This window comes from Xenopus laevis, chromosome 6S (genome assembly GCF_017654675.1).
Source record: "Xenopus laevis strain J_2021 chromosome 6S, Xenopus_laevis_v10.1, whole genome shotgun sequence".
Taxonomy (NCBI): Eukaryota; Metazoa; Chordata; class Amphibia; order Anura; family Pipidae; genus Xenopus; species Xenopus laevis.
In genome coordinates this window covers 132886108-133030286 of record NC_054382.1, presented here as the reverse complement: position 1 = coordinate 133030286, position 144179 = coordinate 132886108, and the positions used below count along the sequence as shown (strand labels likewise).

The window sequence follows — 144179 nt, the reverse complement described above, 5'->3', positions numbered from 1 at the left end:
TTAGAGGGAGGGAAGAGTTAAATTATGAGGGGAGACTGACAAGGTTGGGGTTGTTTTCTCTGGAAAAAAGGCGCTTGTGAGGGGACATGATTAGACTTTACAAGTACATTAGAGGACATTATAGACAAATAGCAGGGGACCTTTTTACCCATAAAGAGAATCACGTACCAGAGGCCTCCCCTTCAGACTAGAGGAAAAGAAGTTTCATTTAAAGGAACAGAGTAGGGGGTTCATCACAGTGAGGACAGTGAGGTTGGGGAATGCACTGCCGGGTGATGATTCAGTTAATGACTATAAGAGGGACTTGGATGATTTCTTGGACAGACATAATACAAAGGCTATTGTGATACTAAACTCTATAGTTAGTATAGATATGGGTATATATCATTTATGTGACAGTAGGGAGGGGTGTGTGTATGGGGCTGGGTTTTCATTTGGAGGGGTTGGACTTGATGGACTTTGTCTTTTTTCAACCCAATTTAACTATATAACTAACTATGTAACTATGTAACTATGTGACGGGTAAAGGTTTGTGCGTCAGGGCCGCGGTGCTGATACGGACGCGGGGTTCCTGAATACATTAGCCATTCTGCAGGCACTTCAGCCGTTCTCCTCTCAGATGTTGGCACTTTAGTCCTTTCTATGACCCTTGAAGCAACAATATAAAACAGTGAGCGCAGGCAGGGACGGAAATCTCTCGCAGCTGCGTAGGAAGCGCATTGTTATATGGGTATATATCATTTATGTGACAGTAGGGAGGGGTGTGTGTATGGGGCTGGGTTTTCATTTGGAGGGGTTGGACTTGATGGACTTTGTCTTTTTCCAACCCAATTTAACTATGTAACTATATTTAAAAGAAAGTTCTAGGAAGGTTTTTATATATGGTTTTTGATTTAACATTCTGGGAATTCCATTTGAGAATTTAGACTATCTGGTTACTAGAAAACTACTTTCCCTAGCAACCAAGGAGTAGTTTGAATAACAGACAGGGGCATGTATGAGAAAAGGGGGTTAAACCGATAGATAATATTAAATAAGAAAAGTGTATTCTGTGACCATATAAAGACACAAGGCTGCAGGCTGAGTTATACAGGGAACTCTGAGTATCACTCATGTATTATAAGGGATAATGTACCCCCTACTGTAAATGATAAGGATATTAGAAGTCACTGAGGGGTTGTTCTGTGACCATATAAAGACACAAGGCTGCAGGCTGAGTTATACAGGGAACTCTGAGTATCACTCATGTATTATAAGGGATAATGTACCCCCTACTGTAAATGATAAGGATATTAGAAGTCACTGAGGGTTTGTTCTGTGACCATATAAAGGCACAAGGCTGCAGGCTGAGTTATACAGGGAACTCTGAGTATCACTCATGTATTATAAGGGATAATGTACCCCCTACTGTAAATGATAAGGATATTAGAAGTCACTGAGGGGTTGTTCTGTGACCATAGAAAGACACAAGGCTGCAGGCTGAGTTATACAGGGAACTCTGAGTATCACTCATGTATTATAAGGGATAATGTACCCCCTACTGTAAATGATAAGGATATTAGAAGTCACTGAGGGGTTGTTCTGTGACCATATAAAGGCACAAGGCTGCAGGCTGATTTATACAGGGAACTCTGAGTATCACTCATGTATTATAAGGGATAATGTACCCCCTACTGTAAATGATAAGGATATCAGAAGTCACTGAGGGGTTGTTCTGTGACCATATAAAGGCACAAGGCTGCAGGCTGAGTTATACAGGGAACTCTGAGTATCACTCATGTATTATAAGGGATAATGTACCCCCTACTGTAAATGATAAGGATATTAGAAGTCACTGAGGGGTTGTTCTGTGACCATATAAAGGCACAAGGCTGCAGGCTGAGTTATACAGGGAACTCGGAGTATCATTCATGTATTATAAGGGATAATGTACCCCCTACTGTAAATGATAAGGATATAAGAAGTCACTGAGGGGTTGTTCTGTGACCATATAAAGGCACAAGGCTGCAGGCTGAGTTATACAGGGAACTATCACATAAGGGATACTGCAGTCCTATTGGGTACAGTGTGAGGTCTGGCTGTTCTTGTGCAGAATTAGTGCAACATTGGTGCAGACAGAGTAGCCCAGTTGTACTTTGTACATAAGCTGCAATAAATATTTGAAGAATAGATGTATTTCTCGCAGATATCTATGTGTGGCTGCAAATAGACAGTGTTAATATGAGATGTATAATATAAAGTCAATGTGCTGCAGAGCTGATTAGTGACCAGTGGAGACGCAGCAATCCAGGCAATTGGATGTAGTGCTGGTGTGTGAGTGCGTGTGTGTGAGTGAGTGTGAGTGTAAGTGTGAGTGAGTGTGAGTAGCAGGTAGAGATGAGGAATGTGTGTATTACAATGAATGGAAGTGAAAATAAAGAGAAGTCCTACAATGAGCCGCAATTCACAGGAGACGTCCCCTGCAGTCTCTCGCATTATGTTGCAGCCTGACATAAGGATGGAGGATGGCGTTTATACTCCTGGGTTTTCTTATATTATTATCTTCTTCCCACAGCAACACAAATGGATATTTCTAGTCATTTGCTGCCCTCTAGTGGCGCCTGGGAGGTAATTAAATAATACAGGGGCCTTCCATCCCTGTGTGTGTATTAAAGGCCACATACTAACTACACACTGTTACTGCCCTGGCTGGAACGAAAAACAAAAGAACCTCCAACTCTGCAATAGGGAAGGAGGTAAGGAAAGGGCTCCCAGCACCCACAGGCAGTCCCTGAATGATATACAAGTCAGTGGATAGGTGGGTGCCTGGATGACCTTTGTATGACCAAACACCAGCCATGCTGTATTTACAGAGGAGCTTGAGTGTTTGTATTACATTCTGGGGACAGGGTGCAAATATGCAAATAAACACAGCCTGTCATTTGTAAATGACAAAAGTAGCATTTAGGAAGTTGTCAGGAGAAAGAAAGAGGCTGATGTTCTTCTGCTTAGGAATAAAATTAGAAACCTTTCTCACATCTTTCCTAAGCAGAAGAACATCAGCCTCTTTCTTTCTCCTGACAACTTCCTTGACTACTTGCTGGTCAGACTGGTGGGAAACTGACCAGCAGGTGGCGCTGTTGTAACAAAATTCATTCATATTAACAGCACATGTATCCCTTAATATCTTGGAATAAAAACAAAATAAATAATGAATGTACATTGCAAAATTTCATAGACTAACCCCCTCATCGATTTTACATTCACTTCTTTTAAAGGTTTACTTATCCTTTCAGGTTGTCAATCTGTGGAATTGTAGGAGAAAGCTGAAAGAAATCCCAAAGAAAGTAACACTGAGGGGCTGAAGGTCCTACAATGGCCCAATCCCTGGTGCTGAACAACGTCAGGAACCTTTTAATTTTCCTAATCTGTGATTTCTGGGCCTTGAATATTTCTGCACATTCTCCCTTTCCTGTCGGAATCGCCCTCTTTCCATGTCGTTAATCTGTAAATAGAATATTTCATGATTATTTGCTTCATATTTTCAGTCCCCCCAGAAGCAGCTCAAATTCTCTAGAAATTTGGGAGCAACAATGGGCCGGAGAACAGAACCCTCCTCTGATCCTCTGAGTATTTCGTTCCTCTTGTACTTTATGATTCAGCAGATGATTAAACAGTGGGGAGATTCGTTAAACGACTGAATATCCGAACGCTGATTCATTTGTGCTCATTACACAAGGTTTGTTGGGTCTGAGTACTGGGAATCAAGACTTTGTGTCCAGGAGCTGCCACTTCTCCTCCAGCCCATAATGTTATTGAGCTCAGCATTGGCTTTGTGTTTCTTTTAACCCCGTGATCTCCTGCCTCTAATGTTATTTAACAAGATGTTTACTACAGAGGAATCTGCTTGACTACAGAGCAAAATCCATCCCTATGCAATGTATGTACAGGTATGGGATCCGTTATCTGGAAAGCCGTTATCCAGAAAGCTCTGAATTAGGGGAAAGCCGTCTCCCATAGACTTAATTTTATCCAAATAATCCAAATTTGTAAAAATGATTTCCTTTTTCTGTGTAATACCGTATATACTCGAGTATAAGCCGAGTTTTTCAGCCCCCAAAATAGGCTGAAAAACTCTACCTCGGCTTATACTTGGGTCAAGTGCAAAAACGGTCGCCGGCGCCTAAGAATATACACCGGCGCCTTAGAATAGTAGCCGGCACCTAAGAATATTCGCCGGCACCTTAGAATATTCGCCGGCACTTAAAATAGTAGCCGGCGCCTAAGAATAGTCATCCAAAAACGAGATTGAAATTTACCAGAAGCTGCTGCATTTCTCACCCTTGGCTTATACTCGAGTCAATAAGCTTTCCCAGTTTTTGGAGGTAAAATTAGGTACCTCGGCTTATACTCGAGTATATACGGTAATAAAACACTCACTTGTACTTGATCCCAACTAAGATATAATTAATCCTTATTGGAGGCAAAACCAGCCTATTGGGTTTATTTCATGTTTATATGATTTTCTAGTAGACTTAAGGTATAAAGGTGAAAAATTAAACTTTACACTTCAATATTAGAAAAACGGAAAATAGAAAGTAATTCTTCGATTCCCGACATTTTTTTCGTTCAGACGATCGGACAGGTTAGAAGATTTCTGTCGAATAACGAGGAATTGAATATATATGAGAACCAGCAGTAGTGATGGTGGGTGAATACATTTCCGAGTTATGCCGCAAGCATATAAATTCACGAAACTGCGGCGACAATTCTCCGGCAAAAAAAAAACGGTGTCAAAAATATTTTTATTGTTTACAAATTTTAGGGTCAATTCTCGAATATTTTGGTGAAGTGAAATAGTGAAGTAAAAGTGACAATATAGTGACAGAACAAAAGCAAATAATTTATAACCCATTACCCGTTACCCATTTGAACTTCAATTAAAGTATCTGTAATTTAATGACATTGTCCTATTAATGGGCAGTGATTATGTGAGAGTGTGGGAGGAAAGTGACCTCGGCCCCAGAAGCGAAGCTTTTTAAGTCGGAAAAGGTAGAATAAGGTAGAAAGACTTTGTAATGTCAAAGTTGTGAGTCAGTATAATAAGTGAATTCCATTATATGTAGCGAGGCGCAAGGAGAGAGGGAAGGTGACGGCTCATGTTATCGGAGCATCCAGCACATCAGATGGTTCAGTGACAGATAAGAACAGGCTGTACATCATTCCCCGGCATAAATACAAGTAATTATAAAGTATACGGGTGCAACTGAAAGAATCTGACGCCACAATGTTGACAGAGGAGCCGTGATTCGACAAAACTGAGCCAATCACTGTCACCATACACAGTCAAGGGCAACAAGCGCTATCATCTTCTTAATCGTCATCATTTTACCCGACGTTTAACCCCATCATACAGTTACCCAATGGAAAAAAGGCAATAGTTTCTTTAAAGGGATACTGTCATGGGAATCAGTTAATAGAGCTGCTCCAGCAGAATTCTGCACTGAAATCCATTTCTCAAAAGAGCAAACAGATTTTTTCATATTCAATTTTGAAATCTGACATGGGGCTAGACATATTGTCAATTTCCCAGCTGCCCCAAGTCATGTGACTTGTGCTCTGATAAACTTCAATCACTCTTTACTGCTGTACTGCAAGTTGGACTGATATCACCCCCTCCCTTTTCCCCCCCAGCAGCCAAACAAAAGAACAATGGGAAGGTAACGAGATAGCAGCTCCCTAACACAAGATAACAGCTGCCTGGTAGATCTAAGAACAACACTCAATAGTAAAAACCCATGTCCCACTGAGATACATTCAGTTACATTGAGAAGGAAAAACAGCAGCCTGCCAGAAAGCATTTCTCTCCTAAAGTGCAGGCACAAGTCAAATGACTGGGGACAGCTGGGAAACTGACAAAATGTCTAGCCCCATGTCAGATTTCAACATTGAATATAAAAAAATCTGTTTGCTCTTTTGAGAAATGGATTTCAGTGCGGAATTCTGCTGGAGTAGCACTATTAACTGATGTGTTTTGAAAAAAAACCCATGTTTTCCGATGACAGGATCCCTTTAACATTAACACTTTGAATAACTTCAACAACTTACATTTATTATACAAGTGCTGCACATTATATCAATCCTGCTGTGTCACTTTCTGCCTGTTTGTGACATTCCCTGGGGCTTCTCAACAATCCATGAGTGGGAACCTCGTGAATTCATCTCAAACACATTTAGAGAATTTCTTTCTGAAGTCTTCTCCTGCGACTCAATGGGTCACAATGGAGACAAGTATAGGAGTTATTGGATCAGGGAAGTGTGTGAAGCCAGAAGGTCGGAGACAGCAGGAGCCCCAAGGTTGCATAGATCACATTATGATTGTAATGCCGGCACCAGCGCCATGATGAGGCCCAACTGAACGAGAGGCAATTATTCCCAATGTCTTTGTATGAAGCAGAAGCCTGGCACCTTAGCATGGCTCCCAGCGATCACTCGGGGGCACCTTGCAGGCTTCTCTTTGACTACAATCATTTTCTGTCATCTGACGGATAAACGCCGCACTCTGGGCTGGAATATTTAGCCGCCATTAGTCAGGTCATGTCGGGGAAATGCACATTTATTTATTATCACAGAGACTGAAAGCAAGAAACACATAGAAAGGCTGGTGAGAGCTCACGAGGGGCACTGCGGTTGGCACCATAGAGTAAATGCTGGATAAGGAGACTCTGTATGTGCCAACTGGGCTTTATTCATATCCACCAGGCAGGAGACCATAAAACGACACTTGCTACAGGCTTTATTTACTCCTTATTGTAGGCAGGGGCAGGCCAAGGCGATAGGGCACCCTAGGCATCTACTGAGCTCCCCCCGTACACCCAACCACAAACACTCACGCGCAGTGTCGGACTGGGATACCAGGGGCCCACCAGAAAACCTTAGACCATGGGCCCACTTTCCAAACTATTATTCCTCCTCTCCTCACTCAACCTCTTTATTCTCCTGGTCTTTTATATCTACTTACAATATTCTATTCCATTCCATTATTAAAGGGATCCTGTCATTGGAAAACATGTTTTTTTCAAATAGTTAATAGTGCTACTCCAGCAGAATTCTGCACTGAAATCCATTTCTCAAAAGAGCAAACTGATTTTTTTATATTCAATTTTGAAATCTGACATGGGGCTAGACATTTTGTCAATTTCCCAGCTGCCCCTGGTCATGTGACTTGTGCCTGCACTTTAGTAACTGAATGTGTCTCAGTGGGACCTGGATTTTACTATTCAGTGCTGTTCTTAGATCTACCAGGCAGCTGTTATCTTGTGTTAGGGAGCTGTTATCTGGTTACCTTCCCATTGTTCTTTTGTTTGGCTGCTGGGGGGGGAAAAGGGAGGGGGGAGATATCACTTCAACTTGCAGTACAGCATTAAAGAGTGATTGACGTTTATCAGAGTACAAGTCACATGACTTGGGGCAGCTGGGAAATTGACAATATGTCTAGCCCCATGTCAGATTTCAAAATTGAATATAAAAAAATCTGTTTGCTCTTTTGAGAAATGGATTTCAGTGCAGAATTCTGCTGGAGCAGCACTATTAACTGATTCATTTTGGGGGGAAAAAAAATTTCCCATGACAGTATCCCTTTAAGCCTGTTTTTTCCCCATAAAGAAATAGGGAATGACCATGAAATAGGCCAAATGTTAATGTTAGGTTCTTCGGCAGACTTCATGGTGTCCTTACCAGGCTCACTTTAGTCTCATGTCCCCTTGCACCTGTGGATCCAATCCAGAATGGGACTGGAGGGTCTGAGGCTTGTGATACATGGGCCCCAAACCCCTCCTGGCCCCCACCCCAGCCACAACCTCTTGTACAGGCCCCCTGCCCCAGCCACAACCCCCCTGTTCTGTCAATCAGGGCTGGAGAAGGACAGCAGAAGGGTTCAGGTCTGGGTCGGTGGTGGCCCATGACCTTGTGTCCCGGTGGCCCAGTCCAACTGTTCATAGGTCCTGCTCCCCAAACTGTTACACAATTGATGGGTACGGTGCTTTGTTAGGAAAATGCTCCAACAGTTACAGACATTTAGCATTGCCCAGAGGTGAGTAGTAGAGCACTAAGGGATCATGAACTTACCCGTTGTGCCTCGAGCAATTGTTTCTCCACTCAGCACATTTTGGCAGCACAAGTGCAAAGCAACCCTGTACTTAATGCTACAGGCAGGTGGTAATGAATGTAGGATCAAGGTCTTACGCATTTCATGCATAGACACTTTATCAATATATTTTTATTAAGATTTTACATGAAACACAAAATGATAATCAAACAACCAAAAGAAATAATAAGCATTACAGTACATACTATAAAAAAAGAGTAGCACAATGTTTGACAAATAACGCTAAAGTAGAATTACATATGGTACATTTTTATATAACTCTGCTATCAGGACTAGATTATATAGGTACTATGATTTCATGGAACAACTGAGGATATTGTTGATTTTGTCTTTTTCTATAGAGGCGAGGTTTTGCGAGAATAAGCTTGATAAAGGGCTGGTTATGCCCGAAACGTTGCTTCACTTGTTGCACAAATAAATTATATTCTCACTGAACCAGAGTGCTGCTGAAATAGGTTTTGCAAGAAGATCTTCCATTTGGAATTGAAGTTTAGGCAATTATGAGTATTATCGAATCTCTAACCCATAGCCTCGTTGGTGTGAAGGGTTTTTAATTCAAATATCACCTCACTCATGGTGGGTATAGATTTTTCTAACCAATTTTTGAAGATGTTTCTTCGAGCTGACGCTAGAATTAGTTTTATATATTTTGAAATGAGTGATGCATCACAGTCTTAATTCTCTGTGCTATTGATGTTAGTTTTAAAGAGTTGGTCTTCCCTAAGAGGGAAAATTGGGGAGACGGTGACATTTGTGAATGTAAAATAGTCTTTAGATGATTTTCAATATTTTTCCAGAAATTCTGAATTGATGCACATTCCCAAAAGTAGATGAAATGAATTTGGGGCAGGAACTTTGCATTGAGGACATGAGCTAAGATAAACCATGTGCTGTTTCCTTGGCAGCTGAAGTTTGGAGACAGATCTGACAAATTGATGGAGCGACATTTGCTAAATCTCAGTGTGTGACTTGTGGGTGTTGTGAAAAATAAGGAGAAAAAGGGTTTTCTTCTTGTTCAGTGTCAGTTATTTAGTCTTGGACATATAAGGCATCAATATTGGGGCAGATATCGGCGGCTGGTCCAGTCAAGGGTGACCTTGTAATCCACTCAAAAGGGATCCCTTCCCAAATGATATGTGATTGGAACCTGTTCATATATGGATCAGTGTTAGGAGTTTAATATAATAATATAAATGTTTAAAGAAACAATAAGAAGACATAGATACCTGAGAAATTAACAGAGTCTTTGATTTTCAGATATTCATAAAGGAAGATTCCCTATGGATCTTATAGAGGGAGCTTGCGCCTTGGGAGAAGAGTTGTAGGAGCCTCCAGGAAAGTACAGCTGTAGTGGGAAGATAATTCCGATAGGATTAATGGGGTCTTAATGATAACCTCTTTCCACAGGTACTCTGAGAAATGGATCCTTCACAAGGTGAGTCTTCTCAATGTTGAGTAAGAAGCTGGGAATAACCGATCCTTACAAAGATTAGTAACAATGGACCGTTGAAACTCTAATTAGTAGCCAGCCGAGACAGTCAATGGTATATGCCCCACTTAGTCAAGTAACCATATAGACCAGTGATCCCCAACCAGTAGCTCGTGAGCAACATGTTGCTCTCCAACCCCTTGAATGTTGCTCCCAGTGGCCTCAAAGCAGGAGCTTATTTTTGAATTCCAGGCTTGGAGGTAAGTTTTAGTTATATAAAAACAAGGTGTACTGCCAAACAGAATCTCAATGTAGGTTGATAATCTATATAGGGGCTACCAAATGGCCAATCACAGCACTTATGTGGCACCCCAAGAACATTTTTCATGCTAGTGTTGCTCCCCAACTCCTTTAACTTCTTAATGTTGCTCACGGGTTGAAAAGGTTGGGGATCCCTGATATAGACTATACATAATTAATTCAATAGATTAGCCAAGTGAGAGAACACAGGCAAGCAAGGGTTAACAGCAGGAGTCTTTGGCAAGGATTGGTTTTTGTGGAGAGAAATTGTAGCACAGCTGGCAATGGTTAATGGCACAGTCTTCAGTAAAGAATGATTTTCATGGAGGAAAGCTGACACAGTCTTTGCAATGAGGATTTATGACAACACAGTTTGGGCTTGCAAGGGTTAATACACCGTCTTGCAGTGAAAACAACCAGTGCTGGAATCCTTTTAAATAACGTTTTAGTTCAGGCAGAAAAGAAAATACAGATTGGTGCAGCATTTGAGTCACTCACTGGCAGGAAGAAAGAAGGCAGAGCAGTTGCTATGGAGCATCGTCCAAGAAACGGAGCCATTTAGGAGCAAGAGAAGTTGAAATCAAGAACACGCTGGGTCAAGCCTGAAGATCTATCCAGCCGAGCAGAAGTACCAGGGGAGAAGAACTGAAGCCAAATCCAAATGCAGAACGAAGATCAGAACCGAGGAATGAAGATGCCGGAGTTACTGGAAGACGTAAGTATGTGCTGCACTTAAACAGAGCTGCGGAGCCTTACAATCCCTTGTCTAAAGGCACTGGTGGGCACCCAACCTGGGACACTGGCTGGTACACTGGCTGGTACACTGACTGGTACACTGACTGGGACACTGGCTGGTACACTGACTGGTGCACTGACTGGTACACTGACTGGTGCACTGACTGGGACACTGACTGGTACACTGACTGGTACACTGACTGGGACACTGGCTGGTACACTGACTGGTGCACTGACTGGTGCACTGACTGGTACACTGACTGGTGCACTGACTGGGACACTGACTGGTGCACTGACTGGTACACTGACTGGGACACTGGCTGGTACACTGACTGGTACACTGACTGGGACACTGACTGGTACACTGGCTGGTACACTGACTGGTACACTGACTGGGACACTGACTGGTACACTGACTGGTACACTGACTGGTACACTGACTGGTACACTGGCTGGTACACTGACTGGTACACTGACTGGGACACTGACTGGTACACTGGGTACAGCTCTGAGTAGCCGTGTGAAACCTGTGCCCTGGTTGAGGTGTGTTATCATGGGTAGATGACTTGCAACTGTCACATGGCACAAAGCCATCGGAGCTCTTGTTCCTTTAAAGTTGACCCACTCCACCCAAGCTGGCAATTATTTTGTGCAGTCTTTGTTGTGAAGCCCCTCAACTCATTTTAAACCTCAGCTGCCTGTCCTGTCCTACAGACTGTGATTCAGACTTGACCCTTTGCTGTCTACCCTGTCCCATGGCCTGAAAGTTGACTCTCTACTATTTTGTCAGCCTGGATGATCTAAACTAGGGTTTGGACCTCTGCTGGTACCACTTCAGAAATATGTGTATTAATATATTTAGATTGTTGATTGTAAGTCTAGGAGTGCATCTCCCAAGTCAGGTGATTATTATTTTTGTTTTTGTAACAATTCACCCTGGTGGGGGTCGGCGGGGACACCCGCCACGTCCGTCTTCTGTGCCGCAGGCGCCGGTTTCTTATGGTGCACCGCCTTGTAATTTAAAGGCGCAGGTGCGCTGGCGTGATTACGTCAGCGCGCAATGGTGCGAAATTCAAATGGTATTTAAAGGTACACGTTCTTTTACACACTGCCCGTGATAGCATTTGTTCCTGGTCCTTAGTTTTTGCTATTCTGATCCTGAAACCTGTTATTGACCTATTATCTGTTGTGACCCCGCCTGTTCTTGTCGATTCTACTTTCTGTATCCTGACCCCCTGCCTGATATCCAACACCGATTCTGTCTTCTCCAACATTTGTTCTCTGCCTGCCCCGACCCGGCTTGATCTGATTACGATTTTGTCTCACGCCTTGTACTGTGACCTTCAGCCCAAAGACTCTTGCCTTACAGTTGTGCCCCTTTGTTTGTCCAGAACCCCCTCGCCTTGTACCTCTCGTTTTAAGACCTGGCGGGATCTGAGTAGCTGAGGGCTCCTTCCGAAGCCAAAGGCGCTGCTACAGGCAGAAGCACGAGCAGAGACCAGGGTGCTTGGCATCGGTTCTGGGATTAGGGTGCCAACAGGTACATTTTTCTTACCACTACCACTAAAAGGCATCTGTTAAATCCAGTGCCGAGAGAATGTTAAGATGTTGGTTAGAAGAACCTCAAGTTATGGTTCAGAATTTGAGGTTCTGAGAACTGAAGGTAGTCTACAGCTCCTAGTTTAGGGGACATAAAAGAAGAAGCAAACCAGGTCTCTCCACAGTGGGACTATTTTAGGCTTCCAGCTTCCCATTGTCCATCACATGGGTATATATTGAAATTGTTTTATAGAGATTATTGGTACCAACGGGCCCTTGTAATTGTAGCAATTGGATATAGCAAAGGTCCTCTCTACCCTACCCAAAATTAGGCCCATGGTGGAGAAACACAGTGCATATTTGGTGTAGCCCTACCATCCAACCCATGTCAATAATTAGGGATATTCTTTACTACCAACATAAGTGACACCTGGCGTATACAAGTAGGTTAGGTTACCAAATGAACAGATCTTTGCCCAATTAGTCCAGCCATGTTCTGTGCCAAATCAGGCTCATATGATTGTTTGGCCATCAGACTAATGATTGGATCATACTTCTGGCTTATGGCAACTTTTTGGGAGATGTCTGCATTAATGTGCAGAAGCAGGGCTTGAACTAGGGGTATTCTGAAGAGGCACATGCCTAGGGTGCAAAGGTGGTGAGAACTAGTCACATACCTCATCCATCACTTACCTCTAGTCCTGACCTTGTCACCTCACAATCGCTTTCTGCTCTTCCTGTAGCGCAGTCACATTGCAAAGTAGCCGGCCGGGTTGCCTAAGGCGCTCAACTGGCTTAGTCCAGCCCTGTGCAGAAGTCCTTGACTGATGAGATTTTCTAACCCGTCTAATAGAAATCTGGCCAATTTTCAGCAAAAGTCAGAAAGGCCCCAAACAGGAGTCAATCATCTGCCCATTCAGTCTGGAGGGCCCAAGTCAGCAGCTTTCATTGTAGGGCTACCTTTAGTACGACTAAGAAAATTAGGAGAAAAAAAAGGATCTTAGACTCTATAATAATTCTGTGTTCATTTTTCCTCAACCAGGGGGCAGATTTACTAAAGGGCGAAGTTAGTAACACTGGCGATGATTCGGCAGCATTACCGATTTCAGGCACTTTGCCAATTTACTACCAGGCGCAGGCGCAACTTTGCTAGCGAAAGAGACAGACGCTAGTGCTCATTCGGCAGGCGAATTCTCGCTCTGGTGAATGGACGTTTCTCCGCAAATTCACTAAGGGTCTGGCCACACGAGCAGATTCAGGGAGATTAGTCGCCCCAGTGTTTTCCGAAGTCGACCCAAAGTTGCCAATTTCGGGCAACTTTGGAAAACGAAGATGCGGATTTTTACCTCTTTCGCCAGACTTGCCTTTGCGAGCTCAGACCAGGAGAAGTGCATTGGAGTACATTGTTATTCCTTAATCTTCTGTTACTTACATCATATTTTTAGTGGAAAAGGTTTGTAAGTCCCAAAAAATGCTGGCGTCTTTTCCTTTTTTTCAGAGTGAAATTTTTTTTTGGGTAACCGGGTTCCCCCAAACATTTCCTAACATATGGAACATAAACTATACAGTGGGCTCATGTGTAGGACAATATAACAACTCTATTGTCTTTATTAAGGTTCCCTGGACTTGTGTAATGTAATGTATTTGCTGCAACATATACGTCCATTCAATTTTATCATTTCCCGCCGTATGCAAATTAGCCTGAGCGAAGACCTTTAACAAAGTTGCGCTAGGCATAATTGAACGCTAGCACATCATCGCTTTATTGCCGAAGTAACGCTAGCGAAAATTCGTCAGCGTTCTGCAACCTGGACACAACTTCACATTTCAGTAAATTAGCGTTGTCTGAGCGAATTTTCACCTGGCGAAGTGTTGCGATGGCTGCGAAGCTGTCACTGGTGAATTTTCTCTGCTTAGTAAATTTACCCCAAGGTCTCGAGAAAAGAAGAAGTGATGGACAAAGCGGCTATAAATTCTCCGACCCCAGACGTCATTCCCTGTATCCAGTTAAGTGCTGACCATCATGTTTCCCTTATTGCAATCAGCCGCATTCATCAACACTTGAAAATATCCACCGAGGAGAAACGCCGCGCCGCTCTGAACTTCCAAATTACTTTATTGCTCTTATCAAAGTCTTTTCATGCGCAGCCTCCACTTTATTCCTCGCCCTCCCCTTGTGATGGGATCTGGCTCTGACTCCCAATTCTGCCTCTTGATTGTGTTTGTACTGCAGAACTATTTGGGTGCTGTTATTATTATCCTTTATTTATACAGTGCCGACTACTCGGCAGAGCTTTACATGGTTCTATTTGTAAAACATCTGAATTACTGTGAGGAATTATCATGTGGTTTCTAAGTGAACCCAAAGTGACAAATCTGTCCAGTGTTGGACTGGAGGCCACTAACTCCTTTGGGCCACAATCAGTAAGTGGAGGAGGTAGAGGTGCCACAACGGCTGGGGACCACCGGTCTTTTTCCCGGTATCCCACCAGCCCAGTCCGACCCTGATTCAGCCCAGCGTTGGACTGAGGGTATCTAGGCCCCCTGGGGCTGTCACGTCATGGCCCCCTAGGCCCGACACTCCCTCCACCACCAACTTTGTGTTCCACTTTAGAGTAGAGATTGAAAGCAACAGTAACACCAAAAAATTAAAGTGTTTTAACGTAAAACTGGTAAAAATGATCTGGTTTCTTCAGAAACACTACTATAGTTTATATAAACAAGCTGTAGTACTTATCTGTTATCTACTGTGTATCCTGTGCTTGAATGGCTGCCCCCATGGCTACACAGCAGCTTGTTTATATAAACTATAGTAGTACTTATCTGCTATCTACTGTGTATCCTTTGCTTGAATGGCTGCCCCCATAGCTACACAGCAGCTTGTTTATATAAACTATAGTAGTACTTATCTGTTATCTACTGTGTATCCTGTGCTTGAATGGCTGCCCCCATGGCTACACAGCAGCTTGTTTATATAAACTATAGTAGTACTTATCTGTTATCTACTGTGTATCCTGTGCTTGAATGGCTGCCCCCATGGCTACACAGCAGCTTGTTTATATAAACTATAGTTGTACTTATCTGTTATCTACTGTGTATCCTGTGCTTGAATGGCTGTCCCCATGGCTACAAAGCAGCTTGTTTATATAAACTATAGTAGTACTTATCTGTTATCTACTGTGTATCCTGTGCTTGAATGGCTGTCCCCATGGCTACAAAGCAGCTTGTTTATATAAACTATAGTAGTACTTATCTGTTATCTACTGTGTATCCTGTGCTTGAATGGCTGCCCCCATGGCTACACAGCAGCTTGTTTATATAAACTATAGTAGTACTTATCTGTTATCTACTGTGTATCCTGTGCTTGAATGGCTGCCCCCATGGCTACACAGCAGCTTGTTTATATAAACTATAGTAGTACTTATCTGTTATCTACTGTGTATCCTGTGCTTGAATGGCTGCCCCCATGGCTACACAGCAGCTTGTTTATATAAACTATAGTAGTACTTATCTGTTATCTACTGTGTATCCTGTGCTTGAATGGCTGCCCCCATGGCTACACAGCAGCTTGTTTATATAAACTATAGTTGTACTTATCTGTTATCTACTGTGTATCCTGTGCTTGAATGGCTGCCCCCATGGCTACAAAGCAGCTTGTTTATATAAACTATAGTAGTACTTATCTGTTATCTACTGTGTATCCTGTGCTTGAATGGCTGTCCCCATGGCTACAAAGCAGCTTGTTTATATAAACTATAGTAGTACTTATCTGTTATCTACTGTGTATCCTGTGCTTGAATGGCTGCCCCCATGGCTACACAGCAGCTTGTTTATATAAACTATAGTAGTACTTATCTGTTATCTACTGTGTATCCTGTGCTTGAATGGCTGCCCCCATGGCTACACAGCAGTCCATGATCCATTAGTTTCTCCATTTCCTGTGTTTATCCCTGAACAGAATCCCTGAGTTTAATTAAAGGATAAGTAAACCTTTAAAATAAGTGAATGTAAAATTGACGAGGGGATCCATTCTATGAAATTATGCAATATACATTCATTATTTATTTTGTTTTTATTCCAAAATATTAAGGCATACATGTACTGTTCATATGAATGAATTTTGTTACAACAGCGCCATCTGCTGGTCAGCTTTTAGGATACAGAGTAGATAACAGTTAAGTACTACTATAGTTTCTATAAACAAGCTGCTGTGTAGCCATGTGGGCAGTTATTTAAAGGAGAAAGGCCCAGGTTACACAGCAGATAGCAGATAATGTTATCTGTTATCCACTATTTAAACTGTGTCATATAGTCTTTTTTCAATTTCCTGCCATTGCTACACAGCAGCTTGTTTATATAAACTATAGTAGTATGTATATGTCCTCAGTGATTTCTTATATCCTTATCATTTACAGTAGGGGGTACATTATCCCTTATAATACATGAGTGATACTCAGAGTTCCCTGTATAACTCAGCCTGCAGCCTTGTGCCTTTATATGGTCACAGAACAACCCCTCAGTGACTTCTAATATCCTTATCATTTACAGTAGGGGGTACATTATCCCTTATAATACATGAGTGATACTCAGAGTTCCCTGTATAACTCAGCCTGCAGCCTTGTGCCTTTATATGGTCACAGAACAACCCCTCAGTGACTTCTAATATCCTTATCATTTACAGTAGGGGGTACATTATCCCTTATAATACATGTGTGATACTCAGAGTTCCCTGTATAATTAACTGTATTCTAATATCTATCATCAGTTAGGAGAAGGAATGTTCTGGGCACAGAATAAGCTGCAGATTCTTACTGTACTTTCTAAGGGAATCAATATGGCAGCTCCCATCCATATATAGTGGCAGCAGCACACTGGGAAGCGACACTCCCAGTCCTGTTTACTGGAGACAACATTACTGGTTAATAAAGAAGACGTTTTCAGCTGTAACAGGACAGAAGCCTTTCAATGGCAGGTTTCAATGGCAGGTTCCATCCAGTGGTTGATTTTTCATTAGTTCTAATAAATATGGTTGGGCACTGTCTGTTTTAATGGCAAAAGTTGCAGAACAAAAGTTTCCACTTCAAATTCTAGTTGGTAATTCATGCAGATTTAACAGGGAATTAAGTGGAGTTTAAATCCCAGGTAAGATTGGCATGAAGTCCCAGTGCCCCCTAGTGGCCATAGGTTGGTACTGCCAGAGAAACCTTTGGCTGAGGATCATTAAAGTTCAAATTTAGGCAGAGATGTGATTTGTACTGGGGAAAAAGATTTTTTGATATAAAAAGAAAAGAGCACAGAATTGCTCTGCAGGGAAGGGGCTGGTACATGGGGTGACTGGGCAGTGGCACAAAAGACAAATAAGGGAGCAATGGATGTAGTTCAGTCTAAAGACTTATATGAGCCCATGAAACACCAGTTCATATCAAATAAATGACATTGGCGTCTGTAGCAAAAGCCCCACATGATCCCCCTGGGCAGGATTACTGCGTCTCTGCTACTAGACTGGCACACGGGCATCAGAGAACTGGCACTTTATATACAGAGCTGTTCTGCGCAACTGTAACTCACAGTAACTGCTCCAATAACATTATCATATGGACTTTGTGTGTCTCCTGCACATCAGCTTCATGCGCCGATCCTCCCGGGCTCCTCTGTGCTGGGGGGGGGCATTTTAGGGGTGTCATATGTCTTACCACTCCCACTAGGGGGCACAACACGTGTGAGTGAATACACAGGAGCTGTGACATAAAGGCACTTCTATAACAGTGTAACAAACTGTAACTCACAGCACCTTAATACCCCTCTGAATTGTGTCTGTATGTTTCCCTCCCATTTAGATTGTAAGACCTAAGGGGTAGGGTCCTCTAGCCTTTTGTTTCCTTGACACTGAGCACTTAATCTGTATTGTAATTATATTTTATATTTATGTGAATTGTATTCTAATAATGCACTTATTGTTACTTTTTATTCCAATGACCCCTTGTTTGTTACTAATAATTTATTGTTTTGTTGTACAGTGCTTTGCCCTCAAGGAGCGCTATACAAATAAAAATATACATACATTTGTATACATTTATTTATATGCTTATATACACGGCACTGTACAACACAACAATACATACAACAAACAGGGGTCAGTGCAGTCATAAATACAAATAGTTACATTAAAGATTTAGACCTTAGGTTTAAAGAGACAAGTGGCAACAGTTCACTGCCCTGCAGAGCTTGCAATCTATGTGGGTGGGTAACAGAGACAAATATGAGGATATTAGGAGCTGCAGGTAACAATACAAGTTCCAGTATTGGGTCACATGTCAGTTTAGTTCTGAAGAGGCTGAGGGAGGATTCTATTCAGGGGAATTTTGGGATGGTATTGCCAATATAAGGAGCAGCAGGGCAGAAAGGGTTAAGGAGGGAAAAGTAGTGGGGGGGTACGGCCAAGCGCAGGAGACACAGGAGAGTGGGGGTGCAGGGGAATAAAGGGAAGGTTAAATGGGGGAGTTTATAAGATATTTTAGCAGGGGAGTGGCCTGTTCTCTCTTGAATGAGAGGAGGAGGAGTCTTGCCTCAGTAATAATTAAGTTAATACAGAATGTAGTGGGAAGAGATGACAGTTAGGGAGGAGGAAAGAATACAATGTCAGGGACAGGCAGGGGCCAATACACAGAAATACAATCAGTAACCAGACTAGAAGGACCCAGGAACACGGACGGAACCTTTACATCGGGCAATGAAAATTAGTCAAATATTTGAAATTCACGGCACTTCTGGTAAATCCAGGAAACACCCGAGCGTCGCACAACCCGGAAATTCAGCACTCGGCGCTGAAAATTTATTATAATCAGCAACTATTGTATCAAGTCCAACAGCTGAACTCCAGGATTCTGCTCAGCAGGGACAAACACAAGAAATGGATCAACTAAATGTATCAATTTAGATCAGTTACTTCCTATGGCAACAAGTTTGTCCTACATACACACGTCACTGGGTCTTGTCTCATTCATTATAATCTGAACCAGCAGTGTCGGACTGGCCCACCGGGATACCAGGAAAACTCCCGGGGGCCCAAGTGTCAGTCTATTTCATGGTCATTCCCTATTTCTATGAGAACAAAGAGGCTTATTGGATGGAATAATAGATTATAGTATGTAAAGAAAAGAGACTAGGAGAATAGAGGTTGAGTGAGGAGAGGAAGAATAATAGTACTGATAGTGGGCACCTGGTCTAAGGTTTTTGGCTGGGCCCCTGGTCTAAGGTTTTTGGCTGGGCCCCTGGTCTGAGGTTTTTGGCTTGGCCCCTGGTCTAAGGTTTTTGGCTGGGCCCCTGGTCTAAGGTTTTTGGCTGGGCCCCTGGTCTAAGGTTTTTTGCTGGGCCCCTGGTCTAAGGTTTTTGGCTGGGCCCCTGGTCTAAGGTTTTTGGCTGGGCCCCTGGTCTAAGGTTTTTGGCTGGGCCCCTGGTCTAAGGTTTTTGGCTGAGCCCCTGGTCTAAGGTTTTTGGCTGGGCCCCTGGTCTAAGGTTTTTGGCTGAGCTCCTGGTCTAAGGTTTTTGGCTGGGCCCCTGGTCTAAGGTTTTTGGCTGGGCCCTTGATCTAAGATTTTTGGCTGGGCCCCTGGTCTAAGGTTTTTGGCTGGGCCCTTGATGTAAGGTTTTTGGCTGGGCCCCTGGTCTAAGGTTTTTGGCTGGGCCCTTGATCTAAGGTTTTTGGCTGGACCCCTGGTCTAAGGTTTTTGGCTGGGCCCCTGGTCTAAGGTTTTTGGCTGGGCCCCTGGTCTAAGGTTTTTGGCTGGGCCCCTGGTCTAAGGTTTTTGGCTTGGCCCCTGGTCTAAGGTTTTTTGCTGGGCCCCTGGTCTAAGGTTTTTGGCTGAGCCCCTGGTCTAAGGTTTTTGGCTGGGCCCCTGGTCTAAGGTTTTTGGCTGGGCCCTTGATCTAAGGTTTTTGGCTGGGCCCCTGGTCTAAGGTTTTTGGCTGGGCCCCTGGTCTAAGGTTTTTTTGGCTAGGCTCCTGGTTTTTGGCTGGGCCCCTGGTCTAAGTTTTTGGCTGGGCCCCTGGTCTAAGGTTTGTGGCTGGGCCCCTGGTGTCCCATTCTCACACTGTCTATATTCTCTCTCTATTGTGTAAATTGCCATTCTCTGTTTAGAGTTAGTGACTTAAATCCACATCTGCTCCCTGTTATCCTCCTGACCCCACTCCACATTCACTTTCCCTTCTGCTCTCTGCCAATTGCTTCCACATGTGGACCTTGCACTCTGCACTGTGGCTTTATAGGGGAACCACATCTTCTCCTAATGGCTTTCAGCTGGGCCCTTCTGTCCTGAACTCACCCACAAACTCAGGGATTAGCATGGGGGGTATGGCTTGGGGGCATGAAGGCACAATGATGGAATTCCCAGAAAGCTTAGCTGATAACTGACCCAAACTGCTCTTGTTTTATTTCTTCCCCTGGAAATGCCTGTGTCTATTTAAAGTAGAAGTAAACCTTTAAAATAAGTGAATGTAAAATTGATGAGGGGGCTCTTCTGAGATATTTTGCAATGTACATTCATTATTTATTCTTTTTTAATTCTAAGATATTAAGGGATACATGTACTGTTAATATGAATGAATTTTGTTACAACAGCGCCACCTGCTGGTCAGTTTCCCACCAGTCTGACCAGCAAGTAGTCAAGGAAGTTGTCAGGAGAAAGAAAGAGGCTGATGTTCTTCTGCTTAGGAAAGATGTGAGAAAGGTTTCTAATTTTATTCCTAAGCAGAAGAACATCAGAGCAGTCTTAGAATTATTTATTATTATTAACAAGTATTTATTTATTATTATTAACAAGTATTTATAAAGTCTTGGAATCCTGCAATCTACATTATACTACAGTTTATTTCAAGATAGTGTTTTGTCCCTCTATCAGATCAGAGATGCATTCAGGCTTCACCAATCATAAGCTGGTTTCATATGTAACAGAAGAAAGTGGGGTGCCTCTGTGTCACTGCACTATTGGTAACGCAACCCACACCAGTGATCGGGGTACAGTAGGTACTGCATTAAACATATTAGCCATTAGGGGGCAGCACAGCTGCATTTTTCCATTACCAGTTCAAGGCTTCTTTTCTAGATAACAGGGAATTTCATATCAGCCTGGCACATAGCACAGAAGGCATCTCTGGGATCATAATATTGTGAGATAATAAGAGGTGGAAGGTTATGTGGAATAATATAGGGGTGTAGAAAACCCAGTGGAGTTCTGACTGATGTAGAAAGAAGAGTGTGGGGTCCAGAAACTTTGGCTGATAAAATCATATCTGCACTTCTATCTTCAGAGGCAAATATTGGATTTCTGCTATATGGTCATTCCACATGCTTTGCTCTTATACTCTCATTGAACTGCAACTCCCAGTATCCATAAACAGTCAAAGGTTATCCCATGGTGTTGGAAATGTTATCTGACAATAGCAGAAGGCCTGAGAGTTGGACATCTGTTTTCTGTTCCCTTATATGTTGTATTTACCTGCAGTGAGCAAAGAACTGGCTTACTGAGTACAGCTTTGGTGGTTGGAACAATCAATAGATTCCAATAGATTGGAACAATTAATAGATTCCCTCTAGTCCCCCGTTGAGTTCTGTGCAGGCCTGAGCCAGACGTGTAGAATTTACATTGATATAACCCAAAATGAACCATTTAAGAATCCCGCCTTTTACCGCCATCCAAGTTGGGAAGGTCTGAGGCTTTGTCTAATGGAAACGAATGCCGAGGTTTGGATAAAAAAAAGCCGATGCCCCAATCAAAACTCCTATTGTCACTGTCCGACGGCAAAAGAAAGAAAAAACATAATATAATTGGATTACAGCACTGACTGCCCACAGTATAAACATCACAATGGGTTATAGGTGACAGTTGCAAGAAATGGACCACTGGGGTCAACCCCTATTATTTGCATTCCTCTGGTGAAGGGCCCCGTGGATCTGAATACCTTTATCAGATAAAGTAAATATTTTCTCTTTACTTGCCCTTGATAGAAAGGTTCTCTCCCTCAGTGAGGCTTATCTACACTAATAGGTGACGTGAGGTTTTGCAACAACTTCAAGGACCCACATTCTGCACAAAGAGCGACAGTTACGCAACGGCAAGAAAAAGACAAAATGTGCGAAACCTGAGAATAGTTGTTTTTGTGCCTCAGCGGAGGGTCACGGGAAGATAGATTTCACTCGGCCGGCCAAAATCCCAATTTGCATCACCAGACACTGCCTGTACCGGGGCTCACTAATCTTCCATAGACACCCGGACATACTGTGCTCTCATTTACGACATTCTGTGCTCTCGTTTACTGAGCGACATGTGAGAACGACAGCCCTTCCATCAGGGCCAGACTGGCAGTAAAAAGCAGCACTGGCAAAAATATCAAAGCAGCCCACATATAAATGTGCCACATTAGAGGCCAGCCTCCCCCCTCCCCCCAAAAGTTATTAAAAAATTTGGTGGCCAGGGTCCCCCATTAAAGTGGAAAAAAATGGGTGGTCAGGGCTCTTCCCTATAAAAGTTAAAAAAAAGAAAAGAAACACCGTGGCCAGAGATTTATTTATTTATTTTTTTAAAGGGCATTGGTGTTCAGTGGAAACTAACCTTTAAAATTTGGCAGGCGGTTTTGTTCCTCCTAGGCAACAGCAACTTCAGCCCTTTTTGGCAATTTCGGATCCATCTCAGCTTCAGGTCCCATTCGACTTCAGCTCCCATTCATCTTGCAGCTCCCGTTTGGCTTTGGGTCCCATTTGGCTTTGGTTCCCATTTAGGTCCCATTCGGCTTCCGGTTCCATTTGGCTTTGGCATTCAACATTCGGCTTCAGCTCCCATTCGGCTTCCTGTTCCATTTGGCTTCAGGTCCCATTCAGCTTTGGGCCCCATTTGGCTTCCGGTTACACTTGGCTTCGGCTTCCATTCAGCTTCAGGTCCCATTTGGCTTTGTTTCCCACTCAGCTCCACTTCTCCAGTCCATAAATGGAGTTGCCCCACCGGGCATTTGCCCTTACGGCCTGATGGCCAGTCCAGGCCTGCCTTTCATATGCAGTTGAGGCTACATGCTAAATCCTACCTGCAAGAAGTGTGTTTCCCTGGGGTAGAGTTAGTGGGTAGGCTTTCAGTAACACCATTGTATGGAGGCAGTTGGAGTGGTCTCTGTGCAGGAATCAGAAAACCCCTACATTGTATATAGTCAGTAGGAGGCATCAGTGAAGCATGAGGGTTGGGTACCCAGACAGTGTAAGGATAAGTTGTCCTTATGGGGTTCTGACTCGGCAAGGTTGATTTGGAGAAGCGGATTTAGTAACACAGGTGCTAAATTTGCACTTGTAGGTTCCCCAAGCAACCTCCTGCAAGTTGGACTATGTAAGCAGAGATCTGATTGGTAGCACTGCTGCAGAGAGCTGCTTCATGGATCCCACAAGCTGGAATTCTGGGTAGGCTGCACTGAGTGTTCCCTGATACAAGGACCCCTCCACCTGATGAGACTGGGCACCAACTTATTACATTACTACAATGACAATACTAACAGAGCCATCATAGGGCTTAGAAGGCAACATGAGTCAGATGTTCAGTTGTGCCCCCCCCCCCGGCAGCTGTTCAGGTTGTTGTTATTATTATTATTATTATCATCATGCATTTTTAAAGCACCAGCATATTCTGCAGCACTGGTCAATAGTTTATACAATAAACACGCAGAACTACATGCAAATCATCCAATAGCTGATACAAGAGGTGAAGAGGGCCCTGGCCAAGAGAGCTCACAATTTAACAGAATAAGAGGTCAAGGCACAAGATTAATTCCTTTTGTGCCCCACCCTTACACCAGTCATATCAGGGTGCCATTCCATTGGCAGCAAATTTGTCCAAATGGGTCAGTGTTGTGAGAAGTTTTTTGGGCCATTTTTTATTTGTATTCTTATTAAAATAGGGAATAATTTGGTCTTGAAATTAGTTTACCAGTGTTTACCCGATGCACAGACCCAGCAGCGTAACCAGAGCGCTGATATATCTATAGAGTAACATCTTCATGCCGCCTGCAGGACACAAAGTAACAGGGAATGATGGGAAATCTTTTAATATTCCCAAAGGACAAACACAAAAATAAATTAAGTTTTAGTTCTCCATGCACAGCAAGAAGCTTCATGTGACCTTAGATAAAGGTGCGGCCAGTGCTGTTTATTATTGCACTGAAAGTCATGTTGTTTTGCACCCAGAAATATACAGAATGAGGGCAATAGCGAACAGCTGTCAGTGCCCCTTGGGGGGGACTCAACCTTTGGGATCTTTGACAGTTGATCCAAGTTTCATATACAGTAACACTTCATATTCTCACACCCTGATATATAAGCACCTCAAACACAGTGGCAAAACTACTGGGGCAGCTGGGTGTGCAATTGCACCCAGGCCATACCCCAAATCTCCCCCTAACTGACCTTCAGACTGGGCCCCCTTAGCTCATAAAAAGGTTACAGATATATAGAAACATTGGGGTAACAGTCACCCTGCTATAGTTCCAGGGGTACCCAGGGCACAAATAAGCACTCACCCCAAATCTCCTCCTAACTGACCTTCAGACTGGGCCCCCTTAGCTCATAACAAGGTTTCAGATATATAGAAACATTGGGGTGTCACCCTGCTATAGTTCCAGGGGTACCCAGAGTACAAATAATCACTCACCCCAAATCTCCCCCTAACTGACCTTCAGACTGGGCCCCGTTAGCTCATAACAAGGTTACAGATATATAGAAACATTGGGGTGTCACCCTGCTATAGTTCCAGGGGTACCCAGAGTACAAATAATCACTCACCCCAAATCTCCCCCTAACTGACCTTCAGACTGGGCCCCCTTAGCTCATAACAAGGTAACAGGTATATAGAAACATTGGGGTAACAGTCACCCTGCTATAGTTCCAGGGGTACCCAGGGTACAAATAAACACTCCCCCCAAATCTCCCCCTAACTGACCTTCAGACTGGGCCCCATTAGCTCATAACAAGGTTACAGATATATAGAAACATTGGGGTGTCACCCTGCTATAGTTCCAGGGGTACCCAGGGTACAAATAAGCACTCACCCCAAATCTCCCCCTAACTGACCTTCAGACTGGGCCCCATTAGCTCATAACAAGGTTACAGATATATAGAAACATTGGGGTGTCACCCTGCTATACAGTAGTTCCACCAGTGGAAGGGTTAATCTCTATATAGATAAATGGGTGTGTTGGTGCATAAATGTGAGTTCACACTTCAGCTTGTGTTGCATATTTTTTATGAAAATGAGTTGCTGGAAATCCCCTTTAATTTCGGAGCTTAATAAATACCACATCCCCTTTTCTGAAAGCAAAATATAAACACACAGAAAAAGAAATTTGGGGCCGGAGGAAATCTCATGTCGGAAGTTCAGAGCGGGGGAAGCTTTTCCCAGGACTATTAATAGGGAGTATGAGGGAACCTGAAGGGGCACAGATGGGAGTCAGGCAGCCTATGGCCAGGGCTGTACAACAAAATAAAGGGACATTTAACTTCACTGGACAACCAATGATATCACTGCAACACCAGCAATGACTGGGGGTTCACTTCCCCGGTGCACCCCTCAAGCAGCAGGTCTGAGTGTAAATGTTACTTCCATAATCCCCTGTGTGGTCCGGCCTGTTGCAGAATTCAATACAAAACTTTCTTGTTACTTCAGGACAAATAATAACTAGTGGGGGCTCCAGCTGGCGGCTCAGTAGGTGCTGCTCTTATGCAAATATTTCGGGGTAATGCTTGTGAATCCAACCGAACCCAAGGAAGTGACTCTGATCATCACTTCCAATTCTGGCACATTTGCTGATAAATGAGTAACTGGGGGGCACAGTAAAAGAGAATTTAATCAAATGAGCATTAAAATATTATAATTGTGATTTCACAATGTATCTGAGAATTTTTTGTCCCATATCTCTGTCCTAATATATTGGGTACATACAGATAATCTCAGCTGCCATAAAGCAGGACAGGACTGCTGCTTACAATGGGGATCAGATAGGATCTGTGCAGCCACTGGGACAGAATGCTCTGTTATACAGATAGCTAGAATCTCAGCTGCCATAAAGCAGGACAGAACTGCTGCTTACAATGGGGATCAGATAGGATCTGTGCAGCCACTGGGACAGAATGCTCTGTTATACAGATAGCTAGAATCTCAGCTGCCATAAAGCAGGACAGGACTGCTGCTTACAATGGGGATCAGATAGGATCTGTGCAGCCACTGGGACAGAATGATCTGTTATACAGATAGCTAGAATCTCAGCTGCCATAAAGCAGGACAGGACTGCTGCTTACAATGGGGATCAGATAGGATCTGTGCAGCCACTGGGACAGAATGTTCTGTTATACAGATAGCTAGAATCTCAGCTGCCATAAAGCAGGACAGGACTGCTGCTTACAATGGGGATCAGATAGGATCTGTGCAGCCACTGGGACAGAATGCTCTGTTATACAGATAGCTAGAATCTCAGCTGCCATAAAGCAGGACAGGACTGCTGCTTACAATGGGGATCAGATAGGATCTGTGCAGCCACTGGGACAGAATGTTCTGTTATACAGATAGCTAGAATCTCAGCTGCCATAAAGCAGGACAGGACTGCTGCTTACAATGGGGATCAGATAGGATCTGTGCAGCCACTGGGACAGAATGTTCTGTTATACAGATAGCTAGAATCTCAGCCATAAAGCAGGACAGGACTGCTGCTTCCAATGGGGATCAGATAGGATCTGTGCAGCCACTGGGACAGAATGTTCTGTTATACAGATAGCTAGAATCTCAGCTGCCATAAAGCAGGACAGGACTGCTGCTTACAATGGGGATCGGATAGGATCTGTGCAGCCACTGGGACAGAATGTTCTGTTATACAGATAGCTAGAATCTCAGCTGCCATAAAGCAGGACAGGACTGCTGCTTACAATGGGGATCAGATAGGAATTTTTTTATTAGTAAAAACTTAACAAATAATAGAATCTTTCAAATCAAACAAAACAATGCATAGCAATATTCAACACATTAGCGAATATAGGCAGGTTTCTCTTGACAGTACATGGGATAAAGCATTTCCATACATGCTCTTCATTCTCCACACATACCAAATAGCAAAGAAAGGAATTTGCTTGCAGAAATATTGAGGTGCTGGTAGCAATCTACAACATACAAATGTCACTATCGCGATTTCCCCAGTATAGTTGGTACAATATTCCTTAAAGGCAAATACAAGGACAGAGGCATCTAAAGATTTATATTTCTCCATTTTGAGGTATTTGAGGTGCAGTGTTTGATCTCACGCTCCTTCAGGAAACCCAAATCAGACATCACTGACTTTACGATCTGCTCAATAACAATCTCCTCTTGGCCAAAGGATTTCCTACAGCGGCATTGCCACAGATGGTACCTCATCACTGATATTATCAGGTACATCGTTCCTCTGTCAAGTGGGTGCTGTGTAGACAAAATGCCATAGGCCGCGTCAGTATAAGAAAGTTGCCTAATGTGGGGCACCTTCAGAACCTCTGCCAGCTGACAGCGCACAGTTTTTGTTACAGGGCAATCAACTAGAAAATGTTCCAGGGTCTCGTCAGTGGAACAGCCCCACGGGCACTGCCTTTCAGCGATGTTTAAGTAACTCACATTGCCCCGAACAAAAAGCTTTCCCTGAAGAGCCAGCCAGTTAAGATCAAAGTATTTGGGGGGCAGTCTTCTGTCATTGAGCCACTGGAGGCTCTGAGAAAGAATGTTCCCCACACAGTCTCTCAAGGCTAAGGGGACAGTGAAATAGGTTCCCAGGATCCTGCAATAGATCTGCTTTCTCGGGGCAGAACCCAGTTCCCCAATTCCGACATCCCACTTCCTCAAAAGTTTCAGCCCCAATTCAAGATGCTGAGGGAGATGACAACCGCGCACACGGACTTTCTTCACACTACCGCCGAGCAGCCAATCTCCTACCAGAGGCAATACCCAATTCCTGATGCAACTCTCCCACAGGGAATCAGTTCTTTGGCCCAGGATCCCAAAGTTGAACTTCAGGAAAATGGATCCAAAGAAGGCTACTGGACATAACATGCCCAACCCTCCCTCTTTCCTCTGCAGGTAAGTAATGCCCCTTTTTACTGGATTCAGCCTGTTCCCCCAGATTAACTGAAAGAACAGACTTTGGATCCGAGCATAGAGAGCTTCTGGCAGCGGATACACGTAGGAAACAAACAAAAGATAGGGACCAGGTAAGTCTTCACGAGCTTCACCCTTTCTCTGTAGGACAGCTTCCATCCCCTCCATCGCTGTACCTTTGCATTTCCGGCATCCAACTTTTCCTCCCAGTTTTGCCTACCATCATCTCCCTTCCCAAATTTGAACCCTAAGATTCTAATCTGAGTTGGGGCTGTTGTAAATTCCTGGAGCGGAAAGGCCGGCTCCTCATCTAATGACCAAAAAGCTTGAGACTTATCCATGTTGACCAGAGACCCGGAGGCCTCTGAGTAACTTCTGACTGTCTCGGACAACACTCTCGCATCTTCTGGACAAGAGACTGCTACCGTGACGTCATCCGCATAGGCTACCGACCTGAGGGGCTGGCAACGGGGAACAGAGAGACCCTCAATTCCACTCGCCTGCAAACGCCTTAAAAAAGGATCGATCGCAAAAACATACAGCAGAGGGCTTAAGGGACACCGCTGTCTCACCCCTGCCCCGACCTCAAAGTTTTCACCACGCCATCCATTGATAAGTGGAAAGCTTACTGCCCCTTTGTACAAAGCTGAGAGCCAACTAATGAATGTTCCCGGGATGCCATACTTTGTCAAAACGGCCCACAGATACTCATGATCCACTCGATCAAAGGCCTTAGCCTGGTCCAGAGACAGAAGGTAACACCCAGTATTTTGGACTTTGCATAACTCCAAGGCTTCCCTAATAGTAAGGATTGCCCCAAAGATGCTCCGCCCTTTCACCGTGCAGAACTGGACAGGAGATAATAAAGTGCCTGAAAATGAAATCAGTCTTGAAAAAAATATCCGTGCGAGAAGCTTCCTATCAGTGTTGAGAAGGGCAATTGGCCTCCAGTTCTCAACCCGCTTTGGATCCTTACCCTTTGACAGCAAGATCAAAGAGGATTCTCTCATAGAGGGGGGCAAGATACCCCCTTCCAGGCAGTCTCTAAAGACCTCTACAAGAACTGGAGCCAGCTGATCTTTAAATTTCTTATAAAATTCGGCTGTAAGGCCGTCCGGTCCTGGAGCCTTCTTTTTAGCGAGGCAGTCGATGGCAGCTTTGACCTCGTCCTCCGTGATCTCAGCTGTCAAAGGTTTAAAGTCCAAATTTGTTACATCAGGTCCTGGGGTTGCCTCCAGGAAGGATGAAGTCCTCCCCTTATCCAAAGCCTTGACCCGGAACAGAGAACCGTAGAAGTCTTTCACAATCCCAAGGATGCCCTCCCTTGATGTTTGTAACTCACCCTTGGGATCGATCAGACCGGTGATAAGTTTCCGCCCAACATTCTCTTTGCAGTTAAAAAGGGGTCCGGTGAGTGAAAACTCCCATAGTCCCTTTCCTGCACAAGAGATTTGTACCGGCTGATCTGGGCCTTCAGCTGGGCAATTTTTGACCCCTCCACCCCATCCGAAATAGAGGACTCCAACTTCTTTATGAGTCAGGTACTTCTTATACTTATTGCCCTCCCTTCGTACAGATAGATTTCGGAAGAAAGCCCGGAATGAGTGCTTAACACTCTCCCACCACAATGACACAGAGTCATAAAAATCAACTCTCCCAAACTGGTGCTGAAGAAGAGCCTCAAAAGACTGTTGTACTGCCTCACCCTCCAGGGAATCTGTACTGAGCCGCCACAGGCCCCTGCCCTTCTCTGGAGTAGACAAAGTGCCCAATGTAAAGGAAAAGGTCATATGGTCGGAGTACTCAACCCCGATTTCCCTCACATCAGCAAATTCCTCACCCATCTGGACAAAAGCCATATCCAGGCGGCTACTTCTAGCCCCACACCTGTAAGTATGGATCGCTCTCCGGCCTCCCCACGTGGCAACATCAACCATTCTGGCTTGTTGGATAAGTTGTTTAAAGAAAAAGCTTTCTGATCTACCTGATCTTCCTGACCGATCTTCTGGTCTAAGGACTTGGTTGAAATCACCAGCCAGGATGACAGAGAGCGATGTGTGTAAATAGGGTCTGATTTCAGACAGTAAAGCCCTCCTACCTGACATAGACTGCGGCCCATAAACATTTATAAGACGAAAACGTCTGCTATTTATAGTCACGTCCAACATCAAACAGCGCCCCACTTGAATCTCGAGGAGACGATGTACTCTTATATTGAGGCCACCTCTAAATAATATGGCTACACCTCCACATGGCTCCTCCGCTATGGACCAGAATGAAGGCCCATGCCGCCAGTCAGCCTTTGCCTTTCTCAGTTCTGCCTGAGTAGTAAGACGGGTTTCCTGAAGGAAAAAAACCTCAGCATCTGAGTTACCTAGACTTTCAAAAGCCAAAAATCTGGCTCGCTGAGTTCTGAAACTACACACATTAGATGTTAAAAACCTAATTGGAGTTGACGCCATCATGAATATTTGTCATAGATTTGCCTTTCTTTTCCTTTGCTGAAAAACCAGCTGCATCCCCATATCGCTTAACTTGGGGCCCTGACTGCAGCTGCTGTTTTTCATTTTCACTTACTGGGTCTCTGGCCGGAGTCTGAGAGCTGTTTGCAGTTTCTCTTACACCTTTCTTACTGGCCGGGTGCTCACCCCCTTCCCTAGTTCTTTTCTTTGAAGCCAGTTGAACCTCCATAACCTCCTCCTCCAACTCCCTTGGGTTACTCTCCCCGGCTTCTTGCGTCTCTATCCTCTCCAGCTACTCTTGCTCTTCTCTTTCTGCTCTGTCACCCCAGGTCTCAGAATTATTATCAAGCACTGAGAATTTATTCCCTGTACTTATAGAGAAAGTATTTATTTCTGAGTGACCTTCTCCTGGATCTAACAGATGGGCATGCTTTTTAGACTTTTTGTTTTTAGCTTTTTTCCAACCATCTTTTTCATTCCCATCATTCGGTACCTTAACTTCACTCTCTCTTGCTGCCTTCTCTGGTTGTTTTCCACTTTCACTCCCTCTAGCTCCCTTCTCTGGTTGCTTTCCACTTTCACTCCCTCTAGCTGCCTTCTCTGGTTGCTTTTCTTTTTTCTGATCTTTTGTTGGCTGCCTAAACCTCTGCTGCTTAGGAATGACTTTTTTCCTGGGTTGTTGGTACCTCCTCCTCTTGCTCCTTCTCTCCTTCCCCTTCCTCCGGCTCCATTACCTTTCTCATCTCCCGGTCTATCTCAGGGAAGAGTCTGACCATATTATGGTATGCTTCCGGACACCTCCTGTGGGAATGGCCCATTCTATTGCACAGGTTGCACCTGACCTGGTCACAGCTTCTCGCCTCATGCCCCACAGCATTACAAAGTGCACACTTCAGTATAGAGCAGGCTCTTGCCAGATGATCTCTAGCCCCCACACTTATAGCATCGCCGTGGCTGGCCAACATAGAAACAAGAGCCTTTTTCCTTCCCTATGAAAAAAGCATTGGGCAGATGGTTGGGTACATTGCCTGTCACCTCAAGCCTCACTTTTGTGCGCCAAACACCTCCCCAGACATTATCCTCATCATACACCTTTACCAACGGAGACAAAACCGTACACTGGCGCTGCAACCAAACCAAAATATCTTCCTGGGGAACCGCATCATTTTTCATTACTATAGTAATGAGTTTGGTCTCAGGCTTGGTCATTGGAATGACAACTAAGTTCTCCCAGTTTTGGTGTCCTGCTCTTTTCTGCAAATTATAAATCCGCCAGAAATGGTCTAAAGCCTCAGGCAACTTAAAAGTGATGTCATAATCAATTTCGGTTTGTCCAATTACAGCTGATAAATCATCTGAAGAGAAACCCATCCCCTCTAGCAACATGGTGCGTACAAAGTGTCGTCTTGGAGGGGCATCCTCTTTATTGCCATCCCACTTTACCTTAACCCAGTTCTTTCTCTTAAAGGGGTCATTATCAGATATATCAGGGACTGGGAAAAGACGCCTTCTCTCCCAGAAACTTGCTGGATTGACCTGTTCTCCTTGGCCACCTACCTGAACTGACACTACCTCTACAGGTTCTGGGAGCCCATGATCTACCTGTCCCTGGCTAACTTCTGTCAATACATTAGCAGCAGAAACTGCCACATTCCCAGCCATCCCTCCAGCTTGCACTCCCCCACATTCACCCTCCATTCCCTCAACACCAGTCACAGCCTCACTCACACTGTCATTCCCAACAGCTACAGAGGTTTCCACTTCATTCTCCTCCATCACCCCACTCTCCACCCTCTCACTCTCATTCACACTGGAAGAAGCAGTCTTTGTTGGTGTAATGTCCATCTCTTCTGCATGCAGTTCTTCTTCTTCTATGGACACGGTTTCAGCTGGATCCTGGGCACTTTCTTGCTGTTCTTTCCCACTGTCATTGGTATTTTGTGGTACAGGATTTGCTGTAACTTTGCCTTCAACTTTTGGCAGCTCTGGAAAATCCTGATCAGATGACAGTACAAAAGCCTGGTCCTTCTTCCCAACAGTAGCTTTAAAGGCCTTTTCTTCCTGTTTCCTTTCCTGGGCATCCACTTCCTGCTGATCAAACGCCATGTTCTGCCAGTTTATCTTGCCCCGTCTCCTCTGCAGCCTGGGGGGTAAAGGCTTTATGAATTCCGCCTCACTCTCAGATGACGCAGGGCTGTTAGATGTGCTGCTCTGAAGTGACTTTACCAAAGCTGGTTTTGCAGCTGGAGTGCGGACACTGGATGACATTGCTGCAAATCTCTGTTTATTTTGATAAACTTCCTTCCAGGGACCGACATCTTTATAAAGCTCAGAAATGCGAAGCTCTATACCAGCAAGTTCATTCCCCAGTTCATCACGTTTGCAACTGTTGGATTCCTTATATTTGTCATCTGAAAACACCATTGAATTTGTTAAGTGTTTTATTGACATTTCCAAAGACTTTTTTCTGTTTTGCAATGTAGCTAATTCTTTTAGTGCTTCAGCTACTTTTTCTGCAGAAATTGTCTTTGAAAAACTTTGCCTTTATTACTTGCTTCTTTATGTTGTGCCTTTTTAACTGCAGCTCCTTTACTGATGTTATGTGCAATGCTGGCTCCAGGGCTTCCACCAGGGCTGTTGCCTTCTGAGCCATGAGGAACTGGTGCAATGCTGGAAGCTTTACTCCTTCTCCCCTTTCCACTGGGAACTTTAGTGGCGCCGGCTGCTCCATGAAGTAAAGATGTGGGTGCTTGAGTGCAAGGTCTGGCAGCTGCACCCGTAGCCCCACTCTCCTGGCAAGCTGGCTGTGATGGTAACACACACACTGGAGAGTTAATGTCTGCACCTGATTCCTCCCCCACCTGGCCAACTGATTCCAGCACACACAATGGAGACACAGTTTGTTTGGTATTGCTGCAGCGCTGGACTTTCTGCTGCTCACACTCCACAGTCACACATTGCTGGGGGGAACTTTGGCAAGTAGTAATATGTTTATCTCCATGTACATTAACATTTGTAACTGACAAGTCATTTTTAACTTCTGTTGAAATTAAAGGCAAAGTTTGTTTTTCCATACCTTTGTGTTCCTGCTGATTTATTTCCGATATTTGCTTTCCATCCATATTTCCCTGTAGCACAGGGTTAACATTAGCAGCTCCAGGGGAGATCTTTCCTTTAGGGGCACCTCTGAGGGCTTCCACCTCCTGAGCACGAGCTGCTGCTGCATTTTTCTGCTTCTGCCTCCTGGTCTCAGCCACAAACTTTTCCACCTCCATCTCACTCTCACTGCTGGTTTTCCCCCTTGGTGTTCCTGGGGTCCCAACAGATGAGGATCTCAGTCTTGGCCTTGACAGTTCAGCCGCATGGCTAGGCCCCAAAGCCTGGGCCTCAGTTTTCCGGGTAGCCCGACCAGCCCTAGCAGGGCCTGGGCTTGCTCCAGACATGAGAGCTCTCTGAAACACAACTGCTTCCAATTGAGATCAGATAGGATCTGTGCAGCCACTGGGATAGAATGTTCTGTTATACAGATAGCTAGAATCTCAGCTGCCATAAAGCAGGACAGGACTGCTGCTTACAATGGGGATCAGATAGGATCTGTGCAGCCACTGGGACAGAATGTTCTGTTATACAGATAGCTAGAATCTCAGCTGCCATAAAGCAGGACAGGACTGCTGCTTCCAATGGGGATCAGATAGGATAAGACGATATTGCACTGTTATTATGGCAGTGAGTATCTTCAAATGGTGACCTTCCCTGTGGGACAGGCATGAATAATGGAGCTGGCCTGTATTTTCTCACATTACTGGAAAAGACATTTAAAGGGAATCTAAACCCATATAGAGAAGTCATGTTAATTTTCCTCAATTTCTTAGTTTTAGTGGTTTCTGAGATATTAGCAGTTCTACACTGTCAGTTACCCCAGGGTTAACTCCTATGTCATGAGGGGCAGGGGGGTCTGCTGGCCGTGGGAAGCAAAACACAGTGGTGACCCTATATCATAATGACATTCACCTTTTGCTTTCCCTTTAAATACTCACGTAGTGTTCTGAGATTCAATCTGGTAACTGGTTGCTAGGGCCCCATACCCTAGGAACAGGCAGTGGTTTAAATAACAGGCTGGATGATGCACTGGAATCTAAAATTGAATATCAACACCTACATCATAGTAAACTGTTGCCCGAAGAATATGTTTCCCTTTTTACAAAACTAAAAATATCCTTTTTTTAAGTTGCTTTTTTATTTTTCTAAAACAGACAAAAAAGGTGAATTGAAATGAAAGAGTCTATATTGCAGGTCCTGGGTATGATCATAGTGGAGAGAAAATATTCAAGGCTAAATAAACACGAGCAATTAGAATTGTGAGCTATGGACATACGCTCTGTAATTACACAGGAATGGATTGAGCAGTTTCAGGAGACTGGAAATAGCAATGGGCTGACAGTTATAGTATGAGGGGGCAGTCGGCAGGGAAGGTTTGTTTCAATTACAAATAATACAAGGGGTACTCAGCAGGGCCTGGCTTATTATATACCTGTATTTGATATTTGTTATAAATACAAGACATCTCATTATTGTTTCATTCAGCAGGAACAGTCCCCTAAGTTTGCTCATAGTCTGTACAGAGAGATCCCATAAAACTATGGCAGCATAGGTATTCCCTGTACTAAGCACAATTCAGCAGGAACAGTCCCTAAGTTTGCTCATAGTCTGTACAGAGAGATACAATAAAACTATGCAGCATAGGTATTCCCTGTACTAAGCACAATTCAGCAGGAACAGTCCCCTAAGTTTGCTCATAGTCTGTACAGAGAGATCCCATAAAACTATGGCAGCATAGGTATTCCCTGTACTAAGCACAATTCAGCAGGAACAGTCCCTAAGTTTGCTCATAGTCTGTACAGAGAGATACAATAAAACTATGCAGCATAGGTATTCCCTGTACTAAGCACAATTCAGCAGGAACAGCCCCTAAGTTTGCTCATAGTCTGTACAGAGAGATCCCATAAAACTATGGCAGCATAGGTATTCCCTGTACTAAGCACAATTCAGCAGGAACAGCCCCTAAGTTTGCTCATAGTCTGTACAGAGAGATCCCATAAAGCTATGGCAGTATAGGTATTCCTCTGTACTAAGCACAATTCAGCAGGAACAGTCCCTTAAGTTTGCTCATAATCTGTACAGAGAGATCCCATAAAACTATGGCAGCATAGGTATTCCCTGTACTAAGCACAATTCAGCAGGAACAGTCCCTAAGTTTGCTCATAGTCTGTACAGAGAGATCCCATAAAACTATGGCAGTATAGGTATTCCCTGTACTAAGCACAATTCAGCAGCATTTTAATTTCAGACTGTCCTTCAAAAGAAGATTAGGTTTATCTCAGGAGAGAGCAGGTTGGAGCACAACATTAGGACGCTTCTAGCTGAAATAATAAAGCTCATGTTGCTGCCAATGTGGAAGGGACAAACAGCAGAGCCGAGCTCTGACAGACATTCACATGGATCTCAGTCCATACTCTGGCACAGGCACATTTGGCAGAACAGCCCAACATTTTCTCCAATCCAAACTACAAAACCAGGCTGAGGTGCTGCTCCAACTGGCAATAGGTGTGAGTAACAGGCAGAACTACAGGAGGGATGAGCAGGGTGACTACAGAGGTCAGAGAGGGAATTTGTCCTACACTGGCAGCTTCAGAGCTTCCCTTGCACATAAAGGGCCCCATTGATGTACAACATCAACATTAAAGAACAGTAACACCAAAAAACTGAAGTATTTTATTATAATGACAATAAAATGTAGTGTTGCCCTGCACTGGTACAACTGCTGTGTTTGCTTGTGCTTGAATGGCTGCCCCCATGGCTACACAGCAGCTTCTTTATATAAACTATAGTAGTACTTATCTGTTATCTACTGTGTATCCTGTGCTTGAATGGCTGCCCCCATGGCTACACGGCAGCTTGTTTATATAAACTATAGTAGTACTTATCTGTTATCTACTGTGTATCCTGTGCTTGAATGGCTGCCCCATGGCTACACAGCAGCTTGTTTATATAAACTATAGTAGTACTTATCTGTTATCTACTGTGTATTCTGTGCTTGAATGGCTGCCCCCATGGCTACACAGCAGCTTGTTTATATAAACCATAGTAGTACTTATCTGTTATCTACTGTGTATCCTGTGCTTGAATGGCTGCCCCATGGCTACACGGCAGCTTGTTTATATAAACTATAGTAGTACTTATCTGTTATCTACTGTGTATCTGTGCTTGAATGGCTGCCCCCATGGCTACACAGCAGCTTGTTTATATAAACCATAGTAGTACTTATCTGTTATCTACTGTGTATCCTGTGCTTGAATGGCTGCCCCATGGCTACACGGCAGCTTGTTTATATAAACTATAGTAGTACTTATCTGTTATCTACTGTGTATCCTGTGCTTGAATGGCTGCCCCATGGCTACACGGCAGCTTGTTTATATAAACTATAGTAGTACTTATCTGTTATCTACTGTGTATCCTGTGCTTGAATGGCTGCCCCATGGCTACACGGCAGCTTGTTTATATAAACTATAGTAGTACTTATCTGTTATCTACTGTGTATCCTGTGCTTGAATGGCTGCCTCATGGCTACACGGCAGCTTGTTTATATAAACTATAGTAGTACTTATCTGTTATCTACTGTGTATCCTGTGCTTGAATGGCTGCCCCATGACTACACAGCAGCTTGTTTATATAAACCATAGTAGTACTTATCTGTTATCTACTGTGTATCCTGTGCTTGAATGGCTGCCCCATGGCTACACAGCAGCTTGTTTATATAAACTATAGTAGTACTTATCTGTTATCTACTGTGTATCCTGTGCTTGAATGGCTGCCCCATGGCTACACAGCAGCTTGTTTATATAAACTAGAGTAGTACTTATCTGTTATCTACTGTGTACCCTGGGCTTGAATGGCTGCCCCCATGGCTACACAGCAGCCTGTTTATATAAACTATAGTAGTACTTATCTGTTATCTACTGTGTATCCTGTGCTTGAATGGCTGCCCCCATGGCTACACAGCAGCTTGTTTATATAAACTATAGTAGTACTTATCTGTTATCTACTGTGTATCCTGTGCTTGAATGGCTGCCCCCATATCAGCCTAAAACTCTGCGCTGATATTTATGCTGTTAAAGGGCACAATTTAACAGAATCCCTTTAATGTATGGAGATACAAATTGTGGAAAGATCTATTGCCCGAAAAACCCAAGGTCCCAAGCATTGTGGATAACAGGTCCCATACATGTACAGATAAACCCTACAGTACAAACTTGCTGTGCCAGTAGATATCTGTGTACATTACAGCATATATTTCAAATAACTATAATCAGGACTGGTTTAATGGTAGGGTCGGGACTGGATATATCTGGGACACCCCTGGAGGGGGGAACTATTGTAAGACTTTTTTACAAATATCGTTATTCCCCCCTCCCCCCATTCTCAATGTTTCTCTTTTGCATCATTGCTCATTTGTAATAATTATAAAACAAAAAGCTCTAAGAGGAAAAGGCACCCCCCGTGTCTGGGTGTAACGTGGCACAGTGTGGGGTGCAAGACATGGGTGAGAAGAGCTTGCAGGTTACAGTCAATAGGAAGTCACTGAATATTTCCATTCTGTTTTGCCAACAATGGGGTGAAAGTGATAACAGTTCTCATAACTGTGACCCAAACGGACTGGCTTCTGAGTTACGTTATCTCCGATGACCTTCGCAGCTTCACCGCAGGACGGCAATGAGAAATATTGCTCCATACTCCAACGTGGGAGTGAATTTTCCCTGCACCCTTTATTAAAGGGAAACTTAAGCCAAGCAATTACTTTCATTACTGTAAGGTTTAAAGGGACATCTGAGCTTTATTTTTTCATTTCTTCTTTCCTTTTTTCACTGCTCAGTCCACTGAGTGCTCTGTGCTCAATACAATAAGCTAAGCACAGATATAGGATCCATTATCCAGAAACCCATTACCCAGAATGCTTCAAATTACAGGAAGGCCTTTCCCATAGACTCCATTTGATGAAATAATTCATATTGATTTCCTTTTTCTCTGTAATAATAAAACTCAAACTAAAATATAATTAATCCGTAGAAGCCAAACCAGCCTATTCGGGTTAATATTTAAATGAATATTTAGTAGATTTAAATTATCCAAATTACAGAAAGACCCCTTGTCCGGAAAACTACTGGTTCTAAGCATTGTGGATAACAGGTCCCATGCCTCTATATTGAAAATACCGCATGCTGTATATTATTAGATTGGGATGTGAGATTCTGATCTAAAAGCACAGAATAGAAATGCTCATTAAACCATTACTATTTGCAATGTATTCCCCTTACAAAAGAATTTTTAAAGGATTGAGCTCGGCCCTTAATCTGGTTGAACTCAGATGAAAGGAAATGAATGGGAAGGGCTCAGATTCGGGGAGATTAGTTGCCCGGCGACAAATATTCTCTTCCTCGAAGCGACTAATCTCCCCGAACTGCCTCCCGCCGGCTACAATGTAAATCGCCGACGAGATGGCACTCGGATCGCTTCGTTTTCTGAAGTCGCCCAAAGTTTCAATGTGAGGCGACTTCGGAAAACGAAGTGGTCCGAGTACCATCCCACCGCAAAGAAGAGGAGATTTGTCGCCAGTCCACTAATCTCCCCGAATCTGAGCGCGTGCCCTGACCCTTAGGTTATACATTGTAAGGTAGCAACCAAGGAAGCAAAATAGAAAATGAGGAGCTGATTTACTTGAAAAGGCTAATCCCAAAACAATTTTACACTAAATCGACAGTCAATAAAAGATGAGGGTTAGGGTTGCCACCTTTTAGGAAGCTCAACTCTGGGCAGGGATAGGGTGCTGATGTCGATGGGAGGGGCTATGATGTGTCAGGGCTGTGATTATCAGGGGCGGAGCTGTGATGCCAGGGAATTGGCCGATCACCGAGTCAATCTCAGGGATCCCTAATTTCCCTAAAACAGGCAGACAAATTTGACAGCCTTCCAAAAACCTGCCTGTCCAGGTCAAAAATGGACCGTTGGTAACCCTAGGGGTAGTGAGGGTCAAGCTCAGCATATTATGAGCACCCACTTCATTGAGTCAGATCATAGAAATTCAACAATAAAACTAACTGTAACGTAATTTGAAGTCACCATAATTGCAGAGGGTGTGAGTCAGAGACTTAATGGGGTCGGCATGCAAGTTGCTACACCTGCACCGCATTTTGCCAAGTTATTTAGCTTTTTATTCAGCAGCTCTCCAGTTTGCAATTTCAGCAATCTGGTTGCTAGGGTCCAAATTACCCTAGCAACCCTGCATTCGTTTGAAAAAGAGACCGGAATATGAATAGGAGGGGCCCAAGTAGAAAGATGAGTAATAAAAAGTATCAGTAACTATAAATTTTTATTTATACTTATTTGTTTTTTTAGAAGAGGTCAGTGACCCCCATTTGAAAGCTGGAAAGAAGAAGAAGGCAAATAATTTAAAAGCTGAAACAATGTCAATTAAAAAGTTACTTAGAATTAGTCATATTAAAAGTTAATTAAAATTGAGCCTTCCCTTTACATTTTGGCTCTTAAATTTACCAGGAGTGTTTTTTTTTACCAACCCTGCAGGGTGGGGGGATTCTCAAGTTGCCTCACGGCTGGAGCACCCCCTGATTTCTAGTGCACAAGTCTCTGGTCACCGGTCAATGGCACAAGACATGGCCTCCAGCAGCCCCACTGTGCTCCCCTGCGACTAACACTGGGCCCCACTTTCCCAGAAGGCCAACCCAACAAATAGAACAGAGACATGGAGGGGTTTCACTGCAGTTAATGTGACAAGCAGTTCAGAGAGCACAAACGTTATTATGAGAGTTGAAAAACGACAGAAATAATTGCTCAGCTCTAATACTGCCCTGCTGGTCTCTCCAATATCAGATTCATCTGCAGAATATAAAGTATTGTTCTCCAATGGGAACGTGATCATATTCAGAGTCACCGAGGTGCCGTTTCCTTATTATTTCCTGTGCACCTGGGCCACATCTGGAAAAACATTGAGTTACTCCACATCAGTCCCCATGGAACCCACTTAATATATTTATATGAGAAATCAGCATGAGCACAGCACGACCAGACCTTCACAGTAAGTATTCCCAAACCAGGCACTCGCTTACACAGCCAGATCTACTGCAGGACTATCCCTAATTCTTGGCTTCCACACCCTGTTTTATAGCCCAGCGTTTGGATAGTGATACAGTGTATTGTAACTTTTCTATAGCAGTCACCCTGTTATAGTTCCAGGGGTACCCAGGGTACAAATAATCACTCACCCCAAATCTCCCCCTAATTGACCTTCAGACTGGGCCCCCTTAGCTCATAACAAGGTTACAGATATATAGAAACATTGGGGTGTCACCCTGGTATAGTTCCAGGGGTACCCAGGGTACAAATAAGCACTCACCCCAAATCTCCCCCTAACTGACCTTCAGACTGGGCCCCCTTAGCTCATAACAAGGTTACAGATATATAGAAACATTGGGGTAACAGTCACCCTGCTATAGTTCCAGGGGTACCCAGGGTACAAATAAGCACTCACCCCAAATCTCCCCCTAACTGACCTTCAGGCTGGGCCCTCTTAGCTCATAACAAGGTTACAGATATATAGAAACATTGGGGTGTCACCCTGCTATAGTTCCAGGGGTACCCAGGGTACAAATAAGCACTCACCCCAAATCTCCCCCTAACTGACCTTCAGACTGGGCCCCCTTAGCTCATAACAAGGTTACAGATATATAGAAACATTGGGGTGTCACCCTGCTATAGTTCCAGGGGTACCCAAATCTGCACGGCACTAAGAAAATATGCATGTTCTAAGGATGAATTTAATGTTTTAGTAAATCTGAGTTGATAATAAATCTGAAAGTTGAATTTAGCTGATCAGCTCTTGGTATCCTGTTGGTATCATGTGGGCAAGCTCTGCTTGATTAATATACAGAATAGTTTCCAAGTAAGAGTAAATAGAGAGAATATGCCAGGCCCTGTGGAGCTGTATTAATAGGCAGTAAGATAAATACAGAACTGGCACTTTCCTCTCACTTCTTGTCACTGAGAAGCTTTCCAGAAAAATAAAGATCCTAGAATTTAAAGGGCTGATACACATTCCCTTTACATGAGGTGGGAAGAAACAAGACTATTTGAAATCATCTCCAATTTGCCTTAAAAGAAATTGAAATATTCTCAATAACAGAAGAAAAAAAAAACAGATGTTCATAGGATGATAAATTGGTATTACTTAAATTGCTGAATTTGGACGTAAATCACCCATGTTGCAGAAAGTTCCCCCCATTGTTACAGGGTCATTGCTGATAATTATTATTGGCCTCAACTTCTGCACAATGACCCAATACGGAAGCAAATTAGCAGCTGCTTTGGGAAATCACTTTTTTTTTTGTCAGGCACATTGTTGCTCACCCCACTTGCTAATAAGGATCCCGTACGGACGCAAGAACCTTTGTAAACGGCCAGGCCTGGATTTGTGGAAAGGACACCAAGGACCGGGCCTAGGGCAGCAGGATTTCAGGGGGCGTCATGAAGCCCAAACACACCCGCATTGGTTCGGAGACCCCCTGAAAGTAAAAAAAAAACCATTGGTGGTCAAAGAACGGTAGAAGTAAAAAACATCAGCTGCCAGGGCCCCCCAAGTAAAAAAAAAAATAGTGCCAAAACGGCCCCCTACCAGCAAAAAAATTGGTGGCCAGGGACCGGTAAAAGTAAAAAATATCAGCTGCCAGCCCCCCCCCCGCCAAGTTAAAAATACAATCTGCCAGGGCCTCCCCATCAGCTGTCAGGGCTCCCCAAGTAAAAAAAATCCAGCTGCCAGGGCCCCCCCAAGTTAAAAAAAAAATCATATGTCAGGGCTCTCCAAGTAAAAAAAAACTAAGCTGCCAGTGCCCCTCCCTAAATTAAAAAAAATGCGTGCCAAAAGGTTTAAAAAAAAAAAATGGTGTTCAGCATGGCTCGGCTCCTACTTCAGCAGTTCAAGGGGTGGCCAGCTAATCCAAAAAATGCAGTAACATTGGGCCCGGGATAATATTCCCCCCAGTGCCTCCCTGATGGGGGCCCTGGATCTAATCTAAGTGGCAGGCAAAAATGTTAGGTCTAGTGATGAGCAAATCTGTTCCATTTCGCCGAAGAATTCACGAAACAGCAAAAAAAATTCACAAAAGTGCTAAAAATTTGTGAACCAGATTGAAGTCAATGCAGGTTTTTTTTTTTGAGTTTTTTTACATTTTTTCTCACTCCAAAGGCATTAAAGTCCATGGGCGCTTTTTCTTATGGTGACGTTTTTTGTCTTGGCGACTTTTTTGTTGCAGAGAAATTTTTCGCCAGTGGATTTTTGCCGCAGTTTCACGGAAAAAATTAGCAGATGGCGAAGTGCGGAATTTCACAGCGAATCCATGCTTGTCGAAAAAATTCGCTCATCACTAGTAAGGGCACCCCCTAGAATTGTAATCAGTTACCTGGTGCTCCTGAAAACTGCACCTGCCTTGGGTACTTGCATGCGAGGAATCCTATTGTTCCTGCCAATGTCGGGTACCTATTGGGACCAAATCAGAGAGATGATGCAGTTCTCTCTCCTCCTATTCTTATCCAATGACTTGGCCCGGTGGGCAGATGCAGGCAGATTTGCTAGACTGAATATTATTAATCCTAATACCAATATAGATGGCATGTGTCATTATGAGTGACTGGCACCGAATTCTCAGTTACAAGTTTAGTGGGATTAGTGATTGGCACACACAGGTTGTCACATTCTAGTAAAACTGTTGTCAGTAACATAAAAGATAAACAAATCTCCCCCCATGCTGCACAAGCCACCAGGTAGGAACTAATGGATGCAATTTTCAAGTTGCCACGGTAACCGCATCCTGGAATGGCGAAGCTATGCACAATATGAGGGACCTCTTTGCTTGCTTTTAGTATAAGCCCAAAGGAGGCCACAGGTAGCAATAATCTTGTAAGGCTGCTACTGAGGAGCAAATTAAGGTAGGGATGGAAGATTTGGGGGGCTCCCCTTATATTGAAATTGAGAGTGATACTATATAGCAGCGCAGATACATATAAATAAAAAGGAAATATGAAAGAAAAGATGACAGGCCTTTAGCGGCTCCAGATGCACCTTAGACCCTGATTAATTGTTGAATGTTTCCAAACTTTTGGCAATGGCAGTAGCCTAGAAAGGGGGCCCATGGAAAGTGTAGCCTGGGGGCCTCACATCTCATTAATCTGCCTCTAATATTATCCCACAATCAGCTTCCTAGGAGATTAAATGAACACTAGGTACATATATCTGAAAGAGGGAGATGGTGTTGGTCAGGGAGACCACCTAAATCACTGTCAAACAAATGCACCCCAAATCCACGTGACTTCTTTGGATTCTCTTGATCAACCAAGGCCGCTGGCAACCAAAATAACCGTGAATCTATTTTTCTATGATCAACCAATGACCCACACAGATTGTGCCTTGGGCGTTTGGAGAGCAATATTTTAGCACATGGACAGCAGTATTGTAGCAGCTACTAGAGCTTTAAGAAAGACAAGGGTCAAGAACTTGGTTTTAGCGCCGTGCCCTTTGAATATTATGCCCGCTGTACCCCGCAGCTTCCAGGAGATCTCTGTCCTATAACTAAGCTGATTTCCCAGGGAGTCGAACAGCTTGTTCCATAGCCAAACATGCCCTGGCTTAGCATGCTTAATGTGAATTCCTGAGCTAGCTGGAACATTCCTCAATAGCATGCTAGCTACAGATAAAATATAATGGCAAGATAGTTCCCTTTCACAAAGGCTTATTAACTCCTATTCCTCAGGATCCCGGGCAGAGTAAAGGTGGCCATACACTATAAAATCCATTCGTTTAGAGAGGTCGCCAAACAAGCAGATCTTTCCCCGATATGCCCACCAACGGCAGGGCTATATTGGGTTAATCTGAACGTTCAGCCCTAGGTCCAAACAATCGCATTATATGAAGGAAATGGGCGCAGACCAATTGTAGGACCGCATCCTCGATCGCAGGAAAAATCAAACCTGCCCGATCAATATCAGGCTGATTTTTGGCCAGGCCTAATTTTGCTGATGCAATCGTTGACCCTAAGGCCCATGATGGAAACACACAATGCACTCCTCATGCGACGGCATTTTCAGACCTGTCCGACTGATGCTCATCAAGATATCCAGCAGTGTGCCCCTTACACATATAATGCAAGCAATAAATATATTTGCTGCCATTTCCGAGAAGGATTTAATCCAAACTGACCCACCAGATTTGTAAACACAATGCTTCCCAAGACTTTATTGCCTGATGTCTGTATTTGGTTTAAAGCTCCACCTCTCCAGTAATACAAAAACTTAAGAGAAAACTTGTGAGAAAGGTTTCTAATTTTAATCCTAAGCATAAGAACATCAGTCTCTTTCTTTCTCCTGACAACTTCCTTGACTACTTGCTGGTCAGACTGGTGGGAAACTGACCAGCAGGTGGCGCTGTTGTAACAAAATTCATTCATATTAACAGTACGGGGCAGATTCACTAACTTCGAGTGAAGGATTCGAATTTAAAAAACTTCGAAGTTTTTTTTTGGGCTACTTCGACCTTCGACTACGACTTCGAATCGAAGGATTCGAACTAAAAATCGTTCGACTATTCGACCATTCGATAGTCACAGTACTGTCTCTTTAAAAAAAACTTCAACCCCCTAGTTCGCCATCTAAAAGCTACCGAAGTCAATGTTAGCCTATGGGGAAGATCCCCATAGGCTTGGCTAACTTTTTTTGGTTGAAGGATAATCCTTTGATCGTTGGATTTAAATCCTTCGAATCGTTCGATTAGAAGGATTTAATCGTTCGATCAAAGGAATTATCCTTCGATCGAGCTATCTGCGCTAAATCCTTCGACTTCGATATTCGAAGTCGAAGGATTTTAATTCCTAGTCGAATATCGAGGGTTAATTAACCCTCGATATTCGACCCTTAGTGAATCCGCCCCCCAATGTATCCCTTAATATCTTGGAATTAAAATAAAATAAATCATGTACATTGCAAAATTTCTTTTATATAACAAAACTCCAGTTTCACGCAATGATTTCTTTCTTGTTTCTTGTGTTGAACTGTCACCGTTTGGATACATTGCTGCATTGTGAAGAAGCACATACACCTTGTTTCCAAATGCAACACACGTGTTCACTAATGGACACAGCGAACTTGAATGTGACTCAGGGCTTGGGAGGGAGCACCTAACCCATATTCATTATGAGTAATGTCTCCTATTGTGATAAACTCTGGCAAAGGCCTCATATTAAGTTGCCAAAATGCATTAAGAGTGTGGATGCAGAAACAAGAGCCGATTCTGCTGATTCCACAGAAAAGACTTGAAATAAAATTTCAAGAAGAGTGGATCAGTGGTAGAAGACACACAATGACACAACTTGAAGCCTGTCTTACACCATCTTCCTGTGACTGACATTTTATTTCTTTGTGAGGCAACTTCGGCGACCTTGGATAATGAAGCACTCCGAGTGCAATCCCACCGGCGATTTAGACTCTAGCCGACGGGAAGGCTTTTCAGGGAGATTAGTGGCCCGAAGAAGAGGCAATTTGTAGCCGGGCAACTAAATCTCCCCGAATCATAGTGTGTGCCCTTACCCTAAGCCCACAGTCACACCAGGCCGATGTTGCTTTCAACAGCAATTACATTTAAAAATAACATTTAAAGCACTAATCATTTTTAAAAAATGTATTTTGGAAAGTTGCAAAGAATTATGTTTTCTTTTATTAGGCAATTTTTTAATTTGGGGGTGACTTGCCCTTAAACTTCTGTCCCAGTGGCTGCACAGATCCTATCTGATCCCCATTGTAAGCAGCAGTCCTGCCCTGCTTTATGGCAGCTGAGATTCTAGCTATCTGTATAACAGAGCATTCTGTCCCAGTGGCTGCACAGATCCTATCTGATCCCCATTGTAAGCAGCAGTCCTGTCCTGCTTTATGGCAGCTGAGATTCTAGCTATCTGTATAACAGAACATTCTGTCCCAGTGGCTGCACAGATCCTATCTGATCCCCATTGTAAGCAGCAGTCCTGTCCTGCTTTATGGCAGCTGAGATTTTAGCTATCTGTATAGTCCAGCTCTGCTTTATGGCTGTGTTGCATGGACTCCACCAACTTCCAACAACCTGTTCCACAATTCTTCTGCATTTCTTGCTTTTGCCTCACAAACACCATTGGGCCACTCCATAACGTAAGTCTTGTTGGTCTGGAACCAAGATGTTGCTCAGTTACTGGTGTGTTTGGGGTCGTTGTCTTGTTGAAACCCCCATTTCAAGGACATTTCCTCTTGGGCATAAGGCAACATGAGCTCTTCAAGTATTTTCATGTATTGAAACTGATCCACGATCTCTGGTATAAAGGGATAAATAGGCCCAACACCATAGTATGAGAAACACCCCCATATCATGATGTTTGTGCTTCACTCTGTACTGGGGCTTCAATCCAGTGTTTGGGGGGCATCTGACAAACTGTCTGCGACACCTACACAGAAAAAGAACAATCTTGCTTTTATCAGTCCACACAATGTTGCGTCATTTCTCTTTAGACCAGTCAATGTGTTCAATGAGGATAATTATAAGCTCTTTAGCACATCAGCAATGGGACTTCTTGTCAATAACTTGGCTTCACATAGTCACTTGTAATTGTAACAGTATCACAGGCACCTTTACTCCTTCTCTGATCTTCCCGGAGCTGATCATTGGCTGAGTCTTTGCCATATTGGATATTCTTCTCTCCATTCCAATGGTCGTTTTCCCTTTTCTTCCACGTCTTTCAAGTTTTGGTGCCATTTTAAAGCATCTGAGATCATTTTAGCTGATCAGCCTCTCATTTCTGAACTGTTTTCCCCTCTCCAATGAACTTGTGAATCAAAGTCGTCTGTTCTTCTGAACAATGTGTGGAAGGAGCCATTTGAGTGAGAGTTTCAGAGAGAAATGAACTATAACCAGCAGCACAACATTTGCTCCTTCCTTCATTAAATAAGGGCCCAAATTGACTCCTGTTTTTCCCCCAGAATGAATGAGCTCACTAATTGTACCCCACACTGCTATTTTTTGGAACAAGCAATTATTATGTGGAACACTGCTATTATTTGGAACAAGCAATTATTATGTGGAACACTGCTATTATTTGGAACAAGCAATTATTATGTGGAACACTGCTATTATTTGGAACAAGCAATTATTATGTGGAACACTGCTATTATTTGGAACAAGCAATTATTATGTGGAACACTGCTATTTTTTGGAACAAGCAATTATTATGTGGAACACTGCTATTATTTGGAACAAGCAATTATTATGTGGAACACTGCTATTATTTGGAACAAGCCTGAATGAATGATTCAATGACACAAAATCAGCAGCATGACATGACTGTTGGGTCTGTTGGGTTTCTATTTCTCTACTACACCTACTAGTAAACTATTTGCCATGTAGAAATAGAATTTCTACCAAAAACAGTGATTGATCAGGTTAGTGATGTTGCACTGCTATTATTCTGAACACAACTGTTTACACCCATCTAGTACACTGCAGAATATGATGGCGCTTTATAATTACATGTTCATAATACAGGTATGGGATCCGTTATCCAGAAACCCGTTATCTAAAAAGCTCTGAATTACAGAAAGGATGTCTCCCATAGACTCCATTTTATCCAAATAATCCAAACTTTTAAAAAATATTTCCTTTTTCTGTGTAATAATAAAGCAGTAACTTGTACTTGATCCCAACCAAGATATAATTCATCTTTATTGGAAGCAAAACCAGCCTCTTGGGTTTATTTAATGTTTTCATGATTTCTAGTAGACTTAAGGTATGAAGATCCAAATTACAGAAAGATCCATTATCCGGAAAACCTCAGGTGCTGAGTATTCTGGATAACAGGTCCCATACCTGTAATAATAATAATATTCTATAAGGCACAACAACCTTAGTATCTATTAAAGCAATTGTACAACACACCTACTCTAGAGTCAGCGCAGAACAGTAACACATTTTACACAACACAGAAAGGTTTGTACACTGACAAGATCAGATAAAATCTTCATGAAATATCATCAGTTTCCAACCAATAGGGAATATGTGTAATGCTTACAAACAGGCCGCTGTTATGTGAAAAGCAAGTTGTAACACAGACACACAGTGTATGGGAAAATGTCTATTACTTGATAGCAAGGAAGATAAATAACGCAGCCCATTCCGCATTTCAGAGAGTGAAGAGACTGGCTTTGTGTGCATTTATTTTATCTTGCTCTTAGCAAATGTTTTAAAAAGTGGTATCTTGTAAATAAACTGCAAGCTCAGCAAACACGCCTCAATAAAGGGAGACTAGTCATGAATGTAACCTTGTTTGCAGCCAGTTTAAACTTTTACATCTCACATTTATTTAGTTTGTGAATTAGAGGGCATGTAAAGGCAAACAATATAAAATCCAATTTTTACTTTCTTTAATGAAAAATAAACCTATTTCCAATATACTTTTAAAAAACATGTGTATCGTTTTTATAAGCAACCTGACTGTATGCAGTGAAATTCTCCCTTCATTTACTGCTGTGGATAGGAATTGTCAGACGGTCCCTAACTGCTCTGCAGGGAAACAATCATACTTATGAACAGCAGGGGGAGCCTTCGCCTTACTTCCCAGCCATGCAGAACTCAAGCAGCTTTGTTTGTTTCCTTGTAGAGCAGTCAGCGACTGTGTAGAGATTATATTGGATTTTATTTTTTCCTAGACATCCCCTTTACTGTTTCCAACTCCAGCTGCAGGGACAAAGATCATGGAGCCAGATTTAAACAGATAAACTGGGATTCTATTTGGAGGATTATTTTGCTGCAGCCACTGGTTCTGCAGAGTTGGAGAAAGGTTGTATTAAACAATACAAAAACTATAGAATCCACATTAGATTACATGACAACACAGGACCCAGTGCAGTCTGTATATTCTGATTATTAATCAGTCTTGTTGTATCAGCTTCTGGCAGATATTATTTGACTTGTGCTGATTTGATAATTTATGACGATCCCTAAGCAGCCCAGACCACACTGAGCATGTGCACAGTTTTGGTCTTGCAAAGATGTATAACAAAGTTACAAGATGGTGACCCCCTGTGGCCAACTTTAAAAGCATAAATCATTTGTTTGATTAGGCTTGTGGTGCAGTAAGTTCATGTTTATGTTTAGTATACAAAATACAGCATTTATAGCCTTATTCTATTTTAGACTTTACTTCCCCTTTAAGAGGAATTTCAGCCCTCCCAAAAATAATGTTTTGCCTAATAAAAGAAATCATTGTAAGCATCTTTGAAATATATATTCATTCCAAATGGTCTATGGTTTTTAAGTTATTTGTATATGTATGCTATTGAAAGCAGCGTGTGTCTGTCCCTTTAGGGCGTGAACACATACGCAGGTAGAAGGCAGCAAGTTGCACTTATTGTCCAGTCCTTTTGGAAACTATGGCAGAAATTACAATTGCATGTAATGGAAATATGGAAAAAACTAAAAGGAATTATTATTCTAAGCATAATTAAAGGGGTTGTTCACCTTTAAATTTACTTTAAGTATGAGTGATATTCTGAGACAATTTGCAATTGGTTTTCATTTTTTATTATTTGTGGTTTTTCAGTTATTTAGCAGCTCTCCAGTTTGCAGTTTCAGCTGTCTGGTTGCTAGGGTCCAAATTACCCTAGCAACCATGCATTGATTTGAATAAGAGACTGGAATATGAATAGAAGAGGCCTGAATAGAAAGAGGAGTAATAAAAAGTAGCAATAACAATACATTTGTAGCCTTATAGGGCATTTTTTTTTTAGATGGGGTCAGCGACCCCCATTTGAAAGCTGAAAAGAGTCGGAAGAAAATGGCAAATAATTAAAGAACTATACAAAATAAATAATGAAGACCAGTTGAAAAGTTGCTTTGAATTAGCCATTCTATGACATATTAAAAGTTAACTTAAAGGTGAACCACCCCTTTAATTAAAAATTCTGTACTTTTGGAAATAAGATACTCTTTAGTGCCCCCCCTCCCTGACAATCTGCCTCTCTTTATGCAGTTATCAGTATTTTTGGGGAGTTTTAATGCTGCAAACCTTTGTGTTAATACATTGTGTAAGCAAAGAGAGCACACGCCAATGACGTAGTAGAGATCTCAATTAAACTCTGTTAGTTATCCAGAAGCGTGTCTCCCAGTTTTACCTGCACTCCCCTTCATTGCGATTTCTTCCGTTCAGCCGCAGGGAAGCGCAGGGGTAGACGCAGTCAATTATTGTGAAGGGGGCTGTACTCACACAGACGCATGTATGCGCCAAACGCAGGTAGGACGCAGCATGTTGCATTTCACCAGAGTTTGTCGCATACATGCGTCTGTGTGAGTACAGCCAGGGCAGCCATCAGGGGTGGACAGGGGGGAGAGTTGTAGGGGGCCCCCGAGGGTAAGGGGGGCCCCGGCCATGCCAGACTTACTTGATTAGCAGGGCCCCCCATGTTTCTGAAAGCTGCTGACTTCGGGAAGGCATGGACGTTTAAGGCGCCCTGGTCACCAATTCTCTTATAATGGGGGGGGGGCCTGGCCACCAATTTTTTTTTCTCATGTGGGGTCCTAGCCACCAATATTTTTAATGGGGGGGCCCTGGCCACAAATATTTTTATTATGGGGGGCCCTGACCACGAATATCTTTTTATTTTTTATTAACATGTGGGAACCATAGCCACCAATGTTTTTTTTGTTTTTTAACTGTGTGGTGGGGGGCGGACCTGTGGGGTGGGCGGACCTGTGGGTGGGGCTTGCGGTGGGCGCAGCCCAGGGAGCCCAGGAAATGTTGTCGTATGGGGCCCTGTGATTTCTGATGGCGGTCCTGAGTACAGCCCCCTTCACAATAATTGACTGTGTTTACTCCTGGGCTCCCCTGCCGTTTCCTTTTTCTATGTAATAATAAAACAGTACTTTTTACTTGATCCCAACTAAAGATGGCCATATACGGAGAGATCCGCGATGCGGATCTCGCGATGTCACCAAACAAGCGGACCTCTCCCCAATATGCCATAATGATTGGTAAACGGCAGTCGTATTGCGGGACTGCATCAACGAACAGATGAGATCCACGATCCGACAGGATTTTTAGTCATGTCTGTTTCTGACTTTCAGCCAGATATCGATCGGGGAAGCCTGTCGGTGGGCCCCATACATGGGCCAATAAGCTGCCGACTGCTTTTATCGGCCCGTGTATTGCCACCTTTAGGGCTAGGCTACACGGGAAGATTTCAGGGAGATTAGTCGCCTGGCGACTAATCGTCGCGTCTAATCTCCCTGAATGGCTTGCTGGTATCTCGCACCCACTAGCGCTAAAGTCGCCTGTGCCTATTCACACGCGGCGACACGTTTTTCAAAGTCGCTCGAAATTGCCTTTTCGAGCGACTTTGAAAAACGTATCGCCGCGTGTGAATAGGCGCAGGCGACTTTAGCGCTAGCGGGTGCGAGATACAAGCAAGCCATTCAGGGAGATTAGTCGCCTCAAAGACGCGGCGATTAGTCGCCAGGCGACCAATCTCCCTGAATCTTCCCGTGTGGCCCTAGCCTTAGATATAATCATCCTTATAGGTGGTAAAACAATCACATTTAAATGATTTTTAGATGACTTAAGGTAAGGAGATCCAAATTACATAAAGATCTGAGCCTTCTGGATAACAGGTCCTATAACTGTATTTAAACAAATGATCAAATCTTAAGGTGGCCACACATAGACAGATTAAAGATGCTGATTTTGGTGCTTTAGACCAATTCGGCAGTTTATCTGCCTGTGTATGGGGGCTTCTGAAGGCTCTCCCTGATCAATCTCTTGCCAAAAATCAGCCAGATATCAATCAGGGAGGTTTGGTTTTTCTATGTGATCGAGGACCACATTGGCTAGTTGATGCAGTCAAGTGCTTCTCTGCACTAGCATCGTGGACCACCCAGTGCCAAAAAGGTGAATGAGGGGTAAAGGGGGCCCCAGCCACAGCATCAGAGCAGCAGAGGGGCCAGGATCCCCCTTGGGATGAAAGATTTATACTCAGGCTAATGTTAGGACATGCTCTAAACTACCTTCAGGGTTGACCTTTGTTGGTAGGTTAACCGACCCAAAAACTGACATTTAGTTCACGCAGCACCAAACAGGGGCACCCAGAGAAAAAGTATTACCTGCTCATTTTGAAGATAGCACTTTGTAGAAATCACTATAGAACACACAAGAAAAATCTGTGCATAGACTTTCTATGGTCCAAGACACACACGGATTAGTGTTGCAGCACCCTGGTGACTGCACTGAATACGAACAAAACTGCACTAGGTTCTGTTATTTGGGTTTTTTTCCGTAGCCTGTGGAGCTGATCTATAATTGTATCTTTATCACCTGCTCGGTGCCTACGTGATTGTATTCACTGGGGGGGAGGGTGCACAACAAAGTGAGTTTTACTTAACTTGACCTTTAAATTGGTGTCCGAAGTACGGCATTGACATAATTTGATGTATATAAGATGGGAAATGTTGCCACAGAGGGCCATAAGGGGTAGGTTGGGCCTCAGATACCTGCTGGACTCGGCGGTGTTTATTTAAGGCTTTGCAGAAAAGATTCCTGCCCCTCCCCCCACATACCATCCCAATGCTTCATCAATGAAGCTCTCTCACCTGTTTCCACTTGCAGGAAAATTTCCTGTTTTCCTGGGAAATTTGGCCCCCTGAAGGGATCCGATTACAAACTCTATAATATTGTGGATTCTGGATATTCGGCGCCTGCATCAGTGGCCTTGTACTACACTCTATTCGCTCCAACTCCCTGTATGGACAAAGAGAGTGGTGTTTATACTGCACTTATTTAGCTTTTTATTGAACAGCTCTTCAGTTTGCCATTTCTTTAATCTGGTTGCTAGGGTCCAAATTACCCTAGCAACCATGCACTGATTTGAAGAAGAGACTGAACTGAAGAACTGAATGGAAAAACGAGTAATGAAAATTTGCAACAATAAATTTGTAGCCTTACAGAGCATTTGTTTTTAGATGGGGTCAGTGACCCCCATTTGAAAGATGGACAGAGTCAGAAAAAGAAGGCAAATAATTCAAAAGCTATATAAAATAAATAATGAAGACCAATTGAAAAGTTGCTTAGGATTGGTCGTTGTAAAACATACTACAAGTTTACTTAAAGGTGAACCACTCCTTTAAGTTATTTTAATATGTTAGAGTGGCTAATTCTAAGCAACTTTTCAATTGGTCTTCATTAGTTATTTTTAATATTTTTTTTTAAGTACTCGCCTTCTTCTTCTGGCTCTACAAATGGTCTACATGTGCATTGTTATTGCTACTTTTTATAACCCATCTTTCTATTCAGACCCTCTCCTATTTCATATGCGCTTATTTAAATAAATGCATGGTTGCTAGGCTAATTTGGTGGCAAAATGCTTGCGAGCACCCTCTATTCTTTCCTATGGGAATCACCTGCAAGTAGGGTTGCCGCCTTTTAATAAAATTTCCATCGGCCGGTGTTGGAGGTGGGAACAAAAGGGAGGGCTGTGACTAAAAGGGGCGTGATGTGATGTAAAAGGGGCGGTGTGCTGTGAAAAGGGGAGGAGCTAGCATGCGTGATGGCCAGAATGAGGCAAAAAGGTAAGTTTTGAGCGGATTGGGGGTGGGCAAAGGGCTTTTGTTGGGGGTATTACAATTTTACCAGCAGCTAAATTGCCAGTAAATTTGCAATACTGGGCTTTGGCAGGTGTTTTACTGGCTAGGCCGGTAAAATACTGGCAAGGTGGCAACCCTACGTGCAGGGGTGGGTCAAGGGACATAATCCTGACCAAAGCACATTTAGGTAAAGCCACGTAACGCACAAGCCCAGGTGAATCCTATAGAACTATATGGGCAGTTTGACAGATCTGCACCCGCTGGAAAATAATGGAAAGTGTCAAAATGCTGGAAATTGTCCCATTCATTACACAAAACAAGCCCTCAAAGGCTCATGCCACACAGTTCCAGTGTTGGACTGGGGTGTCTGGGGCCCAACAGGGCTCCACATTCAGGGACCCCCCACCCCAGTCAAGTGGGTTATCTTATTGCTAGGGTCCAATTTGACATAGCAACTAGGCACTGGATTGAAAAGGAGAAAGGAGTATGAATAGAGGAGGCCCTATATATAAAGAGAAGTGATACAAAGTAACAATAAGATGTCACCTCACAGAGGAACAGGTTTTTGGCTGCTGAGGTCAGTGACCCCCATCTGAAAGTATGAGAGAAGAGGAAAGCAATAATTCAAAAACTATAAAAAATACATTTGAAAAGTTTAAAAAACTCCATTGTATATAATACTAAATGTTATCCCATTCCTGAAGTTAAACCACCCATTTCAGCTGGTGGTATGTGGTGGGTGTTGCAAACAAGAGCTGGGGGGCTACAAGTTGCACAGCCTGGTGCAGTGTCAGATTGGGACACCAGGGGCCCACCCAAAAACCTTTGACTAGGGGCCCACCAATTAATCTTAGACCAGGGGCCCACTCTTTGTACTATTATTCTTCCTCTTCTCACTCAACCTCTATTTTCCTAGTCTCTTTTCTTTACATACTATAATCTAATATTCCATCTATTTAGCCTCTTTGTTCTCATAGAAATAGGGAATGACCATGAAATAGGCCAAATATTTAGCAGCATGAGGGGCCACTGACACCCGGGCCCACCGGGACTTTTCCAGGTACCCTGTGGGCCAGTCCGACACTGGGCTGGTTCTGTTAATGTATTCGTTATAACAAATCAATATGATATATTTTTTCCTCTACCTCTCCTCCTCATCATGGCCCTGTGTTGTACAATGAAACGGCTTCTCTATTGTCGGTGACCCCCAAAAGTATTGGAATGCTCTCTATTAGGGGGGACACTCCCTCTTTAATGGGGTTTGTCACTTAGTGGTGGGTCACTTTTAAGTTAACTTTTATTATGTTATAGAATGGCTAATTCTAAGCAAGTTTCAACTGGTCTTCATTATTTATTTATTATAGTATAGCTTTCAAACAGGGGTCACTGACCCCGTCTAAAACACAAAGTTCTGTAAGGCTATAAATGTATAGTTATTGCTACTTTTTATTCCTCGTCTTTCTATTCAGGCCTCTCTTATTCATATTCCAGTGCATTCCATATATATCAGTGCATGGTTGCTATGGGAATTTGGACCCTAGCAACCAGATTGCTGAAATTGTAAACTGGAGAGCTGCTCAATAAAAAGCTAAATAACTCAAAAACCACAAATAAAAACAAATTGTCTCAGAGTATCCCTGGTGTAGAGACTATTTGTTTTTAATAGTCAATAGGCAACTTTGGGCGACTATAGAAAACGCATCGCCGCGTGTGCATTAGCGCAGGCGACTTTGCGTTGTAGCCTATGGGGAAAAACGCTGAGATAGTCGCGCAAAAGACGAGGCGATTAGTTGCCAGGCGACAAAATCTCCCCGAATCTCCTTGTGTGGCCTTACCCTTACAGAGCATTTGTTGTGAGATGGGGTCACTGACCCCCATTTGAAAGCTGGAAAAAATATAGTAAGCAGCAACATTTTTGAAAACTATATAAAAAGAAAAAAATTAAAGGCCAATTAGAGATTTGCTTAGAAGTAGCCATTTTTTAACATACTAAAGGTCAACTTAAAGGAGAACTAGCCCTTTAAATGTTGGAGGGAGCTGACCTATAGGCAGGCCAGGTAGGAAGCTCGGGAATCTGTGCCCCAGGAGCAGCCAATAGCAGAGCAGCTCCCAGGTTACGCCCTCTCGGCGGCTGCTGGAGGCCCAGGTCACATGAGGACACACAGAGCATCCCGCTAGCAGGTATGGCTACCACGTGACTCGCGCTAGAGGCGGGAAAGAGTCGGGGGCGTGTCTTTAATTCCGCTAAAGGGTGGGGTTACGAAATTCGCACTGGCGGTAGCGTTTGGTGTCGCAGGCGGCGAGTATAATTCTCAGAATCCTAACTGTGGGCGTGTTCGAAGGCGGGACAGAGCCGGCAGCCGTGTCAAAAGAGCTGTGGGAAAAGAAGGCGAGTCGTGAGGCATGCTTGGGGCGGGGCTGAAGTACAAGGCGGAGCCAAGGCCGTAAGCGTACTGCGGCGTGTAAAGCTGACAGGGTGGGGTTTCCCGGATTTCCATCGCCGAGTGTGTGGGTGTTAGAGGGCGTGGCCAACAGGAGGTGGAGACTCCGGAAAAGGCGTGGCTGGAGGCCAGCGAGTCGGGGTGGATGCGCGGGGAGTGTTCCATAACCACTGGCTGAGTGCTGAGCTGCTGTCCGTCTGTCCGAGCGGTGCGACTCGTGCGGAACGGTACGTAATGGCTCCGGCCTCAGAGGAGTCGCCGTGTCAGGGTGCGTCTTCCCTTCCCCTGGGAGCTCCCAGCAGTCATTGGGTGTGAGGCAATTCTGGGAATGATGGGAGTTGTAGTTGAACGAGGTTGACAGGATTGTTCGTGGGCTGTGAGTGAGTCAGTCACATCCAACCTCTGCGCCCCCACGTCCAACCTCTGCGCCCCCACGTCCCACCTCTGCGCCCCCACGTCCCACCTCTGCGCCCCCACGTCCAACCTCTGCGCCCCCACGTCCAACCTCTGCACCCCCACGTCCAACCTCTGCACCCCCACGTCCAACCTCTGCACCCCACGTCCAACCTCTGCACCCCCACGTCCAACCTCTGCAGCCCACATCCAAACTCTGCACATCCAACCTCTGCGCCCCCACGTCCAACCTCTGCACCCCCACATCCAACCTCTGCACCCCCACGTCCAACCTCTGCACCCCACGTCCAACCTCTGCACATCCAACCTCTGCGCCCCCACGTCCAACCTCTGCACCCCCACGTCCAACCTCTGCACCCCCACATCCAACCTCTGCACCCCCACGTCCAACCTCTGCACCCCCACGTCCAACCTCTGCGCCCCCACGTCCAACCTCTGCACCCCCACGTCCAACCTCTGCGCCCCCACGTCCAACCTCTGCACCCCCACGTCCAACCTCTGCGCCCCCACGTCCAACCTCTGCGCCCCCACGTCCAACCTCTGCGCCCCCCGCGTCCAACCTCTGCGCCCCCCGCGTCCAACCTCTGCGCCCCCACTTACCTTCTGTATCCCCCACTTACACACACACACACTCATACACTCCTGACACACACACACACACTCCTGACACACACAGATCTACCTGCTGATGCACAGCCATGCACTGAGTCAATCTCACACACATCCATGTGCTCACACTGCTTTTCACACGCACATCCCTGGCCTCCCCTTACATACATGCACTGACACTCCTTCCCATTGTGTGTGTCTCACCAGTGTTACTGTGCACTCTCCCTGCTCACATGCACCTCCATCTATTACTGACACACTCACACACGAGGGGGAAGGAGCATCAGTTGTGCTTCTCTGCATTCTTCTCACTGGGCTTTCCCGACACACTTGTGCACAACCGCCCATCACTGACACACACTAACACACACACACACTCACGCACACACTCACACACCAGGGGGATGGAACATTCTTTGTGCCGTCTGCTCCCCAGCACACACTTGTGCACAGCCGTGTAACAGTGACACATTATGGGGATGGAGCATCAGTCATGTCACTGTACAGTCTCTCCCCACACAGCCGTGTATTACTGACACACTCCCACACTACTGGGTTTGGAGCATCAGTTGTGTTACCCTGTATTTGTCTTGCTGTGCTTTCCCAGCACTCACACAACATGCACAACTGTGTATTACTGACACACACTCACATTAGGGGGGGAGCAGAGTATCCGTTATCCACTCCCTGGGCTTTCCCAGCACACAAACTGGCAGTTACACAGTGTGTGGAGGGGGGGTGTAGGATCAACACGCCATTGTGTATCCCCCCTCCGCCATACATAAATACATAGCTAGATACACACATACATATATATACTGGTAGGGAGGAATGAGGGTCGGCTTTCTTTCCCATTGTGATCATACCCCCCCCCTCGTCTCCCCTCACGCCAGCTCTAGATATTTGCTGCCGCCACACTCACTAGATCTCGTCCTACAGCCCTTCTGTTATTATCTATCCAGCTAACAGGGCAGCTGCTGCTTTCTTGGGATTTCTGTGATGGAAAAGCTCATTGGCATTTTAGGTGCATTCCCTTTTTCTCTCTGCAGCTCGGATGAGATAAACATGCAATAAATCTTATCTGTAAGTGACGTGTGCTGTGTATTACGGGTATAACAATCTGCTTTATGCATTTGTGGTTCCGTCGATTTCTAATTGTACATCATGACCTAAACTTTATATCATCACTTTGTGACTCACACCGCTTCCCTGCTCACTCATTGGCCGGCGTGATCATCCTCTTCTTCTGACATTGAGTCTTTGTTGTGATTAAATGACAGTTGGAGAGAGACAGGTGTTTTACCTGTAGTGTACAGCTTGATCCAACGGTGATCCCTTCTGTTGAAACATTAGTGTAAAGTCATTGGTCTGATTGTCGTTGGACCAGCCATTGTGCAGATCAGCTGCAATCGTTTTACCCAACAATTGGTTAAAGCTGTGTGATCCGTCGTGGCTGTTGGAAATCGTTGCTGCAATGGTAAAGAGAAGGCTCGGCCCTTTCCTTTAAGGGGGAACTATCGCAAAAATGAAAATTTATTATAAGCTTCAGCATACTGAAATAAGAAACTTTCTGTAATGTTTCTGAAATAATCAAGTTTATCTTCACTATTCCTCTCTCAGCATCTGTTTCTCTTCATTCTGTCTTCATGCGGCAGTTGGGTGTCAGATAGTCAATGACCATTAGATCCAATATATCTTATAGGGGGGCTCCTTTCCTTGCAGATGTATTAGAGCTCACTCAAATAACTGATTCCAGTACAAACAAAATAACTGCCTTTTGCACAAATCCTGCATGTAGAGAGACATGATGTCTGGTGAGTTTAAGAGAGTGAGCTCTAATACATCTTCTAGGCAAAAGGAGCCCCCCTATAAGATATATTGGATCTAACTGTCAGTGAATATCTGACACCCAACTGCTGCATGAAGACAGAATGAAGAGAAACAGATGATGAGAGAGGAATAGTGAAGATAAACTTGATTATATCAGAAACACTACAGAATATTTGATTGTGCTTCAAAAGTTTATTTCAATATGATGAAGTTTATATTAAATTGAAATTTTTGCAATAGTTCAATAGGAACAGTAACATGAAAAAAAATCAGTGTCTTAAAGTCATAAAAATATAATGCAGTGTTGCCCTGCACTGGTAAAACAGCTGTGTTTGCTTAAGAAAAAACTAATATTGTTTATATAAATAAGCTGCTGTGTTGCAATGGGGGCAGCCATTCAAATGAGAAAATGATCAGGTTACACAGCAGCTCTGTAGAACATAATGGTGTTTTCTGTTATCCACTATTAAACCTGTGCCGTATAGCCTTTTTTTCAATTTCCGCTATTGCTACACAGCAGCTTGTTTATATAAACTATAGTAGTACTTATCTGTTATCTACTGTGTATCCTGTGCTTGAATGGCTGCCCCCATGGCTACACAGCAGCTTGTTTATATAAACTATAGTAGTACTTATCTGTTATCTACTGTGTATCCTATGCTTGAATGGCTGCCCCCATGGCTACACAGCAGCTTGTTTATATAAACTATAGTAGTACTTATCTGTTATCTACTGTGTATCCTGTGCTTGAATGGCTGCCGCCATGGCTACACAGCAGCTTGTTTATATAAATTATAGTAGTACTTATCTGTTATCTACTGTGTATCCTGTGCTTGAATGGCTGCCCCCATGGCTACACAGCAGCTTGTTTATATAAACTATAGTAGTACTTATGTTATCTACTGTGTATCCTGTGCTTGAATGGCTGCCCCCATGGCTACACAGCAGCTTGTTTATATAAACTATAGTAGTACTTATCTGTTATCTACTGTGTATCCTGTGCTTGAATGGCTGCCCCATGGCTACACAGCAGCTTGTTTATATAAACTATAGTAGTACTTATCTGTTATCTACTGTGTATCCTGTGCTTGAATGGCTGCCCCCATGGCTACACAGCAGCTTGTTTATATGAACTATAGTAGATTTTCTGAAGCAAACACAGTTTTACCAGTGCAGAGCAACAGTACATGGTATTTTCATTACTTTAAAACACGTTCATATTTTGGTGTTACTGTTCCTTTAACATCAAACCTTACATGACAGCTGTTTCTGTAAGTACAATCCGTTCCTAGCTGTTGTTGCTGTGAGTTTTGTTCCGTGGGGCTTGATGATTGGATCGTAGGGACGAGACTGCTTCGATGACAGACCTGTGCAAGCATTATTATAATTGTGCATTTTAGCCGCTGAGTTGGCATTAAAAGTCGTCAGCATTTTGCTTTGGGTTTGTTTTCAGTGTACAAACTCTGCATCCCGTTTTGCCTCTGTCGTGTTGGTGACTTTGTTGGAGCGTTTAGTTCAGGAAGCACAGAAAAGTGATCCCTGGGCAACCGAATACCGGTACTCCGTGTGCAATATTACCGCGTTGTGCTTCCATGAGGTCAGGTCGGACACTGTCGCTAATGTGGCACGGAACTAGCATTTGCTGGGCAGATATTTATTTTGCATGCGCTTTGTGCTGAAAAGTTTATGAATGCATGAGTGGTTCAAATCCCATGGAAATGTTTCTCAGAAGGACGCTTGTGATTATTTGCTGTGATTTCTTAAAAAAGGGGTAAAAGTGCCATGGGCAAGTAGGAATTACAGTTTGCAGTGCCTTTAAAGGAGAAGGAAACCCCCCTGGGTGCAAAAACCCTCCCCTGTGTTGCTTTCCCTCCCTCCTCCCCCTTGGCCTACCTGTCTCGCTGGGCAAATGCCCCTAACTTGTTACTTACCCTTCTGCGCAGGTCCAGTCCACGGAGTTCACAGACGACATCTTCTTCCACGCGATCTTCTGCTTTGACCAGCGTTTTGGCGAATGCGCAGTAGGAGCATTTCACCGGTACGGATCTACTGCGCATGCACCAAAAGTCACAAAGTTTTCCGATTTCACTTCGAGACTTTTGGCGCATGCGCAGTAGATCCGTACCGGCGAAATGCTCCTACTGCGCATGCGCCGGTCAAAGCAGGAAGAAGATCGATTGGAAGAAGATGGCGTCTGTGAACTCCGTAAACTGGACCTGCGCAGAAGGGTAACTAACAAGTTAGGGGCATTTGCCCAGCGGGACAGGTAGGCCAGGGGGGAGGAGGGAGGGGAAGCAACACAGGGGAGGGTTTTTGCACCCAGGGGGTTTCCTTCTCCTTTAAGGTGGCCTCACACAGAGAGATCCACTCGTTTGGTGATGTTGCCAAACAAGCGGATCTCTCCCAAATATGCCCAACTTGAGGTGGACTCCTAATGCTGCAGTACGGACGGTCCGATTGCAGGACCGGGATCCAAGCGGATTGTTAGCCCTGCCTGTTCGCCATCTGGCCAATTTTTGCCCAGATATTGATTGGGGAAGCGAGTCGGAGGGCCTCATACACGGGCCAATAAGCTGCTTTCGGCAGATTTATCGGCCTGTGTATGGCCACCTTTAGGCTAATGGAGCTTTTCTGCTTTCAACCAGTGCAAAACATCAGTGGTCAAAATGGAAAGGGCTCTGGCTGGTGGACATGGAGTGCTGACGGACATCTGTGCAAAAAACGCTCGCTTGAGTATCTTTTTGAGCAGGTCTGTCTTCATCCGGAGTGCTTTTATACCTTTAGGGTCAGGGCACACGCTCAGATTTGGGTTGATTAGTCACTTGGTGACAAATCTCCTCTTCTTCGGGGCGACTAATGTCCCTGAACTGCCGCCCGCTGGCTAGAAAGTGTTCTGACCCTCTGAGCAATTCGTTTTTTGAAGTTGCCTAACAAGAAAACTTCAGAAATCGAAGCGATCAGAGTGCCATCCGGCCTGTGATTTACACTCTAGCCGGCGGGAGGCAGTTCGGGGATATTAGCTGCCCCGAAGAAGAGGAGATTTGTCGCCGGACGACTATTCTCCCCGAATCTGAGCGTGTACCCTGACCCTAAAGGGATACTGTCATGGGAAAACATGTTTTTCTCAAAACACATCAGTTAATAGTGCTGCTCCAGCAGACTTCTGCACTGAAATCCATTTTTCAGAAGAGCAAACTGATTTTTTTACATTTAATTTTTAAATCTGACATGGGGCTAGACATATTGTCTATTTCCCAGCTGCCCCCAGTCATGTAACTTGTGCTCTGATAACTTCAGTCACTCTTTACTGCTGTGCTGCAAGTTGGAGTGATATCACCCCCCCCCCCAGTAGCCTAACAACAGAACAATGGGAAGGTAACCAGATAGCAGCTCCCTAACACAAGATAACAGCTGCCTGGTAGATCTAAGAACAACACTCAATAGTAAAATCCAGGTCCCACTGAGACACATTCAGTTACATTGAGTAGGAGAAACAACAGCCTGCCAGAAAGCAGTTCCATCCTAAAGTGCTGGCTCTTTCTGAAATCACATGACCAGGCAAAATGACCTGAGAGGCACCTACACACCAATATTACAACTAAATACACTTGCTGCTTCAGGAATGACATTTTATATTGTACAGTGAATTATTTGCAGTGTAAACAGTGTCATTTAGAAATAAAAACAACACCACAAAAATCATGACAGAATCCCTTTAAGAGCAGTGACAGGCAAATGGCTGTATATATCCCGCCGCTGTTTTCATCTGGATGGCAACAAAAACCTTTGTGTCCCATGTATCATTACATTCTGACCTCTCTCATAGATTGTGATCCAAGTGGTTTAGTTCATAATTCAATCCTGCCCATTAAATCGCATCCGCTTTCCTCGTTGATCTTTGCGCTCTTATAGTTGTGGTTGAGGGTTCACCCAACTCAAGAATTTATTTGGGTTTCTGCTGAATACGAGCCCTGTTGAGTGACTTGGCCCGAAACCTGAATGGTTGGATGAAGCTGACACAAACCTTTAGTAATGGGGCATGGGTGTTTCTCTATTTTGTGCATCACATTTTGTTGCCCAAGCGGTTTTCTTCTTGGCAGCTGATCAAACACACGGAAGCACCACGACTTGTTAAATACTTTGCATTGCTCAGTATATTAAACTGCAGCACATTTAGATGTTGGTTTCAGTGGCAGCACTCGTAGGCTTGAATGTAAATACCCTAGAAGAAATGATCTGGTCATGTCCAAGAAACATGGCAGCTCCCAGTCATGTAGAAATGTACAGAAAAGGGTAAAAAGTACAAAACAAACCTTAAATGACTTAGGCCTGGCAAACAGCTGCTGTGCACTTGCTCTCTGTACCACCCCATGTGTGAAAATGAATGGCAATTGTATTCAAAATGATTCTTCCTTCCCCTTGAGGATATTGAATGGTTTATTTGCATTCGTTCACAGATTGTGTAAAACGCACAAGCGTCGCAATATTTTTGCTAAGGAATCTGAATTGTGTCTACAGCCAATCAATAAGTCTTGGGGCATCTCCTAGTTAACATTTAATTGATACTTTTTGGGTTTTCCTGCAAGCTCTTAATTACCATTTTTTACTCCTAACGAGCAGTCACAATAGAACAAATGTGTTCTAATTGGAAGAACGTATCATCAGCCTTTTTTTCTTTTTCTCAAGCTTCCCTGATACTCCGGGCCCTTGTGATCTACGCACAGTGCATCTCATGATTGCTGACTTAAGGCTGAACTCCACCAGAGATTTTCGTTGGATCGTCTTGCGGCGACAAAACGCAGGTGACAAGTCGGATGTAGTCGCAGGCGACAAAATATAATGGGACTGAGCGGAAAGTTGCAGGTAAAAACTACATTCCATCAGACACGACTGTGATGTGAATGCAGAAAGCTGCATCTTCATCCGACAGTCTTTTAATGGGACTGAATGAAAAGTCACATGTAAAAACGACACAAAAAGACTGTCGGATGAAGACGCAGCTTTCTTTATTCAGATCACAGTCGGATGAAATGTAGTTTTTACCTGCGACTTTTTGCTCAGTCCCATTATATTTTGACGTCTGCGACTACATCCGACTTGTCACCTGCGTTTTGTTGCAGCGAGACGATCCCATGAAAATCTCCCGTGGAGTTCAGCCCTACATGTATGTATGGCATGGGACCCTGTTTAAAGAAACAGTAGTTCTATCCTCTCTGCAGACTGGGCTTGTGGCATGGGATCTGTTTCCTAAGGGCAGTCTGGCCATTGTCTATGGACTTGGTACTCGGCTGGATACTTTAGTTTGGTGCATATTCTCTGCCAGATGCAAAATGCCAGAATTTACCGGTTACTGTTCTCTTGAAAATACCAGCAATGTACCATTTTATCTGCCTTTGACAACAGTGGTACATGATGGAAACCTGCGTGGGTCTGTTTTATAAGACCAGTGCCCAACCCGTACCTCATTCCCTCTTACCGCAGGTCCCCCACCCGATGAAGGACTCTAGTACTTGGCTCCCCAGCATACTGCTCAGAATTATACCCAAGAGCATGCATTGAATCAAGGGAACCCTGCAGTTGCCCTGGGCTTGGCGTTAATGTCAGGATCCCCTTAGTGAGCTGACTTGTGCCATGTGAATTATACTGTGCTCTTGAAGAGACCCCATTGCAGCAAATGCCGGGGACAAACATACATGAATGAAAGACTTGCATGAAATGTATCCACAAACCACAACACAACAGTTTGCCCCTGGAGATGGCACCCATAAACCCTGGTCTCCTAGTCTGCTTTATCTCGAAAAATCTTGGGGAAATATTTATGGGGCAAATTGGTGCACTTCGAGAGCGGTGTAGGAGGCGGTACAGGAGCATCACAATCCACTAAAGCTGTTCATTCCCCTTTGTTAAGGCCACACTGGGGAGACTAATCGCCTTGTCTTTGCGGGGACCAATCTCCCCAAACGCTTCCCTCACTCTGAGCCGGCTAAAATGAAAAAACGCCGGCACTAATCACACGCGGCGGTTCGTTTTCTGAAGTTTCCTCAAATCTCCCCAAAACGCCCAGTGTGGCCTTACCCTTAATGGTGCATCATAGGTAATATCCAGTGGAAGCAACTTCATGTGCAACCAAAATTATGCTGCAAAAAAAAAAAACTATGCTCAGATCCCCAAGCTGGATCTCCTCTTCTCTGAAAGTAATTCAGAATCTACTGGCCATGCACAGAACCGCTCCGGAGCAAAAAATCCTGTCGCAGGAAAGAATATGGCGGCACTTGGCACAGTAGAATACAGTTCAACTGAAGAAGCGGCTTGGTTGAGCGTGAAACATTTTTAAGATTACTCTGCTGCTTTAGACTTAAAGGCCCAGTAAAATAAAAAAAAAAATGTTAAAAAAATTTGTTGGTATAATGCAAAAAAAAACCGACCAAGACAAATGAAACTTTAAAATCGCACAGCCTTTATTAAGAAATAACTTATCGAAACTCCGCTTGCGCTCCTCTTCAGAAAAGGCATCGTGCAGCGCTCGATTTCTCCTCCCTGCCTTCCTTATAGGAGATAGCCAGGGAGGAGAAATCGAGCACCGCACGATTCATCGTCGCCGTGTTGTCTTTTCTGAAGAGGAGCGCAAGCAGAGTTTCGTTCAAGTTATTTCTTAATAAAGGCTTAGTGATTTTAAAGTTTAATTTGTCTTGGTGGTTTTTTTTTTTTTTCATGGTATGCTAACACATTTTTTAAAAATTTTTTTTATGTTACTGGTCCTTTAAAGGGATTCTATCATGATTTTTATGATGTAGTTTTTATTTCTAAATGACACTGTTTACACTGCAAATAATTCACTGTACAATATAAAATGTCATTCCTGAACCAGCAAGTGTATTTAGTTGTAATATTGGTGTGTAGGTGCATCTCAGGTCATTTTGCCTGGTCATGTGATTTCAGAAAGAGCCAGCACTTTAGGATGGAACTGCTTTCTGGCAGGCTGTTGTTTCTCCTACTCAATGGAACTGAATATGTCTCAGTGGGAACTGGATTTTACTATTGAGTGCTGTTCTTAAGCTGGCCATAGACGCAAAGATCTGATCGTACGAATCGAGGATTCGTACGATTTTCGAACCGTGTGTGGAGAGTCCCGACATTTTTCGTCCGGCGGAGATCGGTCGTTTGGTCGATCGGACAGGTTAGAAAATTTCTGTCGGCTGCCGATAATATCTCTGCGTGTATTGCCGATCGTACGATTTTCAGTGGGAGACTGTCACTAGCTTTGGTTGGACATAGATATCGTACGATTGCTGTCAGGGGCAGAACATTGCTGATCTGTTCTTTAACTAATCTGACTGGTAAGACTTTGATCTGAATGGTTAGTGGCGGGTCGGGAGATGGGAAAGTCCGATCGTACGATGATTCGTACGATCGGATCTTTGCATCTATGGCCAGCTTTGGATCTACCAGGCAGCTGTTATCTTGTGTAAGGGAGCTGCTATCTGGTTACCTTCCCATTGTTCTGTTGTTAGGCTGCAGGGGGGGGAGGGAGGGGGTGATATCACTCCAACTTGCAGTAAAGAGTGACTGAAGTTTATCAGAGCACAAGTCACATGACTGGGGCAGCTGGGAAACTGACAATATCTCTAGCCCCATGTCTGATTTTTTTTAAATATAAAAAAATCAGCTTGCTCTTTTGAGAAACTGATTTCAGTGCAGAAGTCTGCTGGAGCAGCACTATTAACTGATGCGTTAAAAAAAACAAAACAACCAAAAACACATGTTTCCATAGACACATCCTTACTCTAATAACATGAGAATCAGTTTTCAGATGGATGTGTAAAAGCTTATCCTAATGTTGGGGCAGAGAATATACAGTGACTGGAAATTATTTTTCTTTTGCAAAGTCGGCACAGTGAGTTTTGCAACTGTCAGTCACCTATTTCTTGCTTGAAGGCAGGTGGCAAAATGACATCAAATATCCTCAATAGACTATTGCCCTGAATCTGCCAGTGTAATTACAGGTCAGGTGATTATCACTCATACAGCTCACTGGTGTGTTTATAATCAATAATCGCCCGGCTCGATTGGGCTGGCAGTGTCCGGATGATAATCTATGGAGGGCTATATGAGCTTTGTGCTGCCTGTAAGCAGTTGCCCTTAATGTAACAGGTTAAACCTTAAAGTTTGTATACAGTGCATCTGTGTGGAAATCACGCTGTTCTTTATTGCTATTTGGATGCATATTTATGTATGAGTCACACTGACAGCTCTCTCCTTTGTCTTGTGTCCAGGATTAGACTGGGCTGAGCTCACTCGCTGCTTCCCAAAACTAATCTGTATCCATCTGCTTGGCGACTGTCTTGTGGTTTCATACTGCACAATGAAAACTGATTATAGGCCCACTAAACCCTCATGTATTCTTACTTGTGCTTATTAGACAGGAATATCAATTCTACTATAGTTTTATGGGATCTCTCTGTATAGACTATGAGCAAGCTTAGGGACTGTTCCTGCTGAATTGTGCTTAGTACAGGGAATACCTATGCTGCCATAGTTTTATGGGATCTCTCTGTACAGACTATGAGCAAACTTAGGGACTGTTCCTGCTGAATTGTGCTTAGTACAGGAGAATACCTATGCTGTCATAGTTTTATGGGATCTCTCTGTACAGACTATGAGCAAACTTAGGGACTGTTCCTGCTGAATTGTGCTTAGTACAGGGGAATACCTATACTGCCATAGTTTTATGGGATTTCTCTGTACAGACTATGAGCAAATTTAGGGGACTGTTCCTGCTGAATTGTGCTTAGTACAGAGGAATACCTATAATGCCATAGTTTTATGGGATCTCTCTGTACAGACTATGAACAAACTTAGGGACTGTTCCTGCTGAATTGTGCTTAGTACAGGGAATACCTATGCTGCCATAGTTTTATGGGATCTCTCTGTACAGACTGAGCAAATTTAGGGGACTGTTCCTGCTGAATTGTGCTTAGTACAGAGGAATACCTATAATGCCATAGTTTTATGGGATCTCTCTGTACAGACTATGAACAAACTTAGGGACTGTTCCTGCTGAATTGTGCTTAGTACAGGGAATACCTATGCTGCCATAGTTTTATGGGATCTCTCTGTACAGACTGAGCAAATTTAGGGACTGTTCCTGCTGAATTGTGCTTAGTACAGGGAATACCTATGCTGCCATAGTTTTATGGGATCTCTCTGTACTGACTATGAGCAAACTTAGGGACTGTTCCTGCTGAATTGTGCTTAGTACAGGGAATACCTATGCTGCCATAGTTTTATGGGATCTCTCTGTACAGACTATGAGCAAATTTAGGGACTGTTCCTGCTGAATTATGCTTAGTACAGGGAATACGTATAATGCCATAGTTTTATGGGATCTCTCTGTACAGACTATGAACAAACTTAGGGACTGTTCCTGCTGAATTGTGCTTAGTACAGGGGAATACCTATGCTGCCATAGTTTTATGGGATCTCTCTGTACAGACTATGAGCAAACTTAGGGACTGTTCCTGCTGAATTGTGCTTAGTACAGGGAATACCTATGCTGCCATAGTTTTATGGGATCTCTCTGTACAGACTGAGCAAATTTAGGGGACTGTTCCTGCTGAATTGTGCTTAGTACAGAGGAATACCTATGCTGCCATAGTTTTATGGGATCTCTCTGTACAGACTATGAGCAAACTTAGGGGTTGTTCCTGCTGAATGGTGCTTAGTACAGGGATATACCTATACTATCTCTTTTATTTGGGTAAAATTGTTCTCAAACCTAGGAACTGTGAACAAGATTCAGGGTTTCACATGTCACTGAGCTCCATGTAGCGTCATTAATTATTAGTATTAATTACCTAACACAATCAGGATTTTAAAGTTGTTGGGAGAAAGTGAATATTGCAGCCTGGAAAAGTGTCAAGGCATTGGTAAAATATAACTGAAGGAGCGCCTCCATTTAAAGGAACTTTGACACAAAAAACAATAGATAGTATGTTAATATAATTTACAATTTGTAAATTGCCACCTTTTCTGGAAAAAATACCGGCCTACCTATATATTTACATTTTTTCCCTATTAATAACATTGGAATCAACACCGGCCAGATGGCAACCCTAGCTGTATTCTCCACCATCATTTCCTCAGACTGTCCTTTAGCTGAATGGAATACATCTGATAGGGGCAGTACTTCTCTGCCAGAAAATGCACATCCATATGTGACTCCTCGATATCCATAGTGAATCTTACCTCCATTTATATAAGGATATTTATTTATATGTATTTATTTAGATAAGAATTACTTTTAATGTTCCTTCTGTTTAAGGGCATATTTATATACATTTTGTAACCTGTGCCAATGTTTGAGGTTTGCATGTTCCGCACCATGATACACAGTGTACCCAGGACATTTTGTTGCCTGTGCTTAAAGGGATTCTGTCGTGATTTTTATGGTGTAGTTTTTATTCCTTAAATACCCGGTTTACACTGCAAATAATACCATGTAAAATTGTTTTTTTTTTTTAGTTGTAATATTGGTGTGTAGGTGCGTCTCAGGTCATTTTGCCTGGTCATGTGCTTTCAGAAAGAGCCAGCACTTTAGGATGGAACTGCTTTCTGGCAGGCTGTTGTTTCTCCTACTCAATGTCACTGAATGTGTCTCAGGAAGACCTGGATTTTACTATTGAGTGCTGTTCTACCAGGCAGCTGTATCTGGTTACCTTCCCATTATTCTGTTGTTAGGCTGCTGGGAGGGGGGGGGTGATATCAGTCCAACTTGCAGTAAAGAGTGACTGAAGTTTATTGGAGCACAAGTCAGATGACTGGGGGCACCTTAGAAACTGTTTGCTCTTTTGGAAAATGGGAAGTGCAGAAGTCTGCAGGAGCAGCAATTTTAACTGATACATTTTTAAAAATTTTTCTCATGACCGTATCCCTTTAATATCCTCCAGTGCAGGTGACAGTATCTGAATTCACCATCGCTTTAATGTAATTTGACAGGAAAACACATGCGTTGTGTAGTAGCCTACTACTACTACTATAGAAAGCAGAGGTTATGCGTACAGTATGTCAAGCTGCTTAATGAATTTTGCCTTAAATTTGTTACACCAGCTCTAGTCATTTTTAACATAATAGTTTAATATTTTACATTATTTATTCAGTTTGCATTAAAAAATTTAAACTCCTATTAAAAGCAGTTTGTGTCTGTCCTATGCTGTTGCCTTCTGGTTGTGCCAGTCTGCAGGATAATGTATCAGAATTCCGCTCTCCTCCAGCCTAGAACTCCAATTCCCATAATGCCTTGCATTCATTTGTCGTTTTCATTCACAGGTCTGTTCATCACAGAGAATGTAAGGCATTGTGGGAAATTGAGTCTTGGCTGGAGGAGGGTTGACTTGCTGCACGAAGCCCTCTGATCCTGCACTACTTGTGTTTGCCCGTGATGATGGTAAATTATATGTATAATCTCTGACAGTAGCCGATGAGCAGTTCATCCGAGTAGAAGAGAAAATGATAATAAATTAAATTATAAAAAGTACTTTAAAGGTTGCAACCATTATAAGTTCTGCACGACTCCGTTACCCATGGCTGCCCTTTACATAATGTCAAGCCCTTCGTGCCGAATTTGCTGCCATAACGCTTGTCTCGCAGTGGCCCTTTTTTTTTTTTTTTTTATTACTGTGGATGACCATCACTGCACTGTGGGGGTTTATTTATCAACATAAGATGTTTTTCAGAATTTTTCAATTAAAAAAAAAAAAAAGTCAGACCAACTAGAGTCCATGATTTGTGACCTTATTTATCATTAAAAAAAAACTATAACATCAGTTTAGGAGAAATACTCCAAAAATGTAGGTTTATAAGGGGAAAACCCCCAGATTTTTTGGGTTTTATGCCTGAAATGCAAATTTTTCATGAAATCCCTCAAAACCCCCAAATTATTCAGATTTTTAGCTGAAACTCAGCGCAGACCATGATATCTTCAAATTTGAAGTGGGACCTTCACCCATTGACTTCTACAGGACCCCGACAGCTTGGAGATGGAGTATTTTCGGATTCAGGCTTTCAGCAGCCTCAGGGTATAATAAATCATGAAAAATGTTGATGGTTTTTTTCCCACTAAAAATTTGGATTTTACCGAGTTTTTGTTATTTGGACTTTTATCAACAACCTCTTGCATATCATTTATCATTGCTATGTTACTCCAAAACCATAGCGGTGGGTCAAATAATTGTCAAAAATGTTTGTGTGTGAGTAGAGGAAGTGTGTAATGATCCTACTTGTAAACTTATTTTCTACATATTCCTTTTTTTTTTCTCTATGTATAAAATCTGTTTATTGTAAGCTCTGTGGGGTAGGGTCCTTCTACTCCCAGCGACTCTAAACATGTTCCATTTATTGACTTTTATGTATTTGTAGCACGTGCAGAGGATGTGTGGAACTCCTATTTTTCCACCTTTTCCATATTCTTGAAAAGGATGACTTGTATGCAACCAGCAAGTTCTACATATCCAGCTGTCTCTGTCCTTCTCCGCTGATGTCCTGTTGTGGAGGATTCCCAAGTGTTTTCCAAGCTCCTAACTATAGAGAGGACGCAGAGTTTTAGGCTCCATACCTGACCTGCGTGGCCAAACCTGGGCATGAGAGGTTAGATATAATTAGTCGGCTTCAGTGACAGATTTGCCTGCACATCATCTGGAACATCCTGACTTTGCAAGAAGTTATTTCCTCCATATAGAGCTGAGTAAAGGAGTGCTGGAGTTGTGTAATTAAAGGGATACTGTCACGGGAAAAAACATTTTTTTCAAAATGAATCAGTTAATAGTGCTGCTCCAGCAGAATTCTGCACTGAAATTCATTTCTCAAAAGAGCAAACAGATTTTTTTTATATTCAATTTTGAAATTTGACATGGGGCTAGACATATTGTCAATTTCCCAGCTGCCCCAAGTCATGTGACTTGTGCTCTGATAAACTTCAATCACTCTTTACTGCTGTTCTGCAAGTTGGAGTGATATCACCCCCTCCCTTCCCCCCAGGATCCAAAAAAAGAACAATGGGAAGGTAACCATATAACGGCTCCCTAACACAAGATAACAGCTGCCTGGTAGATCTAAGAACAGCACTCAATAGTAAAATCCCATGTCTCACTGAGACACATTAAGTTACATTGAGAAGGAAAAACAGCAGCCTGCCAGAAAGCATTTCTCTCCTAAAGTGCAGGCACAAGTCACATGACCAGGGGCAGCTGGGAAATTGACAAAATGTCTAGCCCCATGTCAGATTTCAAAATTGAATATAAAAGAATCTGTTTGCTCTTTTGAGAAACAGATTTCAGTGCAAAACTTTGCTGGAGCAGCACTATTAACTGATTCATTTTGAAAAAAAATTTTTTTCCCATGACAGGATCCCTTTAAAGGCAAGAATGTCAAAGCCTTGCTATGTTTGACATTCTTGTTGGAACTGTGCATTGTTGAGAGCTTGTATACACTTCCAACTGTTCATCAGCTGTATAATTACTTACTATCTAGTCTGTGATTTTACCTTCTGTATCTAGCTACACCCTTGACCCCAGCACCTTTGGCATTGTCGCTGTCACCATAGGTAACCTGTGTGTGTGTACAATAGAAAGGGTATTCAATGAAATTCATTGATTAAACAGAAAATTACTGTAGTTATTTTCTGAAAATATTTGCGTATAACCATATTCTATTTGCTCCTTTCTTCTTATCAGTGCTTTGTTCTCTGCTTATTAGAAGAAGACCTCCTATGGTGCACAGCTCTTTTCCCCAACTTCTTAACTTCCTCAACCTTTATCATGACAATTGCACCTCATTTGTGATTACTAAATGAGGTGCAACTTCTAAAAATTGCTTTTGCATTCATGGAATTTGACCCACTACCCTACTCCTATCCCATATAAACATTTTCTAACACTCTCCCTTAAAGGAAAACAATACCCCCCCAAACAATGTAGGTCTCTATAAAAAGATATCGCATTAAACAGCTCATGTGTAAAACCCTGCGTCATGTAAATAAACCATTTTCATAACAATATATTTTTATAGTAGTATGTGCCATTGGGTAATTATTAATAGAAAATTGCCATTTTAAAAAAATAAGGGCCGTACCCTGGGATCGTATTATTCCCGGTGCACATAAACATACCAAACAAACTATACTTCTTAGGTCACATGAGCCAATTAACAGAGTTGTGTCTTTTGCTTCAACACTTTTCCGTATTACAGTTAGAGCTGTAGTATTTCCGGTCAGGTGATCTCTTCCTGTTACAGTTAGAGCTGCAGTATTTCTGGTCAGGTGATCTCTTCCTGTTCCAGTTAGAGCTGCAGTATTTCTGGTCAGGTGATCTCTTCCTGTTACAGTTAGAGCTGCAGTATTTCTGGTCAGGTGATCTCTTCCTGTTACAGTTAGAGCTGCAGTATTTCTGGTCAGGTGATCTCTGAGGCAGCACAGAGACCATCTCAAAATGGAGGTTCAAGGCAAGAGATGTAAAAGGGCAATATTTACTTAAATATATATTCCAGTTTGGTAAGATTCTTTAATATGTCACTTAATATGATATAAACTATCTGTTGCTTAAGTATTCATATTGGGGGTATAGTTTTCCTTTAAGCTGGCCATAGACATATTGATTTTTCTTTAATTAACGTCCAATTTTAGTGAGATTCTACCAAATCGCCAAATATCAGGTCGGCGTGCTCCAGATGGTCTATAAATCTTGAAACAACCTTTGTTTTGAAGTCTTTCAGAAAATTTATCATACAGGATTAAAACAATTACATTATTGTGTCATATCTCCCATTAATTCATTATTTTAAAATTAATTAATCCTTAATCAAGTTGATTAAAGGAAAACTATGCCCCCAAAAGTAATACTTAACTAACGGTTTATATCACATTAAATGGCATATTAAAGAATCTTACCAAACTGGAATATATATTTAAGTAAATATTGCCCATTTCCATCCCTTGCCTTGAACCCCCATTTAGTGATGGTCTGTGTGCTGCCTCAGAGATCAGCTGACCAGAAATACTGCAGCTCTAACTGTAACAGGAAGAGATCACCTGACGAGAAATACTGCAGCTCTAACTGTAACAGGAAGAGATCACCTGGCCAGAAATACTGCAGCTCTAACTGTAACAGGAAGAGATCACCTGGCCAGAAATACTGCAGCTCTAACTGTAACAGGAAGAGATCACCTGACCAGAAATACTGCAGCCAGTCTCCTCCAGCTAGTCATTTGTGTGTTTTTGGTTTTTTTTTTTTTTTTTTTTTTATTTGACCTGTCAAATTTAAGGGCAGTGAAACAGGGGGCTAAATTGTGCACCACAATATACAAAGGGTGATCCGGAATAGATTCTGACCGATAGGGTCAGACACATGAAGAAGTACATGATATGGCTAACTTTTTATCGTTACGTCTGTTCAGGCAGACAGACCAATCTATCAGAACAGCATGAAGTAAAGGGGGAAATGTGCCTCCCCTTCATTTTCTTATCTTCCAGTGCACTGTGTGTTAAAAGATGAAACTTGAGTCCTGCCCATTTGAGTTGACTGTTCCCATGGTACATATTGACTGGACTGGAATTGTCTGGCTAGTACACGGGTACAGGTTCATCTGTATGTGCATGGTCCATTTTGCACCAGGTCTTTGGGCAACGGCAAAATAGCCAATGTTGCAGCATGCTCTTGCTCGCAAGAAGTTATTGTTTGTTGCATACATTTTCATTGGTTTTTATTGACCTTGCATTTTGTAAACACTGAGAAATTTTCAGGATCTTAAAGGAGAAGGAAAGGCTAAAAGTAAGTAAGCTTTATCAGAAAGGTCTATATAAATACACCAATAAACCCTCAAAGTAATGTTGCTCTGAGTCCTCTGTCAAAAGAAACAGCACATTTCTTTCCTTCTATTGTGTACTCATGGGCTTCTGTATCAGACTTCCTGTTTTCAGCTTTAACCTCCAGGGCTAGGGCTTGAGCATGCTCAGTTTGTTCCTCCCTCCCTGCTGTAATCTGAGCCCAGAGCTATGAGTGAGCAGAAAGTGGTCACACCAAGCTAATATGGCAGCTGCTATCCTAAACAAACTAGCTTCTAGAGCTGATTTCTCAGGTATGGTAAAGCATTCTACAGAGTAAATATAGTGTTATAGCTGCACTATTGTGGTTAATCTATTGGCAATAAAATGCCTCCGTAGCTTTCCTTCTCCTTTAAATAAGTAAATCTATTTTGCCCATTCCTTGTAAAAAAAAAAAAAAAAAATGACCCCCCACACTGTTTGCAGTAGCCGTACTTCAGCTGCCTGCGTGTTCCAGAAATAAGTTGTAGCTCTACGTTGTGACCTCCTGTTATTTCAACCAGTTCCTTTCCGTGGTTACTCTCACAGCAGGGAATCGGGGTTTCTTTAGAAAAGATCGCCTGGGGGGCAGGAGGCTGCTGGAAACCCAACTGTCATATTTCTGCATTGCTAACAAAGAATGTGGTTCCTTTTTATTTATTTATTTATTTATTTTTTATTTGTAGGATTCATGCATATTTTTACATTATGCACTTTCTGGCCTTGTCACAGGTTCTGTGTAATCAGGATATACCTTTGTATTTTATAGAGAACAATTGGCAGTTACAAACTATCGGATGCACATAACATTCCTCTTCATATAGATCTATCTGCTATAGGAACCCGCGAGCGTTGCCATATCCTTTGTCTATGGAAGAGGTCTTCTCCTGTTCTCCAAATGGGGATGTTCCTGTCAATGGTTCCCAACAAATATTTTCATTCATGTTGTTTATGTCCATTTGTTGTCTTGTTTGCAGATTTCCTTGCTAAAGGCCCCATACATGGGCCGATAAAAGCTGCCGTGTGTGGGGCCATCCGATGGGCGTCCCCGATCGATATCTGGCCGAAAGTCGGCCAGATGCCGATCGGGCAGGTTAAAAAATCCTCGATTCTTTTCGTTAATGCATTCCTGCGATCCAGCTGCCCATTTGGCCTGTTGATCCGATTGTTGGGCCCTAGGGCGCACGATAGGATCAGCTCAATATCGCCCACTTCAATGTGAGCATATCGAGGAGAGATCCGCTCACTTGGCTACATTGCCAAACGATCGGATCTCCCTGTGTATGGTCACCTTTACTGGTTTGATTGTTTGGTTTTATGGTGCACTGATAAGATTTCACATAATATGCTGAAGCCTCATGCAATGGGTCACCCCAATGTCCTCTCCTTAACCACCAGCTAGTTGTTTTTAACTATGGGCAACACAGGTCACCTTGTGGTGTTTGACCAGTACGTGTAGATGGCATGCGCGGAATGCAAGCCAGTGCTAGGAATGTGAGATCTGAGGGAGGATGTGTTTATTTAGCCTTTAACCTTTTTTTCTTTCCAGGTAGGTCTGTCTGCTTTCTTTCATTCATGTGATTATCAGTGTCATCTGAAAGTGTCAACGTAACCCTTGTTAAGGCCCTCATACACGGGCCGATAAATGTTGCCGACAGACCAAGTTAATTGTCTTATTGGCCCATGTGTGGGGTCATCCAGACCTGTCGGGCAGATCTCGATTGGGCAGGTTAAAAAATCCGGTCGGAACGCGGGGCCGTGGCCGTAATCAACTGGGTTTTTTTTAACCTGCCCGTATCGGATGCATTATGATCCGATCATTGGGCCCTAGGGCCCAAGATCGGTTCAGCCCGATATCGCCCACTTCAATGTGGGCATATCGGGGAGAGATCCACTCGTTTGGCAACATCGCCAAACGAGCGGATCTCTACGTCTTTGGCCACCTTTACACCCTGGTTACTCTCATAATATTTGTGTTAGAAATGCACCCAATCCTGCTTCAGGGGGTTTAAAGGACCAGTAACAGCAAAAAAATATTTAATTCGTTAGTATGCTACAAAAAAAAAAAACCACCAACACATATTAAACTTAAAAATCGCTAAGTCTTTAATAATAAATAACTTACCGAAACTGGCACTCGATCGTGATCCATTGTGCGGCGCTCGATTTCTCCTCCCTGCCTTCCTTATAGGAGATAGCAAGGGAGAAGAAATCGAGCGACTAACGATGGATCGTCGCCCTGTCGCTGTTTCTGAAGAGGAGCACAAGCGAAGTTATTCCTTAATATAGCAATTGTAAAGTTTAATATTTGGTGGCGTCTTTTTTTCGAAGCATACTAACAAATTTTTTTTTTGCTGTTACTGTTCCTTTAAATCTGGCTGGATTTGATGACCCTGCACAGCGGAATTATATTGCTTTGGGGGTCTTGTGTTTTGTGTTTTTTGTCAAATTTTAATATGCTCATTGATTTCATGTTTAATTGAAGACTGATGGCAACATCTAGTAATGTCTGATTGTGAATGACAACCTTGAATTTAGTCTGTGGCTTCTTATAGGGATACTGTCATGGGAAAAAAAAATTTAAAAAATGAATCACTTAATAGTGCTGCTCCAGCAGAATTCTGCACTGAAATCCATTTCTCAAAAGAGCAAACAGATTTTTTTTTTTATTCAATTTTGAGATCTGACATGGGGCTAGACATATTGTCAATTTCCCAGCTGCCCCAAGTCATGTGAATTGTGCTCTGATAAACTTCAATCACTCTTTACTGCTGTACTGCAAGTTGGAGTGATATCACCCCCTCCCTTTCCCCTCCACAGCCAAACAAAAGAACAATGGGAAGGTAACCAGATAGCAGCTCCCTAACACAAGATAACAGCTGCCTGGTAGATCTAAGAACAACACTCAATAGTAAAAACCCATGTCTCACTGAGACACATTCAGTTACGAGAAGGAAAAACAGCAGCCTGCCAGGAAGCATTTCTCTCCTAAAGTGCAGGCACAAGTCACATGACTGGGGGCAGCTGGGAAATTGATAAAATGTCTAGCCCCATGTCAGATTTCAAAATTGAATATAAAAAAATCTGTTTGCTCTTTTGAGAAATGGATTTCAGTGCAGAATTCTGCTGGAGTAGCACTATTAACTGATGTGTTTTGAAAAAAATATGTTTTCTGATGACAGGATCACTTTAATGATTTGTATGGGATTGAGCTAAGGGTCATTTTATGGACATGTGGATAGGTATAGCTTCTCTATAGATCTCCCAAGAGGAGAAACATAAGTAGGGGGCGGCCTATTGTACTTGGAGTGTATCTGAGAGCAGGCGGCTTGTTTGGAATGTGCTTTTCCCTGGGATTTCTATAGAAGTGGCTGCTGTGAGATGAGTGCATTGTGGCCCCTGCTCTCCCTGTGCATCATTTAATGGTTGCCTGGAATGCTTTGATCCCATCCCTTCTCTTTCTCTGGATCCCACATGAAATGCTTCCAGCCATTGCTCCATAGGCTTGACACCCCCCCCCCCCCCAACTTAAATGCTAATGGTGCCAAATTGTTGTCTATACTTTGGGTTTAACGGTTGTCTCTGTGCATGTAGCTTATTGAGAAGTCTCCATTATATTGGTGAAGAAGCTTATTTTATATGTATCCGTTCAGGCTTTCCCTGCTGTCGCTGTTCCGCAATAATTAGTTTCCTAGGAAATGGTAGTTTTTTCTTGCAAGATGGAATAAAGGCCATAAGTAGCCAACTTCAGACTGGATTTGATCCTGGAATGGCAGAAATTTATTAGATAATACCCCCCCATCATCACAGGTTGCAAACATGCAATGTTATCTGCTCCTGTCTCCTGCACTTTAAAGGGATACTGTCATTGAATACATATTTTTTTTTTTTTTTTTTTTAAAACACAATCAGTTAATAGTGCTGCTCCAGCAGAATTCTGCACTGAAATCCATTTCTCAAAAGAGCAAACTGATTTTTATATTTAATTTTGAAATCTGACATGGGGCTAGACATATTGTCAGTTTCCCAGCTGCCCCCAGTCATGTGACTTGTGCTCTGATAAACTTCACTCTTTACTGCTGTACTCCAAGTTGGAGTGATATCACTCACTCCCTTCCCACCCCCAGCAGCCTAACAACAGAACAATGGGAAGGTAACCAGCAGCTCCCTAACACAAGATTCCCGTAATCCAACCGCCCATATGGTATGTATTATGATCCGATCGTTGGGCCCTAGGACCCACAATCGGATCAGCCCGATATCGGCCGCCTCAATGTGGGCATTTAGGGGAGAGATCCTCTCGTTTGGCAACATCGCCAAACGAGCAGATCTCTACGTCTATGGCCTCCTTTAGAACAGCACTCAATAGTAAAATCCATGTCCCACTGCGACACATTGTTACATTGAATAGGAGAAACAACAACCTGCCAGAAAGCAGTTCCATCCTAAAGTGCTGGCTCTTTCTGAAATCACATGACCAGGCAAAATGACCTGAGATGCACCTACACACCAATATTACAACTAAATACACTTGCTGGTTCAGGAATGACATTTTATATTGTAGAGTGAATTATTTGAAGTTGAAACATTGTAATTTAGAAATGAAAACCGCACCATAAAACTCATGACGGTATCCCTTTAAGGCAATTTGCAGTCTGATTACTTTAGGGTGAAGGCAGGCAGGGAGTTTTGTCCCCCATGTTTAAATATTTGCGCCTTGTGAGGCAATTTTGGGCATCTTTGGAAACCGAAGCAGTGATTTACTTAATTACTAGTGAGAGTATTTTTAGGGACTTTGTTGCCCGTTGGTAGTGCAGAATTAACCAAAGTCGACAAATCCCCCCTCAATAGAATCTAAAGGCAAAGAATTAAAGGAATACACGGATATTGGGGCATATTAATCAAAGCGTGAACCTAGGTATTGCCTCTTAACTCCAGCCCGCTTTTAATTTCTATAGAGTTTTGGGGGCATATTTAGCAAAGGTAAAGCACTCCAAAGGCCATCCCGCTGGCGATTTTGATTCTAGCTGGCGGGAATGCAGTTCAGGGAGATTAGTTGCCCGAAGAAGAGGCGATTTGTCACCGGGCGACTAAATCTCCCCAAATCTTTGCATGTGTCTCTGCCCTTAATAAGCAGCAGGCTTTCCACTTATCTGAAAGGAGCGGTTCTACAGAAGAGAGGACGCTGTGCAGGCCAGTTTAATTATAGGCTAGTAATTATAGAAGAGATCAGATATTAATAGATGGAGGCTCAGCTACGCTGGAACACGCGCTCATTAGTCCGATCCCTTTCTGGAGCAGTGAAACTCTTCCTCGTGGCTCTTTGCAAGTCTGATAAGTCTAATAATTTTGTTTCCATCATGCCATGGAAAAGCTTTTAGCCCTTTGATGTCCCTCTTTATTTTGCTCGGAACAACTATAAATACTCTGCAAAAAAACCTTCCGTGCAGACAGTTTTGATTTAAATAACGCTAATGTTTTGAGTAAACCTGCCTTTATCTAAGGGAAAACGTGTGCTTATTTTCTCAGCCGTGGACGTCAACTTTTCCAAGGAACAAAAGGTTCAAATAAATTTCAGTGCCACTTTCCCCTCTAGTGGAACAGGGAGTTCTATTCTTTGCTTCTTCTAAAGGATACTGACATCCCATCACTACCTGCTCTTTGTTTTGTTTGGGGTTTATTTTCGTTACTTGTTTTGTAATGAAAAGTCACGAGATTTCCCTTCCTGCCCCTAATTTGCATATGCAAATTAGGATTCTGATTGATTTCGGGCAAGCTCAAGGATTTCGCTGAATCCTGCTGAAAAAGGCCGAATGTGGAACCGAATCCTGGATTCGGTGCATCCCTACTTTATTTAATAATTTCTTTAAAGGATAAGTAAACCTTAAATTAAGTGAATGTAAAATTGATGAGGGTGCTATTGTAAGCACTTTACGTTCATAATTAATTTGGTTTTTATCCCATGATATTAAGGGATACATGTACTGTTAATATGAATGAATTTTGTTACAACAGCACCACCTGCTGGTCAGTTTCCCACCAGTCTGACCAGCAAGTAGTCAAGGAAGTTGTCAGGAGAAAGAAAGAGGCTGATGTTCTTCTGCTTAGGAATAAAATTAGAAACCTTTCTCACATTGTCTGTGCAATTATAAAACAGTAACTTGTACTTGATCCCAACTAAGATATAATTAATCCTTATTGGAAGCAAAATGGGTCTTTTGGGTTTATTTAATGTTTATATGATTTTCTAGTAGACGTAATGTATGAAGATCCAAATTTCGGAAAGATCCGTTACTGGAAAACCCCTGGCCCCGTGCATTCTGGATACCAGGTCCCATACCTGTATAGCTTTAAAGACAGAGAGGTTCCAGATAAAATACTTTAGCGTCTGCTTTTTTTTCTAATAAACTTTAAAATGTTACTGTTTATAGGACACCAGCCCTTCACCCTAGCATAGGAGATCCTCCTGATATCACTTTCTATCATGACTGTAGGGCAACTTCTGCCAAACAGAATCTCTCTTTCCTATGATGGAGCTTTAGACCAGTAGTCTGTCTCCCGTTAGGCTACGGTCAGACATGGCCAAAATCAGCCTGCCGATAAGAAACGCAAAACTTTGCATTCAAGCCGAAATCCACAGAGTGTTTTTTCACCAAAAGAAGAAGAGGACACTGCTAGGAGTTTCTTCTGGGCAATAGAATCTCTTCCATTAATATAGTTGAGTGACCGTTGTCTTACAGTTGCTGAGAGAAGGGCTCAAAAAATGTTTTAAGTTGTTAGGGCAGAGACACGCTCAGATGCGGGGAGTTGCCCAGCGACAGATCTCTTCTTCGGGGCGACTAATCTCCCGATACTGCCTACTGCCAGCTAGACTGTAAATCGCCAGCGGGATGGCAATCGTGTGCTTTATTTTTTTGAAGTCGCCCGAAGTTGCCTCGCAAGGAAACTTTGGGCGGAAAACGAAGAGATTCGAGTGCCATCCTGACGGCGATTCAGATTCTAGCCGGTGGGAGGCAATTTGGGGAGATTAGTTGCACCGAAGAAGAGGCAATTTATCGCCGGGGAACTAAATCTCCCCAAACTGCCTCCCACCGGCTAGAATCTGAATCGCCGGCAGGATGGCACTCGAATCGCTTCGTTTCCTTGCGAGGCAACTTCGGGCAACTTCAAAAAATGAAGCACACGACCCCAAAGAAGAGGAGATCTGTCGCTGGGCAACTAATTTCCCCGAATCTGAGCGTGTCTCTGCCCTAAGGGTCAAGGGACACAGGCAGATTTGGGGAGATTAGTCTTCTGCGACTTCCGAAAAAGAAGCGCTCTTAGTGCCATCCCACAGCGATTTATATTTTAGCCGGCGGGGAGGCAGTTTGGTGAGATTAGTTGCTGAAGAGGATATTTGTCACCGGGGCGACTAATCTCCCCGAATCTGCCTGTGTGCCCTGACCCTAAGAAGATTTCAACTGGACATATAAAGAATATGGCCTCATCTAGATCCAAATCAAACTGATCTCATCTTTTGCCCCTGAAACAAAAGATTAGATTAGCGCTATTCAACCTCCCCATTTCAATATGAGATTGTTTTCCTTTGACACGCATGCAAGCCAATGAGAAGCCAATGTTGGCCCAGATGTGGCCACCTTTAAACAAATAAATCTGTGCTAGAAAGACAAGCCCTTCAATGGGAATATCTTTATACAGAACACTCTTCTGCTAATTTTTCCATTAGAGTACCTTATATACTCGAGTATAAGCCGAGTTTTTCAGCCCCCAAAATATGCTGAAAAACTCTACCTCGGCTTGTACTCGGCTGCATCCAAAAGTGCAAAAATAGTCGCCGGCGCCCAAGAATAGTAGCCGGCGTCCAAGAATAGTCTCCAAGAATATTCGCCATCGTCCAAGAATGGTCGCCGGCATCCAAAAACGAGACGCCGGCACCTCCAATGGGAGCAAAAACCCTAAATTTTTGATTGAAACTTACCAGAAGCTGCTGCATTTCTCACCCTCGGCTTATACTCGAGTCAATAAGCTTTTCCAGTTTTGGAGGTAAAATTAGGTACTTTGGCTTATACTCAGGACGGCTTATACTCGTGTATATACGGTAATACAATGGGAAAATTAATTTAAAAAGGTAGTTCTTGCGGCTTTTAAAATAGGATCGGGGAATAAGTACGTAGTGCCCTGGCAAGTGTTTAGTCGGGCCTTGCCAGGAACCTTGGGATGGATGCCCAGTACATGAGTTGTGGTTTGGCTCATTTACCCAGCAAAAAAAATAAACAAGATATTGGCCAGGTGTAAGATGTCTTTTGTAAAGGCAATGGAAAGATCACAGAAGGGTTGAGTGCCGCTTTGTATCCTAGCATTTGTTTGACTCATTGTGTGTTTATAATAAAGATACCCAAAACCTGTTCTGCTGTTCTCCTGTGGCAAGTGACTAATCCCAGCGGGCACTGTTGGAAAGTTTTGGGCAACGGCTGTAGCTGTGTTGGTGCAAATAACTATAGCACCCTATTTATCAGTATGGCGACATGAGTGGCACCTGTGCGCATTCTCCAAATTTTTAGGTTCCAATTCACGCAAAAGTTTTGTGTAACGATTGAACTAAATCTCTCTTCCTTATGGCTGTGTTTAGATCTGAGCACTGAATTGTTATCTCTGAACAAACCTTTGTTTACAGTTGACGAAAGCCTTAAAGTGATATTGTCATGGGGAGAAATTTTTTTTTTTTTTTTTCTAATTGCATCAGTTAATAGTGCTGCTCCAGCAGAGTTCTGCACTGAAATCCATTTCTCAAAAGAGCAAACAGATTTTTTTTTTTTTTATATGTAATTTTGAATTCTGACATGGGGCTAGACATATTGTCAGTTTCCCAGCTGCCCCAGTCATGTGACTTGTGGTCTTATAAACTTCAGTCACTCTTTACTGCTGTAGTGCAAGTTGAGGTGGCCATACACGGGCTGATAAAAGCTGCCGACAGACCGAGTCGGCAGCTTATTGGCCCGTGTATGGGGCTTCTGGCCGAAAGTCGACCATATCTCGATTGGATGGGACTTAAAATCCCGTTGGATCGCGCCCACATTTGTTCGTTGATGCGGTCCCGCGATCCGACCGCCCGTAAAGCCACAGTTAGGATCAGCCCGATATTGGCCACCTCAAGGTCCGCTCGTTTGACATTGCCAAACGAGCGGATCTCTCCGTGTATGGCCACCTTTGGAGTGATATCACCCTCCCCCAGCAGCCTAACAGAACAATTGGAAGGTAACCAGATAGCAGCTCCCTAACACAAGATAACAGCTGCCCGGTAGATCTAAGGACAACACTCAATAGTAAAATCCAGGTCCCACTGAGACACATTCAGTTACATTGAGTAGGAGAAACAACAGCCTGTCAGAAAGCAGTTCCATCCTAAAGTGCTGGCTCTTTCTGAAAGCACATGACCAGGCAAAATGAGCTGAGATGCACCTACACACCAATATTACAACTAAATACACTTGTTGGTTCAGGAATGACATTTTATATTGTAGAGTGAATTATTTGCAGTGTAAACAGTGTCATTTAGAAATAAAAACTATATAAAAATCATGACCGAATCCCTTTAAGGTTGCTTTATATTAAGATTTGGCAAAATCCCAAAGAAATCCCTAGAAGCATGTTACCCGAGACTGTCTGCACTGGGTTCTCTGCAATTGCGTCTGTAACCACGCTTTGCATGTGACCAGATACATCAACCTGAGACTGAAGCCTTTAGAATTCAGGGACTGGTGGTGGACGTTGGGCGTGGTTGCAGTTGAGTGTATCATGCCACATGATAAAACTATGATTAATTGACGGTCAGCTTTGAGCTTTGACTCTTCCATTGTGTCCTTCCTCTTCCTGAATGTTGACCTCCAAATCATTCCATCCATCGTTAGAGTTGCAACCACACGTCCTGATGTCCTCAGCCCCAACATGAAAAGGAACAAAAGACTGGCTTACTTTAAATGCTTATTTGAAACATGCAAAAGTGACCTTTCCGTTGCTTGTTTTCTTTTCAGAGTGCAGAAGGAGGCTGGTAAATCTCCAGGGCGTGCACCTAGGAGGGTAAACTCTCAGAGCCTGGGAGTCTGCCGAGTACATTGCATTGATCCAGGTAAGTAAGTTCCATATGGTAGTTAGAGACGACCGTAAAATATCGGTAAAGAAATCCATGTAAACCAGGTGTCTAAATACAACTCTGTTGGGCAAGTTTTAAAATTTTAAAAAGGAACCTCCATAGACTGCTGTATAATCCACTCATTGCCCCCTGTGACTCGGATCAGTTTGATTTGCCCCCCACTTGTGTTTGGCTAGACTGGGCTGAGATTCGCTCAATTACCAACCTCACCACGTATGGGCAGCTTACATTTTTCCCCTTTTTAGCACTGTCCTTCCATAACTGATTGACTTCTTATGATGTATCTCAAATTGGACTTAAGATTAGCCATCAGCCATTACAGACACTCCATTCAGAACATGTACTATTTTTTTGGCAAAACTTTAAAGGGCACCTATCATAGTGTTACCCTAACCATAAAATTGTTTTCCCCCACCAGATTGGGCTAATAATTAGTCCCTACACTCTGATTGGGGAAACAACTCCAAAAATAGTGTAACACCATTTATTAGAGAAAATGCCTCTGAGGAAGCCGATTGGTAGGCGAAACGTGTCAGGCAGAAAGTGACGTCTCACCCAAACACAAGGGAACCACGAAGGGAAACGTACACGCCGGCAGGATTCCTTCATAGGAGTACTCAATTTGGGATACTTCTGTATACATATGTAACTAACTATCAAACAGCCAAATGCGAGTGTAAACTTGTTTTTTAACTTTTTAAACGTAATAAACGGTGTTACACTATTCTTGGATTTGTATTTCTCTGTACTGGAGTGCAAGAGCAGACCCAGAGGGAGAGTGAAAACTGCAGATAACACTACAGGCAATATACTCAATGTTTGTCTTGTGAGTAGGAATTTTAGATAAAGGTGGTGGCAATTGCTTGGAGGTGAACAAATAACTGCATGTAATCTACCACAAACTGAAATTTTAAAGGGGAAGTACAACTGAAAGAATATTTAACACCGGGTGCTTTCGCAATTTCGCTTTACAATTTTTTGGTTTCTGCTTTCTCTGTGGACATAGGCGCTGATATACATCCAGTTTTCTGGATACTTTTGGATGCAGCTGAGACTGTGGGAAGAGAGAGTAAAACTAAAGGACTGACTTTTTTCCTAAAAAATAACTTTCTTTTAACTTGGGGAAGAGAATACTATTTTTGCATGAAATGCCTCCACTGGGTTAAACAATTTTATTATTATTTTATTATTATTATTATTATTATTATTATTATTATAGGTATCCTTTAAATGTTACCTTTGATTGATGGTGTCATCTCTCCTGTATGTTGTGCTAGGTAGGGGGGTCTTTCTTTCTCATGTCCAATGCTTGTGAGAGGGGGGCTGAGCACAGACCACCAGGAAGCACTGTGATCTGATTTGTCTGCAAGATGCATAAAGTGCAATTGGTGCAACAAAGCAAAATACATTTAGCAAAAATGTCCCTGATACAGTAACTTAAAGGAGAATTAAACCCCCCTTATAAAAAGAGTCTCCATCTAATAGTCCCCATTCACCCGCTTCCTCCCTGCATAGTTCACTATTTAAAAAAAAAAATATATAAAGTATTGTACAGCCCTCTCCATGCAGAGTAGCACAGCGGAGCTCACGGTTGCTAAAGGACTGCTTTTTTCACTAGGGATGCACCGAATCCAGGATTCCATTCAGTATTCAGGCAGGATTCGGCCATTTTCAGCAAGATTTGGTGAAAACCTTGTGCCTGGCCGAACCAAATCCTTAAAGGGAAACTATTGCGAAAAGGAAAATTCAATATAAGCTGCATCATACTGAAATAAATTTTTTTTTTTTTAATACAATCCGTTACAGTTAATATTCTGCATTGTTTAATCAAGTTTATCTTCACTATTCCTCTCTCAGCATCTGTTTCTCTTCATTCTCTCTTCATGCAGCAGTTGGGTGTCAGATATTCACTGACAGTTAGATCCAATATATCTTATAGGGGGGCTCCTTTCCTAGCAGATGTATTAGAGCTCACTCAAATAACTGATTCCAGTACAAACAAAATAACTGACTTTTGCACAAATTCAAAACTCAAATGTAGAGAGACATGATGTCTGGTGAGTTTAATAGAGTGAGCTCTAATACATCTTCTAGGCAAAAGGAGCCCCCCTATAAGATATATTGGATGTAACTGTCAGTGAATATCTGACACCCAACTGCTGCATGAAGAAAGAATGAAGAGAAACAGATGCTGAGAGAGGAATAGTGAAGATAAACTTGATTATTTCAGAAACAATGCAGAATATTTTATTGATTGTATTTAGAAAACGTCTTATTTCAGTATGCTGAAGCCAATATTACATTTTCATTTTCGCGATAGTTTCCATTTAAAATCATGTGACTTTCTGTCACAAAACAAGGAAGTAAAACATTTTTTAGCTGTGCAACTTCGGATTCGGTTTGGTATTTGGCCAAATCTTTCACGAAGGATTCGGGGGTTCGGCCGAATCCAAAATAGTGGATTCAGTGCATCCCCAGTTTTCACACAGGTGGAGCTGTTTGCTATACGCGCTTACTACATGTCTGCCTGAATGTAAATATCTGAAGGGAAGAAGAGAATGGGAAGATACTGAAGATCGTGCCCATGAGCTCTGCCGAGATACTCTACATGGAGAGGTCTGCGACTTTCTGCAACACTTGTGGACTATGCAGGGAGGGGAGTGAATGGGGCTATTAGAGGGGGTTAGTTTTCCTTTAACCTAAAGCCTAGAAGGGTTTGTGGCCCAACTGACACTATTCGTGCATGGATGCGATCTACTGAACTGATTATACAATGGCTACTAGGAAATAACATCTGCTTTATATAAGGTGTTGCTAGGAGCTCCTCCCCTCCTTTGGTGCCGATCATTGAGTGAACTGGATCATCGCATTATTCCATGTTGTTGTTCTGACCCATTATAATCTGGAAGGGGAATGTTACTTGGAGCCACATTTGATTATAGTTCTAACAGCTCTGTTAACGCCCGTTGCAATCACATTGCATTTAAAGGAGTAGGAATACCATTTTCTACTTGGGGGTGCCAAAAGTTAGGCACCCCCAAGTAATTACTTTACTTACCTGAAACTGTGGTGCTTGCTAGAAGAACCCTGGGCCGGTGCAGTTTTCTGCTCATAGGAGCACCAGTCCGGGGTGTCAGGTAAGTAAAAGTAATTACTTGGGGTGCCTAACTCTTAGCACCCCCAAGTAGAAAATGGTATTCCTTCTCCTTTAATAACCTGCATTGTGTTTATTATACTACCAAACTGGGTTGCTGGATATGTTTTAATAAAAGCTAGGGATGCACCGAATCCAGGATTCAGTTCGGGATTCGGCCTTTTTCAGCAGAATTCGGATTCGGCCGAATCCTTCTGCCCGGCCGAACCGAATCCTAATTTGTATATGCAAATTAGTAGGGATGCACCGAATCCACTATTTGGATTTGGCCAAACCCCCGAATCCTTCACGAAGGATTTGTCCGAATCTTAATTTGCATATGTAAATTAGGGGTGGGAAGGGGAAAAACATTTTTTACTTCCTTGTTTTGTGACAAGAAGTCGCACGATTTACCTCCTCACCCCTAATTTGCATATGCAAATTAGGATTCGGATTTGATTCGCCGGACAGAAGGATTCAGGCAAATCCGAATCCTGGCCGAATCCCGAACCGAATCCTGGATTCAGTGCATCCCTACAAATTAGGAACGGGGAGGGAAATCTTGTGACTTTTTGTCACAAAACAAGGAAGTAAATTTTTTTTCCCCTTCCCACCCCTAATTTGCATATGCAAATTCGGATTTGGTTCGGTATTCGGCCAAATCTTTCACAAAGGATTCGGGGGTTCGGCCGAATCCAAAATAGTGGACAAGCTCGTGGCCCTTTTCCTTAAAGGGGAAGTATTGCGAAAATGATAATGTGATATAAGCTTCATCATACTGAAATTAGAAACTTTCTAAATACAATCAATTAAATATTCTGCATTGTTTCTGAAATAATCAAGTTTATCTTCCCTATTCCTCTCTCAGCATCTGTTTCTCTTCATTCTCTCTTCATGCAGCAGTTGGGTGTCAGATATTCATTGACAGTTAGATCCGGTACAGAATGTTTAATTATGCACCAAATCCACTTTTTTGGATTTGACAGAACCGAATCCGAACCCTAACGTGATTTCCCTCCCGCCCCTAATTTACATATTCAAATGAGGATTCGGTTCGGCCATGTAGAAGATTTCAGCCACTGCTTAAAAAAGCCGAATCCCGAACCGAATCCTGGATTCGGTGCATCCCTATTTTTAATTGATTGTTTCTCATTTCAAATGCTGAAGCTTATATTACATTTTCATTTTCGCGATAGTTCCCCTTTAAACGAGCTCTCCACTCCATAGAAAAAAAACTTTTCACGTGGTGATTCCATTTTTACTAGGAATTAAGTGAACCCATGTGCCCTCGTTTCCCAGGAACAAATCCAATGAGTACAGTGGTAAAACCACACAAACTTGCAAACTGCTTTCAAGTGAAATCTCGTCACAACCTCAGGCGATAAATCCACGTGTTTGTAACCATCACAGCAGCTTTTTATTTGTAGCTGTTTGCTTTGAATGTGTGTGTTGTCCTGCTGGGTTTTGCAATTTTGCTATAATAGTCTGGGATTCATTTCTCAATATGTCATTGAGCTTCTCAGCAGAATGAATCAGGTGTATGTTGGCCCTTGTGTGAGGGGTCCTGGTTTATATTGCCAATATAATAATTAGAGATGCACCAAGTCCAGGATTCGGTTTGGGATTCGGCCTTTTTCAGCAGGATTCGGATTCGATCGAATCCCTCTGCCAAGCCGAACCAAATCCGAATCCTAATTTGCATATGCAAATTAGGGGCGGGGAGAGAAATTGCATGACTTTTTGTCAAAAAACAAGGAAGTAAACATTTTTTCCCTTCCCACCCCTAATTTGCATATGCAAATTAGGGTTCAGATTCGGTTCGGTGTTCAGCGGAATCTTTAGCAAAGGATTCGGGGGTTCGGCCGAATCCAAAATAGTGGATTCGGTGCATCCCTAATAATAATGATTTTATTCTGTATATACACAGCTTTGTCCCCTGTTATCATGGAGTGTCGTTGTTTGTTTTGTACAGGAAGAGTCTGCCAGTTGCCCTACGTTTATTTTGGTATATTTCCTTAACCTTTAGGATGTTGTGGGTGGGTAAAAGACGGGGTAATTATACTCCGCTCCCTAAGAGCTTACTGCTATCCCAGGGCCTGCGTGTGAACTAGAACTTCAGTGATGTAAGCAAAGTCCTGCCTGGGTCACATCCCCAAACCAGAACTTACATTGGCATATCTTTAAAAGTGGACTTTATCAGCCAAATGTTTTTTAAGAGGAATAAAAAGCTTCAGCCGGATAAATGCGGTCAAATTGTTCTCCCCGGCTGTTTTGTAACTAGCATTTTATGTGCCAGCTTCTTTGGACGGAAAAGTCCTGCAGTGCCGACAGCCCGGGTTTTTGTTCCCTGCACAAAGAGGCTTGTTCAATCAGTCCGCTCCAAATTTCTGCCATTTTAAAATGTCAGCATATTGTGTCTAGTTTATCTGTAGATTAAAGGGATTCTGACATGATTTTTATGGTGTAGTTTTTATTTCTAAATGACACTGTTTACACTGCAAATAATTCACTGTACAATATAAAATGTCATTCCTGAACCAGCAAGTGTATTTAGTTGTAATATTGGTGTGTAGGTGCATCTCAGCTCATTTTGCCTGGTCATGTGATTTCAGAAAGAGCCAGCACTTTAGGAGAGAAATGCTTTCTGGCAGGCTGTTGTTTCTCCCACTCAATGTAACTGAATGTGTCTCAGTGGGACCTGGATTTTACTATTGAGTAGTGTTCTTAGATCTACCAGGCAGCAGTTATCTTGTGTTAGGGAGCTGTTATCTGGTTAACTTCCCATTGTTCTGTTGTTAGGCTGCTGGGGGGAAAGGGAGGGGGTGATATCACTCCAACAGCAGTAAAGAGTGATTGAAGTTTATCAGAGCACAAGTCACATGACTGGGGGCAGTCGGGAAACTGACAATATGTCTAGCCCCATGTCAGATTTCAAAATTAAATATAAAAAAATTCTGTTAACTCTTTTGAGAAATGAATTTCAGTGCAGAATTCTGCTGGAGCAGCACGATTAACTGATGTGTTTTAAAGTATCCCTTTAAGGATGTCATATATACGGGCAGATTTTAAGCTGCCGATTCAGGTCCTTTAGACCAATTTGCCAGCTTATCTGTGTATGGGGCCTTCCGACGGCTCTCCCCGACCGATATGTGGCAAAAAATAGGCCAACTATTGATCGGGCAGGTTTAATTCTTCCCCCACAATTTGAGGATCACATCAGCTAGTTGATGCAGTCCTCATCCTGTTGGCACCCATTCCCATTGTTGTAATCCAAATGGTTGCCAAACCATTGAATAAGCCCAATGTTGACAAAGATGCACCTACTGTAACACTATCAGACAAAGATGCACCTACTGTAACTCTGTCAGACAAAGATGCACCTACTATAACATTATCAGACAAAGATGCACCTACTGTAAAACTATCAGACAAAGATGCACCTACTGTAACACTATCAGACAAAGATGCGCCTACTGTAACACTATCAGACAAAGATGCGACTACTGTAACACTATCAGACAAAGATGCGCCTACTGTAACACTATCAGACAAAGATGCGACTACTGTAACACTATCAGACAAAGATGCACCTACTGTAACACTATCAGACAAAGATGCACCTACTATAACAGTATCAGACAAAGATGCACCTACTGTAACACTGTCAGACAAAGATGCACCTACTGTAACACTGTCAGACAAAGATGCACCTACTGTAACACTATCAGACAAAGATGCACCTACTGTAACACTATCAGACAAAGATGCACCTACTGTAACACTATCAGACAAAGATGCACCTACTATAACTGACACCAAAGTCCACAAATGGAATTCTTTGTTTATTGTGATACATAGCTGTTGGTAATAACCTCCCAGGCTTTGCTTCATTAACAAAGGAGATTTAAACCCTGCCGGCAGCTGCTTCATTTTTGTCTTTTTATTTCCCGACTTGCTGGAAGGAAGGACATTCATCAGTTCTGGGATGAGGCAGGTCCGGTGATTAAAAACTGCTTTTCTGCACACATTCTGTACAAGCACAATCTGTGCAGATATGTTTAATTAATGCGCTGACATTACTGTCTCTCTGTGCCAGGAGAAGTAACATTTTGGGTTAGATAAGATGGAGCAGTTCCTATAATATACCTGGTGCATTACCCCACGTGTTTGGGCTAGAAGTTTAACCTGTCCTCCTGATTATAATAATAATAATAACTAGAGAGGTACATTTCCTGAAGAAAATGTGAGTGGTGCTTGCCGTGGCAAAACTCAGGCCCAAATCTGATTGGCTGTTGTTGCCCCGCCCCTTTTTTTCCTAATTGTGAACCACAGTCACTCAGTGACTAACATACCAAAGTTTGGGAATGCTGTCATTTAATGTGTAAAAATGGCAGCATTTCTATTTTTTTCTATTGAAAATCAATGAATGAAATTTGATTGGTTGTTGGTGGCTCCGCCCACTTTTTCTAAACTTGAAGTGGAAACCCCCAGTGACCACATTTGTGATATTCAAGGTCCCTGACATCAATACTGAGAGAATGGCAGCCTTCTTAATTTTTCCCATTAAAACCAATCAAAGAAATCTGATTGGTTGGTTTTGGCTCCACCCACTTTTCTTAATTTTAATCCCAGTCCCCCAGTGACCAACTGTGCCAACTTTGAGGAGGCTGCCATTAACCGTCTAAGAGCGGCAGCAGTTTAAAATTTTCCTATTTAATTGAATGGCTGAAATTTGATTGGCTGTTGTAGACTCCGCCCACTTTTTGTAAATTTTGGCTGCAGTCACCCAGTGACCCACGGTGCCAAGTTTGGGAGCTCTGGCTTTATTACTGTGAGAATTACAGCTGTTTACATTTTCTCATTGAAGTCAATAGGGAAAATCTGATTGGTTGTTTGCGGCTCCGCTCACTTTTTTGGGTCCCCAAAATAGGACAGAAAAGTCACAACACCCCATTCCCGAATAAGCTGAACGGTTTGACACCTCATTCATGGGTCTGCGACAAACTAATTATTCGATAAATTCCCCATTATAAGTCAATGGGGCAAATTTGGGGACCTCTCCTGCCCCGGGGGTAAAACTTATACCCTCGTGTGGGGTATCATCTGACACAGGTCGCAAACCTCTTCAAATGTGGTAAATTTAACGTTTCTACAAGATTCCCTCTCTGCGCTAGAATCCGTCAAAAGTTGGCCTCAATGTTAATCTATGGGATTTTCGGGGTGGTTAATTGCCCCCGCAAGGGGCAATTAACCACCCACCCCTTTCCCGATTAAGCCGCACGATTTGACACCTCATTCATGGGTCTAGGACAAACGGTGCGGGACTAGTTACGCGCCAAACTTTCATACGGAAGAAGAATAAAAATAAGTTTGCAAGATAACAGTAGTGATGCTTTGCTTCGCAAGCACCACTAATAATCAGCTTCATGCCTGCAAGTGGGAAGGAATTTTGCAAGTGTGGAAATTTTCCTTGTTGTAAGGAAATAGGGAGAAAATGCAAATCTTAGGGAATCGCCTGAGCAGCCGTGCCTTGAGATACAGGTATGGGATTTGTTATCCGGAAACCCGTTATCCAGAAAGCTCTGAATTGCTGGAAGGCCGTCTCCCATAGACTCTATTATAATCAAATAATCCAGATTTTTTTAAACAATTTCCCTGTAATAATAAAACAGTAGCTTGTACTTGATCCCAACTAAGATATAATTAATCCTTATTGGAAGCAAAACCAGCCTATTTGGTTTATTTAATGTTTATATGATTTTCTAGTAGACTTAAAGGGATTCTGTCATGGGGAAAAAAAAATTTTTTCAAAAGGAATCAGTTAATAGTGCTGCTCCAGCAGAATTCTGCACTGAAATCCATTTCTCAAAAGAGCAATTCTCTATTCTCTATTCAATTTTGAAATCTGACATGGGGCTAGACATATTGTCAATTTCCCAGCTGCCCCTGGTCATGTGACTTGTGCCTGCACTTTAGGAGAGAAATGCTTTCTGGCAGGCTGCTGTTTTTCCTTCTCAATGTAACTGAATGTGTCTCAGTGAGACATGGGATTTTACTATTGAGTGTTGTTCTTGGATCTACCAGGCAGCTGTTATCTTGTGTTAGGGAGCTGCTATCTGGTTACCTTCCCATTGTTCTGTTGTTTGGCTGCTGGGGGGAAAGGGAGGGGGGTGATATCACTCCAACTTGCAGTAAAGAGTGATTGAAGTTTATCAGAGCACAAGTCACATGACTGGGGGCAGCTGGGAAATTGACAAAATGTCTAGCCCCATGTCAGATTTCAAAATTGAATATAAAAAAATCTGTTTGCTTTTTTGAGAAATGGATTTCAGTGCAGAATTCTGCTGGAGCAGCACTATTAACTGATTCATTTTGAAAAAATTTTTTTTTTCCATGACAGTATCCCTTTAAGGTATGAAGATCCAAACTATGGAAAGATCCGTTATCTGGACAACCCAAGGTCTCGAGCATTCTGCATAACAGGTCCTATACCTGAACCAACAGTCAAACCCATTGGCATGCACTTAAAGGGCCCCTAATTGCCCGCCCATGGGTGCTCTTTTTAAATCTGTTGCAAATGACAATCTGAAATACTGTGCAGAGTGATGCTTGGCTCAAATGTACAAAAATTCGTGCACAAAATATAGACACATTTATCACCGAATATGTTTTTGTCAGTTTACTAACCTGCGGTAAATATAAATTCGAAAATTTTCTTGCTCAAGAATATGTGTTCGCCAGTTATCGCATTCGCTGAAAATAACGCTACGTACACATTAATGCCCGGCTTACTAAACCGCGAAATGTGTGAACTACATTTATATATATTATAAATTGTGATTTTTTTTTTTATATGATTCTGTTGGCAGGGGGTAAGTCTTGTGACTGGATGTATTGAATTGTGAATTTATACGATGCATACGTGTTTGGTAAAATCTGTGTTGTTGATCATATCTATAAACTTTAGCAGTTTTGAAGATACATATCTGGCCATAAATCCTGCCATAATAAACGCCATAAAAACGCGACTATTTTACAGCATAAATATTCGCAAACTTAATTTGTCGGCAGAAAATTTTCAACTCGCAGAAATCACCGCTAACGTAAGCTGGTTCGTTAACGTAGTTACCGCAATCACTTCTGAGGTCATCGCAAATTTATTAAACTGCTTGCGGTGAATATGTTTCTGCCAAAATATTTGTTTACTAAACTAAACTAATAACATGCGGAATCATATAGTCAAATTTACAGAGCTTTAGTAAACGGACCCCTATGTTACAGTTTATAGAATACAGTAGAACCCAATACCTCCCAACATTTTGGAAGTAAAAAGAGGGACAATAAATTTGCCACGCGCAGTGCGGCAATTTTTTTTTCTGGCCAGCCCATATTTATGGCCACACCCCCTTAATTGCAATGTTCATTGTACAAAATTTGGCAGGTTATGAAAATTTGAACATATTTCTGGGTTTTTTTCCAGTTATTACAGTTTTGGAAATAAAGGTGAATTGCCCTTTAAGTCTAACTTCTCCCAATGGACCTGTTATCTTATATTGTTACAATTAGTTATTTGCTTAGCTCAAAATTGTTACAAAAGTATCTTATCTGAAGCTGTGGCTGTTCTGAGCTCTCTGCCAAAAGCCAATTAATTTAGAAACTTTGTTTCTTTCTCTGGCTGTTCAGTGCAGAGGAAAAACTATACTTTCCAGTACAAACAAGGGACTGCGGTTTGAGCTGTGAAAAGAGGGACTGTCCCTCTAAATACGGGATAATCGGGAGGTATAGAACCCCCTTTTACATTTTTCATGGGACCAGGAAAAATTATGTAAAATCCGGGAAAATGTAAAATCAGGAAAATGTAAGTAACTTTTTGTTCAAGTACTGAAAGGATATAAGCACAGTAGTCCGTTTGAGATACAATATTTAGTGTGTTAATAACAAGAGTTAAACATTGCATTGTTAATGTTACATTAAGCGCGGGTCCATTTTTTTGGAAGCCCAGTGCCCGCAACAGGTGCTTATTTTTGAATTTCTGGCATTTAAAGGAGAAGGAAAGCTACCAAAGCAGTTTATTGCCAATAGATTAGCTACAATAGTGCAAGCTATAAGACTATATTTATTCTGCAGAATGCTTTACCATACCTGAGTAAACCGCTCTAGAAACTGTTTGTTTAGGAAAGCAGCTGCCATATTAGCTTGGTGTGACATCACTTCCTGCATGAGTCTCTCCCTGCTCACTCATAGCTCTGGGCTCAGATTACAGCAGGGAGGAAGAGGGTAAAGTCCTGAAGAGGGTAAAGTCCTGCAGCGGGTCAGGTACCGGCAAAAAAAGCGGGCACCCTGCGGAATGAGGGGAGGATTTTCAGGTGCGGAAATAGCTGCAGGTTAGTTGTGGGTCTCATCTAAATTTCTTGTCCTTATGTAATATTGTCTATATTTTACTCCTTTTAAACTCCTTACAAAACTTGTTTCTGTCCCACTTTTGATGACGTCATTTCTGGTTTGCAGCACCATCACTTCCTGTTTGATGGTGGTCGGGGGGTTACAGGTTGGGTTACGGATAAGGCAGTTGTGGGTCCTGGTCGGGTAGTGGGTAAATATGGGGGTTGCAGTTTGGGGTTCGGGTCAGGGTCTTAGAAATTGGTTCCGCGTAGGACTCTAGTAGAGGGGGAGAGGAGCAAACTGAGCATGCTCAAGCCCTAGCCCTGGAGGTTTAAGCTGAAAACAGGAAGTCTGATACAGAAGCCCATGAGTACACAATAGAAGGAAAGAAATGTGCTGTTTCTTTTGACAGAGGACTCACAGCAGCATTACTTTGAGGGATTACTAGTGTATTTATATAGACCCTTCTGATAAAGCTTACTTACTTTTAGCCTCTGACTGCTCTCTGACTTTTTTTTTATATTTGAATGTGGCTCATGGGTATAAAAGATTGGGAACTCCTCCTTTAAACGAATGTCATGCTAGCTTTCTCGTCTAAACTTCCCCCAGGTTTCTGTCGTTAGCTGGTGTACTTCCCCTTGAAACCGTGAGTTGCCATTCTCCGTTGTTCATTCTATGTGAGCTTGCAGAGCAGTTGTCCGGCTCTTGTATCATCCCCAATGGACAGAATCTCTTCCCTTTGCTTAAACTTGCCAATTAAATCCTGGCGACTTTACAAGGATCATCCGGAAATGCTTTTGGTTTTCCCTCGCTCTGCTCCCAAACGCTTGCTTTTTCGGGTATATCTTGCAGTCAATGGAGCAAATTCACTAAAGGACGAAGCGCCTAACGCTAGCGTTAATTCGCTAGCGTAGCGCATTTTAGTTAATTCGCCGATTCACTGGCGTAAATTCGCTAGTGTTACTTCGCACCCTTACGCCTGGCGAATTTGTGCAATGGACGTAACTACGCAAATTCACTAACGTGCGCATTTTTCTGAACGCTACCTTTTAGGCCAGACTTCCTCCGCCTCCTCAGACCAGGCGAAGCGCAATAGAGTAGATGGGGATTGCTTCAAAAAAAGTTAAAAAAATTTCTAAGTCCCAAAAAACGCTGGCGTTTTTTCTTTTTTTATGGGTTATAGGCTGAAAAAGAACGAAATTTTTTTTGGGGCTCCCCTCCTTCCCCCCTACATTTCCTTACTCATGGCAACTTACCTATACAGTGGGCACATGTGTAGGGCAAAATAAAAATGTTATTTGCTGTTTTGAAGGTTTCCCAGGCTTGTGTAGTGATGCTACATATTCCTCCATTGTAACTTCAATTTGGCGCCGTATGCAAATTAACCATCGCTAGCGTAACTTCGCTTTGCTTGGCGAATTAACACTAGTGCAACTTCGCAGCCTTACGCTTTCCCTGAGCGCAACTTCGGATTTTAGAGAATTTACGTAGCGCTGGCGAAAATACGCCTGGTGAAGCGGACGCTGGCACAACTACGAATCTTAGTGAATTTGCCCCAATGTATCCTAGACAGAAAAGAGCCATCAGCTATTGCTGTTTTCTTGTATTTGGCTTTAAAGGGGAAATCTGTCCAAAGTTGCAGAAGTCAATCTCCTCCAGGGCTGTTAAACAGCTTGCTTCTGCTACATTGTTGCAAGTGTGTGAACCAACAGTGCAGCAAACAGTAAAAGGCAGACAGATACTGCAATCACATTTAAATAACCCTAAAACCACTGAAAATGAATCCATATAGCAGTAGTATGTATAAATGTAGGTTTTATTTAGCAGGGCAGCATGGGAACAATTCGGTAGTTGTCTGTGTATGTGACGGGCGTTGGGAGGGAAAGTGTCGGTCACCTTAGACTGCAGGGGTTACGCTGAGCTCTGTCTGGGCCTGGAAACCATCAGGGCAAATCTCTTGCAACATGAGCTCTCTGTGTTTTTTATTCCGGGATTCTCACAGCTGCGGCCTATTTATTTGTTTGCCTTCCCTCGGGAACATTTATTGATTCTTCTCTGAATCCAACTCTAAAAACCCTCTTGACGTAATAAATGCTTGAAAGTTCCCAGCTGCTGATAGGAGGGAAATCCCAGAATCTCAGCCGAAAAGGAGATGGGGGGGGGTGGATGCGACTTTGACAATCGGGATCCCAGACTGGCTCTGGTTAATAAGGCAGCAGATTCAGGGAAGGGATTGTTGCCGTGTGCTGCCATTGGATAGAGGACATGTAGGACTACAACTAGCAGCTACCAGGTAATCTTTTACTTGATGCTTGTGTGTAACTGTAAGCACATTTCCAATATATTCACACAGTATCTGGAAAGCAATATCTTTCCCTCTGCACTCCTGGTTCTGACTCCTGAAACAATGTAGCAGAAGCCAGTGAAGAAGCATACAAGGCATTATGGCAGTTGAAATCTTGGCTTTTCTAGTTCCCTTTTCTTCTCTTTCCTTCTTTCCTTTCCTTTTTCTTTATTAGTTTCCTTCTTTCCTCCCTTTCCTTCCCCTTCCTGTCCCGCCCCTTCCTTCCTTTCCCCTTTGTCTAATTAAAAAGGATTTGTTGGAATCTTTAAGGCACATGTGTAAAGGTTTCCAGATACACAGGCAGATATAAACTGCCTAAAGATTAAATTGGCTGCTTTTTGGGCAGTGTATGGGGCCCTCCAACGTGCTTCCTCCATTGATAGTTTGGTCGAAAGTCGGGCAGATGGTGATTGGGCCAGTCTGATGGAGAGCCTCATTGGTTCAGTGATGCCGTCCTTGTCTGAGCGTATTCTCCTCCATGTGATCCGATTGCTCGGCCCTAGGGCCTACGATGGGATCAGCCCGAGATCCTTTTATTTGGCGACGTGTTTATGGCCACCTTATGTCTATCTGAGATGATCTCTAATTACATCTGCTGCTTGGAGATTTCATAGGTGCTTGGTTTCAAGGGGAAACATCTGTTCATGGTTACTATACGTAACTTGTCAAGATGCGGCCAGGCCCAGCCATATACTATATGGGGTCCATTATCCGAAAACCCATTATCCAGAAAGCTCCTAATTAGGGAAAAGCTGTCTTCCATAGACTATGTTATAATGAAATCATCCACATTTTTCTCTGTAATAATAAAACAGTAACTTCAAACAAAGATCTAATTAATCCGTATTGGAGGCAAAACCAGCCTATCATATTTATATAATGTTTACATGATTTTCTGGTAGACTTAAGGTATGAAGAGACCGAGGCTATGAGCAAACATAGGGGGCTGTTCCTGCTGCAGGTTGGTAGGTGAGGGCTGAAGTGCTGCTTTGTAGTTGTTGTTTTTGTTGTTTACACCCCCAGTGATTACTTCTTCTCTCCAGCTCTGGAACTTGATACCAACTAATTGGCTTGTACTTTTGTAGAAACAACAACAAGCAAATTTGAATAAACCAAAACATGGTTACTGGTGCCATAGCAACCTGAGTACTATTGACACCATGTGCCGTGGGATAAGATCGTGCCGTGGCCTCTCTATGTCATTAACTGTTTGCGAACACCGTGCAGCTTCTGCTGTGAATCCAGGGTGCTTGTAAGGTGCAGGGCACCCTCAGGTGTAGTCTGGTTAAACCTTGCACCACCTTCTCTTTGCTTAGCGGTTAGAGAATTTTGGGTTGTAGATGGCCCCTTAAGGTTTTGGTCCTGACCCGGACCTTTTGTTGGTCTATTTGGCATATGCAAATTAGGATTCGGATTCGTTTCAGCCAGGCAGAAGGATTCGGCTGAATCAGAATCCTACTGAAAAAGGCCAAATCCTGGCCCAATCCCGAACCGAATCCTTGATTCGGTGCATCCCTAGATAGAACACTCAGGATGAGGCTAAAATGGGTAATCTAGTGGGATGGAACACCCGGATGAGGCAAAGAGGGGTAATCCAGTGGGATGGAACACCCGGATGAGGCAAAGAGGGGTAATCCAGTGGGATGGAACACCCGGATGAGGCAAAGAGGGGTAATCCAGTGGGTTGGAACACCCAGATGAGGCTATGAGGGGCAATCTAGTGGGATGGAACTCCCGGATGAGGCAAAGAGGGAGAGGGGCAATCTAATGGGATGGAACACCCAGATGAGGCAAAGTGAGGCAATCTAGTGGGATGGAACACCCGGATGAGGCAAAGAGGGGTAATCTAGTGGGATGGAACACCCGGATGAGGCTAAAAGGGACAATCTAGTGGAATGGAACACCCAGGATGAGGCTAAAAGGGGTAATCTAGTGGAATGGAACACCCAGGATGAGGCTAAAAGGGGTAATCTAGTGGGATGGAACTCCCGTATGAGGCAAAGAGAGGCAATCTAGTGGGTTGGAACACCCGGATGAGGCAAAGAGGGGTAATCTAGTGGGATGGAACACCCAGGATGAGGCTATAATGGGTAATCTAGTAGGATGGAACACCCAGGATGAGGCAAAGAGGGGCAATCTAGTGGGATGGAACTCCCATATGAGGCAAAGAGAGTCAACCTCAGCCTCATCCACGTTGTTCCATCCCACTAGTTGTTCCTCATGTCCCTTCTAGCCAAATATATATGTTTGCCTTCCACCTCACAAGCGTAAGATGCTTCTGTTGTTATTGTGCTGACCGTACTTATAAATACCTGTACTTGAGCTTAGGTACCCTGGAGTATTTTCACACCTGCTCGAGGTGCGGCTCAGTGCATTCCATAGGTGCAGTCACTACAGGTCACTAGACAAGCCCTGTGCCCATTCATAACTGATTCACTCACATTGGGAAAACTGTGTGACCCTCTGACCAAATGTAGAAACATATATATTATATACACACACATATAGAGCGATGGTCGTGTTTGATACATTGTCACATATTAGATGTTCTCAAAGGAGGATGTAAACCCCCAAATAAAGCTCTACCCAATGAAGAAATGTCCAATATAAATCCAGTTGCTTTCTGTTCCTTGGTTCTGTTCCTTAGCCTTGTAACAATGTAGCAGAAGCCAGCTGATTAACTGACCAGGGAAGAAGAATCCAAGTCGTTGTGAAGAGCTACTACATTGTTTCTTTTACTTGATGAAATTGCACTTTTTGACCCTTCCTTGAAATTGTCTACTGTATCCGCCTGCGCTACACCTGGATTACTGATAAGACTTTATGATATATTTATTTTTCCGTCTTCGGTAGGAAATTCCCTTCCTTGTTTTATTCTAGTGAAGTTTCCAAGCACAATACAAATAGTTGGCATTCCTCTTTTACTATAGTACATACCAGCTGTATGAATGTTCTCTCTGTGAGTGCCGGGAGCTTGCTGCTAAATTCTCACCAACTCGCTGCTGGAAACCTAGATGAGCTCCGGGAAAGAAGGAGGAAACAAATCTTATTTGTGTGCGGATTAGTTTCACTAAGAGTATTACAAGTGCATTGGTTGTGCCATTAGCAGCCTGTGTTGCCTGTATCGTGTGCCCAGAGAAAGCAGTCGTGACTAGTTCTGAGCTGAGGGCTTTATTGGGCTCAGAAATCCACTGCCATTTGCTCTGGGCTCCTCTTGGCTATTGAGCTGAACTTGGGAAGGTGAGTGAGGGTGATTCTATGTCCTTTTCTATAGAATTCTTTGTTACATCCTAAAAACCTTGTCTGCATAACAGGAGCTACTTACACAGAGATGAAGAATAGATGGGTGGCACAGGGGTTCTGAGTTTGATTCCCATCTGAGTGCTGTCTTTTTTGTGGGTTTCTTCCCACACCCTAGATACGTCAAGGGGTTAATTGGCTCCTAAATTAACCTTATTATGTGGCAGGAATTAGATTGTAAAACACTGAGATTTGGGGTGGGTGCTTATTCTGGAACTATAGCAGGGTGACTGTTACCCCAATGTTTCTATATATCTGTAACCTTGTTATGAGCTAAGGGGGCCCAGCCTGAAGGTCAGTTAGGGGGAGATTTGGGGTGAGTGCTTATTTGTGCCCTGGGTACCCCTGGAACTATAGCAGGGTGACACCCCAATGTTTCTATATATCTGTAACCTTGTTATGAGCTAAGGGTCCCAGCCTGAAGGTCAGTTAGGGGGAGATTTGGGGTGAGTGCTTATTTGTGCCCTGGGTACCCCTGGAACTATAGCAGGGTGACTGTTACCCCATCTTTAACCTTATGAGTCCATTCTGAAGTTAAAGGGCACCTGTTACAAAAATATATTATCCCCAACCCAAGGTGCGGACTTATAGATCCCGCACTCTGTTTGGCGGTAATAGTAACAGACATCAGAAGTGCATTATGTGCATGCGCTCTGACATGGGGCAACTTTCATAGATATTGTCTTACAAAGTTTACATGCTTCCCTAATATAAGTGCCCTATTCTAGGTATTAGGGGAAGCCACAATTAGGGTATATATATATATATATATATATATATATATATATATATATATATATAATTTTGTTTTGTCATGTTTTTAGATGCAACGTGCTGTAGAGGATTGCATTTGGAGCTGACAAAAAACCACTTAGGTGCATTTTTTAAAAAATTCATATAAATGCAGTGTTATGTGTTTAGCATGCTCTTCTTAACACGTTAAAGAAATATGCCCATGTGTAAGAGCCAGTTATGGGTGCAGAGAATTGGTAGTGTTGCGTTACATAACAAACTGCTAACAAAGCTCAAATTTTAATCACATTCTTTTTCTTTAAACTTTAGGGCCATGTTAGATGAGGCTTATTCTCTACTGGCTTGTCTACAAAATATGGAGCCTTTGCGTAGCTGTACATTTAACCTGCCAATTAGCCTGGGATAATTGCCATCCTTCTTGACTAGTGGTGCTCAAGCTGGGCATACATGGATCCCGCTTTTGGCTAGATGCCATGTAGACCTGTCTGCCAAGTAGAACATCAGAGTGGTCCTTGCCTTGTGGCATTTTCTAGCCTTCCAGTTGGGTGCCTAAAGGGTCTCTCATCAGGGCCAGTTGGGTAGACCCTACTTTTGGTAGTTTCGGCCCCTACCCAGATCATCAAACAGCAGAAGGTGCCTGTGTTTTTGGCTAGATGCCCATGTAGACCGTTGGCCTAGTAGAACACCTATAGCCCAGAGTGCTTCTTGCCTTGTGGAATTTTCTAGCCTTCCAGTTAGGTACCTCAATGGTCTCTCAGGGCCAGTTGGGTAGATCCTAGTTTTGGTAGTTTGATCCCCTACCCAAATCATCAAACAGCAGAGGGTGCCTATGTTTTTAGCTAGATGCCCATGGAGACCCATCGGCCTAGTAGAACACCTACAGCCCAGAGTGCTCCTGGCTTTGTGGCATTTTCTAGCCTTCCAGTTGGGTACCACTAGCATCTCTCATCAGGGCCAGTTGAGAAGACCCTAGTTTTGGTAGTTTGGCCCCCTACCCAGATCATCAAACAGCAGAGAGTGCCTGTGTTTTTGGCTAGATGCCCATGTAGACCTGTTGGCCTAGTAGAACGCCTACAGCCCAAAGTTATCCTGACCTTGCGGCATTTCTAGCCTTCCAGTTGGGTACCTCAAGGGTCATTAATCAGGGCCAATCTGGGAGACCCTACTTTTGGTAGTTTGGGCCCCTACTCAGATCATCAAACAGCAGAGGGTTCCTGTGTTCCTATCTCTTCCCAGTCCAGTTATTAGTGTTAGTCAGAGGTCATTGTGTTTTCTGCATAAAGGCCACAATGTTGACTAGTTTTTGTATCAGTCAGACAGGAAGGTCTTGTCATTGGGCTGTGCTACAAATAACATTTAGTCAGGTTTGGCCTTGCTACCATTGGAAAATACCTAAACAAGACCGTGTTGCTCGGCAGTAACCTTTCCTTGTTCAGTCATCTGACGGTCACATGCAGAACATATGCCTGGGCACTCGGAACCTAACACAGGCTGCCATTCTTCGGGAAACATTCCGGGCCCGAAAAGCAACTACTTTGGATGCCTTTCATTTAAAATCCTATTTCTTTTTTTATGAAAAGCAGCAGGACGATTGAGTGCAGCAAATTCATAGCAGTGAATCCATTTTGGATTTTATTTAATGGATCTCAAAAGGCCGGTCTCAAGGGTTGTGTTCATTGTTAACTGCAATATTGGGAGCTGGGAGTTGATCAGTACCAGTTGAATGCTGCATGGTTGCTTTATGGCATTAATTAAAGGGTGTTCAAGTTTATATGATCTGCTTGGTATCCTTGCACAACCTTTAGTTTGTGGTGTTGTTTTCAGGTCCCACATTCCCTTTATTTTCTAGATGTTAATTCTGACCCAGATTGATGTTCTTCTGCTTAGGAAAGATGTGAGAAAGGTTTCTAATTTTATTCCTAAGCAGAAGAACATCAGCCTCTTTCTTTCTCCTGACAACTTCCTTGACTACTTGCTGGTCAGACTGGTGGGAAACTGACCAGCAGGTGGCGCTGTTGTAACAACATTCATATTAACAGCACATGTATCCCTTAATATCTTGGAATAAAAACAAAATAAAACAGAATGTGCTTTGCAAAATTTCTTAGAATAGCTCCCTCATTAATTTTACCTTCACTTATTTTAAAGGTTTACTTATCCTTTAATGATGGGAAGGCGCTGACTTCTGTTCATTAAAGGGCAAGTAAACTGAAACATAACATTTTGCCTAATGAAAGAAATTGCAGTTCTAGTCTAAACGGACCGAGTCGGCAGCTTATTGGCCTGTGTGTGGGGCCTTCCAAATGGCTTTCCCAATAGATATCTGGTCGACTTTCTTGATCGGGCAAGTTAAAAAATCCCGGCCGCATCAGTGCGTCTATGCGATCCAATCGCCCGTATCAGATCCAGTCTGTTCTGATCGTTGGGCCCTAGGATCAGCCCGATATCGCCACTTCAATGTGGGCATTAAGCCTGAATAATATCTGAGTGGGGTGTCTATTCGCACAAGGTACACCCTGTTAAAGAGGTATCCCCTCACTGTGTAGATTTACAATTCGTTCCTTTTCTCTTGCATGGATGTGATTGGCTAAGCTTGTTTAACCATTTATTTCATTTTCCTTTTGGTTGCAGCAGGCAATTCTCACGCATATGGAGCTGCTGAAGAACATCTTTGAATATTGCCACGCTCAACACTGCAGCTGCGCATGAAGGACGTGCTGTGCCCGAGGCTTACAATCCACATCTCTCCCAGGCTACACCATCATTAAATCCCACCGGATCTGCTACACCACCATTATATCCCTCTGCAGCCGGATCTACTCCCAGACACTGTCCTACCTGCCTGGCCTTGCTTCTCTTTGCCTTTCCCTCCCTGCTGGAATATCCATACATTATCCTGATGGGGTAACGTGATTGAGCTCATAGCATCACGTTCATTTCATTTGAACTCCTACAGGTTCCCCCTGATGTAAGGAAGGAGGACGCTTGTCCCAGGGGATATTTCTAAAGACTTGCTCCACTTGCACAGATTTCTTATGAAGAAAACCGTTCACTACTAAGAATTACTTCCCACACGTGGTGCTTTCACTATATTATATTTTCTTTTTGGTGCTTTTTGCTGATACTGTACCCTTGAGATCAAATTTTTTTGCACAATATTTGTGGGTTTTTTCTATATATAAACATCACCTATTTTTATTGTTACTGTGTGATCATGGCGCGTATCAATCGTCCTGCCCCAGTGGAGGTTTGTTACAAGAATATGCGGTTCCTGATCACCCACAATCCTACCAATGCCACGTTGAATACCTTCATTGCGGTGAGTACTATATGGAGTGTATAATAAGGGACCTGTTCTCTGGATCTTTGTTACTGGAAACTGAGAATTTAAAGGAGAAGGAAAGCTACGGAGGCATTTTATTGCCAATAGATTAGCTGCAATAGTGCAAGCTAGAATGCTATATTTATATTGTAGAATGTTTTACCATACCTGAGTAAAGAGCTCTAGAAGCCCTCTGTTTGTTTAGGATAGGAGCTGCAGTATTAACATGGTGTGACATCACTTCCTGCCTGAGTCTCTCCCTGCTCTGGGCTCAGATTACAGTAGAGAAGGGAGGGGGAGGGGAAAGAGGAGCAAGCTGAGCATGCTCTTGCCCAGGGCAATGAGGTTTAAGCTGAAGACAGGAAGTCTGATACAGAAGCCCATGTGTACACAATAGAAGGAAAGAAATGCTGTGTTTCTTTTGACAGGGGACTCAGAGCAACATTACTTTGAGGGTTTACTGGTATATTTAGATGGACCTTTCTGATAAGGCTTACTTAGTTTTAACCATTCCTTCTCCTTTAAACCATTTATAAGAAACGAGCCAGAAATGATATTCAAATATTTTCTTGGTGTAGTCGTTTCTGTCTTGAGTGTTCCAAAATATATTCAATATTCTCCTAGAAATATGAGCATATTAGTATTAGAAGTCATTGGAGTTCAGACACATGTATCAAAGCATTCAGCCTGCAGCCTTGTGCCTTTATATGGTCACAGAACAACCCCTCAGTGACTTCTAATATCCTTATCATTTACAGTAGGGGGTACATTATCCCTTATAATACATGAGTGATACTCAGAGTTCCCTGTATAACTCAGCCTGCAGCCTTGTGTCTTTATATGGTCACAGAACAACCCCTCAGTGACTTCTAACATCCTTATCATTTACAGTAGGGGTACATTATCCCTTATAATACATGAGTGATACTCAGAGTTCCCTGTATAACTCAGCCTGCAGCCTTGTGCCTTTATATGGTCACAGAACAACCCCTCAGTGACTTCTAATATCCTTATCATTTACAGTAGGGGGTACATTATCCCTTATAATAAACGAGTGATACTCAGAGTTCCCTGTATAGATTATACAGAGTTTTGGATAGAAGCAAATGCATTTTTGTATTTATAACTATGCCTGCTGACTGTTATGGATTTTTAAATCAACCAAAGGCATTGCAGGCAGTTCTGTAGTGAAGGCTCCTGTTTTCCAGAAAGGAAATAAAACATTTTCACACGACACGTAGATAATGGATTTGCTCCTGCAAGCGTAAGGCTGATATTAACACTTCTAGCCGTAAAGGAAAATATGTTTTTTTCCAAACACATTGCTACTTTGCCCAATATTTCACATTGTTTTCAGGCCCAACAAAATCGTTTTTGATCTGATTTGCCCCCTTTAAATTACCTTATTGGATGTTTTGTGTTAAAACCAAGATTTGTTTGTCCCTGAAAGCAATATGTAGTACTGGGGACACGTATGGAAGAATGTATTTCCTACTAATCCCTCAGGCTGTTTCTACTTTTTTATGTTTATTAAAAAAATACGCATTCCTGCCATGCTTTATGGTTGCCGGCCTCTCTATATCACCGCATCAAGCCATGGCTCAGCCATTTAAAAAATGTGTTAACACCACGGTGGACTTCAGATGAGCTGATTTATTATAACCTCCTGCTCGGTGACAGGATCATATGATAGTATAATGGCTGCCTAGCGGACATTCGAGGGTGATCACACCGCAGAAAGTGCTTGAATGAGATCACCCCTCAAAGCACTAAAGAATGGGGCCTACGTTTTGCCTATAAATTTAGTTGTCACTAGAGATCTGTGTTAGAAAATGTTATCACTGAGGACACACCAAGGGGCAGGTTTATCAAGGGTCAAATTGAAATTTCAAATTTTTTTATGGTAAAAACTGTCAAATTCGACTAGGGAGTTATAACATTTTTTTTTTTTTTTAAATCTAATTTGATTTCCGCGATTTATCATACTCCGACCCTTTATGAATTTGACCTAAAACCTGAATTGCTGTTTCAGTCAATGAGAGACGTCCAGGGATCAGTTTGGAGTTGTTTGCAGCCTTCCTGACATTCAAGTTTTTTTCGCAGAAAATTGTGTTTTTTCGATTCAAATTCAATTGGAGATATATATATATATATATATATATATATATATATATATATATATATATATATATATATATATATATATATATTTATAATTCTCCAATGACTATCCCCACTCCAAGGATAAGGAGGGGTGCACGGTAATTTTAGTATACACCAATAGTTTCCAAACCAGCACTCCCTTTTGGTGAAAAAATGTAATTTTTTATTGTGACATGGTATCTTATTCCAACGTTTCGATCCCTATTGGGATCTTTTTCAAAGATCTTCCTTGAAAAAGATCCCAATAGGGATCGAAACGTTGGAATAAGATACCATGTCACAATAAAAAATTAAATTTTTTCACCAAAAGGGAGTGCTGGTTTGGAAACTATAATATATATATATATATATATATATATATATATATATATATATATATATATATATATATATATATATATATATATATATATATATATATATATATATATATATATATATATATATATATATATATATATATATATATATATATATATATATATATATATATATATATATATATATATGTGTATATGTGTGTGTACGGTCTTGAACGGCTTCCTAGAGCCCCCCTGCTATATCTTCTGGTAGCCACCTTGGCTTACCCTGCATGAACCCAACCTAAAGAGAAACTGGGAGAACCCCGTAGTGTTGTAGCTTAGCACAATCTGGCGTCCTACTATTCTGTTTTCTATAGCAACACTTGACATTCCCAGTAAAGTAGGCAGTGTGCCTAATGCATGCCTTCATTAAAGGAGAACTAAAATCTAAATATGAATGTGGCTAAAAATGTCCTATTTTCTATAGTGAACTTATTGCACGAGGCTAAAGTTTGAGCTTGTCAATAGCAGCAATGATCCAGGACTTCAAACTTGTCACAGGGGGTCACCATCTTGGAAAGTGTCTGTGACACTCACATGCTCAGTGGGCTCTGATTGGCTGTTGAGAAGCTAAGCTTAGGGCTCGTCACTAATTATCCAGCAGAAAATGAGCTTCCCTGGCTGTAATATAAGCTGATGCTACAGGTTTGCTGATTATTCAATTCTGATGCTAATTGCACTGGTTTCTGTGCTGCCATGTAGTAATTATGTGTATTAATTACTAATCAGCCTTATATTGTGACATTTCTATTCTATGTGTACTGTATATTGTGAGTGGGTCCCTAAGCTCAGTAAGTGACAGCAGCACAGAGCATGTGCAGTGAATCAGCAGAAAAGAAGATGGGGAGCTACTGGGGCATCTTTGGAGACACAGATCTGTACTGCTAAAGGGCTGTGGTTGCCTTGGGCTGGTACAGAACATTTCTGGCTACTTCTTTAGTTAGGCTTTAGTTCTCCTATAACCTTTCAGAGATAAATCAAAAAGGCCATAGTGATCTGCATTGTTTCACTATATTGTCTTTTCCCTATTTTATAATCACTTATAAAGGGATTCTGTCATGATTTTTATTATGTTGTGTTTATTTCTAAATGACACAGTTTACACTACAAATACTTCACTGTACAATATAAAATGTCATTCCTGAACCAACAAGTGTATTTAATTGTAATATTGGTGTGTAGGTGCATCTCAGGTCATTTTGCCTGGTCATGTGATTTCAGAAAGAGCCAGCACTTTAGGATGGAAATGCTTTCTGGCAGCCTGTTGTTTCTCCTACTCAATGTAACTGAATGTGTCTCAGTGGGACCTGGATTTTACTATTGAGTGCTGTTCTTAGATCTACCAGGCAGTTGTTATCTTGTGTTAGGGAGCTGCTATCTGGTTACCTTCCCATTGTTCTGTTGTTTGGCTGCTGGGGGGAAAAGGAGGGGGTGATATCACTCCAACTTGCAGTAAAGAGAGACTGAAGTGACTGGGGGCAGCTGGGAATCTGACATTATATCTAGCCTCATGTCAGATTTAAAAATTAAATATAAAAAAATCAGTTTGCTGATTTCAGTGCCTCCTTGGAAACCACCCTAGCAATAGGAATAGGGGTTGAATAATATATGTTGTATGCAGCCAATCGGCGGGCAGCTTTAACTGGTCTAATGCAGTTTGTTTGTCTGGTATGTCACTTATCCACTGGTTTCTCTTGTTTCCATGCAGGATCTGAAGAAATACGGTGCAACCACGGTGGTGAGGGTGTGTGAGATTACATACGATAAGACGCCCCTAGAGAAGGATGGCATCACTGTAATGGTAAGTACCAATCATCTGTTCCTTGCGCTGGTCACATGTTTAATTATTGCCAGGATGCTTATTCAACACTTCAGAGATTAGTAATCATTCATGTCAGTTCCTGCCTCAATGGAGCTTGCAATCTAATTACCCAATAACATTCACATAGCAGCACAGTTTAATCAGGAGTGTGGGAAAAAACCATAATACTTGTAGGAAACCCACGCAAGCACAGACAGGACATGAAAGCCTTAGCCGCAATGCTACACTGCTTTGACCCCTTATGGGCAACCATTCTTTTTTCCATGCATGGAGCCTTATAGTTGCTTTTCTTTCAAAAAGACTGTTTATTAATATTAAAGGATCAATTACATAACTCATTCATATGGGCTCTGCTATTAAGGCATTAAGGGGGTAATGTAATAAAAGGCACTATGTCCTGTGCTGGTCAATTTTTTGCAACCCGGACCCGCAACCCGCATTTTTACCTGCTTGAACCCGCTACCCGACCAGCAAGTACCTTATCCGCAACCCGGACCCCGCGACCGGCTGACCATCAAGAATCAGAAAGTGCTGAAGTGGCATCATCGGAAGTAGTCGTGATCAGAAAAAAAGGAGTAAAATGGGAAGTGCTGTCATTGTAAACCGGACGTGATGTCATCGGAAGTAGACATGATCAGAGATAAAAAAGTAAAATCGCTACTGAGAAGACCTGCGGCCCGACCCGCAGAACCGCCGACCGCGCCTGTACCCGCATCCGGAACTTCTACCCGCAACCCGCAGGGTACCGCAGGTTTTTATGGGTAACCGGCAGGTACCCGACCCGCTGCAGGACTCTACTATGTTTGCCCAGGAGCAGTAACCCATATCAACCAATCAGCAGGCAGCATTTACTGGTCACCTGTTTAAAAGCAAACATCTTATTGGTTGCTATAGGTTACTGCTCCTGGGCAAACTTAGTGCCTTTTATTACATTTGGGGGGTATTAAGGTTTCAAAATAACTTCTATATAAGAAGACTAAGCCACTGTAGGAAGTACCTAGAATCCACCTGTGATTACAGACATTGTGATTCCATGTGTGTTCCTGACCCCCAGTGTTACTAGTTAAGGGCATCTTCCTTGCAAGATTATTGCATTATGCTTTAGGAATGAACTTTTGCCTTAGAGTTTGCATCAACATTTTTAATTATTTACAAAGCAACAGGAATATTCAGAAGACACAACTGTAACTAAAGCATTGGCATGTTTACTTATTCCATTAACATTTGTGTTCTTCTACCTATAGCTGTTGTATTAACATGTTTATTCTTTACAGTATTGTTGTTCTACCTCTATCTGTAGCATTCGCATGTTCAGTTATTCCCTGAACTTTAATGTTCTTCTACCTATGGTAAAACATCAACATGTTCAGTTATTTCCTGAACATTGTTCTTCTAGCTCTATCTGTAGCATTCACATGTTCAGTTATTCCCTGAAGTTCTTCTACCTCTATCTGTAGCATTTGCATGTTCAGTTATTCCCTGAACATTACTGTTGTTCTACCTCTATCTGTAGCATTCACATGTTCAATTATTCCCTGAACATTAATGTTCTTCTACCTATAGGTAAAACATGAGCATATTCAGTTATTTCCTGAACATTGTTCTTCTAGCTCTATCTGTAGCATTCACATGTTCAGTTATTCCATGAAGTTATTCTAGCTCTATCTGTAGCATTTTTATGTTCAGTTATTCCCTGAACATTAATGTTGTTGTACCTATAGGTAAAACATCAGCATGTTCAGTTATTCCCTGAACATTAATGTTCTTCTAACTATAGGTAAAACATGAGCATATTCAGTTATTTCTGGAACATTAGTGTTCTGAGAAAGCACCAAACCTGCGTATTATTTTAATAGGAACATTTCCTGCACTGCTGCCTGGAGAGTTATTGCAGTTTCCGTCTTCCCCATGAAGCAGTGCTGTAAATATCCCTACCATTATTTTGGCTAAATGAGCCTCTGATCTCTCTCCAGACAGCAGTGCAGTAAATATACAGTAAATAGCAATGAGAATACTGGAGATATGCCGTGTGCTTCTTTCTGTAGAGGTGTGTGAGCCACTAAACTGAAAGCAATGAGAAAACTTGGCCTGTGCAAACAAATGCTAATAAAGCTTTTTTTTTGTTTTTTTAATAGGATTGCCCGATATCCATTTAATATTAGTTTGGTGGCTCATGGCAAACCTTTAACCTTTGCGACTGGCTTTGTAAACACATCTAGAATATCCCACATGCAGCCAGAAGGTACATTTTAGGATCTGTGAATCCGCTACCTCCTGGGATTAGCCCACTCAGGGGTATTTAATCTTGTGCTAAAGGAACGGCCCATAACAGCCGCTCATTCCACTTGTGTTCCTGGCATGATTCCTGGCATGACTCCTGGCATGATTCAGGGGCGAATTGGCAGCAGAAGAAGTGGATTCCTGTTGGGGCAACCACTGATGTGTTAAAAAATAAAATAAGGTTGTTGTTGAGATAAGTCGCTGCTAACATGAGCTTGAAATGCTCCGTCCTTATCAGTCCCTCTGCCCGGTGTTTACATTCCACTAAATATAGCAGTCCTTGTACCCTTTGATACACTTGATATATATAGATATATATATATATATATATATATATATATATATATATATATATATATATATATATATATATATATATATATATATATATATATATATATATATATATATATATATCCCTTGTAATTGGGGCCTCAGCACACAACCTTCTCTAAATAGAGAGGGGACACTGTGATTGGTATGTCCCTGGCACCCCTTGTCCAAGTGCTGACCTTTATAGAAAACGGCAGTTTTTGATTTCACGGTGACAAACGGCTAAACCAGAAATTCGGGACAATGCCTGATATCTCCGCAGAGCGATTCTTATAAACTGGGGGAGTAGGCAGCACTTTGCCAAGAGGTTAAAAGGGAAATAATGCCAAAAATTTAAATTTCATATAAGATTCAGAATACTGAAATGAGAAGCTTTCTAAATACGATCAATTAAAAAATCTGTACTGTTTCTGAAATAATCAAGTTTATCTTAACTATTCCTCTCTCCTCATCTGTTTCTCTTCATTCTCTCTTCATGCGGCAGTTGGGTGTCAGATATTCACTGACAGTTAGATCCAATATATCTTATAGGGGGGCTCCTTTTGCCTAGAAGATGTATTAGAGTCACTCTATTAAACTCACCAGACATCATGTCTCTCTACATGCAGGATTTGTGCAAAAGGCAGTTATTTTGTTAGATTTTGTTTGTATTGGAATCAGTTATTTGAGTGATCTCTAATTCATCTGCTAGGAAAGGAGCCCCCCTATAAGATATATTCTCAAATAACCGATTCCAGCACAAACAAAATCTAACAAAATAACTGCCTTTTGCACAAATTCTGCATGTAGAGAGACATGATATGATAGAGTGAGCTCTAATACATCTTCTAGGCAAAAGGAGCCCCCCTATAAGATATATTGGATCATTCATTTGACACCCATCTGCTGCATGAAGAGAGAATGATGAGAAACCTGTTATAAACTGAATCTCAGCTGCTCCTATCAAGAGCCTCTGTTCTGGTCCATGTTCCATCTCGTTGCACCATTGTGCCTGTAGGAGCTGGAAGCATATACCAGCCCTAGCTGCCAGCACAGTTCAGATGACAGTGAGTGCCTGCAAACATGTTGCCATTTATTTACACCCACGGGCATCAGGAATTTGTGGGGAATCTTCCCCTCTGTGCCAATGCACTATACCGATGAGAAGGCGTCCCCTCTAAATGGCGTCCATTCATCTGAGGAATCCTCTGTAAAGTGAGCCAAGAACATTTAACTGATGTAACTGATAAATAAATACATTTTTGATGTGGTTTGCATTTTTAGGCTTCGGCAGGATAAATCTTGCGTTAATAGCGGGCTGTTAATCTCTTAATTTCTGTTGAACTGTGCTTAATGCATTGGATTATATTTACTAGCATAGTTTTATGGGATCTCTCTGTACAGACTATGAGCAAATTTAGGGACTGTTCCTGCTGAATTGTGCTTTGTACAGGGAATACATATGCTGCCATAGTTTTATGGGATCTCTCTGTACAGACTATGAGCAAATTTAGGGACTGTTCCTGCTGAATTGTGCTTAGTACAGAGGAATACCTATGCTGCCATAGTTTTATGGGATCTCTCTGTACAGACTATGAGCAAATTTAGGGACTGTTCTTGCTGAATTGTGCTTAGTACAGGGAATGCCTATGCTGCCATAGTTTTTTGGGATCTCTCTGTACAGACTATGAGCAAATTTAGGGACTGTTCCTGCTGAATTGTGCTTAGTACAGGGAATACCTATGCTGCCATAGTTTTATGGGATCTCTCTGTACAGACTATGAGCAAACTTAGGGGACTGTTCCTGCTGAATTGTGCTTAGTACAGGGAATACCTATGCTGCCATAGTTTTATGGGATCTCTCTGTACAGACTATGAGCAAACTTAGGGGACTGTTCCTGCTGAATTGTGCTTAGTACAGGGAATACCTATGCTGCCATAGTTTTAACATTGATGTAAACAACATAAAAGTGCCCTCTAGTGGCCAGTTTTTGAAACTTTAATGAACTTTTGGGGTCCCCTGGCTTTAATAAGGAACGTTTGGAGCAGCTCATCTATTTGGGAGGCTTCTCTATGGAGCAGGTCTCCAGATGGACAGGAGCTTTTCCAGGCAGTGCTTTCTCTATTAATTTTTGAGCCAGAGAGGCAGTTAATGCATTGTGATGGAATCACTGAGCTTCTTCCAGTTGTTTTTATGGCAGTCACATTTTCCATTATTAAAAAAAAAAAAGAAAAACTTGGGTCTGTTAGGTTACACTGCTATTTCTAAAAAGCTGGAAAATGATTTATCAGCAGGGTTATTTCCCCTTAAAGTAGGAGAACACGTCTAATTTACTGGAGAGGAGAAAGTCGATATTTTGCTACAAATAAGGTGCCATATGTGACCACTAGAGGCAGTGTTCTACAGCAGGTTATATGCAATTCTGACGATAAGGAAGCGGAGGGCATATTTGTATATTATATATCAGCACTGCGTAATATGTTGGCGCTCTAAAAATACATGTTAATAATAATAATAATGGTGTGTATTCCTGTTCAGGGTAAAGGTGGCCATACACGGATAGATCCGCTCGTTTGGCGATGTCGCCAAACGAGCGGATCTCCCTCCGATATGCCCACCTTGAGGTGGGCAATATCGGGCTGATCCGATCGTGGGCCCTAGGGCCCAACGATCGGATCCTAGCGTTCACCAAACGGGCGGTCGGATCGCGGGACCGCATCAACGAACAGATGCGGCCGCGATCCGACGGGATTTTTAATCCCATCCGATCGAGATCTGGCCGACTTTCGGCCAGATCTCGATCGGGGAAGCCCGTCGGGGGCCCCCATACACGGGCCAATAAGCTGCCGACACGGTCTGTCGGCAGCTTTTATCGGCCCGTGTATGGCCACCTTAAGTCATATATACATATACCGTATTCCCGGATGGTTCTCTTGTAATGCCACATAAGCTGTGTATGTCAAGTGTCAATGTGGGTTTGTATATGTGGGACAACTACGAGGACCGTCAGGGAACCTAAATCTGCAATTATATAATAAATGAGCTGGAGAGAGTGCAGAGACTAAGTGCAACTAAACTGGTTAGAGGGAGGGAAGAGTTAAATTATGAGGGGAGACTGACAAGGTTGGGGTTGTTTTCTCTGGGGGAAAAAAGGCGCTTGCGAGGGGACATGATTAGACTTTACAAGTACATTAGAGGACATTATAGACAAATAGCAGGGGACCTTTTTACCCATAAAGAGAATCACGTACCAGAGGCCTCCCCTTCAGACTAGAGGAAAAGAAGTTTCATTTAAAGGAACAGAGTAGGGGGTTCATCACAGTGAGGACAGTGAGGTTGGGGAATGCACTGCCGGGTGATGATTCAGTTAATGACTATAAGAGGGACTTGGATGATTTCTTGGACAGACATAATACAAAGGCTATTGTGATACTAAACTCTATAGTTAGTATAGATATGGGAATATAGAATTTTAATTAAAAGTAGGGAGGGGTGTGTGTATGGGGCTGGGTTTTCATTTGGAGGGGTTGAACTGGATGGACTTTGTCTTTTTTCAACCCAATTTAACTATGTAACTATGTAACTATTAGAACTGGCAAGAAGGAACAAGCAGTTGCTGCCCATTTTATTGGGCCATAATGTTAACCAATTAAGGTTTCAGGTCATTGATATAATTCAGCCGCAACGTCGAGGTGGGAATAAATTGAAAGCTATACTATACAGGGAGGCCTATTGGATTAGAACATTGGAGACACTCACTCCATTTCTCTTGAATAAAGAATGTTACTGAGGCAACTTCGGACGACTATTGAAAACGCATCGCCGCGTGTGCATTAGCGTAGGCGACTTTTCATTGTAGCCTATGGGGAAAAACGCTGAGGCAGTTCGGGGAGATAGTCGCTCAAAAGACGAGGAGGTTACTCGCCAGGCGTCAAAATCTCCCCGAATCTCCTCGCGTGGAGTAACCATTAAAAGGCTGCGTTTGGATTGTCAGTTTAGCTTGATGAAAGGCCATTTAAGGCCTGAAACGTTGCTGTGATGCCCACAAGTCTGTAATAAAATCTATTTTAATTCAAAAAGATTGAGTATAAGAAGGAAAGATGTAAGAAGTTGTCAACCGCTTTTTATTATTTTTTTTGTTTCACCGTATAGACCAATTGCAAAGCTGCTTACTGTAATTCCATGTGCCACTTACTTAAAGGTTACACATTGTGCAGCAGTCTGTTGATATTTCTGCCTGTCTCTCTCTATAGGACTGGCCATTCGATGACGGGGCCCCACCTCCCAGTAAAATTGTCGACGATTGGTTGAATTTACTGAAGACAAAATTCTGTGAAGATCCCGGCTGCTGCGTAGCTGTTCATTGTGTGGCTGGTTTGGGAAGGTAAGTGACTGTCAAGTTATGCAGCTTTACTTGCCCTTGAAAAGCGAAACCCGTTCTCACGTTGTTGTTACGGGAGTGTGGGGTGACCGGGTGTCTTTGCTTCTCTACAGGGCGCCCGTCCTGGTGGCTCTTGCACTTATCGAGAGTGGGATGAAATATGAAGATGCCATTCAGTTTATCAGACAGTAAGTTTCGCGGAAGAATATGGTACAGGTATGGGATCTGTTATCCAGAAAGCTCCGAATTACGGAAAGGCCGTCTCCCATAGACTCCATTTTATCCAAATATTCCAAATCTTCAACATCTATTTCCTTTTTCTGTGTAATAATAAAACAGTATCTTGTACTTGATCCCAACTAAGATACAATTAATCCTTATTGGAGGCAAAACCAGCCTATTGGGTTTATTTCGTGTTTATATGATTTTCTAGTAGACTTAAGGTATGAAGATCCAAATTACAAATTAATCTGTTATCCGGAACGCCACAGGTCCCGAGCATTCTGTATAAAGGCTCCCGAGCATTCTGGATAACAGGTCCTCTACCGCTAGGGTGTCCATCACATGCTGGATGATGTCACAGTTTGGCCCTTAGGGTAAAATATCGACGTGCATATTTGTATGTACTAACTGCCACCTGATTACTAGAGATGCACCACATCCAGGATTCGGTTCGGGATTCGGCCTTTTTCAGCAGGATTTGGATTTGGCCGAATCCTTCTGCCTGGCCGAACCAAATCCTAATTTGCATATGCAAATTAGGGGCGGGGAGGGAAATCACGTGACTTTGTCACAAAACAAGGAAGTAAAAAATGTTTTCCCCTTCCCACGGATTCGGTTTGATATCCGGCTGAATCTTTTGCGAAGGATTCTGGGATCGGCCGATCCAAAATAGTGGATTCGGTGCATCCGTACTGATTACTAGAGCTAATTAAGCCCTAGCATCCAGGGATAACTAATTTTCCTTAGAATATTGCATGTACAGGTATGGGATCAGTTATCCGGAAACCCGTTATCCAGAAAGCTCCAAATTATGGAATGGCATAGACTCCATTATAATGAAATAATCCAAACTTTTAAAACTGAATTCCTTTTTCTGTGTAATAATTAAACAGTTGCTTGTACTTGATCCCAATTAAGATATAACTAATCCTTATTGGAGGCAAAACCAACCTATTGGCTTTATTTAATGTTTAAAGGGATAGTTCACCTTTAAATTATCTTTTAGTACATTATAGAATGGCCAATTCTAAGCAACTTTTCAAAAGGACTTCATTTTTTCCTTTTTATTGTTTGTAAATTATTTGCCTTGAATTATTTTCTTTTCTGACTCTTTCCAGCTTTCACTGACCCCATCTAAAAAAAACAAATACTCTGTAAGGCTACAAATGTATTGCTATCTCTACGTTTTATTCCTCATCTTTCTATTCAGGCCTCTCCTATTCATATTCCAGTCTCTTATTCCAATCAATGCATGGTTGCTAGGGGAATTTGGACTGTTAACAACTAGATTGCTGAAACTACAAACTGGGGAGGTGCTGAATAAAAAAACTAGGGATGCACCGAATCCACTATTTTGGATTTGGCCGAAACCCCGAATCCTTCTTGAAAGATTCGGCTGAATACCGAATCCGAACCCTAATTTGCATATGCAAATTATGGGTGGAAAGGGGAAAACATTTTTACTTTCTTGTTTTGTGACAAAAAACACGCTATTTCCCTCCCCGCCCCTAATTTGCATATGCAAATTAGGATTCGGTTCGGCCTGGCAGAAGGATTCGGCCGAATCCGAATCCTGCTTAAAAAGGCTGAGTCCCGAACCGAATCCTGGATTCGGTGCATCCCTGTAAAAAACTAAATAATAAACAATAAAAACCAGTTGCAAATCATCTCAGAATATCCCTCTCTACATCATATTAACTACAACATAGTTACTCCAAGGTGAACAACTTAAATGATTTTCTAGTAGACTTAAAGGGATACTGTCATGGGAAAAAATACTTTTTTCAAAACACATCAGTTAATAGTGCTGCTCCAGCAGAATTCTGCACTGAAATCCATTTCTCAAAAGAGCAAACTGATTTTTTTTATATTAAGTATTGAAATCTGACATGGGGCTAGACATATTGTCAGTTTCCCAGCTGCCCCCAGTCATGTGACTTGTGCTCTGATAAACGTCAGTCACTCTTTACTGCTGTACTGCAAGTTGGAGTGATATCACCCCCTCCCTTTCCCCCCCAGCAGCCGAACAAAAGAACAATGGGAAGGTAACCAGATAGCAGCTCCCTAACACAAGATAACAGCTGCCTGGTAGATCTAAGAACAGCACTCAATAGTAAAATCCAGGTCCCACTGAGACACATTCAGTTACATTGAGTAGGAGAAACAACAGCCTGCCAGAAAGCAGTTCCATCCTAAAGTGCTGGCTCTTTCTGAAATCACATGACCAGGCAAAATGACCTGAGATGCACCTACACACCAATATTACAACTAAATACACTTGCTGGTTCAGGAATGACATTTTATATTGTACAGTGAATTATTTGCAGTGTAATACAGTGTCATTTAGAAATAAAAACGACACCATAAAAATAACGACAGAAACCCTTTAAGGTATGAAGATCCAAATTACTGAAAGATGTGTTAACTGGATAACTCCAGGTCCCGAGCATTCTGGATAACAGGTCCCATACCTGTACTAAACATTGATCTTCCCCTTTAACTCAAGTAGCGTTCCAGTTGTTGGCCTAAACAATCCATTACAGTTGTGCAACCTTAGGAAGTGAATAATACAGGACCAGTAACATCAAATTTTTTTTTTTTTTTTTTAAATTAGTTGGTATACATTGAAAAAAAAAAAAAACCACTGTGCAAGACAAATGAAACTTTCAAATCCCAAAGCCTTTATTAAGAAATAACTTACCCTAACTCCGCTCTGAGCTCTTTGTCAGAAAAGGCGGTCGAGATCCATCGTGCAGCACTCGATTTCTCCTCCCTGGCCATCTCCTGTAAGGAAGGGAAGGAGGAGAAATTGAGTGCCGCACGATGGATCATGATCTCCTTTTCTGAAGAGGAGCGGTTTTAAAGTTTTTAATTTGTCTTGGTGTTTTGTTTTTTTTCAATGTATACTAGCAAATTTTTAAAATAAAAAGTTGAAGTTACTGGTCCCTTCGTAGGAGATGGTCCTGTTCCCGGAAGGTCCCACACACCTCCCTTGTCCCGGTGTAGAATTCCAATAATCCTTCTCTTGTCCGTTTGCAGGAAGCGCCGGGGAGCCATTAACAGCAAGCAGCTGACGTACCTGGAGAAATACCGGCCGAAGCAGCGGCTACGATTCAAGGATCCCCACAATCACAAGAACAAATGCTGCATCATGTAACCCCCGTGGTGCCTTGCCAAAGCACATCCACCCAGGCACTTCTCCTCCTAAACACAGGGTTTTTACTATGAAGTCGCTGAACTGTGTCAACCCATCAACTGCCTCCTCCTTCTCACCAATGTCGTACAAATAAAGGATAAGACTGTGCGCGACTGCTAAAACTATTTTTGTTTTTTAATAAGGCTCCGATTTATAGAAGGTTTATCACTATTCCATGAAGAAGAACCCAGACTGAGCCTGAGGGGGTGGAGGGGATGCAGTCATTTCCTTTTTCTATAAATATATATCTTTTCTTGTTAACGATTTTTCGAGGGCTTTGTTACGCGTTTGCGGAGTCAGGATCTAGTGTATTTCCTAGTGGTAAGTTTTTGGAACCAGTGTAAGATTAGGATTTGTTCTTGTGCCGTGCTCCTTGTCTTACCATCCCACCACCCCCAGCCAATCATCCGCTTGCATCCATTGCATTACAGTCGGCCGAAGTCACGAAAACCCTGGGCTTGGCAACTGCCCAAGCCTCTTATTGTTTCACACGCCTATAAGAAACCAAAACTGGGATTTCCAGGTATCTTGTTTCTGAAAAGAACTTTTGTGTGTGTCATAATGCGATAGTCACTGTTGGTACAACCCCTGTGCAAGAGAAGCTTTGTGGGTTTTTTATTCTGAAATAAAATGGGTGTTAACGGAGCATGCCTATTGCCTTTAAGGGGGAACTATCGCAAAAATGAAAATGTAATATAAGCTTCATCATAGTGAAATAAGAAACTTTCAATTACATATTCTGCATTGTTTCTGAAATAATCAAGTTTATCTTCACTATTCCTCTCTCAGCATCTGTTTCTCTTCATTCTCTCTTCATGCGGCAGTTGGGTGTCAGATATTCACTGACAGTTAGATCCAATATATCTTATAGGGGGGCTCCTTTTGCCTAGAAGATGTATTAGAGGTCACTCTATTAAACTCACCAGACATCATGTCTCTCTACATGCAGGATTTGTGCAAAAGGCAGTTATTAGATTTTGTTTGTACTGGAATCAGTTATTTGAGAATATATCTTATAGGGGAGATACCTTTCCTATCAGATGAATTAGAGATCACTCAAATAACTGATTCCAGTACAAACAAAATCTAACAAAATAACTGCCTTTTGCATAAATCCTGCATGTAGAGAGACACGGGGGGCAATTCACAAAAGTATTGGGAACGAAAAAATGTCTTTTAAAGTGTCGTAGTAACAGCCGACAAATTCACAGAGCATTTACCCGCCAATTTTCCGACGTGTACGACACTTTTGAAATAGTGTTGTTAAAAGTGGGGGTGTTTTTTTTCCGGCACCTCTTTTCCCAACATTTTTATGAATTGCTCATAAACACCTTTGTTTTGCGGACGATTTTTCTGACACATAAGGCTCTCCAAGTTGTCCTTTGAAAACGCTCTGTAAAATGTCGTCTGTCCAACGAAAAGATATACAACATTTTAGAAAATTGTCGGACTTATGAGACATTCAGAGACGGTAACATCTGCCTTTGTGAATTTGCCGTTCGCACGACATTTTACAATTTTTTTCGCCTGCCACGTCTGGGTTACTTATTTTACCAACACTTTTGTGAATTCCCCCCATGATGTCTGGTGAGTTTAATAGAGTGAGCTCTAATACATCTTCTAGGCAAAAGGAGCCCCCCTATAAGATATATTGGATCTAACTGTCAATGATTATCTGACACCCAACTGCTGCATGAAGAGAGAATGAAGAGAAACAGATGCTGAGAGAGGAATAGTGAAGATAAACTTGATTATTTCAGAAACAATGCAGAATATTTAATTGATTGTATTTAGAACGTTTCTTATTTCAGTATGATGAAGCTTATATTATATTTTCATTTTTTGCGATCGTTCCCCCACCCTCAAGCTGTCTCTTGCCCAGGACTTGATCTACTGTAAAAAAAAAAAAACCTTAAATGCTGTATCCTCTCCGTTAAACATAAGGCGACTGTGTGGGCTCGAAGGGCAATCAGTCGCCTTTTCTTTCTTTCTTTGTATTTCCTATTCTGATGGTGGTTACGTAGCCTGATTTCTGTAGAACCTGCGTCAAGCACTTGCCTCTAACAGGTCCAAATCTACCTCTCCCTGCAGAGGGTTACGCAACTCCCTTCAGTTTACCGATGTTGTGAAGAAAACATGCATGAAATCTGTACGATTGTCTGACGAATGTGCTATAAAATCATAGCGGTTTTTTTTTCTTCTAGGATTTGCAGAACCGGCTAACCAATAAAATGTCTGCTTTATGCCTTACTAAAGAGTTTGTCTCTGGCCCAAGTAATTGTCGCTGATTGTCACGTAAGTGGATTTCATTCGACAACGTTAAGTATTTAGAGTATATTTCAGACCCAACAGGAGAAAACACATGTGAAATGACACATGGGAGACATTGTTGTACTGCCGGCAAACTGAATTTGACTTTGCAGCTCTGTTTAGATTGCACAGGAATAGCCTTAGCTCAACATCCGTTTCATCCGCCGTAACTGAGCCATGAATATCCCCTTTAATACGCCCAGGGCCGGACTGGGGGTAAAAAGCAGCCGGGCAAAAAAAATCAAAGCAGCCCACATGTAAAGACGCAATGGTCTGACTTCCACACATCCACTCATATATTGGGGTAAAACTGAAACTGAAAGCTGCCTTAGGGGTTGTTCACCTTCAATTTAATTTTTAGTATGATGTAGAGAGGGACATTCTGAGACCATTTGCAATTGGTTTTCATTTTTTATTATTTGTGGTTTTTTACTTATTTAGCTTTTTATTCAGCAACTCTCCAGTGAGAGAGAGGGACAGGGAGAGGGACAGAGTGACAGGGAGAGGGACAGAGTGACAGGGAGAGGGACAGAGTGACAGGGAGAGGGACAGAGTGACAGGGAGAGGGGAAGAGAGAGGGACAGAGAGAGACAGAGTGACAGGGAAAGGGGAAGAGAGAGGGACAGAGTGACAGAGAGTGACAGAGTGACAGGGAAAGGGGAAGAGAGAGGGACAGAGTGACAGAGAGAGGGACAGAGAGACAGAGTTACAGGGAGAGGGGAAGAGAGAGGGACATAGTGACAGAGAGAGGGGAAGATAGAGTGACAGGGAGAGGGGAAGAGAGAGGGGCAGAGTGACAGAGACTGCATAGAGATTAGAGAGAGTGACAAAGACTCACAGAACAGAAAGTGATCCGGTCTTCAGCTTCAGCGATGTCCACGATCTTAATCTTAATAGCAGCACAGCTGGGCCCCCCTTTAAGGCTAAATCCTGCTGGGCCTGGGACGACTGACCCCCCCCCCCCCCCCTTTGCCCCCCTGATGGCCTGCACGGCAGCACGACAACAGGAGTGGGAGGGGAGGAGCCACAGTGGCAGAGAGGATGGAGGAGCGGTCCTAAAGCCGCCAGATTCTTTGAAAGGAACTTTCTAATACAGCGATTAGACCAGGAGCGGCCCACTTATAGAAAGTATACAGCAGCTCCTCGGGAATTTGCCCGAATTGAGAGATTGCCAGTCCGGGCCTGAATACGCCTAACAATTTTGCAACAGACGAGTGCACATAAGTTCCAATAACAGTCACACGCAAAATAAACAGATAGGAAACTTGCAGCCCGCAACTGCTGCGGCTAAATCTCATAGCTGTGATACATGCAGAGATTTTAATTGCAATAGATGCAGGGCTGTCGGATCCAATTGACACTGTGCTCTCAACCCGTGGGCCGATGGGTCGGGTGTGGACTGAATCCACCATTACTCCTACCGTCTAAACAAAGATATCAAAACATTCATTCCCCAACTTGCTGCTGCCCTTTCCTTCAAGGATAAGTAAACTTTTAAAATAAGTGAATGTAAAATTTATGAGTGCTGTTCTAAGCACTTTGTAATTTACATTCATTATTTTTAATTCCTAAGATATTAAGGGATACATTGCTGGGTTTTCATTTGGAGGGGTTGAACTTGATGGACTTTGTCTTTTTTCAACCCAATTTAACTATGTAACTATGTACTGTTAATATGAATGAATTGTGTTACAACAGCGCCACCTGCTGGTCAGTTTCCCACCAGTCTGACCAGCAAGTAGTCAAGGAAGTTGTCAGGAGAAAGAAAGAGGCTGATGTTCTTCTGCTTAGGAATAAAATTAGAAACCTTTTTCACATCTTTCCTAAGCAGAAGAACATCAGCCCCCCCCCCCAACTTCAGATCATTCCCTTATTACTAGGCACCTGATTAGATTTCATAGGTTCATTCAGGCATCTTTTCTATTACTTAGGTTGAACTGCAGCAGGAGCCGTGCCTTACAGTACAGCTTTATCCAAAACACCCCCTAAGTTTGCTCATAGTCTGTACAGAGAGATCCCATAAAACTATGGCAGCATAGGTATTCCCTGTACTAATCACAGTTCAGCAGGAACAGTCCCTAAGTTTGCTCATAGTCTGTACAGAGAGATCCCATAAAACTATGGCAGCATAGGTATTCCCCTGTACTAAGCACAATTCAGCAGGAACAGTCCCTAAGTTTGCTCATAGTCTGTACAGAGAGATCCCATAAAACTATGGCAGCATAGGTATTCCCCTGTACTAAGCACAATTCAGCAGGAACAGTCCCTAAGTTTGCTCATAGTCTGTACAGAGAGATCCCATAAAACTATGGCAGCATAGGTATTCCCTGTACTAAGCACAATTCAGCAGGAACAGTCCCTAAGTTTGCTCATAGTCTGTACAGAGAGATCCCATAAAACTATGGCAGCATAGGTATTCCCTGTACTAAGCACAATTCAGCAGGAACAGCCCCTAAGTTTGCTCATAGTCTGTACAGAGAGATCCCATAAAACTATGACAGCATAGGTATTCCCTGTACTAAGCACAATTCAGCAGGAACAGTCCCCTAAGTTTGCTCATAGTCTGTACAGAGAGATCCCATAAAACTATGGCAGCATAGGTATTCCCTGTACTAAGCACAATTCAGCAGGAACAGCCCCTAAGTTTGCTCATAGTCTGTACAGAGAGATCCCATAAAACTATGACAGCATAGGTATTCCCTGTACTAAGCACAATTCAGCAGGAACAGTCCCTAAGTTTGCTCATAGTCTGTACAGAGAGATCCCATAAAACTATGACAGCATAGGTATTCCCTGTACTAAGCACAATTCAGCAGGAACAGTCCCCTAAGTTTGCTCATAGTCTGTACAGAGAGATCCCATAAAACTATGGCAGCATAGGTATTCCTCTGTACTAAGCACACATTGCCCTTGAATTCAGCTATGTGGGGGTGGTGAATGTAAGTTGTTAATGAGGGGGTTGAAGAGCCCATACAGGGAGCTGTACAGAAGCTGACAGACTGCAGTGCTTGAGGCTACAGTTACAATAGAGAAGCATCAGACTAGGCCCCCGTATACTGGAGAGTTCCCACAATGTACTGCGGTTGTCTCTTGCCCCCACATTCTGTCACATAGTTACTGTTGCTATGGTGTCTTACATCTCAGCTGTGCCTTTCTGTACAACTCAGCTACCGAGCGTTCCTATAGAATCACCAGAATGGGGCAAATCCATGCGCTGATTTCTCTATACATTTCTCTTTACATTAATAACCTTCTTGCCCAAGCTCTGGGCGAAATTAGTCTCATAAACAGCCGCTTCTCTTTCACACTCATATTCTCCTTTCATGTCACCGACCCCCCTCGGCTCAAGAGCTTACATGTACCAAGTCATTGCCATGGGGAGGGGGAAGTTCTGCAGGCGCTAATGTAAATTTCTGAGCTCAATCCTTCCTGGAAATGAGTTATTTTAAGCAATAATACTCGGCTCGCTGCTCAATAGACGCCATTGTCTCATGAAAACTCCTTTTTAAGCTTCCGAGGAATTTCTCTTTCCAGGGAACGAACGGCCAAATGGGGGCCCCCTCTGAATCCGCTGATATCTGTAAAAATCTGTATTCCCTGCTGTTCCTAATGCCTCTGTTTATACTGGAACTAGTGCAAAGACCCGGGGCACACGGACGTAAATGTGAGGATTCCGACTCTTTATAACCAGAAAATGGGTTTAATGGACCCCCCCCCCAAAAAAAATGTTTAATTCGATGCATAAATGGTTGACCAATTGCAATGATATCCGAATTGGTGTCATGAATTGCTTAAAGGATAAGTAAACCTTTAAAATAAACAAATGTAAAATGGATGAGGGGGCTATTCTAAGACAGTTTGTAATGCACATTCATTATTTATTTTGTTTTAATTCCAAGATATTAAGGGATACATGTACTGTTAATATGAATGAATTGTTACAACAGCGCCACCTGCTGGTCAGTTTCCCACCAGTCTGACCAGCAAGTAGTCAAGGAGGTTGTCAGGAGAAAGAAAGAGGCTGATGTTCTTCTGCTTAGGAAAGATGTGAGAAAGGTTTCTAATTTTATTCCTAAGCAGAAGAACATCAGCCTCTTTCTTTCTCCTGACAACTTCCTTGACTACTTGCTGGTCAGACTGGTGGGAAACTGACCAGCAGGTGGCGCTGTTGTAACAAAATTCATTCATATTAACAGCACATGTATCCCTTAATATCTTGGAATAAAAACAAAATAAATAATCATCATCATTTATTTATATAGCGCTGTCAAGATACGTAGAGCTTTAAATACCATTACCACTAAATAATGAATGTACATTGCAAAATTTCTTAGAACAGCCCCTAATAATGTCTATCCAGTATTTTTAATCCTGCCTCTGCCTAATAGGCTCCTCCCCTGTCCATCAGAAAGTCATAATTGAATGCCTTGCTGATGCGCAGGGGGTGGAGCCTATACCGGTCTTTGGGAATGGCTTTTCCAAGCCGCGGTGAAAAGGTCACTAAAAAACAGTCTTTGCCTCCTCAATTAGAAAAGGGTTCAGAAGTCTTCCTGGTCTCTTGATTTTTTTAGATATATTCCTTGATCACATTGGGTTATTTTTTTGGGTGGGGGGTTGCTCTTACTACGGATGCACCGAATCCACTATTTTGGATTTGGCCGAACCTCCGAATCCATTGCGAAAGATTTGGCTGAATACTGAACCGGTTCCTAATTTGCATATTCAAATTAGGGGTGGGAAGGGGAAAGCATTTTAACTTCCTTGTTGTGTGACAAAAAGTCATGTGATTTCCCTCCCTGACCCTAATTTACATATGCAAATTAGGATTCCGTTTTGGCCGGGCCGAAGGATTCAGCCGAATCAGAGTCCTGCAGAAAAAGGCTGAATCCCGGATTAAGTGCATCTTGCTCTTACTCAGATTCTCACATCTGTTCATATTCCCAACTGACAAATGGAGCCTGAACAGAGTATTAGATAGGCTTTACAGAACTGACATGGTGAGCTATTGAATGCATCCCCATCGTGTGTAGTGATTGGTACATCCCTGAGCTTACATCTTAAAGAATGCTATAGAGTGGCTAATTCTAAGCATCTTTTCAATTGGCCTTCGTTTTTTTTATAGTTTATAATTTATTTGCCTTCTTCTGACTCCAGTTTTGAAAAGGAGGTCACTGACCCGATCTCAAAATTAAATGCTTTATAAAGTTACAAATATTGCTACTTTTTATTCCTCATCTTTCTATTCAGGCCTCTCCTATTCATATTTCAGTCTCTTATTCAAATTCAATGCATGGTTGCTAGGGGAATTTGGACCCCAGCAATCAGATTTCTGACAGTGGAGAGCTGCTGAATAAAAAGCTAAATAATTCAAAAACTACAAATAAAAAATGAAAACCAATTGCAAATTGCCTCACAATACAGTATCACTCTCTGCATCATACTAAGAGTTAATTTAAAGGTGAACAACCCCTTGAATGGTAAGTTCAGCCTGTGTCACAGGTACCGACCACTTACCTGCCGTCCTGTTTGACTGTGCCACAAGGTTTAACCAAATCAGGGGAGACAAATAATGCAAAGGGGTCTTTTTATAAAGCACATGCACCAAATCCACTATTTTGGATTCGGCCAAACCCCTGAATCCTTTGCGAAAGATTCGGCTGAATACCAAACTGGTTCGGACGGGCAGAAGGATTCAGCCGAATCCTGCTGAAAAAGCCTGGATTCAGTGCATCCCTAATAGTAATATCATTTATGAGTGTGAGCTCTTGTGCTTGGTGCCCGGCAGCCAAAGAGCTTCATACCTTCACAAATAGGAGACAATTAAATTTTCATTACGCAGGGGATGTTTTTAAAGCTTTTATTTAATTCACTAAAACCTCCTGTAAATTTTGGGTTATAGTTTAGTAGTGTTGCTTTGAAACGGGTTACAGTTTGGGGTGGGTATTGGGCTCCGGAAGGTTTCATATTCCGTGTCTGAATTGGAAAAATGTGATCTAGTCTGTCCTGTATTGTACCAGTGCTTAATAAATCCTTATTGTATATGATATGGGACTGGTCAGATTGATTATCCACAAGTTTTTGTTTTGCTTCTCGTGACTCCAGAATCCATCTCTTGGTTTACGGATCGTTCTAATTCCATGAAGCGAGTGTAACGTGGTTTTGGTTTAGAACTGAACTTTAAAGTAAACTAAATGCAGAGAAGCCTCAGTATTATGTTCTGCGGGCCTGTAGCATAATAAATCCCCGTCTATATTATATTCCTGAGATAAACACAATGTATTTTTGTGATTCAATTGAACTGAAAAGGAATCCGTCGTGGTGCCCCCCCCCCTTGCTCTGCTTTAATCCGGCTCTTCTTAAGAGCCCGAATAATCTTCATGACTGTAAAGAAGAAGGAATGTTAAGTAGTCTGACATGTGCTGAAACCTTATCCGTGTCATGAGGATCCTTTAGAGGTGGCTGGTGGGGAGCTGAACCTTTTGTGGTGCCTCAATCTACTCAGTTTTGTTGGGGAATTGGAAATCTCCGGCACTAACTTTGCTCCTATATGGGGGGGGGCAACAACTGCTCTCGGAGGAAGCGCGACACAGGCAGCCATATTGTATCATGTGACAAAATAATGGTTACGCCCCCAAGCTGTTGGAACACGCCCAGCAAAGCCAACCCGTCCCCTGCAGAACGTTGAGACAATACTGGTCCTTTAGAAACACTGGGCACATTGGCACTTGCACAACAACATGAGATATGAGCCCACTCCAGGAAATACAATGAGAAGCATCTGATGGTTGCTATGGGTTACTGCCCAGGTGCAAATTTGCCCAGTGGTGATATATGCCCCAAAGCATCTCCTACCAGCCTGCCCAGTGGGCATTTTGTTTTATCGAGCCTATCAAAGTGATCCTAATGAAACAAAGAAGGGGTTATACTTACATATAGTAAGTGGCCAGGTTACCGCCCTGAGCCCTCAGCTTGGGCAGTGGATAACCGTTGGTGGCAGGCGCTCAAATAAAGGCAATCTTCCAACAAATTGTAGAAAAGATTTGTGTCCTCTGCCTTACATGTTTCGTGTTACAAACACTTAATCATAGGCTTCATCAAAGTGAGCCTGCCCAAAGCATCTGCAGAAAGACTTCTCAGCTCATCCGAGGATTGCCCACAGGCAAAAGGGATACATGTACTGTTAATATGAATGAATTGTGTTACAACAGCGCCACCTGCTGGTCAGTTTCCCACCAGTCTGACCAGCAAGTAGTCAAGGCAGTTGTCAGGAGAAAGAAAGAGGCTGCTCTGATGTTCTAATATCCTGAAATTAGAAACAAAATCAACAATGAATGTACATTGCAAAATTTCTTAGAATAGCTCCCTCGGTAATTTTTCATTCACTTATTTTAAAGGTTTACTTGTCCTTTAACTTTCTGTATTATTCCTCATTCTTTTTGGGGATGCAGCAGTCGTACTTACAGCCGCAGTGCTGGGGGCACAGAAAGGGAAGTTCCTTGAGTTTTTTGGTGGGCTTGTTCTGGATGAGCCTTAGAGGCACCTGTTCAATCAGAGATTTTTGCTCATAATTAGTCCAGATGAGCTGCCGCCTGACACTGCCAGTGAATGAGTGGCTCTAATGTCCCTCAGCTTTGCTCTTATTTGCTTAATTGTAGACTTTTATAGTCGTCCATGTTTTCTGCTCTGTAGTGTGTCCGAGGGCGGGACTTCCTGTTGCACAGGCTGTGAGCTGCACCAGGTGCTTCCTCCTATCTCTAAATGCTCACTCCAGTACTTACTCATATATTCAATTCCTCACTAACTTCTGTTACTTTCCCCTCATTATTCAAACAGGCCTGTGTCAAGCCCATTCTGAAAAATTCTACACTGGACCCGTCCTGTTTGTCTGACTACCGTCCTGTCTCTCTCTTACCGTTCGCCTCTAAACTGCTGGAACGTCTCGTCTTCTCCCGTATCACTAACTTTCTCTGCACCAATAATCTGCTTGACCCCATGCAGTCTGGCTTTCAACCTGCTCACTCCACAGACTCCTTATGTAGAGTTGCAAATGATCTCCAGACTGCTAAGGCCAAAGGGCATTACTCTATCCTCATTCTCCTGGACTTATCTTCTGCTTTTGATACGGTTAACCATTCTGTTCTGCTGCAAGTTCTCCATTCAATTGGTATCCGTGATCAAGCTGCATCCTGGTTCTCTTCATACCTTTCTGACCTCTCCTTCTCTGTTACTTCTGCAAACAAATCCTCTCCTCCTGTTCATCTTAATGTGGGGGTGCAACAGGGTTCTGTACTTGCTCCTCTGTTGTTCTCCTTGTACACTCTCTCTTTAGGAGACCTTATATCTTCATTTGGCCTTAAATATCACCTCTATGCCTCTGACATTCTGATATATTTAGACACTCCCTCACTAACTGCTGAAGTTCAAACCCAGATCACAGACTGTAGTAGCTATCTCTTCCTGGATGAACCAACGCCACCTTCTGATCTCTCCTAAAAGGGAACCTTCTCAACCCCAACTAAAATCCTTAGTGTGGCTGTGTCAGGGAGCCGGGAGCTCCCTCCAGTGAGATAGTCTGGATCAAGGAGGAAGCCTTCATGAGGGATCAAGGTCGCGGTATCCAAAGGGTTAGGCAAGAGAATAATCAGAGTTCAGGCTAGAGGTCAAGGGCAGGCAGATCAGGATCGGTAAGCAGGTGTCCAGGCAAAGGGTCAAAACCAAGGCAGGTGCAGGAATCAGGGTACAGGATACAGGAATCAAGGCTTGGGACAGAAACCCAGGTTCAGGGAAGCAGAACCTATTCTTGGGCGCCATTCAGGCGTCCTGGTAGCCTTTTTAAATTCAAATTTGGCGCCAAAGTGACGTCATTGACGTCCTTACGCCGGCGTGCTTGCGCCGGCGTGTTTGCGCATGCGCGTTTACGCATGCGTTGCGGCGCTGGCGTCCCAGCGCCCACGTGGGCCGACTGGGTGCCGCCATCTTGGATTATTCGCCGCTGGGAGCAGACGCCACTCTTCGCGCTCCCGGCGGCCTTGACAGGCTGCCTGTTAAGCAAAGGATAGCATATAGAACCCTTCTACTAACATTCAAAGCCCTTCATCCCTCTGCTCCTCATTACATTTCTTCTCTTGTCTCACTATACGTTCCTTGTCATCTTCTCCACTCTTCTCAGAGTCCTTTCTCTTCACACCATCCACATCCACTGCCACCTCTCGTCTCAAACCCTTCTATCTTGCTGCTCCTTATCTCTGGAACTCCATCCCTGAGTTCCTCCTCTCTTTATCTCTTCAAGAAAAAAAAACTAAGAGCCTACCTTTTGGAGCACTAAAACATTAGCCTAATCCTGTGCCTACTGCTTATGCTTGACCTTGTGCACTTTTTCCTCTCCAATTTGTACCTGTATGTTATCCACCCATCCACTTAGACTGTAAGCTCTATGGGTCAGGGACCTCCTTCCCACTATGTCTCATACCACATAGCACTTAAAGGAAAACTATACCCCCAAAATGAACACTTAAGCAACAGATAGTTCATATCATATTAAGTGGCATATTAAAGAATCTTACCAAACTGGAATATATATTTAAGTAAATCTTGCCCTTTTACATCTCTTGCCTTGAGCCACCATTTCGTGATGGTCTGTGTGCTGCCTCAGATCACCAGAAATACTGCAGCTCTAACTGTAACAGGAAGAGATCACCTGACCAGAAATACTGCAGCTCTAACTGTAACAGGAAGAGATCACCTGACCAGAAATACTGCAGCTCTAACTGTAACAGGAAGAGATCAGCTGACCAGAAATACTGCAGCTCTAACTGTAACAGGAAGAGATCACCTGACCAGAAATACTGCAGCTCTAACTGTAACAGGAAGAGATCACCTGACCAGAAATACTGCAACTCTAACTGTAACAGGCAGAGATCACCTGACCAGAAATACTACAACTCTAACTGTAACAGGAAGAGATCACCTGACCAGAAATACTGCAGCTCTAACTGTAACAGGAAGAGATCACCTGACCAGAAATACTGCAGCTCTAACTGTAACAGGAAGAGATCACCTGACCAGAAATACTACAACTCTAACAGGAAGAGATCACCTGACCAGAAATACTACAACTCTAACTGTAACAGGAAGAGATCACCTGACCAGAAATACTACACTCTAACTGTAACAGGAAGAGATCACCTGACCAGAAAATACTACAACTCTAACTGTAACAGGAAGAGATCACCTGACCAGAAATACTGCAGCTCTACTGTAACAGGAAGAGATCAGCTGACCAGAAATACTGCAGCTCTAACTGTAACAGGAAGAGATCACGCTGACCAGAAATACTGTACAGTCTAACTGACCAGAAATACTCTAACTGTAACAGGATCACCTGACCAGCTGACCAGAAATACTACTAACTCTGACCAGAAATACTACAACTCTAACTAACAGAAGAGAGGAACTGTAACAGAAGAGATCACACTGACTACCAACTCTAACAGTAAACAGGAAAGAATCTGACCAGAAATACTGCAGCTCTAACTGTAACAGGAAGAATCACCTGACCAAAATACTGCTCTATAACAGGAATCATGACAAATACTACAACTCTAACTGTAACAGGAAGATTGTACCAGCTCTGCAGCTCTAACTGTAACAGGAAGAGATCACCTGACCAGAAATACTGCAGCTCTAACTGTAACAGGAAGAGATCACCTGACCAGAAATACTGCAGCTCTAACTGTAACAGGAAGAGGTCACCTGACCAGAAATACTGCAGCTCTAACTGTAACAGGAAGAGATCACCTGACCAGAAATACTGCAGCTCTAACTGTAACAGGAAGAGATCACCTGACCAGAAATACTGCAGCTCTAACTGTAACAGGAAGAGATCACCTGACCAGAAATACTGCAGCTCTAACTGTAACAGGAAGAGGTCACCTGACCAGAAATACTACAACTCTAACTGTAACAGGAAGAGATCACCTGACCAGAAATACTGCAGCTCTAACTGTAACAGGAAGAGATCACCTGACCAGAAATACTGCAGCTCTAACTGTAACAGGAAGAGATCACCTGAGCAGAAATACTGCAGCTCTAACTGTAACAGGAAGAAGTGTTGAAGCAAAAGACACAACTCTGTCTGTAAATTGGCTCATGTGACCTAACCGGTATAGTTTGTTGGTATGTTTGTGAGTACAGTGAATCCTACGATCGCAGGGGGCGGCCCTTATTTTTTAAAATGGCAATTTTCTATTTATGATTACCCAATGGCACATACTACTAGAAAAGTATATTATTATGAAAATGGTTTATTTACATGAAGCAGGATTTTACATATGAGCTGTTTTATGCAATATCTTTTTATAGAGACCTACATTGTTTGGGGGTATCGTTTTCCTTTAAGCTCCTTGTCCTGATATGATTCTGTATATATTTATTATGTGATTTGTATCCCCCATGTATACTTTTATATATATATTGTACTTTTATGCACCGTACAGCGCTGCGGCTCCTTAACATTGCTTTACAAATAAAGATATACATACATACAAGAAAGGAAATAATTTAAAAACTATAAAAAAAAATGAAGGCCAATTGAAAAGTTGCTTAGAATCAGCCATTGACATATAACATACTAAAAATTAACTTAAAGGTGAACCACCCCTTTAAAGACTTTTAGTCCCTTTTAATGTTGATTTGAACTTTCCCTTCAGAGCCGGGCCAACCCTAGGCAACCTGTCCAGCCACGGGGCCGGCTTAGTGTCTGCTCAATCGCGCATGAGCGAAAGTACACGCCAGCGCGCAAGCGCATTTAAGCGCAAATTACCAGCGGCCGTCAGGGAGACACAGGACCGGACAATGGGTAGGCGTCAGAGCAGGTACGTGCCTGGCGCCCCCTCAGCTTTGCGCCCTAGGCACCTTCCTACTTTGCCTACCCCTAGATCCGGCCCTGTTTCCCTTTAAGGAGAATGCTGATTAAGCGCTTGGCTATATTTACATTTCCAAATAACGAGCAGTTTCCCGCCTGGTAGAGCTGCGTTGTAGGCGCATGTCTGTGGCTTCCCATGAGCAGATCACAAGGAAGTCGTAAGATAAAAATACCCCAAATCTATTGTTTCCCCTCGGCTGGACGTGTGTCTTCTCTTCACTCAGTGTAAAGGGGAAGTACAACTCATGTACATAACACTGTCACATTTCTACTGAAATAGCCCCACTGGTGATTTTATTCACATTGTTTCAATATGTGTGAAATTATATATATGTATATCAGCCCAGCCACCTGCTGAAATATTGCACATGCACAAGTAACACTTCTAATGCTCTTATCATGATGTGAGTTCTACGTCTGTAACTGCTGAATTATTTCTGAGTCTGTACAGAGAGATCCCATAAAACTATGGCAGCATAGGTATTCCCTGTACTAAGCACAATTCAGCAGGAACAGTCCCCTAAGTTTGCTCATAGTCTGTACAGAGAGATTCCATAAAACTATGGCAGCATAGGTATTCCCCTGTACTAAGCACAATTCAGCAGGAACAGTCCCTAAGTTTGCTCATAGTCTGTACAGAGAGATCCCATAAAACTATGGCAGTATAGGTATTCCCCTGTACTAAGCACAATTCAGCAGGAACAGCCCCTAAGTTTGCTCATAGTCTGTACAGAGAGATCGCATAAAACTATGGCAGCATAGGTATTCCCTGTACTAAGCACAATTCAGCAGGAACAGTCCCTAAGTTTGCTCATAGTCTGTACAGAGAGATCCCATAAAACTATGGCAGTATAGGTATTCCCCTGTACTAAGCACAATTCAGCAGGAACAGCCCCTAAGTTTGCTCATAGTCTGTACAGAGAGATCCCATAAAACTATGGCAGCATAGGTATTCCCTGTACTAAGCACAATTCAGCAGGAACAGTCCCCTAAGTTTGCTCATAGTCTGTATAGAGAGATCCCAATAAAAGTAAGGCAGTAGAGGTATGATAGGATGCTGGGAGTTGTAGTAGGTACAGCTGTTGACTCATGTGTTACATTATGTTGCAATGTCTTGATGTAGAGGAGGGAAATTGCAAACTATCTTTATTTTTATTCCGTTTTTGTATTCCTTTTGTCTTCCTGCTTTTCAGACACAGGGAAACATCCCTATTTCCCTTACTCTATCCTTCCTCTTCACAAGGGCAGCCCTCCTCCTTTCAGTATTCTCTCTAAATGGAACAGCTACTGGGAGTGTGACATGCATCAGTGGTAGAATGCTGCCCCTTGCTGGACACTTTATGTACTGAATCCTCAAGTATTTCTGCTACTACAGAGTGAAATCTACATTGCGGATTTAATCTGTTATACAGATAGCTAGAATCTCAGCTGCCATAAAGCAGGACAGGACTGCTGCTTACAATGGGGATCAGATAGGATCTGTGCAGCCACTGGGACAGAATGTTCTGTTATACAGATAGCTAGAATCTCAGCTGCCATAAAGCAGGACAGGACTGCTGCTTACAATGGGGATCAGATAGGATCTGTGCAGCCACTGGGACAGAATGTTCTGTTATACAGATAGCTAGAATCTCAGCTGCCATAAAGCGGGACAGGACTGCTGCTTACAATGGGGATCAGATAGGATCTGTGCAGCCACTGGGACAGAATGTTCTGTTATACAGATAGCTAGAATCTCAGCTGCCATAAAGCAGGACAGGACTGCTGCTTACAATGGGGATCAGATAGGATCTGTGCAGCCACTGGGACAGAATGTTCTGTTATACAGATAGCTAGAATCTCAGCTGCCATAAAGCAGGACAGGACTGCTGCTTACAATGGGGATCAGATAGGATCTGTGCAGCCACTGGGACAGAATGTTCTGTTATACAGATAGCTAGAATCTCAGCTGCCATAAAGCAGGACAGGACTGCTGATTTGTGAGTTAAACAGAAGGAGATCTAGGCATGTAGTTATACTTGTATCTAGTTTTAGGTAACAATGCTTCTTATGATCATTGTGTGCCTGTGGGAACAGAGAGGAAAACAGACGACGGGAGAAAAATAAATAGGATAAAAATGTCAGCCCAGTCGATCAGGTAGAATTAATACATTTCTCTCACACCCAATGGCCAACGGACTGGAGTAAAAGGGCAGTGCCACTAAAGTACTTGGGTATGAAGTTCACTTGGAGCCATAATCTTTGGTTCCTCCAATCACAGTGATCGTATTGTACCCCAGGTGAACAAGTCCTGGGGGCAAAAAATGCCAAGAGGTTTAATTAGCAGATCAATTCCTCTCTGTATTGTCATAGGAGCTTCTCCTCTATTTGTGGAGCACCCACCTAACAGGCACAGGGATGATGCTATTTGCTCCCACATTTAATGGCAGTTACCAAAAAACTGACATTGGGGAGTATATTTCCCATAAGGCTTGGGGGCATTCATTCTGTAATGGCGTAGGCAGTGCCAGGGTCGTGTATTCTATGTGGCACCAAGGGAAAGTACCTAAGGTGGCAGTTTAGAGGGGTGGCACTTGGGTGATCTTTTTTAAACAGCACTTAAACAGAATATCCTGAAATAAAAACAAAATAAATAATAAAAGTACATTACAAAGATTTATAGAATAGCCCCCTCCATCCATTTTACATTCACTTATTGTAAATGTTTACTTACCCTTTAACTAAAGAAGTAGGGCAGAAACTGTGCGGAGGATGTTTTGCGCCACTGTCTGTGCTGCCACTTTAAGAGATTCTCCTTCAGATGAAGCTGTTGGGACATTGCACATAAAATACAATTTATCTCTATTTATACTAACAGTGATAACGTGTTGTTAATAACAGGAATATAGTTAATATATAAATATAATTTAATAACGGCCCTTCGTGAATAGGATGCGGCTAAAGTCTTGGTGCAATTTGGAGCCAATGGCAACTGGTAGAACGTGAATATGAATGAGGTTTCTCTGTTTATCTAAAGGGAGTAAAGTTCAGCACCAGTGATGGTCGAATTTGTCCTGTTTCGCTTCACCCAAAAATTTGCGACTTTCCCGTGAAACAGCGAAAAATTAGCAAAATGCGAATTTAGACGCCCACATCAATTTCAACGCCCGCATTAAAGTCAATGGGCGTCCGAATAATGTTGACGAGCAACAGTTTTGACGCAAACAACTTTTTTAATGTGCGTCCAAAATATATTGACGCCGTCTAATTTTCACCTTCAAATTTTCATGGCAGTTTCACCAATTTTTTCACTGGCAGCAAAATGCGGAAATTTGCAGCAACTTTCGCGCCTGGCGAATTTATTTGCCCATCACTTTTCAGGACAGACCATTGTGTCACCGATACCCCTATTATTTCATCTACCCCTGCCAGTAAGTAGTCTCTCCCTGCCATGTATATACTGGATATAGTGAATAAAGTACCCCCTCTTGTAAAATATAAGGATATTATAAGTTACTGAGGAGTTTCATGACCATATAAAAGTACGAGGCCGAAGGCCGAGTGTTTTTATACAGGTCATGGAACTCCGAGGTAACGTCTAATATCCTCATATTTTACAAGAGGGGGTACTTTATTTATTATAATACACAAGTTTCAGTGAGTCATGTCACAGAAATTACATCAGAACTCACCGTTTATAACTGATGACATCAGAACTTTTTTATCATTTACAAGATATTCATGGCTTTTGTGTATTATATAAATATTATAAAAAAAAAATGCCGCATCCAACGGACTGTCCCTGTACCCCTTAATTCTCATTAATCTGCACATATCTGTCTGCTAATCAATTCCAACACACAAATAAATCCCAATTATAAAAAAAATGCTGTAAAAAAATGAATGAGAAATACCACCATCTAGTGGTTACTTTGCAATTAGCAGTTTGGTTATACTGTAATAACTGACAGCTGTTTGTGACAATGTAGCAGAAGAGGTTGTTCACCTTTGAGTTAACCATTAGTAGGATGTAGAGAGTGATATTGTGAGATAATTTGCAATTGGTTTTCATTTTTTATTATTTGTGGGTTTTGACTTATTTAGCTTTTTATTCAGCAGCTCTCCAGTTTGCAATTCCAGCCATCTGGTTGCTAAGGTCCAAATTCCCCTAGCAACCATGCATTGATTTGAATAAGAGACTGGAATATGAATAGGAGAGGCCTGAATAGAAAGATGAGGAATAAAAAGTAACAATAACAATACATTTGTAGCCTTACAGAACATTTGAAGGCTGGTAAGAGTCAAAATAAGGCAAATAATTTTAAAAAATCAATAAAAAATAAATAATGAAGACCAATTAAAACAGTGATTTGAATTCACCATTCTGTAAAGATACTAAAAGTTAAATCAAAGGTGAATCACCCATTTAAGAGACTAGGGGGCAAATTCACTAAGATGCGAAGCGCCGAACGCTAGCGTTAATTCGCTAGCGTTTGGCATTTTCGCTACTGCGCAAATTCACTAATGAACGCTGGCGTAGTTTCGCTAGTATTACTTCGCAACCTTACGCCAGGCGAAGTTTCGCTAGCGACGTAACTACGCAAATTCACTAACTTGCGCAGTGTACTGAACGCTACCTTTTACGCTAGACTTCCTTCGCCACCTCAGACCTGGCGAAGCGCAATAGAGTAGATAGGGATTGTTTCAAAAAAAGTCAATTTTTTTTCTAAGTCCCAAAAAAACGCTGGCGTGTTTTATACATGATGGGTGATAGGCTGAAAAAGATCGAACATTTTTTGGGGCTCCCCTCCTTCCCCCCTACATTTCCTGACTCATGGCAACTTACCTAGACAGTGGGCACATGTGTAGGGCAAAATAAAATTTTTATTGGCTGATTTGAAGGTTTTCTAGCCATTTGTAGTGCTGATACGTGTTCCTCCATTGAAATTTGAATTTCGCGCCGTATGCAAATTAGCCTTCGCTAGTGTAACTTCGCTTCACTTAGTGAATCAACGCTAGCGCAACTTCGCAACCTTACGCTACCCCTAAGCGCAACTTCGGATTTTAGTGAATTTGCGGAGCCCTGGCGAAACTAACTAAAGGATAAGTAAACCTTTAAAATAAGTGAATGTTAAATTGATGAGGGGTCTATTCTAAGCAATTTTGCAATGTACATTATAAATAGTGAATAAAGTACCCCCTCTTGTAAAATATAAGGATATTATAAGTTACAGAGGAGTTTCATGACCATATAAAAGTACGAGGCCAAAGGCCGAGTGTTTTTATACAGGTCATGGAACTCTGAGGTTACTTCTAATATCCTCATATTTTACAACTGGGGGTACTTTATTTATTATAATACACAAGTTTCAGTGAGTCATGTGACTGAAATGACATCAGAACTCACCGTTTATAACTGATGACATCAGAACTCACTGTTTATAACTGATGACATCAGAACTCACTGTTTATAAGGATATGATTTACAAGATATTCATGGCTTTTGTGTATTATACATTAAAGGACATGTCAACCATTTTTCCAGTTTTGGCATGCCTGTATACATTACCTTAACCCAACCCAAACCGCATTAGTTTCACACCGAAATTCCCCTCCTGCTCCCTGCACCACTGCGTTCTTTCTCGGTAGATTCAAGCATTTACCCGGCGGCCATTTCTTCCGGGTTGAGAGCTTCCTGATTGTATTGCACATGCGCCAATTGTCCCTCCCGTCTGATCTCTACATTATGGTTACTATGTTATTATGGATATTATGGAAAAGGCAGTGTAATAGTTAAAGTCTCCGATGATTCTCAGCTCGCTGCAGTCAGCAGAAGAAATATGTGCTTGGAGGAGGAGGAGGGGGGAGGAGAGTTAAGATCTACAAGTCTGTATAGCAACCGGCAATGCTATTTGTTGATTGGCGGATCAAATGGATAGGCGTGTTTTGAGAGGTCACTAATGATGCGGCTGAAAGTTTTAGTCAAAGCCGATTTCCCTCTACTGCGTATGAAAGATTATTTGCTAGAAAGTGCGCATGTGCAAATCGCCAAGCGCGAGCGCTTGTTCTGAAGGGAGGGGGGAGAGAGGCACATCATGGAGGAAAGAAACTGGAAGCGGAAATCAACCAAGCTGCTTAGCGGATTGCTTTTCAAGGACTGGAGTAATCGGTATGTGAAGAATGTAGTGAGGCTTTTTACTGATTAAATTATTGCTGTGGGGGTTGACATGTCCTTTAATAATGCCCTAACCCCTATCTAGCCTGCCTTGTGGATTCCCAATAGCTGGAGGTCTGTGGTTAGGGTTGGGGGCCCAGGGTTAGGGTTGGGATTATGTTTGGAGTTAGAAAGTTGGGATAAGGATTGGGGAACTGGGGTTTTGGATTTAGTGTGTGTGCTGTGGAGTTAGGGTTATTGTTGGGGAGCTGGGGTTTGAGTTAAGGTTGGAGAGCTGGGGTAGGGAGCTTGGAATGGGGTTACGGTTGGGGAACTGGGGTTGGAAAGCTAGGGTCGGGGTTATGGTTAGAGAGCTGGAGTCGAAGAGCTAGGGATGGGGTTAAGGAGCTGGGGTTGGGGTTGTAGAGCTAGGGTTAAGGTTAGGGAGCTAGAGTTGGGGTTGGAGAGCTGAGGTTGGGGTGAAGGTTAGGGAGCTAGAGTTGGGGTTGGAGAGCTGGGAATAGGGTTAAGGTTGGGGAACTGGGGTTTAGGGTGGGGTTGAAGAACTAATATAAAGGTTGGTGTTAAGGTTGGTGAGCTGGAGAAAGGGTTGGGGTAGGGGTAAATGTTGGGTGTTGGGATTTGGCTTTTAAATTACTTATTTTAAAGAGAAACAAGATTTAATTTCCCACCAGTCATACTGAATCTCAAGGCAGTCTTAGAGGATGATATTTGCTGAGACCAGGGAATAACAAAAGGGGCATAAAAAGTTGAGAAGAAAATGTCTTTCTCCTGCAATTGAAATTCTTTAAAAAAAAATGTATTTCATTTATCAACTTGTCTCACATTTTTTGATTTTTTTAAGAATTTCAAGATCCATTCAAACCACATACTCCACAAATCTCCGCTCACTTTTCGTGGCTCTATGAAATTCCAGAGCCAATTGCTAAATTAAATCGTGGCTGCAAAGACGTCACTTAATACAATAGAATGGCAGCGACTGAGCCGGCCTTTATTTCCCAGCTGTCATTATATACATGTATGTGCTCACGGAAGTGACTGCCCAGCATGTACCAAACGCACAACGTGTTTAGTCGCCAGCCAGTGATATGGATGGAACACCATACGGTGAGACTTTAAGGCCCTGTCTGTCTGTCTGTCTGTCTGTCTGTCTGTCTGTCTGTTTGTCTCAGACTGGATTTCTTCCTGTATTGTGGAAGTTTTAGGACATGACGCGCCAGAAGGAAACCCTCCCCAACTTCCTTTCCTGCCCCTCAGTCTTTAGAGCCTGCGACAGACCAACACTAACTGTCATATTAGCAGGCTCTGTGATTGGCTCTGCTGGGGGAGTGGATTCCCTGGCAGCTCAGTGTCTTTCCCTACACTTGGCAGCGGAACAGATGGGCATAGATACAACACTACAAACCTTATATAGTAGTTGAGGTTGACATTATCCATTTAGTTCAGCCTTTTATCCATGTAAATTCTACATCGAGCTGATCCAGACCAAGAAGCCTCTCCTGGGTCCATGTACATAAGGGGAAATACACTTAATCATGAAAACATGCCCTCTGCAGGCAGAAGATGATATTGCACTCCCACCCTGCCCGGTACTGACTGCCACGTGCTTTCCCAGGAAGGACAGACCCCCCCCCTGCATCTGGCAGCTGAGAATGATCACTCGGAGGTCATGAAGTTGTCATGAAGTTGTTTTTGAAGCACAAACCTGATCTGGTGATCTCTGCCAACATGAAGGGATCCACCTGCACCCACATTGTAGCCTCTAAAGGATGAGTGTCTGTCATTAAAGGGATACTGTCATGGGGAATTATTTTTTTTTCAAAACGCATCAGTTACTAGTGCTGCTCCAGCAGAGTCAGTTTTTCAAAAGAGCAAACAGATTTTTTTATATTTAATTTTGAAATCTGACATGGGGCTAGACATTTTGTCAATTTCCCAGCTGCTCCAAGTCATGTGACTTGTGCTCTGATAAACTTCAATCACTCTTTACTGCTGTACTGCTGTTGGAGTGATATCACCCCCT

The 144179-nt window shown here is 42.7% G+C and overlaps 1 protein-coding gene and 1 long non-coding RNA gene across 13 annotated transcripts; one reads left to right on the top strand and one right to left on the bottom strand.

The window, feature by feature from the left end:
• Positions 1–54464: 54464 nt before the first annotated feature.
• Positions 54465–122440, top strand: ptp4a3.S (protein tyrosine phosphatase type IVA, member 3 S homeolog). Of its 12 annotated transcripts, none has more exons than XM_041567252.1 (9): positions 56808–57170; positions 71122–71239; positions 72211–72438; positions 85678–85772; positions 106343–107027; positions 111264–111356; positions 118224–118354; positions 118465–118539; positions 121613–122440. In XM_041567252.1, the coding sequence occupies exons 5-9, from the start codon at positions 106923–106925 to the stop codon at positions 121728–121730; spliced, it is 522 nt and encodes a 173-aa protein (XP_041423186.1). In that variant the 5' UTR covers positions 56808–57170; positions 71122–71239; positions 72211–72438; positions 85678–85772; positions 106343–106922; the 3' UTR covers positions 121731–122440.
• Positions 122441–138135: 15695 nt separating this feature from the next.
• LOC108695462 lies at positions 138136–142061 on the bottom strand. The gene is made up of 3 exons (XR_001932144.2): positions 141551–142061; positions 138716–138808; positions 138136–138614 (listed from the first exon to the last, which is right to left on the bottom strand). It is a non-coding gene; the product is annotated as an uncharacterized LOC108695462 (long non-coding RNA).
• Positions 142062–144179: the final 2118 nt, after the last annotated feature.

Excerpts from the sequence above, each read along its gene's own strand:
- ptp4a3.S (XM_018268812.2), top strand. The coding sequence starts at position 106,923 with ATGGCGCGTATCAATCGTCCTGCCCCAGTGGAGGTTTGTTACAAGAAT. Across the intron at positions 107,028-111,263 it reads CGTTGAATACCTTCATTGCG|GATCTGAAGAAATACGGTGC; the intron begins GTGAGTACTATA and ends GTTTCCATGCAG. Across the intron at positions 111,357-118,223 it reads AGGATGGCATCACTGTAATG|GACTGGCCATTCGATGACGG; the intron begins GTAAGTACCAAT and ends CTCTCTCTATAG.